This window comes from Crocodylus siamensis, chromosome 4 (genome assembly GCF_052110815.1).
Source record: "Crocodylus siamensis isolate JL-2025a chromosome 4, ASM5211081v1, whole genome shotgun sequence".
Lineage (NCBI taxonomy): Eukaryota > Metazoa > Chordata > Crocodylia > Crocodylidae > Crocodylus > Crocodylus siamensis.
The window spans coordinates 92759363-92881258 of record NC_143398.1 but is presented as its reverse complement, the minus strand read 5'-3'; the positions used below and the strand labels follow the sequence as shown (position 1 = coordinate 92881258).

Sequence of the window (121896 nt, the reverse complement as noted above, 5' to 3'; positions counted from 1 at the left end):
TTAAACCAACTGAATAGCTGGAAACAATGTTATTTGCAAACTTTCAGGCACAAATGCCCATCTTCAGGCACAGGGAGACTCTGCAGAACAACATTTGTGCCCAAAAGCTTGCAAAGAATATTTTTTCCAACTATTCAGTTGGTCTAATAAAAGATACCACATCTTCCCAAAGAACTTTGCCTGCCCATGTCCTTAGACCAACATGGCTACAACCAATAACCCTGAAACATTTTATCTTCTAGCATTCTGGGCATCAGAACCATCATCCTAGCAGCATAAACAATAGCAAGAGATGAGACTGTTAAAATCATATTATATTTATTACACACAGGAGATATAAAAACAACTTACCAAAATAGCATCATTTTTGCAAGTCCACAGGACCATGAAAAAAAATACGCACGTGAAGCAGACTCATGGGTTTTTTTTCGGCACTGTAGTTCCGCCTTTTTTTTTCCCCCCTCATGTTGATGAACAGAATATATTTATGCAATGAAATTTACAGATACATTACATAAAAAAGCATAATCTAGTGCTGAAAACTGCAATAACTTGGTGATATACAGTATTCCATACTGGTGCTCATGTGGAAATATATAATGTATTGCAAATAAAAATGAAGGTATAGTTTTAAATACTAAAATCAAAATAAAATAAACTCCAGGTCCACCATGAATCACACAATTCAGAGATATGAATTAGAGTCCTTTTCACTTAAACAGTCCATCTCTTCTTCTGCAGGTAGAATTCTCCTTCTCTGGCAATTGTGTTCTTGTATCAAAGCCTCTTTTTTTTTCATTTTGTGTGAGTTTTATCAGAGTCAATACCCATGGATTCCAAATGTTGGCCTGAAGCTGGCACTTCAGTGCAAATACATTAACTTTCAAATTGCATCCTTAGAGTCTCAGAGGGGTCAGTGCCAAGGCTGAAAGAGGACCATTCCCTTTAAACCATTAATGTTGTCCATATTTAGGGCAGGCTTCAGGAGTGCTTCTGTTTTAGCAGGTATTTCATTTGCCACTTTTGCATCCTTTTCTCCCCAACAAAACTAGGCTTTTCACACTGTGAAGTGGCAGGCAGTAAAGTGCTTTAACACAATGAAATATTTACATTTGGATAGATTCAGTTTTAACACTTCATGGACAAAAGTTCACAAACACTGCACCTTCTAGAGCTGGCTCTTTCATAACACAACGTGGTTCATGAAGGGCTGAATTCTGCTACTTTTTTTTACACTGGTGCAAATACAGAGCTGGTCCATTGCCAGCAACAACTTCACCCCAGTGTATTTGAACCAAGAATTTGTCCCATAACCCAAAGCTCAGGACCTGTGAAAACCTAAATAAATGTTATACATAACTGTTTTCACTGAAAGCATGACCTAATCAAACAGCAAAATTCCAAATGACACGTAGCCATTATAGCTATCCCATTGATACAAAGCTAACTTTCACTTCCACAGAATGCTGTTGGACCAAACTGATCTTACATTTCTGTCCATCCTCTTGAGCTTATGGGCATGTTTTTTCTCTCACTTCTATCAATTTAGGCTAGTGTGATGCCATTGACTTCAGGGAAGTTACTCTAGAATTGCACTAAAGTAATCAAGATGAGAATCAGGCCCTATATTTTTTAATGTAACACTGAACATTTGCTTATGTGAGCATCCTTCTAAATAATATGCAGGGGAGTAAATGAACATTGACCAGGAAGGGTTAACTTAGAAAGCCTAGGAATTGGAACACCACTCTACACATTTTGGCACCCTTTTCTTACATTCCAGTTTTCATTGTAGAGGTCTTCTGTCTGTGAAGTTTGCCTTTTGTGCATAAAGAAATGCCCTAAGTACTTGTGCACATCTAGCTGCAGTCTCTTTTTAAAATCTCCAGGACTTTTCTTCCGAGAGCTGATTTCCACTGGTGGACAAAGCTTTTCATGTTGACGATCAGTCGGCCAGTCCGGACATCCTCATGCCCTGCTACAAGGTATTCCAAGCCTGTAAATCATTAAAGTGGTCAGGGATTGTATGGTGTAGTGCTTAAAGAGGCAGCAGCACTGAATGTTCATTTAACACCTATTCTTGAGAGAAAAAAAAGCAGTGAGATCTGCAGTACATGCTGAATGCAAGCTGTGAATCTATTAGTACATTATGCACCTGTATGTAGGTAGCAAGTAACAAGAGATGTGGGCAATTAGGATGCTGGATAAAAGCTGCTCGTTTGTATGCCCTGTTTACAGAATGGTACTGCGTTCAGAACAGAAGTTACGCAATTCTGGGTTAAATTAATTCTGTTGAAGGGTTATGCACCGCTCAGATCCCCGTGAGACCTGAACAGATCACCAACTTTATCTTCCCCCTCTTTCCAGGGCCAGATGTGACTCTGTTTGAACCCCCTTCAGTAGTGTAACTACAACAGGCAAGTGGGGCACCAGAATTGCTACCTGGGAGCCGTTACCACAGCAAGGGCAGCCCTGGCCAGCCATAGGAACCAGGCAGGGCAGCACTGCACCAGGCAGTCCATCTGGGCAGTGGGGGTAAGTGGAGTGAGTGGAATGTTGCTCCCCCACTTCTGAGGAGCCTTTGCTAGAGCATGTACAGCCCTGCACTCAATATGTATGGAAGTGGCAGGGGAAAGCAAATGGGTCACCAGGATCAGCTCCCAGTGCAGCTGATGGTGCTACAGCAGCAGTGGTAGTAATAGCATCAGTAGCAGCAGTAGCCCAGGAGCCTAAGCCTTCTTTTCCACTCATTCACATGCTGCCCCCTCCCCAGTTTGGTCAGCAAACCCCCAATCTCCTGAGTGCTCACTAAGTGCCCTTCACCTCTGGTCCCCACACTGGCACAGGGTGTGTGGGCACAGGAATCCAGGCAGTGGGGTGATACTACCTGGGAAACCATGAGAATAAGTAACCATGAGAGTGGTACCATAAACCTCTCCACAGGAATGTGTTAAGCTCTAGGGCTAAAAGTAAGCATAGCTTCAGAATGCAAACTGATGAGAACAATGCAGCTTGGCAAAGCAAATATTCTTTACAAATGAAGCACAGCTAGCTAGTGGGCTTCTGATATTTAAAAATGTATAATCAGATGCAGGCGAGCATAGCAAGTTCCATATCTTTCCCTGTCAAGAATACCCACAGTCACAGGTTAAATGTTACTTGGTACACAATTAGCTGCAAGACATTCCTACAAGGTGGCATGTCTATTAGAGGCACTGGAATGGCACTTGGAGGGTGCCTGAAGGCACTTGCACTAAAAGGTGCTTCATGAAATTCTCTCTCATCCAGACATTTTAGAGAGATATTAGTGGTGCCCTTCAACATCTTGCCTGACTTTTGGATGCTTCTACCATCCAGTGAAGAGCATCTCCCCAGCATTATGGTACATGGCTTGTCTCTCAATGCCACAGTCCTGACTGTGAACTCACCTAACTTTGCTGGAATAACTCCAGTCACTTGAGAGTGGAATTGTGCCTAATACACACTTCTTTACAGGCCTAGGTTCTGATTTTGCAAAGTATTTTGCCTTGTGCCTGACTTGGAATGAATGAATCTATGTTATTTACTCACAGGTTTCCAGTTAGGCATGTCCTTGCTGAGTACCTTACTGAGTCTGGGCCACATAGGGTGGCACATTATCTAAAGAAATACTAATGGCACAAATGGGCATTAAGGCTGACCTCAAGAGGCAACTGAGGATTCCCCTGGACTAGGGTGATAATAAGATTATAGTTCATAAATTAACATCTAGAGATTGCAATGATGATTTTGTAAAAACATGGTATGGATAACCATGCTTTCCATGGACATTGTGGAGGATATTCTAGGAGTAGGAAGGAGATGTATGGGGTGGTGCTACTCTGACTTGACCCCACTAGCCCCAAGACCTTGGCAGTAGAATGCTGGCAGTGAGCCATCTTCACTTGCTCTAGGTCTCACATGTCTGTTTCTCTGCTGTATCTCGACACAACTGAGGATATAATCCTTTTTTTTTAACAAAGGAAGACTGTTTTAAAAATATGAAGCCAAAAGGGATGCAAATGGCTTTCTTTTATTCGATCCAAGTTATTATTTATTCCGTTTGACTTTCTGGGCATACCCAGTTCTCTTTTTATCAAGTAAACACAGGATATATATTAGTTTTGCCATTTGTAGGACATTTGTAAAGGCTATGTCAACAGCTCTGTTATAAATATCACTTTCCAAGAGATGTAAAATCTCTCTTAAGGAGAAAACTTGGCACATAAGCCATCAGTAAGGAAGCACAGATGATGCTGTGACTCTTACGTTTTTGTTTTTAATCTGCTCAGCTGCCTTTATGGAAGTGGAAAAAATACAACCAAAAATGTCACTGAGCTATCTCATTCCAGTCCTCCAGGCTGTCAGTTGCCTCCCAAATCCCTTGCTTTTAATTGTGAGAAACATTCTGTTTGTTCTTTGCTTATGTTTGGCAGAGCTATGATTAGGAAGTTTCCTGTTTCCTTGAGAATGACTTGAGACATTTACATATTTTGTGTTTACTGTCCTGCTAGAAAAGTTCAGTTTTGCTTATGTGCATGTCTTGGAAATATTCCTCATTGGACCTCAGCAAACGTATCATCAGAGCACAATGCTGTGGAAGTCTGATGAGTACTTTTAGTTTTCCTGGCTGGAAATTCTAAGATCCCAGCCTCTGCTCTATATCACTTCGGTTTTGTGGGACAGAGTGAAAACATGCTATTTCTTTACAGTATTTTTCTCTTTGATCTCTTTGTAATGTTTTTAGAAGATGTGTTTTCCAGAATAGCTGTGTTAGGAAATTGTTTTATGTCTGTTTTGACCGTCTCTCCTGCTGTTCATGTGTTTTATTGACCCGGAGGTTGTGAGGTTGTCTTGTTTGTCTCACTGAATACAATTTAACCTGTTAATACAGTATTGTCAACTATCCCCAAATTGAAGAGATTGGCTTAAACTCATAAGATTTGAAAAACAATGATAAATTTGGATTTCTTTTTTATTTATCTTCTTGGCTTTGAGTCTTTAAGGTGTACTCAAGTCAAACCAAACTTGTCAAGCTTTTCTCTCTAAGAGGGAGACAACGGACTTTTTTTCAATCCCAGGAGATGACATTAAAAAAACACACAACTCTTTCAAGACTTACAATGAAATCACAGGAGTTGGCAACATTCCCAGTAGGTTGACTTATGCCTGTAGTGTGAGCTGCTGTAAAGGTGAAGGATTCTACCTAGCCATTCTTACAGAAAGATCAGGGCCTTCACCCATATCACAACCTCCTTGTATTTATTCATTATTTAAACCCAATCAATTAGTTTAAAAAGAGTTTTCACTTCAAACACTTTGCCGAGTAGACAATTTAGGCAGCTACTCCAATTTTACACCCACAGTGGTATGAATAGGGCACTCGTATATCTAAACTGTGGTGCTTGGGATCAGTCATATAAAGCTGTGTAACATTGGTTCTGGTCTGTCATTGGAAGCATGCATATACTTGCATGTACAAATATAAAGCACAGCTTCCCTGAGTATATATGCATCTGGCTTCTTGTGACATTTTAGCTAGGAAATTTTCACATGGTCCCAGAGGTTTGAATACAAAAGGAGCATAAGCATAGCTGATGTCACACATCCCAGAGATGATGGAGGTGTCACTCTGATTGTTCTCCTTGATGCAACATCCTGAGCAGACGATTCTGAGTTCTTTTCATCAATTTAATTTCTAGCAAGTTTTACCTGTTGAAAACTGATGCATTTAAATGCAATTTGTGCACACACAAACTTGCATTTGACACATGGATGATAAATTGGCGACTTTGTATTTTTTATAAACCCTGGGAAGTTAGGAATGCTCTGTAACTTATCTTTACCTCACTGGATATGGAGCCCTTTTGGAGATGGAGCCCTTTTGCCTTGTCTGCTGTCTTTTCACTTCTCTGTTGGGCTGAAACTCTAGCTGGTGGTTGAAGAGAGCTGGCGATGTGTGTTGAGTTATGAAATACACCACTAAAAGGCATTCACCTAGCAAAATATGCTAGGACATACTGAGAAAAAGTTTGAGGAAGGGAGGGGGCTCCTTAGCAATACAGTCACCTGGCAGAGATCTGGTCACCAGAGAAAAGGTTTATCAGGGAGTCACTGAGGGGAAGGAGTGGGGAGCGGCAAGAAATCATAAAAGAAGCAGCAGTTGAATGCTTCAGTCTTCATTGGTCACATTCAGTAGTTCAAGCTATGGGGCAGTTGCTTGGAGTTTGAGGCTACCGAGGCAGGAGCGATTCCCTACCTTACTGAACAAAGATGGACCCTAGGGACTCTGAAGAGAAGGGCCAGCTAGGGAAGGGCACTTGATTAGGAAAGTGGTTGTTTTTCCTAATGATCCGTAAAATCTTGTGGTTTATCTTTAAGTAAAGTAAAGGTGTGATTGGGAACTTTGTGAAAAACCTTTCTGTATCTGAATGCCTCTCAAGAGTTCAACTGTAAACCAGAAGGCTCACCCTTTTGGTGGGATTCTGGGAAAGAGAGTGTTTAAGCTATGGACGAAGTCAGAACTATACCCTGGGCCTAGGCAATTGATCTTGGGGGGAGGGGGGTATTAGACAGAAGGGCCTGTGCTTTTGGAGTGAAGCTGGAGTCCAGTCCACAAGATAGGCTAGGATGTCTATGCTGTTCAAACTCCAGAGGCTTAATTCAGCCAGGGATCCAATGACTGGGTCCTGTGATGGCAATCTGGTAAATACCCAAAAAGGTGCTGGGCCAAATTTTGTAAGGGGGTGTCAAGTTCTTGGCCTTTAATAGTTACTTCAAAAGCTGCACCTTCTGTCTTCCTTCACTGTCTGAGTATGAGCTATTTTAATTTGTCAAGTGATGGAGTTTCATTTTACCCTCTGCTGGTAAAACTTATGACTCCCCATTGAAATATCAATAGGAGCAGCTCTACTTTGCACCAGCTGTGGGCCTGGACCATGCCACTCTTTTCTTTACAACTTTAATGCCAGTACAACTCTGATCAGAATCTGGCCTTTGTGTTTACTTTTGCTTTGCACATAGAAGCATTACACAATTGTATCTGTTTAATTAAAGAAGTTTATGGGATTTTTCAATTATTCCAAATCTTAAGAGCTTACAACTTGAACTCATGCCTAGGAATGCTGATTCTTCTGACCCTTGTACCATGATAAATATATTAAAGAGAGTTTCTAACCACACCTGTTCTACCTTTTGGTACATTAATGCTGGAAGCCAAATGATAGACTGTATCAAAAAAGATGACAAAATGATTACAAAAATCTTTACAATAGCATGCTATCTTTTCAATGCTTTATGGAAGGAACTACCCCCTCTGTCTTTTCTATTGCTTAAGTGTGTAAAGGAAATCACAGTGCCCAAGGTCTGCATTTTGATACAGTAATTCCTGAAATACATACAAACATTGTAGTTGAAAAACATTTCCTTAGTTATCAGTTTCTAGTTTTTCTTTGAATTGTAAAAGAGAGATTTTTAGATGGATCTTGGTTTCTATGAAAAATTCTTTTGGTGTTTCTCAGTTCCTGACATAATCAGAGGCAGAATGCACTGTTTTATGGGGATTGGTAATGATTCATTTCAAATCTAAAAGCCTGCTCACTGAAAGAAGATGAGTAAAGCTGATGAGGTTGAAGCATCCCAGCTCCCCTTAAGACAGAGCTACATGTATAACTTTCAAGTGTAAATAAATTCACTATTACTTGTGAAGGAGGAATTCTAAATATGTGCTCCCTTGGGAGTAGATCATAACTGCACAGTAGTAATATGACCTGATTTAAAACTAAAGCCTGAATGTGGGGTTATGGATCTGCAGAAAAATTAGACTTGAAAAGAGCTCTGTCTCAGAGGTGCCTGGCATGCAACTGCTTTCAGCCACCAGAGCACTGTGTGAGGTGGGGTGAGTCAGAGCAGGTTGTGGTATGGTAGTTTTACTTTACAAACAGTGATTTCACTCTTCACAGCACATGGCATGATTAAGGCTTTTCTATATAAAAATCAAAATTCCCCTCAATTTGCTTTTGGAATTTAAATGATGGAGTAAATCCGGTGCATCAGTCAGCAGGCACTCTAAATTAAATACACTAGGGGGATGGGATAAAAGAACGAGGAAGAGATCAGTATGAATATGATGGGGATGTGCTATTCACAGAGTCAAAACCAAATACCTACCAGGATTAAGGATTGGACAAGTACAGCCTCTGTTAGTCCAGGATTCTGGGTAGAGCGTCCGCTTTCCTCGGAGAATTTTAAGCTTTGTCGATTTCAACACTTTCTTGATCTTCACGTTGACTTCTGCATGTGAGCCCTTGTCATGAGCTGATAAAATCTTTGTTTTTACCACTGGGAGGAAATATGTAAAAAAACCAGAAATCTATAAAATGTCTTTTGCTCAGCTCTTTCTAACACAGTGCTGGGCAGCAGCATTAAAGACCAGTGTGTATGGTCCTTGTAAAATTAGCCTGGCACATGTCAAAACTTCATTCTTGCCTGTGTGTCTTATGGTCAGAAGGGTGACATGCAGAACTACATCAAAGCTTTCTGTTGCTGGAGAGAAAGCTGGAGTAGCTTTACTTGAACAGCAACTATGGCAGATGCCAGGTCAGCCTATACTCACTGTCAAGGTCAGTGAGTCTCAAATAGACAAATGGTGCCCCTGGCTGCTCCTCTGGGGGCTCTGGCTCCTGCCCTCTGCTCCATACCAGCCCCTGCAGAGAGCACCCAAAACAGTGTGCTCTGTGGTGGGGCAAAATGGACATGGGGCTGTGGAACTGTACTTTTCAGTCTGGCTTGCTTTTCTGCTCTTCCTAAGCTCCTAGAGCTTGTGGGAGAGGCTGAGGGGGCAGGTGGCTCCTGTTGCTGGCATGCAAGTTGCCAGAGGAACATCCACTGTGGTGGGGGCTGCATTTGCCCCCTCAGATACAGATCAGCAGCAGGGAGGGGGCAGACAGTGGAAAGAGTAGGACACAGCAGAGTTCTGCTCCTGCTGCCCTTAGATGACACCAGCTTCTGCACCTCCAGTAGCCACTATCACCCCCTTCTGCCTCCTGCAGGTGTATCTGCCTCCTTCAGGGAGTCTAATGACCTAATCGCCAAGCTCTCCAATCTGTCCCTGCCAACACAGAGCACCATGTGACATCCCCCACCATGCTCTCAGACATGGCCTCCCACCCCACATATCCTTTCGAGGTGCCCTGGGGTGTGAGGAGAAAGAAATGCACTACTTTTTAAAATGGGATGCTGCTATGCTCAGAAATGTGATGGAGGAGGGCTAGAGTCAAAAAGGTCGAGAATGACTTTTCAAGTGAGATGCTGAGCAGCAGCCAACAGCTGCTGGGCACCTGGTTGCTGCCACTGAGATCAGTAGAAACAGCTGCTTGCTCAGAACCTCTGAAAATCAGGCTTCTAAAGGGGGGCTGAAGAACTCAAGGTCAGGCTCCCATTTTTGCAAAATTGTTACATGTGCATAAAGCAGAGTGAGAAACCTCAGAAGAACATGGCCCTCATCCTGTCTGCTGAGCTACCAACCCTCCTGTACAAAACCCTGTAGGTACCACTTTCATGCTAGGTAAGGGGCTGCAGAAGTGACCTCTGAGACAGCAATGATATTTGCCTACAGTGGTATTTAACAGCTTCTTATGAGGTTGCTTTGTTTGGAATCTGTGTTAAAAAGCCTGAGAAGACTCTCTTCCAGTGCAGACTCCCTCTTCAAGCTTGTGATGTGCCCTACAATTCATCTCTCTGTAATTTAGCTGACACCCTTGAACACTGAGTGATGAAAGGGTGGGAGGCCTGAGTGCACTTTAGATAAGATTTATGAAGTTGTTTTTTACTTTTATTTCTTATCTTTTGCAAGATTAAACACTGTCACTATCGCAGGCAGGAAGCAAAGCAAAGCAGGCTCAGATATTTTTTCTAATACCACTAAGCCGGGGCCATATTTCAGTGATATGCGGCCCCTTGAACTTCTCTCCGTGGGTCACACTGCAGTTGGCAATAGTATGGATTATTTCTCAATGCATTTTAAACCCTAGCACGAGACTGAGCAGGTGCAAGAAATGTTGAAAGCTTATGAAATGAAGGGAGTGTTGTACAAAGCATTCCTTCCTTGGTATGGTGTGAGGAGACAGTTCATTGGTACTGCCTGGAGGAATCACTGCAGACAAACTTTTCTCTTTACTCCTATAAATCTCAATATGCAAATGTACTAATCTTATCCCATTTCAAAAGCTTTCAGCTGTTCTTGAAGGGATGTGGGGTGGACCTTAAAAGCTAGGAGAACTGCCTTTTCTGTGAAGGCAGAAAGGGGTCTGTCACTGTCACTAGCACTCCCTCCTATGATGCATCAGAGCCAAGACTGAGTGGCTTGCTTGTAGACAGTGGTTTTCCCTTGAGTATCAGCACTTGATCAGTGAGATAGGAAGGGGAACAAGATGCTTTATTATGGCTGACCTTAATACATACACTAATACTTAACACGCTGTACAGAGAGAGAGAGATTTTAGATTTTGTTGAGTCCCAAATATAGAGGTGATAAGCATCAAATTACTTATATGCTTTTTGCATTGAAATACAGTTTCAGGGTTGCAAGAAAGGCAAGCCAGAGTGCCAGATCCATAAATAAATCACTAATTAGCTTCATAATTGCTTCTTTAAGAATATCCTGGGTTTGGTCAGGACTGAGATAAATTGGTTATCTACAAAGTGATGTGCTTGCTGAGCTTTCCTGAGAATCCCTCCCCATTTCCCACCCTATGACTGTTTTTTCTTGCAGTACATTATGTAAGCTTTCTGACATTCTTCAGTGTATGCTAGTTTAATCCAGTTCTGTGGGGTGCAAACCAGTCCAACTCTTCTCATACCCTTATACAGATTCATAAAATAATCCATCTCAACAGTAATAACTTTCTCTTGCGACTTACCATAAGTATACTTCATTCCACAGAAGACCTGGGGATTCCCTAAAACTTGTTCTTTACATTCACATTTACCTATGAAAAGAAAACAAACAAATGCTTCATAGTGTGAGATAATATTTGAAGAGAAAGGTGGACTAAGCCAGTCAATAGGTACTGGGGCATATAGCCTTCCTGAGTGGGTAGTGATTTTGATGAGGCCAGGTTTTTACCCTGGTGCTCTGAAGCACATGCTTATCTTTCAGAACACAATGACATGTTAAGCTTATTTATGACCTGGTTGGAGTTTTCCCATTTTTACTTTTCAATAATATAAACTCTTTAATCACCCAAGACTCTGCTCCACCCAAGAATTTCCCGTGCTGGAGGAATGTTCAGGAAAAGAGATCCACAATTGCCTTCAAGATATAGGAGTGATGCCAGGGGTGGTGAGCCCAGAGACTTCCCAATGAAGTAAATTATATCTGTAGTATACCCCTCTATTCCATAGTAAATCCTCTGGAACTAGGGGTCTGCCAGGGTTTTTGTGCTAAGCCCCTGACCTACCAACACATTACTCAGGAGCTTAACTTTCTACGAGTAGTTCCACATAGACTTCAACAGGATGTACTCCTGGGCTCAACATTAATCACGGTGCTTTCCACATAAGATACACTTAAAAGGTCTTAGTACAGGAACATAAAGTTGTGGATAATTATTCTGCAAGGCAAATGAGTTGTTTTTGTGACTGAAATAAAGAAAAGCAAATTGCCTGTTATTTTTTTAAAACCTAAGATAAATGGGTGGAAGGCAGGTTTTTGTCCCTTCCCACCCCACTGACTTGTTTCCAAGATTTTTAGTACAAAGTAGTGCAAAAAATGACAGTTGCATGCTTACTTGAACAAATGTAACTATTTCAAAAGAGCATGTGTACTGTCATCCGTCTACAATACAAAGAGGCCCCAATTGTGGAATCATTACATTGATGAATAGTAGTCAAAGGGACTACTTGTCTGAGTAAGCACTTGCCAGCAGAAAAATTGCATGATTAGCCCTAATAATAATCATATACACCAGCAATAGCAGATGATTAGCTACTAGACAAATAACTTCCCAAGTTGAAACTGCACCTGAAATGTTCAGTAGTTAGGAACCAGGTCATAAACCACAATTGCTGCCATCCTTAATCAGGTTGTCTGGGAAAATTATGCTGATGTTTTAGAAATGTCTTAATTGCATCTCAAATTAATTTAGTATCACATTGTTTTAAAAAAACTGTTTACTCAATGGGATGTGACAGTTCTATGTAAATGTGACATAAGAGACCTCCTTAAAATATTACAGCAAAAGCAAGACAAAACAAACATCAGCATTTCAAAACAGAAGCCCCAAAATCAGAGCTCAATCTGAAAATCTAGGTAGATGCTCTAGCTACCAATCCCTACAGCCATGTTTTAAAATGAAAGTGTTTAGACATTGGATATTCTTTTATTAATGTACCAAATAATTCTTTTAATGTTTCTTAGGCTTTTTTTTTTGGTAGCTGAATAATACTAGGTGTTGGACAATACATTATTTACTGCCACCTTTGCCAAGACATTAATCCAAACCAATGCTCTGTTGCCTTTTCACAAATCACTTCAAAAAAATCTTTCCTTGTTCCTAGGAACAATCTCTTAGTAACAGGCATGGGGATGAGAAAAATATTTGAATCAGTTATCTCACCTGAATGCCGAAGAGCTGAGAATCCTTGTTCATCTTCCCATCCCCATCTTGGCTCACTTTCATTAAATACTGAGTGGAAATCAGGTATCTCATGATGCCAGTATATATCCGCACTGTTTCAAGGAAAGGAAACCATGAATATTTCTTATGGAGTTAACAGTCAAAGTCAAGAGAATTCTCACACTTACTGTTAACTCTCTATTTCCCAGAAATTGGTCTAGAAGTTTCTCCAGATGCATTGATATAATAGAACTATTTTGTGTGTTTTATGAAGTGAAACATTTGGTCATTGTACACTCCTAAATTTGTACTATGACTCCATGGGTGGTATAAAGTAATATTTTAGAACTCAGTGCATATAATACAAAAGGTCCACAAAATTATGTATTTATATACCTTGGCCTAAAGATAGTACTAGGCCTCCTTAGGTAGCTTGATTTAAAATGCATTATTCTCCAGCATCTAAGAGATTGACTTTGCTTCTTCTGAAGTCTATGGGAGTTTTGTCATTGACTTCATGGGAGCAGGAGTGAGCCCCTCATTCTTGCTTCAAAATACAGTGAGTAACATGGAAGAAAACTACAAAAACCCAAAAAGGTACCAGAACCAAATACCTAGATGGAAGGGGAGACTACATGTCATGACCTGTGTTACTACAATAGAAACGGCCCACTCTCCTGATATATCATTATTCATAACTTAAATGTATTACAACCACCAATCCTGTTTCTCTGTCATCTAAAAGGCTGATGATGCAATGAGGCTGACAATGGTGAGGCCAACATGTCCCCTCTGCATAGGCTTACAAGGCTGAATGGACGTCTTGCTTTAATAGAAGCCACTCTGATGGCCCTTAATGGGCTCTGTGCTCCACAGGAGAACAGGTAGGGAGGACAGGGGAAGGGGCCAAGTGAAACACATAATTGGCTGTGTGCTGCCACACTGCCCATCCTCTGCCCTGCTATAACAACACCTTCTGCGTTCTCTCTGTGATGACTATGGAACAGTTGTAGAACAACTTAGCTAATGGCAGGAGAGTTACAGCTGGTGTTGTGTGCTCACGACAGGGAGCAGTTCCATATAAACACAGGTATAGCACCCTGCTTGGAGGGAGGAGCACAGGCATAGCAGCAAGCAGTGCAGAGGAGGCAAAAGGAAATCAGCCTGTGCTCCTGGCTGGACTGCTAGCAGCAATTGCAGCAATTCTGTGAATCATTCTTTTTATTAATAGCCAATGTAGTTCTAAGAAACATGGGGTCTTCCATGATGATACCTGTGGCAGGAAGCCACCTTTGTTTCTCCCCAAAATCTCTGCTCTGTGACAATTTGATTAGGGTGGGCCCAGCAAAGGAGACACACCTTTACCCTATCTCTTTAGGCTAAATAACCTGAAATGGATACATTCCTGAGGGAGGGGGGAAACCTGCTCCCTCTGCCTACGTGACTGGCATCAGCTACCTGGGTGAGGGGCATCTACCTGGTGGGCTTGATTCTGCCCAGCAACTAGTGATGTATTTCAAATTGGTTGGCCTACAGCCAACAGGTGCTGGTCTCCATTGGACCAGGTGAATGAGGTCACAGGGGCTATATAAGTTAAGACTGCCCAGGAGGAAGGGGCAGCAGCCATGTGGCAGACTCAGACTGAGAGAGGAGCTTGACCATCTGAAACTGGCTCTCTCCCCCATAACTCATGAGCTAGGAATGGCCTGCCTCCAGAGGGAATCTCCAACAGCCTCTGGATGATGCTTGTGAGTAAGCTACTCGAGATCTGGTTAGATATATAGCTGGCAGTAACTCCGATGCATGATCAAAAGGCAACCTCACCCAGACTGTTTTGCTCTATGGGATTTCTATGATATTGCTCTGTCTTGTACCCTATTTTCACCTTACCCCCTATAATCAATAAAGCTCTCCTTTGTGACTGGTGTAGGAGACTTATTGAGGGGTGGGTCTAAATTATGTCTCAGGGCCCCTTAGGTCTGCCGACTAAGAGGGACTTTCCTTTTTGGCCCCCAACTTGGGGAAGTGCCCCAAGTGCTTGTACTGGGTCGAGTACCCGTCAGACTATTAGGCCTGTGTTTCCCCGAGGACACTGGACCGAGACAGTTCCTTCTCGGGGTGGTGGCAGCTTACGTTACCTCCAGTCTAGCGAGTGTGCTCCAGGAAGGGGGTCAGCCAGATGCGAGGTGCCCTAGGGAGGCACTCAGAGCCTGGAAGGTGGTCAGGCACAGGGAGGTGGGTGGCTCAATGCAGGAGCGCCCCCTACTGGCCTGCCACAATACCCACCATGAGGCACAGGAAACAAGCTTTCAGTTGTCTGTGACTCTCTCTCAACAGATTACTCCATGGGAGGAGTCTGCTCTGGCCCAGTACTCGCAATAGGGTTTTGTTCATATGCTGTAGTGTATATCATGAGAGTTTCTGTAGTTTAAACCCAAATAAGGTCTCTTTTTAAAATCTGGGGAATGAGTATCCATGATGTAATTGTCTGCGTGTCTAGAGCAGTGGTTCTCAACGTTTTTAGCCTCAAGGAACCCCCCTTCATAGTTTTTTGGAATTTAGGGGTACCTTGGCTGAGAACCACTGTGCTAGAATCTAGCTGGTGTTAAGTGAAGGCAGGAGGAAGGCCCTCACTTCACTGTGCCTTGATTATTCCACCATCTACCTCCTCCCAGCACCTGGTCTGTACCTGAGGGGGGCAGGTGCTGCTCCTCTGGGGAGCAGAATGCCAGTGACCAGAGCCTCATGCACAGTCAGTCCCTCCCACCAGCCCTGGGAGCATGGCAGGAGGGGAAGGGGACCTGGAGACAAGCTAGGTTGAAAAGGGCAGTTCCATGGCCCTGTGGCTGCCCAACCGCTCCTGCACGTGCACACACAGCACTGCACACTGCTAGGAGCATGGGGGCTGGCATGGGAGCTGCCAGGGGACGGGGATCAGCTCTGGGCACTGCTTGTCCGAGGGATGCTAGGGTTGCTCCGTCATGTGAGAGGAGCAGCAACAGCTCACTTTCTGCCATGGTATCTGGGCATTGTAGCACCCTTAGAAGGATCAAGAATCACTGGTCTAGAGCAATAATATGCCCACTCACCTGCTGATGCAGTCACCTGTAAGTGGGTCACAGCTTCCAGCACAGTCGCATGGCCTGCAACCATACTCTCCAAAGCCCCAGTATCCCACCATACACTGGTCACACTGAGGACCTGCCACTCCAGGCTTGCAGGGGCAATCACCATTGCTGGGGTCACAGAAGGTACTTGTGCTGAAGGGAAGCATAGCTGATCCAACACGATGGCAGGAACACACTGGAGTATCAAAACACACATGAGGGAAGTGTATGCATGTTGGAAAGTGAGCACAACAAGGCGTTTATGCAAACAGATTTGTTCACCCATCTCAGGGCTGAGTTTGATGTACCTATTATTTTACATTACTAGGGGCAAAGAGTAAATAAGTAGGTTGATATAATTATCAAAGGGAATATATTGCTACATTATTGAAAAGTCACAGTTTTTTCCTCTGTTTTTTCTTGACAGAAATGCAAAACCTCTGAGATGAAATAGTGTGAGACACATGCCAAACCACTAATGGATCTAATAATGATTATGAGGTTTCTGGACTTTCTTTTCTTTACTTGCATGAACCTGAACAAAATAATTCCCTCTGGAAATGGCAAGACTTTGACTAAGTATGATCTATAACAAAAGTTAATTTATTCTGGGCTTGCATTATGTTTTGCCAGAAGTGAGCAGTACTAAATTAGGACATATAAGAACTGCCATTTACTGGGTCAGACCATAGGTCCATCTTGCCCAGTATCCTATGTCATACAGGTGGAGATAGTGAGTGCTGAAAGGGAGAGTGGACTGGGTATGACCAGGGTTTTGCCTCTGTTCCTCTCCCACGTGCAGCTTCCAGCATTTAGGGCACAGACAGAATTGCAGCTCCCTGCTGTAACTGAGAGCATTTTGCAGGATGCGTGCTGAGTTACTACAATCCCCCGGACCAAACAGAAGTTCACTGTTGGTTTTAGGGAGGAGGGGAATCTAGCCACTGGCTCAGAGCCTGCAGCCAGTTTCCCCTAGCAGTGCCCTCTGCTCCTTGTGAGGCTGTGCTGTTTTCAGAATGGGAGTGGGGAAAGGGAGCTCATTCTAGGGGTTTCTCATACGGCACCGGAGAGTGGGGTGGGTGAATTGGAGCCCCCTTGCCACTTCAGAGGGCTCCAATACACCCATTCCTCCCTCCAGCAGGGACTGAAAAAACCCCTGACTGAGCTTCTTCTTCTCCCTTCCCCCCTCCCATTCTGAAAACAGTGACAGGCTGGGAGGCAGCACAGAAAGAAGTTACAGGAGAGGAAACATCTTCATCTGACCCCTCATGCAACGAGGGCTCAGATTTTCACTTGACCGGCCATTTTTGAAGCAGTCGTGTACTTGTGTTTAGTCATGGCTATAGACCACTTTCTGTGGCCTGATCTGGTGAAAATTTTCACTTCTATTTGCACCCTTAAGGTCTAGTAAGTTCTGATTCAGAGGCTGTATCCCTAACTCCCATGCTCAACAGCTACTGATGCACCTTTCCTCCAATAATTTGTCCAATCTCATTTTTGGATCTGGCAAAGCTGTCAGCTTCCATAATATCTTGTGGCAATGAGTTACATACTTTAATTACCTGCTGTGTGAAAAAGAAATTCCTTTTGTTAGTTTTAAAATTTGAAGTTTCATTTTGTGACCCCTTGTTCTTGTATTGTGAGAGACAGTAAATAATAAATCCCTCTTTACTTTCTCTTCACTGTTTACTATTTTGTAAACCTTTATATAATGTTCTTCCTCAAGTGTCTCTTTTCTAAGCAGAATAGGCCTTGCCTCTTTAGTTACTCCTCTATGGAAGCCCCTCCATACCACTAATTATCATTGTTGCCCTTCTCTATTCAAGATGTGAATGCAACGTGGATTTAGTCAGCTTTTAGCACCACAATCCTACTTCAGCAAAGTATCTATGCACCTCATTGTATGATGTGCATTTAAGTATCTTGTGGAATCAGGATTTGGATACTTTTCCACTCTACAGAAGTGAAGCCTAGTGTACCTACTTTTTGAAGTCACAATTAATATCCTTATTGTTGCAAGAGGAGTTGAAATAAATCATTAAAAAAACCCAAATGATAGAAAAATAGGTCTTCTTTGTCATTCTTCTTTCAAAACAAATTAAACTAGATATTTTGAAGTGCTGAGTAAAAAAAATGAACACACTGATAACGAAGGGCCACAATAGCTACAAATGCCATTCAGTTCTTGTATAAAACCTGAAACATGGATTTTCCAGAGGTGTGTTCGTTTTATGGACTGAAATCCAAAAACACTCATTGTTATTGATCAAGGAGGAGATTCTATTCTTTGATGTTTCTCTACTCTGCTCAATAGTCTCTTATCGCAGCAGTTCTCCATTTTACTGGAAGGTGTTAGAAGTGTTTTTTTCTGAAGATCACAGTGTGAGTCAGTACAGCAGTCAGAAGGATTACTAGCTAGTGAGGTGACTTTGGAAGGGAGTTGGGGCATGAGAATGAAGAGGCAAATCCTGCACCCCAGAATGGAGGAATTTGAAAGCAGCACTGAAAGGGAAAGTTTGAAATATTCCTTCTCTTCCTTCTTTCTGCTCCCTTTTTAAATTTTTCAGGCATTATCTGGATTTCTTGTTGGAAAAAGGGGGAATTGGAAACAATGGAAAAAGGGGAATTCTGGGGGAAAATGTTGATAGAAATTAAATACCAAAAGATTTAGATTTGGAAAGATTATCATAATACTGTTTGGGAGCTATAGTTCTGCTGTCTCATGCTCCTATTCTTCATTTTAGCTTGTGTCCCAGGTTAGACAACATCTCCCATGACACAACATTTTCTCTCTTTCTGAAAAGCAGAAGCTTCATTAGAATCTCTAGCCCAGACACTTTGCGGAAATGTAGTCCAGCTGGGGAGCTCACCGCAGAGAGGAGTACAAGGGCATGAGGCAACACAGTTACCACCAAGGATCTGGGTTTTCTGTCTCCCATGGAAAAACGGAGAAAACCATGGATTTTCCCCTTTACTGGAGGAAAACACAGATTTCTCATTTTACTGGAGAATTTTGCAGCTTTGCAAAGAGCCCTCTGCAGGCTGGCAGACGCCTAGCCTGCAGGGGGCTGGGAAGGAACAGGAGGAGGGTGGTCAGGCAGGGAGCGCCATGTGCATGTATATGCACATGGCCTCCAGGCAGCCTGCAGGTAAGTAGGGGTGGTGGGAGATTGAAGCCCCCATAGGGAGAGAGGGAGGGAGCTAGGCAGGGCTGGGGCTTACCAGACAGTGCATGGGGCTTGGGGCCTGGGGCTGCAATGCACAGGGTTCCAGTGGAGAGCGGGGCAGGGTTGCAGGCAGCTCATTTGGGGGAAAACTGGGGGGAGGGGCTAGCTTCCTGCTGCTCTGTGCACTCTTGGGGGCAGGGGGGACCCATGCCCCCCAGGCTGGTATGCAGGATGTGGAAGGCTTGAGCTCCCACTCTGCTGCCCTCCCCCAGAGCCTCCACAGCCTGGCGGGTGCGACTCAGCACTGCAGGGAACAGTGGAGCCACATGGGGGATCTCCTTGCCATTGCAAGCTCCGCCTTGACCTGGAGACATTCACTATGTGCATAGCAGCAAGAGGGGCAGTGGTGCAGGGTTGCGCCCTTCACTGCTGCCACGTGGGCAGGGGATGCATCACCAGAGCAGCACGGAGCTCACAGCAGCAAGGAGGTTCCTGCGTGGCTCTGCTGTTCCCTGCAGTACTGGGTTGCACCCGCCGGGCTGTGGAGGCCGTGGGGGAGGGCAGCAGGGTGGAAAGCCTGAGCCTGCAGCCTGAGCCTGCCCCTGCCCTGCACACAGATCTGGGGGCACGGGTCCCCCTGCGAGTGTGCAGAGTGGCAGGGAGCCGCCTTCCCCCCCATCAGGCAGGCAGCAGTGGTGGAAGCTGGACTCTGTGTTGCTCCACTGCAGCAGCGCTGCCTCCTTCTGGGGACAGGCCCCATAGCCCTGGCAGCTAGAGGCCCCCTCCAGCTGGGGTGGGGGGCGTGAGTACAAGCAGGACCGGTGGGCTGTGGGGGAGGCTTAAGGGGCATAAGCAGGGCCAGGGGACTGGGCGGGGGGAGTGAAGGGCACCAGCAGGGCTGGGGTTAGGGGAACTGAGGCGTCTTTAATTTTAAATCACAGATTTTAGGGTTTTTTAATCAGAGAATTTGGAAGCTTTTTTTATCAGAGAATTTGCAAAATTTTTTATCAGGAAAAACTGGGCTCCCTGGTTATTACTCCCAGGAAGCACAGCAGGAGCATTTCAAAATAAATATTATTTCCATTTCCTGAAATTTGATTTTTGATGAAAAAACAAACTCAAGATGCTTATGGAAAGCTGGCACTTTTTATGCAAATATTTTCATGTAAACCAAAGCACAACTTTCCATGGGGGAGGGGTTGAACTTTGTTACTGTGGAGATAAGAAAAGGTTAGGTACTGCATACAGCATAACCAGGCTTTGCTTTAAAATGCTTATTGCTATGCACATATCTTTTAATCTGATCTGATGACATTTTTGTGGTTTTCAGGGTTTGACACACCTAAATTAGAGCTTTTAATATTAATTCATCTCTAATATTGGCAGTCAGTTTACAGTAGTGATGGTTGTTCCAGAATCTATGCCAAAACACTCCAAACCTTCTCCACCCCTGCCAGTCCCAAACTAATATAATTACATCAAATTAGAAGATTAAAACACCTCTTCACAAACTGCATAACTAGCTGCAGGCAGTAAACTCTAGTGTCTCTAATAACATTGTTTTCAACAGTGCTCACTGAGGCTTTCACACCTTTCTCTTGAAATCCATACCTGACACCTGCATCCAAATGCTCCATTTTCTTATTAGATGTAATGGATATTTATGACATTCTTCAACTCCTTTACAGGAAGTAAAATCATTTACCTTCTTCAGGTCTCTGGCACTCAGTGGAATAATTTTATGAGCAAGATAAGTGGGTTGACAGTTAAGTCAACAGAGTTCTGTTTCCTTCATCCAGTGATAAATCTGACCCAGTACACTACATTTTAGTTACAAGTTTTTCACATTTCTTCCATAAAAGGTGCATTTTGGAGACTGACTTCCACAGCTTAATGGATTCCTCCCATCTTTGTGGAGGTTGGATCAGAATACCCTTGAAATCCCTTCCAGCCCTATGATTCTGCAATAACATAGGTAGATAGTTGCTAAAATTACATCTATGAATACTGTTATGAAAGATCCAATATGAACACAGGAAGAAACTGGACTCAATTAATGGCAAACTCAGTTAATTTTATTTTCTTAATTTCCCTTTTACAGCCAGAAAGACTCATCTTTTCAAAGACATCTCAATCTTACAGTTGCTTGCCTAATTTGTTATGTGTTGATTTGGAAGCAGATGCAAAACTATTTTCTCCAAAAACCCTAGCAGTGAAGCATTCACATGTGTTATGGGGGCTGTAGCTCTGACGCAGGTCTCAGGTATAAAACTTCTTTTCATTACTGAACTGAGGTAAAGAGGCTTTTGTGCAGGTCAGTTTTGTCACTGGAAGCTGATTTGCCAGTTATATAAAGAGAAACTACAAGTTCTCAGTCTCCTCACTTTCCCTAGAAAAGAATTTTTTTTTTCATTTCCTGAGGGTTAAGGGGCATAAAGATTATTCAAGCAATGCAACAACTCTTCATCTTAACTAGGATGCTCAGTTCTGCAGTGGTACTTCAGTAGGGGGCATGGCTACCTGGTGATCGACTTCCTGTCGATTCTGAGCCAGATAAAAACCCAGGATGATGTTCTAGAGCAGGGGTTTTCAACCTTTTTGCACCATGGTACCCCCAGACAGCCAGACATGGAGCAATGTACCCCCAGTCACCGAGCGGAGTGGGGGTGGGTGTGGCAAGCAGCTCGACGCCAGTTGGTGGCAGCCAAGCTGGTGGTGCCTGCGTGGCAGCACAGGATGGTGTGTGATGGTGCTCCATCCCTGCCCACTTGCATGTACCCCCTAGAGCCATCTCAACTACCCCCAGGGGGTACATATACCCCCAGTTGATAATCCCTGTTCTAGAGCCTTACAGACCCTTTCCCAGGACTTACTCTTCTGGATTTGGCCAGACCAGAATTACAAAAAAGAGAAAGGGGGGAAAAGGGCCATTAAGTCCACATCAGGCTCAGCCTTCGATGAGACTGTATAAGCACAAAAGCCAGCTATGACTAAACTCACCAGGAGACTAATCTGTCTCTTCCACAGATTGTAATGTAATATTATGAAGAGGCCAAGTTGCATCAGTGTAATACTGTATACAGGTTTCCCTCAGTTTATGTGGTACATGCGTTCCTGGAGAATGGGGCATAAATTGAATTCACATAAAGCGAACCCATTTTACAATGTAACAAATAGGGATGGGTTCCCATGCTGGTGAGAGAGGGAGTGAAGCTGGGACTATGGAAAGGGCAGGGGGAGGGGTGCCGCTCCCGGGGCTACACAAGGTGGCAAAGCAGAAGGAACAGGGCAGCACTTATCCCAGCCCCAGCTGCAGCGGCCCCAGGAGCGGCCTGTACCAGGGCACAGTGCAGCCCACAGGGCTCTGCCTGTCCCCACCCACCCCAGCTCCTGCTGCAACAGCCCTGGGAGCGGCTGATGCCAGCTGCCTGTAGCTGCTGGGCTGCACCATTCCTGGGTGCAGGCAGCTAGCATCAGCCGCTCCCGGGGCTGCTCCAGCATGGACTGAGGTGAGTGTGGACAAGCGGAGCCCCGGGCAGCACAGCACTCACTCCAGCCCCAGCTGCAGCGGCTCTGGGAACAGCCAGCACCAGCTGCCTGTAGCCACTGGGCTGCACTGTGCCCTGAACCCCACAGGGCTCTGCCTGTCCCCACTCACCCCAGCTCCTGCTGCAACAGCCCTGGGAGTGGCTGATGCCAGCTGCCTGTAGCTGCTGGGCTGCACCATTCCTGGGTGCAGGCAGCTGGTGTCAGCTGCTCCCGGGGCTGCTCCAGCACAGGCTGGGGTGAGTGCTGTGCCCTGTGCTGCTCAGGGCTCTGCTTGTCCGCGCTCACCCCAGCCCGTGCTGGAGTGGCCCTGGGAGCAGCCGACACCAGCTTCCTGCACCAGGGCACGATGCAGGCCAGAAGCAGAGGTGAGTGCAGACAAGTGGAGCCCAGGTGAGGGGGGGACAGGTGGAATATGGTGCAGCCCAGCAGCTGCAGGTAGCCGACGCCAGCTGCTCCCAGGGCTGCTGCAGCTGGGTCTGGGGTGAGTGGGGCCATGGCCTTTTCCCCTCCCCACACAGACTTACCTGCTTGGGCGGGGGGACGTGTGTGTGGGGCATCTATGTTGATCACATAAGAGTGAATTTACCTTGCATATAATGAATTATGGGTCTAAATATGCTCATCGCATAAGAGAGAATTTGCATATAAAGAACCCACATAAATCAAGGGAAACCTGTATAAGAGTGCTTAGTATTCAGTGGGCATGTCTACACATGTGCTTTAATGTGCAGTAGTTTATTTTACTGACCTTAAAGTATCGTGGCAAAAACTGTGTCAATACACTAAGGCACAGTAAAATTAGGCTACTGCCCATTAAACATCACTAAAAAAGCATGTGCTTTCACTACTGTGCATTAGGGCAGCTTAATGTGCATTTAGTTATTACCTCACATTAGAGGTACTAAATTTAATGCACAGTAGCAAAAGTGCATTAATGAACGTGTAGACATGCCTAGTAATCACAAAATGCCATGCAAATACAAACTAATGATTAAGTCTCTGCTTGGGAGGTGTTGAATGGGTTTAGAAGTGAAGTCTTGCCCCTGTTGAACCCACTGGGAGTTTTGCTGTTGGATTTCACCTTCAGATCTGTGTCATGAATGGAGAACTTTATATCTCAAGCTGCTGGTTAACCTTTGGTAGCACCAAATATTTACCCTTAAAATCTACAGTGTAAAAGCAAGAATAAACCTAGCAATTATAAAAACCCAACTTATTATCCCCAATTACACTGTAGCTGAGACTTAAAATTCCATGGGGTATTAAAAAAAAAGAAAGAACCGGGGGTGGGGGAGGAAGGGGAGGAAGGAGTCTGTGAATAACCTTCAGTCACATTATTATTTTAAATGATAGAATGCCCTGTTTTATCTAGTACACACCTATTCCTGAACAAATATTATATACTGCTCACCTGAAAGTATCTTTAAAGTATTCTTAAAGATTATGGTTTAACAGCTCCTTTACCTATGTTGACCTTGGTGAGTTTTTTTAAATGTTCATTGCTACTCTGTTGTTGAACAATGCTGATGAATTGAACCAGTAATAAAAACACAGAATTCCACAGTTTTCCTGTTCAAAAAAAGGTTATCAGATAGGTCCCCTATAACCAAAAGCCATGCATGAGACAGTACTTAGGAACCTTTCATGCCCTGACTATAATCAATCTTACACAATTTTATTTAAAAGAACTACCTAACTGGACCTAGGTGAAATATCATTAACCCTTGGAGGACAATTCTCCAGAAAACCCTTGAAGTACCAAAACATTTCATATGTGATTTATGTCTTTCACCTGTGACATTAAAATGGCTCTGACTCCATTCCTTCACCATGGTTTTTTCCCCAGAGATGTGGGCTGCCCTTTGTAAGAAGATTGGAGTGGCTGTGTTGAAAGCAACAGAGCTCAGGTTGGTATTACAACAGTGAAAATAACAAGGGCCCCTGTTGGAATATGGCCACACACCCATTTTAGTTTTTATTCTGATTGTCTTGTAAAATGGGAACCTTTACACAAGACCCTTGAAAGGTGAACCGCGCTACTGACTTAAGGTGTCCATTGTTGCTTGGTGAGAATGGCTGAGACAGCTTCTATACACAGCTCTGGCTAGGGATTATGCAGATAGGGAGGAAGAGACGGGAAAGAAAAATATTGAGAGGGACCTGTAACTATGAGGGTGTCAAGAAAGACAGCATATAGAGGGAACTAAAAGTTTTCCTGTCCCTTCCTGCCCACCAATAATTAAATTTGTGAGTTATATGTTATTCTAACATTACCTAAATCTTCCTAAAAACCGTTTAACATCTAACAATATTTACTCCACAGGGCTGCAAAAGCACTCCATGTATCTATTATATATTGAAATAACAATAGCTATTTAGACACTGTAAATGCAAAAAGGGAGCTATCCATACTTTCTTGCTGCAGTCAGTGCTACCTAATGGTTCTTTTTGAACATATGTTATTTTCAGATTTTAAATATCACAGACTTCCTAAATATGGAGAATTCTTTAGTTATACTGGTGCTTTTAGGATGGGAATCCCTAGCTTTTGTTAGGATGAAGGACTTCTTAAAAGAAATGTATTAGTGAAGTAGAATGTTATGGGTCAATGATTTATATGTAAATGAAGAAAACTGACATGACTATGCACCAGTGCTTATATCTACCTTTGTGTCAGTAAAATATGCATTGATCATAACATCTGCATGTATGTGCCTCCTACCAAGACTGTTAGCTAAGCCAGGTTATTAATAGCTGCTTAGGATTTGGTGTTAGTGGCATATAACTAATTCTGTGTTGCACTTATTGATTGCAAACTTTCTTCGATCTTTTTCCCCCCATTAATAGTTTTCCATACGAATCTTTATCTCCACTTCACAGTGGAACTTTCCAATAATCCTGCTTGTGTTCTGTGTGCTAGAGCCCAGCCCAGTAAATGATGATCCAAAATTCCTGAACTTTGATTCACTTTGTGTCCTTCCCAATTTGGACAAGGTCTGCACTAAAATTATTGGAGCGGGAGGACTAAGTGATATGCTCTTTGTATAAGATTTCATTTCAGACCCAACCCTGACCAAGCAAAAGCTGATACAACCCACTCCTTCCATCTCCAATGCGAAGTGTGCTTCCTTTATGGTAACCACAAAGGCCACAGTAAGTTCCCACTGCAGTCAATGTCAAAACCTCGTTTGGCTTCAAGGGCCTAGGAAAAATGGTATTTTTCTTATCTTAGGTCAGCTAACATGTGGCAACCAACATGAGGTAAAATCCTAGTGAAGACAAACAACAGTAGTATAAAAATAGTTTAGCAGGTCAAGGTAAACCTTAGACTTCCCCCACAATGTTTATCTTGACTTGCTGTTATATGTGGAAGCAACTTTGTTTTTACTGGGATTCTGTATACCTAGCATTAGTTACCTCCCAAGCCAGTCTTTCCTTTCTTCCTAACAGAAGTTCTTGCTTTTACGCTGTAGATTTTAAGGGTAAATATTTGGTGCTACCAAAGGTTAACCAGCAGCTTGAGAAATGAAGTCCTCCATTCATGATACAGATCTGAAGATGAAATCCAACAGCAAAACTCCCAGTGGGTTCAACAGAGGCAAGACTTCACTTCTAATCCCATTCGACACCTCCCAAGCAGAGACTTAATCATTAGTTTGTATTTGCATGGCATTTTGTGGTTACTAGGTGTGAGGGCGCGCGCGCTAGGGGCGGCCGTGAGCTCCCTAGCGCCGCCTACCGTCACGTTAGGGTGACGTAGCACCCTCAGAACCTCGCCTGCCACGACTTTGATGGTAAAATATATAATGTGGAGGCTGCCAGTTTCCCTAATGGACGGTCTAGTTGTTCGTCCCTATTCCAGACGGGGTATCTATGCGCTTCCTGCCTTAAGGGCAACGTGTGCCTCCAAGCCTCCCCCTCAGCATGCCCCAAGCCTCGCAGCTGGTCTGGGGGACGCTTGTATGGTCCCTCGCCCCTCGGATACCCTTGTCCTCACTCTCGGGCACCGGGGCTCTTCGCCCACCTGGCGCCTCCTTGGGTCGGGCCCCAATCTCTAGCCCGTTCCCCGCACCCTGGGCCTGTCACGCTGGCGCCCAGCTACTTGCTGGCGCCTCCTGGGTTGGCTCGCCAGCGCCGCTCACTACCGGTGCCCCCTGGGCCGGGTCCTAGCCGGCGCCTGGCTAATCGTCGGCTCTGTCTTAAGTCTGGAGTGCTCTCGCCGCCCTAGCCTCGGCGCCCTCGGGCCGGCACGCTCTCGCCGCCCTAGCCTCGGCGCCCTCGGGCCGGCACGCTCCCTCTGCCCGGATCTCGGCTCTATCGCCGCCCTAGTCTCGGCGCCCTCGGGCCGGCTCACTCTCGCCGCCCTAGTCTCGGCGCCCTCGGGCCGGCTCACTCTCGCCGCCCTAGTCTCGGCGCCCTCGGGCCGGCTCACTCTCGCCGCCCTAGTCTCGGCGCCCTCGGGCCGGGTTCTAGCCTGAGCTCTATCACCGCCCTAGTCTCGGCGCCCTCGGGCCGGCTCACTCTCGCCGCCCTAGTCTCGGCGCCCTCGGGCCGGCTCACTCTCGCCTGGCGCGCTAGCCTTAGCTCTATCGCCGCCCTAGCCTCAGCGCCCTTGGGCCGGCGCTATCGCCGCCCTAGTCTCGGCGCCCTTGGGTGGCTAGCTAGGCCTGGCTATTCGGCCCCTCTCTGGGGCCTTGCCCCTCAGGGGCCTCTACCGCGCTCCCTGCGCTTTGCCCCTTTGGGCTTCCCCCCTCCGGGGCCGACATGCCACGTGCCCCGCGCCCTGTCTCTGCCCTGCTCCGGGGCTTTGCCCTCTTTAGGGCTGACTCCGCGCCTCTTGCGCCCTGTCTCTGCCCCGCTCCAGGGCCTTGCCCTCTCGGGGCTGACTCCGCGCCCCTTGCGCCCTGTCTCTGCCCCGCTCCAGGGCCAAACACCGCCCTTATGGGCTGGGGTCTGTAACCCCGCACACTGCGCCTCCCTGGCGCACTATAATGCCCAGCAGCACCGACACTAGTGCCTCTGGCACTGTGCCTCAATTGGGCACTGGGAACCCCCAAGCTGTTGGGGACCTCCCCTGAGGCCTCCTCGCTCCCCTACAGCCTCACCCGGTCCTCCGGTGTAAACTGTAACCTAAACTCCAGCCCTCTGGCTGTAACATAAACAGAGGCTCCACACGCCTAACAACTCCAAGCCCCACCAGGGCTTTCCATCCTACCTCCAGTCAGGGTGATCTTGTTCCCTGCATCATCGCGGCCTGTTAGTGGGGTAAAGCAGCAAGCACTAACTCAGGCCACTCAGCTCGAGCCGCAGAGCTCCTGCTCCTGTGGCAGCCAGAAGGGAACTGTGTCTCCAGCTCCGGCCTCAGCTGGTTATAAAGGCCTGGCCCTGCCCTCTTCCGGCCATGTGACCCACTTGGTTGGCCTGGCAACCAGGCACCTGAGCTGCCTGGGTGATTGACAGCTCTGCCAATCACCCTCTCAATCACGGAGCACCTCTGTGACTCCGTGACACTAGGCATGTCTACACGTTCATTAATGCACTTTTGCTACTGTGCATTAAATTTAGTACCTCTAATGTGAAGTAATAACTAAATGCACATTAAGCTGCCCTAATGCACAGTAGTGAAAGCACATGATTTTTAATGATGCTTAATGCGCAGTAGCCTAATTTTACTGTGCATTAGTGTATTGACACAGTTTTTGCCATGATGCTTTAAGGTCAGTAAAATAGACTACTGCACATGTGTAGACATGCCCACTGAATACTAAGCACTCTTATACAGGTTTCCCTTGATTTATGTGGGTTCTTTATATGCAAATCTGCTCTTATGCAATGAGGGAGGAGCATGATTCTAACTTGTTTTTCTGTTAGTGGATGTCAGTCCATGGCCTTGAACCTAGGGCCTAGCCTTGTCTGGCATAGCAGCTCACCCCAGTCTACCACCTCCCCAGCAGAACAGTGGGGCAGACATGTGGCCAGACCACTCCATCTGGGCCTAGGCACATTCCCACTTTCTGCCACCAGAGTGGCTAGCCAAGGCCAGCTAACTGGCCTTCACGCACAAACTTCTGACCCAGAAGGGAAGTGTCTGCGAAAAAAGGTGCAATCTTTACCGAGGCTGCTGCACCCTTGGATTGTGCTGCTACTGGCTGACAGATTCTCTAGATACCTGATCTGGCTAGCCTCCTGACCTTGCATTCTGCCTGACCTAGCACTGGCTTCAACTCCTGGATACCTGACCTGGCTAACCTGACCTCATACTATGCCTCACCCTCTGGATCTCTGACTCAGTTCCCTGGACAGATCTCCTATCTTCTGACTTCCTGGCTTCTTCTGACTTTCAGATTATCCCCGGAACTGGCTACCCATGGCCTGGCATGACAGTGGGAGCACAAGAAAATGCAAGTGTAGTGATACAAGTTATAATTTACAGATAGTCTATAATTTAAAAGAGTTGAGAATTGAGAAGTGGTCCCTCAGTTAGATAGTAGCTGTTAGAGAGAAACTAAGGGTCTGCAGAGGTTGCTTACTGCTCCACAATTAAAAGTTTGTTGTTTAGTTCTTTTCATTCATGTATGCCTGTGTTTATTGAACCCAGTGATTACATGTTGTGAGGAATAGTGAATGAGAAAGAACCTGAAAGAATTAGAGATCCAAACTGAAACAGAAGCTGGAAACTGAGAGCAAGAGGAACAATGCAGCCACGTGGAAAGACAAAAGTAAGTGATCTTTCTGCAGAGTTATAGTCAAAGCAAAAGGACAGTTAGTCATGGAAATTTTGTAACCTCCATCTTCCCTTCTGCTGTCAGGCAATATAACAGGGAACTGGAAGGCGTTTAGACAAAAGGTCTAAGTGGTACCAAGCAGCCAAAGGGGTAGAAGAGACAAAGTCAAATCATCTGTCTTCTTGCATACTGTCAGGGAGGAAGCCCTAGCTGTTTATAACACCTTTACCTGCAAAATGTGCAGTTAAGTGTAATACTATCCACCTCTGAGGAGTAGTGCATGCCAAAAAAGCAATCAGGCTATTGAAAAAAACAGATTTTTTTTGTAAAGACAAACAATGGGATAAAAGTACATGTATATTGAACTAAAAAAACCTAAGAACTGTCCTTGTAGGAACTTGACAGAACCTCTGATTAGAGATTATTATTTGTGGCACTGCCAACACTTCATCAAAAGCTATCGCATGAGGGAAACTTGTCTCTAGAAAACACTATCCAAATGCGCAGGGCAGCTCAAACCAAGAAGGCCCAGGTGGCAGAGCTGACTGCACCAAAAGGGGTTCTCTATATGGTAGGCAGTGCAGTAAGTTTTTTTTTGACACTGGGAGATCCTGGTGTCAAAAAAATCCTGTGGCAGAAAAAGCTGCTGGCCAGGCTCCTTGTTCCCGATCACTGCTACTGGAGCCCCAAGAGGCCTCCAGAACCCCAAGTAAGGGTGCTGGGGCCAGCCCAGGTGCTGGCCTCAGCCTCTTCTACCTCAACCCAGGGCAACTTGCTATGCGCTCCCAAGGGACAAGTAGAAGCAGCACAGCTATGTGCCACTGCTATTTGTCCCCAGGGAAATGCACATGTATGTTTGTCTAGATGTGCCCACAGATACTTACTAAAAGAGCTGCAGAAAAGGGGGAATAGGAAAGTAAATGGTGAAGACTCACTTCAGGGTGATGTGCTAGTAACCTCTCCTCTGTAGATGGGCATTAATGGACTTTGGGGTTAATTTTTGTAATTATTATTATATTGAGGGAAGATATAGTGATAAAAGTTATAGTTTAGAGAGACTCCCTAATTTAGAAGAGTTTGGAATTGGGAGATGGTCCCTCAGTTAGGTAGTAGCTGTTAGTTAGTTGGAGACAAAGGGTCTGCAGAGATTGCCGACTACTCCATAATAAAGTTCATTGTTCAATTTTTTTGATTCACATATGCCTCTGTCTATTGAACAAGTAATCTCTATAGCATGTACATGTCCTGTATAATGAAAAAAAGGATCTGATATCATGGATGAGGAACTAAAGTATACAAGCAGCAGTGGTAGTGGCTAAAGAGGCATTAAGAAAATATTAAGAAAATAAGAGTGAATAAATAATATGTATACGGATTACAACAATAGAACTATTTACATGAAGGATTAAAGCCACACACATTTTTTAATTTACTGATAAAAGAATCAGGTGTGTAAAATGTACACGATACAGTACAAATGAATTAACTGAATAATAACTGAACTTAATAATTAACTGAAATATAAGAAAGAGAAAGGTTGCTCTGATAGATTAGTGGTATACCAAAAAGTCACACTGGAAAAAACTATTGACGTGACAAGGTTGAGGATAATTTTTTTTTATACAGATGGTAGACAGATGTAGAAGGATGCAGACAGTTTGAAAGTCTAGCACAAAGCAACAAAAATGGTTAGGGGCCTCAGAAGTAAGACTTATGAGGAAAAGCTGAAAGAACTAAGGTTATTTAGTTTGAAGAAAAAAAGACTGAGGAGGGATTTGATAAGAGTCTTTAAATACCTGAAGGGTGATTACAGAGAGAATGGAGATGGGCTTTTCTTTGTGGCTGTAGGGAACAGGACTAAGAGCAATGGCCTTAGGTTGCAGCAGGGGACGTTTAGACAAAAACTGATGAGGGTGACTAAGCAGTGGAACAGGCTACCTAGAGAAACTGTGGAATCTCCATTCTTGGAAGTTTTCAAAAACAAGTTAGACAAACACTTGGCTGGGATGGTTTAATTAAAGATGATGCTGTCTTGAGCAGGGGTCTGGACCAGATGACCAAGCATGGTCGCTTCCAGCCATACTTTCCTATGATCCTAACGTCTGCCTGCTATATGTCTCATAATGAAGCCAGGGATGGCCACAGGTCATATTCAATCAGAGTGTAGTTTCAAAGGGTGCTGCCTATTTATCCTGCTCTAGAAACGGATTCTTAGTTTTCAGAACACTTTGTGAGAGACGGGAACAATTTCCTTTGGAACAACTCCAACAGGATGGGTGCAAGAATCTCTCTTCTGTGTGTGAAGATACTGCACTGCCTTACGCTCTGTTATATGCGTTGTATTAGTGCAGTGAGTAGTACAGTTTACAGCTGTGTAGCTGTGCGTATTGCTTAACCATTATATTCAGCTGTCAGTTGTGTGCCTGTTTGTGTGTCTGAAGTCTTCTACAATGAAACACAAATTTTAAAAATGTTGCCAGGAGATTTTTGCTTTCAGATCTTTCATTTCACTTGGGAGATGTTTCATTTCACATATAACAGGGTCACGCCCTATAGACTACACAGCTGAGAAGACTCATTATTGTCAAGTTTTCTGGAATAGTACACATGCTCAATTTTTTTCCCTTCAGATCCACCTGTTTCCAATAATGTCAAAGAATTAGTATGGATTTGAGGGGTTTTTTTTGGTTAATTCCATCTGTATTTAGCCAAACCACACCCCTTATGGAGTCTCTGCCAATTCTAACATAGAAGATGTGCAGATGAGCAGCTCTGTTCTCCAGAAATAGCAATACAATGTTGATGAATCCTCAATTAAGTAAAGCGGCTGCTGTCAGCCCCTTCAACATACAAAAAATTATAGGTGTCCACAATGTAGGGCGATCTAAAGCATCTGCTGGTCCCTAGCATAACAAACCCTCTTGTTCTTAGCAAACAGCCTACAGAACAAATGGAAAGATGATGAAGCAACTTAATTGTCTAGAACTTATAGACCACTGACAAAACAACAAAATGAAAGACAGGAGGATCTTTTCTTCTTGTCCTTCACTCACTTACAATGGCCACTTTTTATTAGTGATTTAACACAGACTTACTTTTGCAGGCATCTGGAGCCGAGAAAGGCCTTCTGAGATCTCGGTAAAAGCCAGGCTTGCAACGTTGGCAGTGCTGTCCTTCTGTGTTGTGCTGACAGTTATCACAGACTCCACCGCTGCGATTTCCTGATGCTAGCCACACACCCATGTCAAAGTGACACGTGTCAGCATGTCCATTACATTTACATGCTAGGATCAAGCCAAAGGAAATAAAAGTTTCATTACAAAAAGGAAAGGTGGCAACATGTAGAAAAATTGAATACAAATGCTGGAAAACAAGTAACCGGAACAGCAAAGAAAATCAAATGTATGTATCAATGTACTGTTAGTGAAATGCTAGTGCTGATATAACTAATTATTTGAGAATCATCCAGATAAAATGGATGCTCTGTTAGGAGGCCATTTATGAGCCCTGAACTTGAGTCAATGCATCAGGTATTAATAAATGTGCAATAGTTTGCTTTTGTATTTTCTCTCTTCGGTGAGGTCCTTTAAACTAACAGAATGAGCATTTATTTTAACTTAATTTGACTCTACTCAGGGTCAGAAGATGTGATTTTGAATCTTACAGAAAGTTATATAATCAAAATAAATGGGCTCTGGCATACACTGAAGATCGTTGCCAATAAAAAATAAAATGCAAAAACTCATTTGGGGGAGAATATGATAAATACAAGAGCAACTGAGAAACTGAGGGTGAGGATGGTAACTTGGCAGAAGATTTAAAAAATACTGTAGTTTAAAGCATGAATCTTGCACATACCCCTGTTCTGAGTTTTCTGGCAATTGTTCTATATTACTAAATAAAACACAAATTTCTTTCAGCTCACCCCTCTACCCACCACTCCAGCGCATTTAAGTCTGTCCTAAGTTTTCTCCAGGGCCAGGCAAAGTGGGTCCTACAACATGAACAGTGGCAAATCTGAGCTGTTTCAGACAGGGGGAAATACAGGCATTCTAGAGAGCCATATGGCCCTTCTGGAAAATACCCTATATATATAAAATATTAACCATTAGAGAAATAGACTTTGAGTCCTACAGTGTCCCCACTACAGTTAAGGTGCAACTGCAGTAGGACAGAAGTCAACCTAGCTGCAGCCCATCCTAGAAGCAGGGTCAAAACACGAGGGCTGGGTTTGCAGCCCACCCTGAGCTCCATGCTGCTGCAGCAACACTGCTATGCATACCCCAGCTAGCCAAGTGGAATCTTTCAGCTGTGTCCACATAAGCTATAGGCACACCTTTGGCTGCATTGTGGTAATCCCCTAAGACACATTGGATTTGATTTTTCCAGGGTCACTCAGTGCCTGAAGCTGTCACCGATTTCAGTTTGGATTATGAATGTTCAGCACATCTGCATTTCAGTCTTAGGACTCCAGCCCCGGTTAGGCTCAAGCATCCAAAGACAGCAAGCTTTTTTAAAAAACTGACCTCAGTCTTTAATATTTGGATCATCAAATACTGTTATTTTAAAATTGCCTGGAAATACTGAAAGTGTCAAAATGAAAACCTCCAAATATACATACATCTTTATTACTATCTGTTGTATCTTCTAAACCAGAGGTATCAAATTCATCAGGCCAGACTGGACTCACAAACCTGCCCTGCACACTGGATTCAGCATACAGGGCTGGTCCAAGGCAACTACTGCATGTAGTAGGTTCCCTAGACTGGGTCCTAGCAGTGTACCCAAGGCCTGCAGGCTGTATTTTTACATCCTTGGTCTAAACAGCTGTTAGTTGTAATTGGTTTATTCTCGTACACAAAAGGCAAAACATGAAAGGTGAACATATTAATCATCTGTAGTGATGTCGCTTATCCAGCGTCCAATATTTTTTGGTAATCTGCACTATGCCCACAACAGAAACCAACATCATGAGGAGTTGTGCTTGGATTCCACAAGGATGCCAAAAATCGAGAGCATTTTCTCCATAGAATTTACATGAAGCAACTTCGGAAACAGAGCTGCTTCCATGGTTTAACCATGCAGTGTGCGGTGATCTTGATTTGCTACTGTCTGTCATCCTGCTGTTTACTATCTTTCTGAAGCATACAGGGAAGGTGTGCAGTAAGGCATTTTATTTATGCCGACAGCCCCGAGGCACTTTTAATTACTTACATCGGCACTCTCTCGGGGCTCCGGTTTTGCCATTTGCAGCCTGCCAGGGCTGGTCGTTGTAGAGTGGAGCACAGTGCTGACAGTGGAGGCCTGCTGTATTGTGCTTACACATGCACTTTCCATGGACCTAGTAGAAGGAAGGAGAACCAGGATAATTCACAACAAAGACTTCAAACCATTTGGGGTAAGAGTTTTTATCTGTGCTTATACAGCTCCACCTACAATGGAACCCAATGCTGAGAAGGATATCTGAGGACTATTGCAAATAGCAAATCACTGTTAAACAACAACTGGTAAAAAGAAAAGGGGTTGTGTAGCATCTGCTACTGGATCCATTAGCTTGGATGTAGTCAATAGGTAAATAGTTTGTAGGTATGCTTTCAGCTGTGTGCGCGCGCACACGTAAACACATACTGTATAATCACATCACATGCTGTTATGATATTCATAGGTTTTTGGTTGTGAACCAGATTTCCAGTGGAGACTAGGTGAAGCCAAAATCCAGCCATCTTTAGGAAACACCACAGAATCTTCCTCTTCAAAAAGAGAAAGAAAAATTCCACCCCAGCAAGAATCACACTAACAGTGATACTCCATCTATAGACCCACCCACCTCCAAAATGAGGGAAAAAATAAAAATAACTCTTTTAAAAAAGAAATAATAGTCCTAAAACAAACCTATTTACTGACTCAAGTATGGAACACACCCTAAGCATAGTTTTTACTCCCAAAAAAGTGAAAAGAGAGAGAGAAGGTATGAAGTTCACTAGGGTCTATTGCAAGTGATTTATGTGGCAGGTGAGCAGATAACATAGTGATGGGCAGGAGTATAAAACTCTCAAGACTGACAGACATACAGAAAGATGGATAATTGATGTGTACAATCATTTTGGTAGCGTATTCTCTCTGTAGGTCTTGGTTATCATAAATACCAGTCATAAGCATAAATACATAGTTAGGTCCAGATCTTCAGCCCTTCTGATTGCTCTGTATCACTCCAGTGGTGGATAACAACCAGAAAACTTAGGTAATGACTGTAAAGGCAACAAAGCCAGCTCCGTATTAACTGTCCTTCTGCTCTCATGGTGGTCTGGTTCCCAAGATGACAGGGACAACTTAGGTACAGCCCTGAATCTGGTGTCTAAACTCAAGGATGGGCAGGAGCTCAGACACATGCCCCGTGCCTAATGCTCGTATTGACTACCTGTAGGCCTCTCCCTGCTCAGTATCTAGGCACTCTGATTCGATCTTTGGAGGCACTCAGTTCTCTCCATTGTCTCTATGTGGAGCCTAAGCACCCAATCCTGTCAATTTGGATCGTCTTAGGGGTAAGGCATCTAATTTTAAGTTTTGCAATGCCTAAGTGGAGATGCTAATGAAAATCACTTGAACTTTCATTAGCAAGGGACAGTCTAAACATTAAGGGCTAAATTATTTGCTGATGTATCCCTATGGAAATTGATGCTAACACCAGTGCAGAATCTGACCACATGGATCTTTAATATGATTGAGAGCTACTAAATTGCACATGCATACCCCAGCACCACTGAGGACCCTTTCTACCTTCGAACCGGATGCCACCCAAGAGACAGCAGTCTCATCACTACCATCTTCCTTCTGGGTTCTCAATGTTTAGCTCATCCTGAGCTCTCCATAGGAGCCTAGCAGGGGAGCACTGCTGAAGTATCCAAGCCATTTCTCAGTTTCATTGTTCAAGGCAAAATCAGCGCTTTCAGCAGCTTCAAGCCTCAGCCATGACCAGACTTCCAGACCTTAGATCTGTGCAAACCTGTCCATGCCTGGGATGTTTCTAGCACTGTGTTTTCTTAAGTGTCCATTCACCAGTCTAGAGAAGTACTGTTTGTGAACACTTAGTGGAGGAGATACATGCAACAATATAACAGAACTATCAACTGAAACAGGGAAGGGTTAATAGCTAAATCTTATTGCAGTAAAAGAAATATAGCAGATATTTGACCACTCTCTTAAATCCACTGGAGTAAGAGGGTTGAGTAGTTGTATGGTTGGATATTTTTGTTGAGTTAGTGTTTCACTGGAAACTGAGAAGAGGACATTTTTAAATGTAATTGTCCTGACTAAAGACAGGCTGTTGACTGGTCCCCAATCTTCGTTGGGTTCCATATTTAATTATTTTTCTACGGTGAGCTGGGTTCATCTAGGATTTAAATGTTGAAATTGCAATAAACATAAAATACAGGATCCAACTACTACCCCATCTCACTTTTGTGAGATGGATAAGTATTTTCTCCCATCTATTTAATGAGGATAGTGAGGCAAAGTGACTAGTGATGCCAAAGCCTGCTGAAGGCCCCTAGGGTCAGGTTATGATAATCTTACAGTAAGAAGTAACTCAGTAGGAGTATTTAGGGAGTGAGAAAAAGTTCTATGTGAAGATAACACCTTCTAGGCCTAAGTGATTTGCCCAAGATCACTAAGGGAAATCAGTAGCCAGAAGCAAGACTGCAGCTTAAGAATGACTGATCTCAGGCAGCGCTCAGTTGAATATATCAAGCCTCTTTCTGCAGACTGCACCTTAGTTTTAATTTTACTAAATTGACAGTGGCATTCAATGGTGATAGTTTTTCTGTAGGGAAGATATGACAGTTGCAAGTCTAGGTTAGTTCAAGAGCAGCCTGTTCTGTGGAATCTTTTTGCAGGGTTTCTTTCATTAAATATTGCTGTCATCTCAGATGCTGCAGTACAGGCCAGGTGAACTGTAAGAGACTGCAGGTGTTCCTGGCTGACCTCTGATTTATGTGAGGCAACTTCATCAATCATCCCTGAGTAACATAAAACAGTGCTGATGATCATGCTGTTATAAGCAATATGGAGCTTTTGGAGTGCTTCTGAGCTTCTACTTGATAAAAATTGGTAAAGGCTTCCTGGAGTATCAACTGAGTCAATCACGCAGAAGTTTGCTTTGTTTTGTTTTTAAATAAAAATGTACTGAGAACACCAATATGAAAATCAATGTAAAACAATGTTCAAAGCACTTCAAGTGAGATTCCTTCATAAGACAGGATCCAACTGCTACCCCAGCTCACATAATCATTTCAGTGGTTTCTGCTTCCTAAAAGTGAGAGTTGAACAATAGCTTATTACCTGGCTTCTCTCCACCAGCTATGCTGAAAACTATGCAGAATGGAAGCTAATTTAGTTAACAAGCTAGCTCAGTTTATATGAATTAAAGTGATAAGCTACAGCCATCAGCCCACTTTGGGCAGCTTTGTACTACTTTACTCAAAAGCTAGCTTCACTGGCTAGCTGCACCTGGTTTTACGGCTGGTATTGCAGCAGCAACGCACACCAGCCAAAGTGTCCTTGAGAATCTGGCCTAAGATCTAGATACACTCTTAATTACTATTGTAAGATGTACCTTAAACTCTATTTCATTTGTGCTTGTATAAGTATGCTCCTTCTACCTATACTGTTTGTCACTGGAACCTGCAGTAAAAACAGATTCTGGGGGGAAAAATGTGCAAGTAAACATAGGACTATGGCATAATCCTGAAATAAACTAAACAGAAAAAAGCTTTGAACACACTGTACACAACTCGTACTTGGAATGCCTGCCCCAAACACACAAACATGCAAGCGAGCTTTATGTACATAGTGTTCATCTCAAAAGTGCCTGCCTGTGTTATTTACTAAGCCCACCTTCATCAAGTAGTCGTATCTAATGCTTGACAGGGAATTTAACAAAGTGCTGACATTTCTGTTGATAGGTGTATATGTGACTTTTTTGTTCATCACTTAGTTGTAAATAGCTTGTCATAGCTCTGGACCATATTTGTGTGAAACAAATACTTGAGGATGTCCTATGGTGTTCCCAACATGACTTGTATCAACATTTCCCACCACAGCAGGGTTGACCACACTTACAGAGTTGCCATCATAGAGGACATTCTGGTTTCTCTTTTTTCAAGAGAAAAATAGAGGACATCAAAGGTTTCATACCAACAGAGGATAGAGGACAACTGGACTTGTTTGTGATGGTCACCCTAGCTTTAGCTACCACCACCAGTTCTCCCATCAGCTGAGGCTAATCAGCAGCAGTTGGTTGCAGGGAGAACTGGTGGCAAATCAATGGCCATGATGCACACATACCCTCCTCTCACTCAGAAACCTTTTGCACCCCTTCAGAAGGGCATACCCCACTGATTTATACAGTTCAAGGGGGACGGAGCCACCCAATCCATGAATGTATGCATTTGGGGGAAAAGCAAAAGGGAGCCTGGGAGAGAAAACTGTGTATTCCATAGCTAAAGGACCTGCATCTCCTGGATCAGGATTGGGCTTTTAGCATGAATGTGCAGGACTTTTGCAGCCATACCACTACAACTTGTCTGACTGTCTGTTGTCAAGCTAGTGCATAGAGCTTTACAAACACATACTGTAGGAGAATCACTTATTTAGAGATAGGTTGTAGCTTGGACCTCACACCTATGCAAGACAGGCACCTATGTAAGACACTCTCTAAGACCCTCTCTACCCAAAAGAATTTGTGTGCTCACTTCTCTCAATCAGGAAGGTAGAGTATGGGTGGGGAATGAGTTCAGCTTAGCTCCACATACTTTACCTGTAGGCCAGAACATTTGAGCTGGTACTTGAGGCATAATAATTCACTGTCACTCCTTGCTTCTCTTCCAGAGCAAGAAGGAGACAGGGAAAGAGTTGTGTTAGAGGTGTGCAGCAGTCTCTTGTTGGACTGTTGCAGGGGTACATACCTTGCTCAGAGATGTGCTTAAACCAGGGGTGGGCAAAATGTGGCCCATGGGCCACATGTGGCCTGCCAGGCCATTCTATCTGGCTTGCAGGGCCCCTAAAAAATTTAGAAAATTAATATTTATCTGCCTTTGTCTGCCTGTCATGTGGCCCTCAATGGCTTGCCAAAACTCAGTAAGCGGCCCTCCGCCCAAAGTATTGCCCACCTCTGGCTTAAACCCATAGCCCAGTCTTCTAGATCAGTTCTTTCCTTGCCATTAGCCATACAAAAGAAATATGTGGTAAATCAATCAGCCACCAATGAATGAAAAGTAAATCATAACAATGGAACTAAACAGCAGTGACAAATATTGCAAAGATTCACGTGCTCATGAATTTCAGAGAGAGATCCTACACTGCCTCAATGAAAAGGACAAGTGGACTTAAAGCATAGCACCCATAAAATTGCATATATTAGTATTTTATAATATTACAGTGTGTTGACATAATACGAAGAAAGAAGGGGCAGAGATAAAGAGTAAGGCTCTAGTGTCCCATTAACCAAATACTTATCCATTAATATGGCTTATATAGTGAGAATGTAAACTACTGAATAACTTTGCACTGAACATCTTAATCTGTACTTGAACTCTAAAGAAAGCTTCTCTTATCGAGAAACTATGGGCAATAATAAAATAAAGATAGGGATGGTAAAGAGAGACTGGTGTGGTTAGAGGATAAATAGACCTTTGTTTAGAAGTTTTTCTGAATGACTCCACTGGACACATTCCTTGCTCTAATTACGCTTACACTACCTTTTAAGGGAGTATTCAATGTTTTAGCATAAGCAGTAAATGATCAGGGCTACCAGCATGTGTGAGAAAAATTTATACAGTAAGGACGACACCAGCTTTTTTATGAGCTTTCAGATGTTCCAGTGATCAGTACCCTATCAATGCCAGATTCTGAGTGGCACCCACTACTTAGATACAGTGGAGGAAATGTGGTGGAGTAGAGGTGCACTTCCTGCACTACTGTTTTCGACTTGGTTGTCTGATCTGGTAAGCTTTACAATGAAGAATTCAAAAAATAAAAATTACTGGGGTAGGGAGAGTGGTGGTGCCACCCTTTGTGGTAGGATTATTTCTCACTAATCCATGACTGCAATTATGGAGAGAGAAAAAGTCCTGCTTATGCATCTGATTAATCATATATGGAAGTTTTTAAAAATATATAATGGAACTCCTTCTGCTGCCTGATTTGTTCAGTGTCCAAGATGAGGAGAAGCAGTTTTTATTAGAGATTTTCTGCCTTTTAACTACCCCTGATTTTAAGTCTGTGTGGTCCTGGGCAACACTAGCATGCACATTCATGTAGGCAGGTAGGAGTCAGAGTTCCTAGCGCTGATCAGCTGCTCACAGCCAGGAACAGAAATGACACATGCTCAGAGAGGGAGAACACAGCTATGGACAGGATCAAAGACAAAGCACTAGTCCTCAGCTCTGTACTGACAGAGGGGGAACCCTTTTTCAGGACTGTGGTGACCTTTCAAAACAGTTGACAAGAATGAGGATCACAGAGGAATTCTTCTGTCTCTTCCAGAGAGACAGAATGGGGATGAACAGTGGGAGAAAGGAAACAAAAAGGGAATGGGGAAAAGAATAGAAAGACCAAGGAATGGAACTGCTATTCCAGCCAGGCTGCTGCTGTGCCTGTTTCTCAGAACTAAACAGGAAACACTAGGTCCTGGTGAGTGTATTTGTTTTCTCAGATGACAGAAAAGGCTGCGACATATACTGGCCTGAGCCACCTGTGCGACTCAATGGACCAATACTATCAGCTCCTCCAATGTGGCAAAGTGCACTAGAAAACCTACCCTTAGCCCTGTAGCTGAAAAGGCTTTCCTAATACCAAGATAAAAATATCTTCCTTTCTAAGACTCGTATTGGGTGCTTCAGTCCTGACTTTGCCCTGTACCCTAAATAATTTATTTCTTCTCAGTGGGTCATTTTTTCCCTTCCTTCAAACATTTCCTTACCACAAACACATTGTTACGCAGTCTCCATTTTCAAGACTTATCATAATTAGCTCAATAAGATTTGAACTGGGAATGCTACTCTTCAAAACCCACTTGGTTCACTGGAGAGTGGAAACTGTTATCATTTGACTGCTCTTTGATGGCCTGTGCAATACAAGTTTGGTTACCTCTATCTAATTTTGTATGTCTTTAATTTTCCACTTCACAAAAACACTCCCACAAGTGCACTAATTATCTCATTGGTAATTTCAGGTTTAAGGCCAAGGGCTGATGGGCACAAAGACTATTACTATAATAGAGAGTGTCTTGCCAGGTGAGGACAACAGTGTGGAGAAAACTGCACTGTACAGTGTTTATTCTGTTCATAAGCAGAGGATTCTAGACTTCAGAGGGAAGATTTTTAAAGATAATTAGGTGCGTAATTCTCATATGTCTGAAAGACCCCAGTCAAGATAAAGATCCCATTATATAGTGCCTAATGCAAACACATAATAGCAGAAAACTGCCCCCCCAAAAAAACCAATTGTCTAAATAGATTAAATAGGCAATGCACGGAAAAGCAAGCAGTCTTTAACAGACTACCTCTTTAAATTACCTGATACATTTTTAAAAAGGGAGATAAATCTGACTGGAAACTATGGAGTTATTGCCCTCCTTTCCGTTACTGGGAAGATCTTCACTCAAATTCTGCTGAACCAACTGCTCCCTCTTTTTGAAGAAATCCTTCCTAAGGTCAATGTGGCTTCAAACAATTGAGAAGCACCATGGGCATGATTTCTGCATCCTGGCAGATCCAGGAAAAGTGCAGAGAACAACACCAGGAACTGTATATGGCCTTTATTGACTTGACCAAAGCCTTGACTGTTAATTGTAAGGCTCTATGGAAGATCCTATCAAAGTTTGGCTGCCCAGGGTAATTTATCACCATCTTAAGACTGCTTCATGACCAGATGACTGCCTCCATCCTCCGCTATGGAGCTTTTTGCCATTTGAAATGGTGTCAAGCAGGGCTACATGATTGCACCATTTTTGTCTTCCATCTTTCTTGCAGTCATCAAGATGCCCTTCTGTGACCATCTGCCACATGGCATTGGCATCAAGTACAGGATGGACAGGAACCTTTTCAATCTCTCCCACCTCTGTGCCAAAGTAAGTTTAGCCTCAATTGTGGAACTTCAGTATGCCCATGATCGTGCTGTCATTGCACATATGGAGGAGGACCGACAAATGGCCGTTAACTGCTTCTCTCAAGCTTACCAGTGCCTGGGATTGAACCTTAACATCAGAAAAACAAAGGTACTTCACCAGCCTGCTCTGGGCCAATCAGCTCCCCTGATAAAGTTCCTCATTACTGACAGAAGCTGGAGAACGTTGACTACTTTGCATACCTCAGCAGCCATCTCTCAAAGAAGGCCAACATCAATGAGGCTATCCAGTTTAGGATTTGATGTGGCCAGCTCTGCCTTTGGAAAACTGAATCATCATGTGTTCAATGATCATGACGTCAGGACTTGTACAAAGCTCCTACTGTATAAGCCTGTGGTAATCCCAATTCTTCTCTATGGCTGTGAAGCGTGGGTGACCTCCAGGAAGCACCTGAAAAGCCTGGAATGCCATCACTAGTGCTGCCTCTGGAAGATCCTTGGCATAAAGTGGAAGGACTGTTGCACAAATGCTAGTTTCCTCACCAACACTAACACCACCAGTATGAAAGCATTGATTATTCAACATTAGCTGCGGTAGACAGTGCACTGTGTACATGCCTGATGTATATTTACCAAAACAACTGCTATACTCCCAACTCTGCCAAGGGCAAAGGACACGTGGGGGCCAGAGGAAACATTTCAAGGACACCTTCAAGGCAAACATTAAGAAATGTGGCATTGACGCTACAAATTGGGAAAACTAGCCTGGGACAGGGCTACATGGCAATGCCTTGTGAGAGAACCTACATTCTACTTTGAGGAAAACCGTCTTGCCCTGGAGGCAGAAACATGACAGAAATGGAAGGAAAAGAAACAAGACTGAGAACTCCATGGTCCAACTCTCCCTTTAACCACTACCTGTGGCATTTGCCAGAGAGTCTGCTATTGTGGCCATCAATGGACTCATTTACAACCCTTTACTTGATCCGTGGGAGTGATCATTCTTAACTGTGAGGGATCACTGCTGCCACCGACAACTCTATAACCTGACTTTTTTCCCCGCAATCAATGGGAGTCAAGCTCTCACAGCTCTAAAAATCTTGCCCCATGTCCCTCTATCTGCCCTCTCTCTATAGCAATAGAATCAGTAACAAAAAACTGTACTCTCTTAATTTCTCTTCAAACTTCAGCTCTGTGAAGAAAACCTTTACATTGTTCCAGATTTGGCCTTCAAGATTCTTATGCAGTGGAGGAGGAGGAGGTAAGTATCAGCCAAGTTTGGGTTGACAGCTCAAAAGGCAGACAGATATTTTATCATGAAGGTATATTTTAATGCTTAAAAACTGAAAAAAGAAAAAAGGACAAGAGGAGGACAGTGAAGTAGAGGAAAGAGTGGTAGAGGAACAGGAATAGTTACAGGCTTAGTCTAAGATCCCTTAGTGCCAATATCATACATATAAGAACTGTAAAATCAGGAAGACAGGACTTAAAACAGCTGTGGAATTGAGACAGGTCTCTACAGTGGTCAGAAAAGTAAAACTGCCAATAAATTGCTGCTAACCATGGGGCCCAATTCAGCAATATATACATGGTTTCCAATGATTTTTCTAAAAGACATGTTCCTTTCAAGGCAGAGTTTGGCCCATTCACATCAATAATGAAAGGAACATATCTGTTTTTCAACATGATTTCAATTTCCATTTGCGACTATCAGGTTTATCCATTGGGGACCTTTATGAAGGACTGCCAATTCACAAACCACCAATTACCAAAATATTTAGCTCTTTTAAACATTCTCCCAGCTGCTAGATTCATTGAACCAGAAATTCTTTTTCACACTATTTGTCATTTTGTCATGCAGTCTTTATATCCCAGTTCTCTTTCGTACTGTTTCCCCTTCTAAGCTTGACAGCCCTGTCACAATGTCACTCATTGTGCTACACAGTGCAAACAGTGCTGCCAAAGTCAACCTGCATAAGAGAAACGAGTGACAGATATCTTTATACCTAGACAGTTGCTAGGGCATGCTTCCTTCCGTTGCCTTTTGTTGCTGAATTAATACCGTCCTGTGCTTCTTTTCAGCTTGCAAATATACTTGTTTTTGATAAATCTTGTAAAATACTTTATCATCTATTATGTTCCAGAATATACAGTGGCGAGAATGAAAAAAGGCCTATATTCAGACATACTAGGGCTCCTGCTACTTGTTGCTGTTACCTATTAATTTATTTTATAGTAGCAGCTAATCCTCACTCAGGACCTAATACAAAACACAAGGAAAGATAAAATCCATGTCTCTTTTTTGCAGGATGAGGAACAAGATGCAATTGCCAAGTAAAAAGGTTTACTGTCACATGTAATGAATGAAACTGTGCTTGGAAAGTTGTGATACATAAACAAATGTGCCACTTTTATAAAGTATGTTCCCTCACTGGAATTATTTTACACACTCTCTTTTTCTTTCTCCTAGACAGTTTATTTAGGTTGCTATTACTAACTTAGCATCATAGCAACTTATTTGAGAGAAAATTCTGGTCCTACAACCACTTTCATTATTTATTAAGGCACTGTCCTCCTTGGCACCTAAGCATCATGCAACTAAAGTTACTGTTGTAAGTGTCTTTAATACCTTACATCTTCCCTTATTCTTGTTATGGAATAAAGAGTGGAGAGCAGTGCACATGTGTTGTGTGGTTTAAGAACAGATTCTCATGATTCTATTGATTTCATGGGGAGCCTGGCAATTTATACTAGCTGCAGATCTGCCTACTACTACCTAATCCAGGGGTGGGAATTATTTCAGGTAGAGTGCAATTTACCCAAAAGTGGCTCACAAAAATATCTGAAAGGGTCACAAGCAAGTCCTAGAAAAATGTGGAAAAGCATGGGTTTCCCTTGCAGACTGGCAGCATTCCAGTTTGCAAGGAGCTGTTTGGGGTGATTGGAGGCAGTGGGCACACATGCACGTGGCTGGCATCCAGCCAGCCAGGGTCATGGGAGCAGCCCCAGCAGCTGCATGCAGGTGTGTACGGGGAAACGGGGGTTGGAGGGCCAGGGCTTTGGGATTGTCTGGTTGCCTTTACTTGCAGGGGCAGGGTGCCTGGGAGATGCTCCGCAGAGGGCATGTGGGGCCATGACCAGGCTACCTGGTGCAGCACAGGAGCCCCAGCCCAGGGCAGAGGAGCTACCACAGGCCTCCCCTCCTCCTCCCTCCAGTCCGTGCTGGGGCTGGACTCACTTTGCTGCCGCCCGCATGACTGGAACTACTGCAGCCACCATGCTCTGGCCTGAGTGGAATGGGGGCAGCTGCGAGCACTGTCCGGCAGTCTGGGTGGGTAAGGGGACCGTGGGTTGGAACTAAGGGCACCGATAGGGCCAGGGGCCTGTGGGTGGGGAGTGAGGGGAACTGGAAGACCTGGGAGGGGCTGTGGATCAGGAGTGAGGGGCACCAGCAGGGCCAGGGGGCTGTGAGTTGGGAGTGAGGGGCACTTGTAGGGCCAGGGAGCTATGGGTTGGGAATGGCCAAATGTTTACAAATGGGTCCGGGTACAAAAAAGGTTGAGAACCACTGCTTTAGGCTGTAAGGAGAAGTATACACCAAACAATCCTATTCATAAAGTGATCAAGCTCCATCTTATATCATGGTCCAAGATGCACCTGTTTAAACAAGTGCTTTCCTAGTGGATGGTTTGGTTGCTATTGGCAGCATCTGGAGCCTAACTGTTCGAGACCATAAAAGGAAGCAGAAGGGAGGACAACTAGACTTCTGTAATGGTTATTCCTTGCACAGGAACATTTATGAAACAGTGCCAATATTACGGTACTCAGAAAATACCTCTGAAAAATATTCATCCTACAGATAAAAACAGCCTATATAAAAGAGCTAGATAATATTATTTTAAGTAGCTTATATTAAGTATCTGAATGAAACTATCTTCCATGAGCATGAATAAAATAACCTAAATAGGCTTTTTTCTCTCTAATTTCCGCGACGTTTTTAAGAATAAAATCCTAATAAGCCTTTATGGGGTAGATTACTTCAAAGCTTTTTTTTTTTTAAATACAGCATGTGTGTAACAGTGTGGCAGTCTGCCAGCTCAAGGAGCCTGTAGGCAGTCTGCAGGCTGGCAAGGACTACAGCCCAGCTGTGGGCAGTGTAGCTGATTGCAGCCCGGAGTGGGGAGGAAGCGGGGGGGGGGGGGGGGGGGGGGGGGGGGGGGGGGAGGAGCCAGCTGCCTCAGATAATTAGCTGGGGCACAGGAAGTTAAAACAGCTTCTAAGGAAAGGAGCTGGGGTGAGGTGAGAGTTAGGCTCCTAAGTGGAGCTAGATAAAGGCAGACAGTTGAGAACCTGAGATTAAGGCTCTGAGACCTGGTGGGTCTGCTTAGGGTAGAGCCCAAGGACTGCACCTGGAGTGCTTTTATCCTGAGAGTCAGACTGTGAAGATGACCATGGGATGTGGAGAGATTGTGAGCAAGGCCAGAGATTGTGTATATTAATAGAGTGAACAGATAAGGGAAAGGGAGTGTTGCCTGGTGCCAGTAAACCTGAACCCAGCTACTCTCTGTAGTCAGTGAGAAGACCACAGGTTATTTATTTACAGTGATAATTGCTTATATTGATTGTGTCCTGCTGCGAGGGAGTTTGCCCTGGAAGAATAAAAATGGTGTAAAGATCCTAAATAAAACCTGAACGACTGAGTGATTTAATTAACCCCAAACCTGATACAAGGTGCAATAAAAGAATGTAAACTATGGATCTGAACAGCTTTCCTTTTGTAACATGTATTACTGTAGGCAATTCATAAAAATCAATAGCTCCACTTAGATAAATAATAATTGTCAGTACGAAATTGATAATGGCTTGTCTTCTGTTAGAGGCAGGGTTGATCTACACTGATATAATTTTGATAGATATATTACCTAGGTCCCACTCTGAACTTTACTTACTATTTGTTAATGATAAATATCAAGTAACTGAAGTAACCCTTCAGTTGCATGAACCTTAGCCTGCATGTATCAAAGTCATGGAAGTCCTTGATCCTTGGAATGAAATATATTTCTACTTCTAAAACCAAACAAACCTAGTACACTCCCATACAAAGTTCTGTCTTATTATTCTGTCTACCTATTAACATGATCATAAGTTTTCTACCAGCATGAACATCCTCTATTTTAAAATGGAAGGAGCTAATGTCTTGTCGCAGAGCACTTGGGTGCCCTGTGCCTGAAACAGGGGTGGCTCAAGAGAGGCTCCTAGCGGTGAGAAGGGGGAGGCGCAGCTGCCAGTCACCAGGGCAGCACAGGTGCTGGTTGCTGGGGCAACCAGCGAAACCCCCTGACAGGAAGGGGCAGAGCTTAGCCCTTCTTAAACCCAGGCAGGAGGCCAGGTTGGCAGTACCTCTGTGGCAGCCAAGGAGTGAGGAGCTCGGCCAGTGCGGAAAGAAGGCCAAAGTGGCTGCAGGAGTATCCGCGGGTTGCTGCCATGAGCTGGAGTATTTTGCCTGGTAGGGTTTTGACTGGATGATTTTAGCTTTATGTTATAGCCCGGGGGCTTTGTGTTTGTGTTTACTGTTTAACCGGAGGACTGGGTGAGGCTATAAGGGGTTGGAGGAGGCCTCATAGGAGCTCCACGATAGCGTGGAGTCTCCTGACGCCGGAGGGGGCGCGGCTTTGTTTGGGGGTGCATTGGCCCAGCCCCGAGAGTGAGGAGGGGCAGTGAGGAGCCCCGAGAGCGAGGAGGGGCGGCGAGGAGCCCTGAGAGCAAATGAAGAGCCGAGACATAATAACACGGCCCAAGTCAGATTACAACAGCACCATCTGCGAGGCTTGGGCTGCGGTGTAGGGGAGGAAAAGGAGCCGCAGATAGCACCCCCTGTCATCGGGGCGCATATAAATGGGCAGCCTCCCGCTAATTACAGCAATCTATTAAATACATAAGATCAAGGCGTGACAGGAGAGTAAGCAGGCGGTTGGCCCATTACAGGAGGGCGAAGCCATACCCAGAGAGGCTCCAATAGTGGCACGCCTGTCACATGTCTCTTTAGGCATAAAGCTTCCTTTGGAGTTGTGCTCCATGAGTAACAGGAAAGGATGAATGAAAGATCACATCCGCTAAATGGTCCATCATAAAGTCAGAGAAATAACTTGTGAGTAAAGTAAGGTTTGACAGCCACTACTACCATAGCGCATACAAAGAGAAAGTCAATGAAGTGCCCAGTGGGATCTGCATACAGATGAAAGTGAACACTTGGGAATACCAAGGGAAGCCTCTGATCCTGTATCATTCTTGACTGTTGTTTTAAAAGAGTCAGGTGAGGGATCTGGGACTATTCAGCTTGAAAAAGAGAAGACTGAGAGGGGACTTGATAGCAGCTTACCGCTAACATCAGAAGCGTACATCAAGGGCTCAGTGAACAACTGTTCACCAGGGCACCCTTGGGTCAAACCAGGAGTAATGTCCACAAACTTCTGGAAGACCAGTTCAGGCTCAACACTAGGAAAAACTACTTTACAACTATGGGGTCCAGGCTGTGGAATAAGCTCCCTCCAGAGGTGGTACAACTGCCTACCCTGGAAATCTTCAAGAGGATACTGGACGGTCACCTTGCTGGGGTCACCTGACCCCAGTTGTCTTTGCTGCTTGGTGTAGGGGGCTGGACCCGATGATCTTCTGAGGTCCCTTCCAGCCTTACAATCTATGAAACTTCAGGAGCTAACTGGAAAGAAGTGATCAGATTTCCATATTAACAGTCTTAGCAGCCACTTGTCCTGTGTGAATTAGAAAGTATACACAAGCCAATGTCTACATTATACCAGACTAAGCCCTCATATAAGCAGTGTTATTCCATTATATTTTATGGAACTAAACAGGGTTACATGAGACTGGGAACATGAGCTCTGCATGTCCATGATCCATGTACTGTGCAACAGATATTAGCATCTTTCCCTGAAGGCCCTGGAGATATCTGGTATTCTTCTGGTTCTATTATTAGAATCATAGGGTTGAAATGCCGAGTTTGTAAAATTATACAAGAACAAAATGGGGATAGAAGTGACTGTGACAACAATAGAGGTATCTCCCTGTTGAACATCATAAGAAAAATTGTCACTCGCATCATGCTCCCTCAGTTGCAATCTCTAGGTGAAGGAATCTATCCAAAAGTCAATGTGATTTTCACTCAGGATGCTCCACCACTTATATATTTTTCAGTCAAGCAAATGCAAGAGAAGTGTAGAGACAAAACTAATACCACTGTACATAGCCTTCATCAATCTGATGAAGGCCTTCCATACAGTCAACAGACCAGGCCTTTTCACTGTTCTGAAGAAACTGAGTTGTTCCCTTAAACTGCTGAACATCATTCACTCATTACATCAAGGTATGAAGGTAACTGTAGTGCATGAAACAAAGAATCAAATGCCTTTGACATCAATAATAGGGTGAAACAGGGGTGTCTTTTAGCCCCTGTGCTCTTTAACATCTGCGTTTCATTCCTGCTTCATCATTCACTGACAGATAGCAATGATGGCCTTTATCTTTGAACCAGATAAGATGGAGACTTGTTCAATGTTGCAAGGTTTAAAACGAAAACCAAGGTAAAAGAACTGGTACTGAAAGATTTCCTGTTTGTGGATGATGCAGCCTTTGTTGTGCACAGAGAATCTTCCCTGCAAAATCTCTTGGCAGATTTTCTGAATCATGCAAGAGCTTCAGAATGGCAATTAGTCTCAAGATGACTGTGATCATGTACCAAGAGGTAGAAGAACTAATACCTAACATCACTCTGGAGGATAAATCTCTTGAAGTTGCTGACAGCTTTTGGTACTTGGGTTCTAAGGTCAGCAGGAATCTTGAACTTTAGATTGAACTAACAGAATAAAAAAAGCAGCTAAGAATTTTGGGTTATTACAGAAACGTGCATGGAATGACAGCAAATTATCAGCTAAGGTGAAAATATGAATCTATGAGACTTGTATGCCATCATCCCTGCTTTATGGTTCAGAAATGCGGACTACATATGCTAGGTATGTCAAGAGACTGAACAGCTTCCACATGAGATGCCTACATAAGATCCTGAAAATAAAGCAGGAAGATGGAATACCAAATACAGAAATACTAGAGCATGCAAGACTGACATGCTTAGAACGCACCATCAAGAGGAAGTTACAATGATTAGCTATGTCAGGAGAATGGAAAGAGACCATATCCCCAAGAATATTTTGTACAGAAAGATTTGAGATGGCTCTAGAAAATGGGCTCACCCCCTATGGCAGTACCAGGATGTGCGCTAAAATTATATGAAACTGTTCAACATCAATGTAGAAAGCTGGGAGGAGCATGGAGCTGTTTGATTTGGAGGGAACATCTAGCACCAGGTGCAGCTTACCATGAAGCAGCTTTGATCCAGAAGCAGCAAAGCAAGAAAGAAGAGAGTGGCATGCTGTAAAATTGGACATCAACTCAGATGACACATGGATCTGTGAAACTTGTAACAGGCTTTGCTGCTCTCGAATTGGGCTTGTCAGCCACAAATGGATTCACTGGGCATCTAACTGGACCTCTTATGTGTACACCATGATCCAGAGGATTGATGGTTGCCAATTTAGGGAGGGAAGAAACCTCTGGAGTCATCTAATGCAATCCTCTGAATGAATGCAGATGCGCTATTCATATATTATCCCAGACAAACGCTTATCCAGCCTCTTCTTGGAAATCTCCAGTGAAGGAGGTTCCACAGCTTCCCATAACACCTCGTTCCACAGTCCTACTGTTCTGACAGCGGGGAAGTTTTTCTGAGCTTTAATCTAAAACTGATTTCTGTGCTTTAAACATATTGCTTCATGTCCTCCCCTCTGAGGCAAGGAAGAACAGTTGTTCTCCCTCTTCTTTATGGCAGCCTTTCAAATATTTGAAAACCACTATCATGTCCACTACTTAAATTCCTTTCCTCCAGACTAAACATACCTTGTTCTCTGAAACATTCCTTGTATTGCCTCATCAGGAAGCTTCAGCAAGGCTTCCCACATTCCTTCTAGCTGAAAATTATGCCCACACCAAAGATTTAAAAAAAAAAATTGCTGAGTTTCCAACATGAGGAACTCCAGCCACAGAGGAAAGTTCTCACAGAAATAGGGAGGAATTTTGGTTGATATTTCAGGCTAAATTTTGGCCATAAATCACCCTCTCAAACCCCAGACTAACACAAACATTAGCCTTCACCTTTATCTTCATCACACATTCATCAGTTTCTCTTTCACTTGTGGAATGAGACATGAATGAAATACTTCAGCTTGCTTTGCTAGATCTCTCCGAGGCCTGTCAGCTTCACCCTGAGCTACCAAAACACACATTTGCTGTTCTTTTGTTCACTCCCCTGACCTGCAGAACACATACACCGACAGCATCGCATCCTCTTCTTTCACTGACCAACTTTCAAAGCCATAATTATCAAGGAGCTGAAACAAAGCCTGGATTTAGTGAGGCTGCAATGTTTCTTTCCAATCTTTATCTATATAATCTATGGGATTGTTCTACTGATGATGGGATCATTCCATTAAGAATTTTCTAAGAGCAGACATAACTGCTGGGTAAAGTACTCTGATATGTGATATGTCCAACATGTACAAGCAAGCAGTGTATGCCCATTTATAGTGACCTACATATCCATATGTATGTAAATATCATACAGCATACTTTTAAATAGGGCAAAATGTAAGTAGAAAATATAACATATTTACTGCATGGGTACAAAGGCACATTTTTATAATACTTTAAAACCAGTTATTTAAAAAAAAACAACCCCAAAAATCATTTTTCAGAACTACTGTCCATTGAGAACTAGCCAAGTTCTAAAATGTTGCCATTTTTAATTATAGTTTTATATAAGAGTATATTTTATTCCTTCCTCTATGGTTGAATTAGTTACATATGTACTTCCCTATAAACTTCACATTTAGGCTGAGACTAAGGATGGAAAATTCTTTCATAAGAAACTCTTTAGAACTACAGGACCAGATTGGGAATCAAAGCAGAATCAGGCTGCTAAATATATTTCTTCTCTACCCTATTCAAGTCCCTGTAAACCATAATGCGCCTACTGTTGTAACACACCATCATCTGAGCCTCAGAACTGAGTCACAAAAAGCTGAAAGGAAGAGAAGGATCCACCCACCTTTAGAATTAGCATTTTTTTACCGCTTATGCACCTAACAGGCAGAACAGAACCTGACCCCTATAGCATAAAGTCCCTCATTTCTAGACCTCCTTTTTGAACATTCTGGCTGTGATGAGCATCTTTTGTATTACATTCTTAAGGCTGTTGAAAAATAAAACATTTGTATTTTCTTGGTTTAGGGACTTTATTTTGCCATGCAGACGCTAGTAACAAACTTAGCTATAGAATTTAGCAAGATCTGTACCTGAAACAGGACTGAAACCTCACTTTCAAACGTTAATGAATGTATTTTGTCTCCATAAACTCTTCAGAAGATAACTGAACATGCTGTGTAAATTCTCAATATTTACCAAGATACTTACTGACTTTTTTCAGAGGAAACATTTTAAAGAGCTCCCTCTCTGAATTTTACTTTATTCTCCTGATGCTTCTTTAGATTCATCTGCCTAAACAACCAGACTTTTGTCTGTCCTTCTCTCTGGCCCCTGGCATGTGTTCATTTAAAAGGCGATATGGGATCTGATCCCTGAGCCCAACAATTATACCTCTTTCAATGCCATATGTGCATGACAGGAGGAATGATTTTGGGATGGGGGATCAGATCCAAATAGCACCCTTTCTACTTGCCAGTGCAGGGGGAGCCTGGGATGATCCTAGGCTCCCTCTGCACTGGCAAGTTGAATGCTAGGTACCTGCAGATCTAGGGCCAGAGCCAACAATCACCTGATTGTCAACTGTAGCCTCAACTTGTTACACATCCAATTTAAGACACCATATAAAAACAGCCATAGAAACATTCATTATATGTAGGACATTTTTATGGCTAGTTTGCCATGTTATGATGCCTTAAATTGGGTGCACATGTAGCACTCTTGCTATTTATACTGCAATTAACAAGTTCATTGCAGCATAAATGTAACATGTAGAGAGGGCCTCTCTCTCTCTCAGCTACACCTCCACAAACACATACGGTCCAATAATGTCTTAGATGTGAGGCCTTCTTGATATATTTGAATTAAATACATGAGGTCAGACTCTCAGCTGACATAAACTGCCATAACTCCATTGCGGTCTTTGTAGTTCAGCTCATTTCGATGGGAAGAGGATCCAATCCGGAAAGCTGGATTCTCAGCTGCCCTGAACTTGTGTGGGGGGGGAGAATGGTGTGTATAGAAAGCTTTTCCTTTCTACTGCTCTTCATCCAGGACTGGTTAGGTACCAGCTAAAACTGCAAACTTTGTGTCTACATTATTCTGGCTAGAACATTTTTGTAAGGACTAATGCAAATAGACTTTAAAACACAGTACATATGTGTACTTTGCCTGAGTTAACTTTGTTGTAGGAACTTTATATTTCACTCTCCAGACACTTGTATGCTTAAATTTAATTTTCCATTCAATTTGGGATTTGGGGTCTTTTGGGAGAGGGATTGGAAAGCGAGGTCGATTCTTTCTGCTTTGGGCTTTTTTTTTTTGGTATTTAACTTTCCTTTTTCAATTCTAAAAATTATAAGTTTACTAGTATTTTTCTTCCAATGCCTGACATGGCACAAACATGCAGGTAAGTATACATCACATACATATAAAAATATGACATACATTAAGCACCTTTTTAAATCATAATTTTAAGTAAACCCATAATGAAAGTGTGTACAGCTACACTTTTTTTCATAACTCCCAGCTATGCTCTTGCTGTACTCCTACACAACTGTATCCTACTTAAAGAATCCCAAATAAACAGCTCCTTTTAGAGAATTTCAATAAGGAAACATCTGTGACAAACAGGGTAGCACTACCTGCAACAGACTTATCAGCAGAGGTGCATACATCGGTCTGATATCGGATTGGTACCGATATGAAGAAAATTGGCTATATCGGCCCTATGGGGCTGGTAATTCAGCCGATAAATGCCTGTGCTGCGCGTAGCCGCAACGCAGCCTGGAGCAGAGCCCACAGCGTGGAAAGCTGCCTCCAGCTGGTAAGTCGGAGGGGTAGGAGGGGGCAGATCGACGCTTTCCGTGGTGAGGGGGCAGGGGCAGGGCCAGGGGCAGGCGCTGCCCAGCCGGGGCGGGGAGCGCGGGATGGAGCTGCGACCCATGGGGTGGGGGCAACTCCTGCTTCTGCTTGCACCCCAGGTGGGTGGGGGGGGCGTGTGTCCCCCGGATCCGCGCGGTGCGGGAAGGGCGGCAGCTGCGGGATGGAGCCAGAGCCGGAGCTGGTGCTGCACGGCTCTTCTCACCGGGGGCTGGGCTTGAAGCCGGCTCCGGCGGCGATGGCAGGAGGCTGCAGCCACCCCAAACTTCACCGCACTTCGATTCCCAGCCCCGTGCTGCAGCCTCCCGCCTGGCGCAATCCCGGCTTTTCCCAGCGCTTGGGCGGAGGCCGCGCGTTCAGCCAGGGCTGCGCCGGCGGGAGCGCGGTGCTGAGAGCGGAGCCGCAGCAACATCTGGGGTGGCTGCAACCTCCTCCCAGCGCCGCCGGGGCCCGCGTCCAGCCCCGCTCCGGCTCCGGCTCCACCCTGCGCTGGCCTCCTGCCCCGTGGCATGCAAATCTGGGGGCACATGCCCACCCCCCGCCCTCCCGGGTTGCAAGCAGCAGCAGGAGCCGCCCCCGCCCACAAGCCGTGGCTCCATTCCCCCCTGGCTGGGCAGCGCCTGCCCCTCACCTCCCTTCCTTCCACCGCACCGGACCTACCACCTGGAGGCGGCTGGATCAGAGATCAGTATCGGCCCCCAAAATCTCTGTTGGTGCACCCCTACTTATCAGTCCACCTGTTGCATGCTTTTGGATTTGTGCATTTTCAGATGTTGAACACGACTTATGTTAGAGAGGAAACATGCTGTCTTTTTCATGTTTGAGATTATAATTTAACTCAAAATACATGTCCAATACTTTTCCAAGGGACTGGCTCAATGTCAGAATTCCTTAGCTATAGAACTTGGTTTACACCTTTGATATCCTCAGTGCAATATTAATCAACCTAACTTCCTCCACTCCTTTTATACCAGAGTACCTAATACTGATGGTGAGGAGCCAACATCTTTAGCAAGGGCCTAATCCAAAATTCATTGTAGTCAAACAGAAAGATTCTATTTGATTTCCACAGATTATTGATAAAACTCCTAGTGACTAACATACTGTTTTAAGGTAAGATCTGGTGTTATGATAGTTAAAATACCAGTAGCTGCATTCTGTTAGGTTTAACATTCAGGTAACGTTCAAGGAGGACAGTCAGACTTGCAGAACTATGTTCCTGACCAGAATGTGTAGAATCTTGAATGCTCATACAGAGGCAACATTTGGCTTCTCTCACTCTGGCTCTCTCTCTGTTTCTACTGCCACTCATCACTGTAGCATCTTCTATGGAAGATCAATAGCATTAGCAACATCCCTTATCAAGTTTATAGGTCCAGCTCTTTCTCCTTTCAAGGTTGAAGCTCAGCTTATTACTGGGTTTTTGGTTTTGTTTGTTTTGTAGCTGTAGTATTTTGCTTTTTTTTGGGTCAAAGTCTTTAAGGGCAGAAAAATGTGACTTTAGCTTTTAAGGAGACACACTATAACTGCAGAGTAATTAGTTCATCTCTCTTGGAAGGATGAGTCTGTGTTGATCCTCCCAGGTTTTATACCGTGGCACCAGAGAGATTAGGTATGTCAAAACTGATGTTTACACCATGAAACCATCCCCCCATTAAATCATCGCTTTGGTTGTGTTTGTTTTGATTTTGCAGAGCTCCTTTTGACCATGGTTATATATACATCAATCAATTACATTATAAAAAAAGTAGTCAAGCAACTTTACTGTATTTCTTGTCTATCACAGTGAAAAGGTTACACAGTATAACACATACCATGTGGAAGATGCCTGCTGCCTTGACAGGTTTAAATCCAGAGACAGGTACACAGTGATCAGCATGGCCATTACAGAAGCAACTGCCCTTCACGATAAAATCAGAGATTGCATAGTGCATGAACCGTTGGGGCTTTGCCTTCAGGTCAATGTCCTCACACGGGCAGGCCTGTCGCTTAAGCAGCCGAACTCGAAGGTTGGTGATCTTCAGCTGTGCCTGAGCTTCAGTGCTGTAAGGATCTTCAGCTGAATAAGGTGGTGACAGAGCTCGGTAAATAACCTGAGCAAAGAAATGAAAGAAAATAAACTCATATCAGAGAGCTAAGGGTGTGAACAGGAGTCCGGTTGAATGCTTTCAGGATACTGTCTGCAAACAATGTGCTCCTAGGTCAGAATGCCTAAGGTTTGATTTATGGTGCTGCCTGCAACATCTGGAATTGACATGCCAGTAAGCCATGATGAGATTTTAGAGCTTGATCACACCTGGGGAAGAGCAGCACTCTGTTCTGTTGCTGAACAGCTGTCTCCTGTGATACACAAAGGGAAGAAATGAGTCAAATAGTCAGATTTCTGTTGATGTTGCTGTCCTGTATATAGAGTGTGTGGACACACACTACACATGCACAAATTTAGATTTACCCAAGAACAACATTCTTTTTCTCTTATTAAGTCAGGATCTGATGCTGAAGATGTGTAGGGTCACATCATTGTACCACTGACCACCTGGCATCAGACTCATTCTTGTGCATAGTCTTACTGAAGTCTGTATGCTCACTAAGAATGTTGTAGGGCTGTCCGCCTTGACTGTCCTATTGTAGAAAGTGGGCATTTTGCAAGAATGGGCTCTAAAGGATGTGCAATATTTATTAGAACTCAATGTACATTTTTGCAAATAAAGCCCAAATTTGTAAATATTTAGCTTACACCACCCCCATGCTACTTCCTACTGTAAAAGTAATTAAATACAATGAATAATGACACCCAGCTGATAGTCCAGAAGACTGAGATAAGAAAGAAAGAAAGAACGAATGAACAACTCGGGGCTTTTTAAGTTTAAACACATACTTACCACTCAGTCAGTATTTTAACTTGAGTAGGACTAAATAAGCAAATATTGGTTTGAACCGAAAATTGAAAGCACTGTATAAAAATAACTAATTTTCTTTAAAAGGTTTATTTTGAATTTGTTAACATAGTTGCCTTTATAGTGTGATACTATAAACAGCACACATACAGTACATTTATTAATATCCACTATACTAGACCATATTATAATGCAATACAAAGTATATTATTGCTGCTATGCCACACTTTGTACTATAAGTAAATTTATAAATAGTTTAACAAGGTTAATACATTATATTATTCTTAAACTGATAAATATTATATTTAAAATAATATTGTTAAATAAAAGTTGTAAGTTGTTTTAGAGTCTCATTGAGTTCAATAGGTAAATACATTGCTTATATTTGCTGGTTGAAAACAGCTATAAACTTTTCATTGTGTTGATAACCAGCTATAAATATATGACAAGTCAATCATTTTATTATCCTTCTGTAAACTATTTACAAATGTAGCCTTAATATAAAGTGGGACCATCATCATGATTATTTATTCGACACTAAATAAGTGACAGTATGCCTGAGACCAGGCAAGGAACACCACCAGGTATCTCCTGACCCAAGGATCTTATCACAAGCACTGATACCACCTATCAATAATACCTGAGTGTGCTCTTCTGTCCTGTCGGACCTCCACTATGGTTCACGGAGCTCTACATGGCTATAAGAGGTGACCTACATATCAGATATTGAAGGCCTAAATTAGATGGATGCAGAGAAAGTATCACACAGGGAAATTCAGAAGTGGGGGAAGCCTCTTGTTCTTTAATATTAGCATCAAAAAGGGCTGAAATGTAGCCTTCTGGTTAACCACACGGAATCAAGTGATTTAGTCTCTTTTCCTAGCTGTGTCACCAGCTTCCTGTGTGGCTCTGGGCAAGAAAGCACAGCTCTCTACACCTCTATTTCTCCATCAGCACAATGAGGTTAGTCAAAATGTGCTCAGTGCAGGTGTTGCTTAAATCTGTTACTGTTTATAAAGCAGCTAGTGATGCCTGGGCAGAGGGTGCCAAGAGTATGATGTACTATTTCCCAGCAACAGGGGAGCTCAGGAAGAGGAAACTAGGAGAAAGTGGATGAAGACAACAAGATTCAGATGGTAAGCAAGGTGAATTCATCTAGCTGAAACACTTGAGGTAAAGTCAAACATTAATTTGTTCTAAGTCCTTGGTTCTTGCTTGATCTTCTTCTTCCTTGGTCCCCTGTCTTTTCTCCCTGGGCTTCATTCTTGAGGAGTAACTACACAGCTAGCTAAGGGCTGCCTAGATGATCTGTTTTTTTTACTACTGTTCTAGTCACTTAGGATTTCAGTGTGATTTTAACAGAATACATATACCTTGGAGCTAACACAGGGTCTTGATACTGCCAGTATGTCCACTGCTGGCTTGCCTCTCTTGGTTGCCATTTCTCCCATTCCCTGAGTCCTGGCTGAGCTCCTGGCTACTGTCCAGAACTGCCAAGTTCCAGCCAGGGGAAACTTGGTAAAAGGATGGACGGAGATTTAGAGCTCTTTACATTTCTGAGCTGAATGATGGCAGTGTTCTTTGTATGTTTTGTCAGCATGCCAACCATGACAGCAACCAGTGTGCTGGTGACAGCAATGATTGGACAGCCTTGTGTCTGACATAACATCAGAAAGCATATAATGGCACAGTCCCAGGCTTTGACAACTGCAAAGTAAACAAAGCTGCATGGGCTTCAGAATTGGTTTATGTCCATGATACATTTGTGCTAAGATGCATCCATTATGCAATCAATAGCTTTAAAGATATTTAAAGAAACTACTTATTTTACCTAAAAGGCCAAAAGAAAGGGACAAGTTTAGGTTGGAAAAGGCCGTGAAAGGACAAAACTGAAGGGGTGTCTTCACTATGAGTAAAAGCTTTTGACGAGGGATATCAATAATTAGTAACAGGTTTCAAAGGGCCTTTGTCTCTCTTTCAATAGCACACAAAATCTTTCATGCTTCTCCAGAAAAAAGGCAGGTATGAACAAAAACCTAAATAAATTCCAATACTCAAACCTGTACACATCCCCGAGTTCCCACCCTCACATTTAAAGCTATTACAATTCTGACCACAAAAACTCTTTAGTGGCTTGCTGAACATGAGATGACTTCATGTGTAGAAAGAAAAAAACTGTCTGGACAACATCCAGATTCTAGACATTCAATTTCCTGTTAGTGGAGATGATGGAAAATGCAGGTTAAAATTTTTCATTAAAAACTAGCACTTTGGGTTCCTTATGATTATACAAATTGTATCTTAAAGAATCCTTTGTTCTTTCTGGTTCAAATTAAAATAAGGAAGGAAAAATGAACAATTTGTACAATTCATTGCTTATAGACTTCCCATATTTTTCAGTTATGTTTGCCTGTGAATCCCAGTTTAAACCAAGCATGTGACCAATATCTACAATTATCATTCTGACAGTGAGTGGAACAAAAAAATCCTCTCATTTTGAGCATTTACAACGTAAGGGTGAAATCACTACCTTCCCCCACTACTAATATCAATAGCAATTCTTTTCAGTGGAGCTGATATTTCAAGTCAGTTCCTAAAATGTTACAACATTTATTTTCATACTTACAAGAAAGTATTGATCCTAAATGGGATTCCCTCTTTGTAATTCCCAGTAGACCATCAGGACCAGTTTTATCAATACAGTATGGCTGCTTTGAGCTGCTCCAGTGACTCAAAATACCCATGAACTTGGCTAACTGGCCAAATGTATCTGGTTTATGACTGCATATGCAGAAACATAGGGGGAGCACACTAATAAAACTGATCTTAAAAGTTTTAATGTAATAAGAACCCACAATATTACATTAATTTTAATAAAGCATAGCATACTAATCCAAATAAACAAAACACAAGTTACCATGTAAATAGCAATCCTCAGCTCTGTTCTAGATAACTGAGTTGCTGTTTCTTAACAACAGGGATGCATTTCTTTGCTAGATTTTTATATCTCGTTGTTAAACTTATTGACTTATGCCATCACTTCTCCACAATAAACTTAGCATATCAGTCCATCTTATTCATGTATAATTAGCTGTCATAATTACAGAGCCTTTGCCTCTTTTTCCTTCCTCTGATCTCTCTGAACACCTCACCACAGATGTCATATCTCATGCTTTTGCCTCTCCTGTGATTGAATGTCATACTCCTAGACTGGGCTCAGGGCTGCAGTCCCCTGTGTATTGGCCTTGCTTACCCAGCAGGTCCAACCACATTCATATGTGAGGTTCTTCTTTTTAGGAGCATGTGACCAATGTTGACTATGGTGCTTAGACAGCCTCTTCACACCAAGTATCATATAATTTCAACAGAACAAAGGGGGAAAATCATTTAACAGGATTCCGTGCACAAAATCTATGAACAGGTCTAGCTTACCTACTGCTGCATCATCACTTGATAATAGTCTAAGCAGGCTGAGTTTCTTCAGACCCTCTCTGCTCAGTGCTTGTCTCAATCTAAAAAGTTCCTCAGCAACAACAGCTCCTTTAAAACCATCTATGGCTCTTTTTTGTTCTTGTCAGTTCCTCCAAGCACTTGCCCTGCTAATCCAAATTGCATTGGTAGGCTTCATGGAAGATTAAATTAACTAGTGTGTCTACCTGTTCCATAACAGCACCCTCATGTTTATCATGGAGACACTTATCTTCAGCCATTGTTTCCCATTTTTTGTCCTATTGATTTAATCCAGTATAGTCATGCAGCAAATATTCCAATTGCCAGGTCAGCATACACTATTCAGAAATTATCCCAGAGCAGCTCCATCTCTCTCATACTAGCTGTAGCTGACTCAGGCCAGCACATTTCAGTTTTTGACCATGAAGATGCCCAAACTTCCAGATACGAAAAAGGAGCACCAGGGTCTCTCTCAGTCTCTCATTCCAATTCCTGTAAAGTTAATCATCCTTCCAAATTAGTGGAAAGGATTCTGGCAAGGAGCTTTCACTAATGGTTACTTAAATGAGAAAAGATATCTTAAAGGGACATATCCACAGTGGATGATTCTCTTTGTGCTAGCTATTTCATTCTTATCCATGTTCTTCACTAGAAGAACAGTCCTATTGGGTTAAGTGGCAATTCCTCATAAACTACTACTCCGTTGTGAATAAGGATAGTGGAACCTGGCCCTTCATATATAGATTCCAGCTGATGATCCTACCCTAAGGAAAAGAATGGGAGCAAGAAGCAGCTGAGTTTCAGCTCCCTGATACACTTCAGTAGCACTCCAAAATCACAAATTTTTGGTTTCCAGCCAAAATATTTGTCTTTTTGCTGAAATATTTTGGACATTCAGTTTTTAGACAAAAAATAAAAAATTTCCACAGAAAGCAGGCATGTGTAATGAATCATTTTTTGTTAGACAAAAAATGAAGTTTCATTTAAAGGCCTCCTTCCCTCCCCTCCGATTTAACAGAAAAAAATTAACCAATCTTATTTGCAACCAGTCACATACTTGTAAAAATATGTAACAAATATAATTTCCTTCAGATGTTTATCATGATCTAAGGATGATTTCATTTTTTTTTTGTAAAGCAGGAAGACTTAGCTATTTTTAGTTCTACAGAAGTCACAAGGTAGTCAAATAAATAAAACAATACCTATGGGTATGCTGGACTCAAGTACCCTGCTTGCATCATAAGTAGTTTAGTTTAATAATATATAAAATCTCCTTGCTTCACGAGTGTATATTTGTAATGAAAGGGCAGCTTTATATCTATCAGTGGGAATGAAAATGGTAATGACTGTTACTGAGAATATAATAGTCTCTGAAGTCAAAGTTGCCTAAGAAAGTCAACAAAAACAGTGAAAGATTTATGGCTAGAAAAGCCCTCCATATAGATGTATTCAGACCACCACAGCTTCCATTTACTTGAGCCCTGGGGCCTGATTCTTCTGAGTAAAACCAATGTGAGGTCCTGAAGTGGAAAAATGGGGACACAAGAGTTTTGGGCAATATATGTGCTGTCTCAGTATTCATAAGTCTAAGACAAGCCATCTCTTAGGGCACTTCCAAACCACACAGTTCATCCTGCATAAACACACACCAGAGAGAGAAACTATACACAAGCATAAAGAGAGGGAGAGCACACTACCATTGGAAAAGGAACAGCCTAGGGCCAGTATTATGTAATTTGTTTTTTACTACATAGTATACAATAATCATGCTGTAATTTTAGATATAAATTCTTTAATCTACTAAAGATCTTCCCAGTTGGATCCTTGACATTTAATACAGCTTAGTCTCGTTTTATTTTTGTTGGCATTTTTATTCCATTTTATGCATCTCATCTGAATGTGGAAAAAAATCTCCAAAGGAAAAACAATGCAAGATTTTCTATTTTCTCAGGAGAGAGAGACAGAAAGAAGAATTAAGACACATAACTAGACAAATGTGAGAGAATACGACACGCAACCAATTTTAATAATAATTGCAACATTTGCATTAGAGGCCTATAGGTTTTATTGGTATCCAAGCTCTGGTATAATTTATTGTATCCATCCGCCGTAAAGCTGGCAAGTCAGTCAGCAACACAGAAGTCCTTGACTTCAGAAAAGCCGACTTTGACAAGCTCAAGAGGCTAGTCGGTCAGGCCCTCAGGGACCATGACCCCAGGGAGTTCAAGAAGAGTGGCTGCTTCTCAAAGAAGTGATCCTCAGTGCACAAGCTAAATCTATTCCAACACGGAGGAAAGGCAGTAAGAAGGCACAGCAGCCCCCCTGGCTCTCCAGAGACCTAGCGGACCTACTGTGGCTAAAAAGGAAAGCCTACAAAGGATGGAGGACGGGATTCACCTCCAAGGAGGATTACTCCGCACTGGTCCGGTCCTGCAGGGAGCAAACCAGGAAAGCCAAGGCTGCAACCGAACTCCAACTAGCTTCAGGCATCAAGGACAACAAAAAGTCCTTTTTCAGGTATGTGGGGAGCCAGAGGAAAAGCAAGGGCAATGTTGGACCCCTGCTAAACCAGATGGGGCAACTGACAACTGACGCCCAGGAAAAAGCCAACCTATTAAATAGGTACTTTGCATCAGTCTTTCATCAGTCACATGGGATGCCCATGCCTGCTATGGGACAGGAGATCCGGGTGATGGGGATCCCCTACCCTCCATCAATGCTGACCTTGTGAAGGAACACCTTGAGAAGCTGGATACCTTCAAGTCAGCTGGCCCTGACAACCTACACCCCAGGGTACTCAAGGAGCTGGCGAGTGTCATAGCCCAGCCCCGGCACGGGTCTTTGAAAACTCCTGGCGCTCTGGTGTAGTGCCCGAAGACTGGAAGAAGGCTAATGTGGTGCCAATCTTCAAGAAAGGGAGGAGAGTGGATCCGGCTAACTACAGGCCCATTAGCCTGACTTCTATCCTGGGGAGGATCTTAGAAAAGTTTATTAAGGAGGCCATCCTTGAGGGACTGGCCCAGGCTAACATCGTAAGGGATAGCCAGCACGGGTTTGTTGCGGGTAGGTCTGGTTTGACCAATCTCATTTCCTTCTATGACCAGGTGACCTATCACCTGGACAAGGGAGAAGAGATTGATGTCATATATCTTGACTTCAGAAAAGCTTTTGATCTGGTATCCCATGATCACCTCTTGGCCAAACGGGCCAGTTGTGGCCTTGGCTCCACCACGATCCGCTGGCTGGGAAATTGGCTCCGCGGTCGGACCCAGAGGGTTGTGATTGATGGCAGTCAATCATCATGGTGCCCTGTAACCAGTGGAGTCCCTCAAGGCTCTGTCCTGGGACCCATACTGTTCAACATCTTCATTAATGATGTGGACATTGGAGTTAGGAGTGGACTGGCCAAGTTCGCCGATGACACCAAACTTTGGGGCAAAGCATCCATGCCAGAAGATAGGCGGGTGATCCAGGCTGACCTGGACAAGCTCAGCAAATGGGCAGACGAGAACCTCATGGTGTTTAACACCGAAAAATGCAAGGTTCTCCACCTTGGGAGGAAAAATCTGCAGCACCCTTATAGGCTCGGCAGTGCTACGTTGGTTAGCACTACAGAAGAAAGAGACTTGGGGTTCATCATTGACCACAAGACGAACATGAGCCTGCAATGCGATGCTGCGGCTAGTAAAGCGACCAAAATGCTGGCGTGCATCCATAGATGCTTCTCGAGCAAATCCCGGGACGTCATTCTCCCCTTGTACTCGGCCTTGGTGAGGCCGCAGCTGGAGTACTGCGTCCAGTTTTGGGCTCCGCAATTCAAAAAGGATGTGGAGAAGCTTGAGAGAGTCCAGAGGAGATCCACGCGCATGATCAGAGGTCAGGAAAACAGATCTTACGATGACAGGCTGAGCGCCATGGGACTCTTTAGCCTGGAAAAGCGCAGGCTCAGGGGTGATCTGATGGCCACCTATAAGTTTATCAGGCGTGACCACCAGGATCTGGGGGAACATCTGTTCACCAGAGCGCCCCAAGGGATGACGAGGTCGAATGGTCACAAACTCCTGCAAGACCGTTTCAGGCTGGACATAAGGAAGAATTTCTTTACTGTCCGAGCCCCCAAGGTCTGGAACACTCTGCCAGCGGAGGTGGTTCAAGCGCCTGCATTGAACACCTTCAAGAGTAAATTGGATGCTTATCTTGCTGGGATCCTATGACCCCAGCTGACTTCCTGCCCTTTGGGCAGGGGGCTGGACTCGATGATCTCCCGAGGTCCCTTCCAGCCCTAATGTCTATGAAATCTATGAAATCTATGAAAGTATGGTTGTGACATCTCTCCCTCAATTAAAGTGTCTGTAACTCTTTGAAAATGTTAAACACTGAAGCCGAGATGAAGAATCGCCAGAGCACAGATGACAGAGAAGGAGGACTCTTTCCCCAGGCCGCAGCAGTGAAGCTGCAGGTAAAACCTGTCTATATCTGTGAATTTTAATACAGTTCAGATGCATTTTGCAGGTGCACAAAACTGTGAAGCCAAGGCTAAGTCTGCACTTCAGAGCAAATGCTTTGCACTTCAGCCCTGGACTTATTGTCCTCCTGGCCTGCTCCAGCACGTCTGCAGTGTACCATGGTTGCACCCCAGCATCTCTTCACTCCTTCCTCAGCAGGCCAGATACAGACATTACACTTCTATTGGTATAAGTGATTGGAAACCAGTCTAAACCTGTAACAGACCATAAGTTTGCTGCACACAGACTGGCTTAAAAATGTCAGAACCCTGTCTGAGATAGGCAGCCTGCATACCCTCCCCCTCCCCAAAGGGTGAATGTGTGTTCTGTTCACTACCAATCTAAACTATGCTGCTTACAAAAATCCACAAAACTTACATTGATTCCATCTTAGGCTTTTTGAATGGTCTGTACCTAGCCCAGAACAGCTACATCTTGCCTATAATTAAAGTCCTCCACACAAGTGGCAGATTTTATCCAGTTTAGGCTATTCTATTTAGACACTCTAAATATGTAGAATGGCTATATCTGGGTACATCTACACATGCATGTTTACTGTGCAGTACGGACATGTGTCTACACATGCATACCTGTACTGCACCACAAATATGGCAGCTTACACTTGATTTGAATGTAAATTTGATGCCTGCATCATGCAGGCATCAATTTTACACTTGATTAGTTACTGCTCAGTAACGCATGTGTAAACATCCCTTACTGAGCAGTAACACTGCGTGCATGGACTGACTTAAGACTGAGATTTAGTTCCAAGTCAGACCCCACACAGCATTAATGGGCTTTAACACCTGCATGTGTAGATGCCTGCCTATTCCTGCTTACTGCATGGTAAATTTTAAGGCAGTGTAAACGCATGTGTAGACATGCCCTCTGTATCCTACTCTATAGCAATGTGTTTTCTCCCCACATATTTCTCACTGCTGCTTCTATCTACTGTTGCTTCAAAAGGAACACTGATGTACACAAGGGTACCTGAAGGTACCAGTATTTTAAATTTAACACTGGAAAGATCTACTCATAGTAGATCTAGACGATGAAATGTTTAAAGTGCCAGTAATCATTTGGGCCTCTCTCTACCCTAATGCTTCCCCCACAGTTAAGCTACAGGTACTGGTAGCAACAATAGGAAATGTATGGCAAAAATGCCTAGCCCAGCAGAGCTGAGCACTTCCACATGATCCAGAGTAAGTAATATTAGTAATGCATGGTTCTGCTCCTGAAAACTGTTCTCTTGGTCATAGGTGACTGGTGTCACCTTAGTCAGGGGGAACACATCCCCCCCAGCAATCAGTCAGCGATGGGGGGGGCATCCCCTTGTGGCCAACCTCATTGACCTGGGATCAGGGGGTATGGCTGATCACAAGGCGGCTGATTGCTGTGGCCACTTTGGGAAGTGGCTGCGGCGACTTCTGGGAGTGCCATGTCTCTCCTGCTCCCTGGCCGGCAGGAGAGCACCAGCGCTCCTGCCTGTTCCACCTGCCCATCACCTAAGCAGTGAGTGTGGCCAGTCAGGGGGGTGCACCAGCACTCTCAGGGGGTGCACATGCACCCCCTATGCATCACCACTGCTCTTGGTTCTCTGCACTCTTTTCTCCAACATGCTGGTTCTGACTTTCATGCTAATCTCACCACTGTCTTACCCTCATTTCCTTGGTCTTTGCAAGTGTGCATATGTGCACTGGCCACCAACTCCACCTGGAATAGCGGGTGTTCAAAGCTCTGGACACCTGCCCTGCTGCTGCAGACTTACCGACACCACTGTCTCTTTACCCCCAAGCTTTGCTTCCAAAAGAAGTGTAGGTTTTCCTGTAGGCATTACCCATGGTGGCAACTGCTTTCAATCTTTTTTTCTTTTACTCGAAAAGCTTAAATGGAAGATTTTATTGTCCCAATTAAGCTCCCTTTATAAAGAGATGTAAAAAGTTAAAAGGAAACATCTCCCTGGGCGAGTGTTATGGAAACTCACAGCTGGCAATTAGGTTCACTTGTAGAAATGGTAATTTTTGCACTGCAACATGTATGCCCACTAGGGCTTTGAATAAATGCAAACCTGCAGCAGGGTCTGCTTTCAGCTTCTGAGAAACTAGACTGGGAGCAATACTACTGTGACTAGTAATAGTACTAAAATGTTTTACTTATATAGAAAGTAAAATATAATATGTATTGACCATGGTGGGGAAGCTCCCCCTTCCCCACAACTAAAATGTACATTAGTTTCACACCTGTGCTACTTGTTTAGATTTCATATAGCCTTACGGTGGAATTTGTTCCCATGTTCATCTCCCTGCACCTGTTTTTTGAGGGTAATTAAATATTAAGACCTAACGGTACATTAAAGAAAAACAAAAGTAAAAATGTACTGTTGTAAATGTGAGGGCAGGAAACCTCCAAGTAATTGATAAATGAGACTGCTCTGCTCTGGCACCATCAGGAGCTGACTTATCTCCACATTCATAAAATACAAACTTGGAACACTTAGGTGACTGGGCAAAGGGCATACTTAGCAGCAAGCATATGAGAGTCTCAGTCATGCAGAATCAAGACAGTCAAGTCAGTCAAGGCAGCAGATATCCTGACGCTATCAACTACATGACTTCCAAGCTTTGCTGCATCCTACTTGTCAGGGGCCAGACAGCCACTATAGTCATTATAAATAAGAATTTAAGAACATAGGAACTTTAGACTGGAAAGGGCCTCCTGGACCATCCCTGTGGCATGGAAAGTGCTTGTCCAAAAGGTCCACAAGGAATCCTTAGTCTGGACTCTCTTGCACACCACAGCCACAGTATTAATAGCCCTACAACATATCCTAGGTAAAGAGCATGGGGGACAAGAGTGCCACTGATGCCTTACCACTGCAGTGATAGGAAGTTACTCAAGCTAAATCAGTGGTTCTTAAACCTTTTAGACTCAAGGGACCCCTCTAATATTTCTGAATTTGGTGGCACTCCATTCAAGAACTGCTGTTCTAAAGCCTCAGCGTACTTAATTTTACCTCCAGGTTGTCACACCACCGGCCCCAGCTGGAATTGTCCCATGCACCCATTTCCAGGAAGGGCTTGCAGAGCTGGACTGGGAAGCAGGTGAGGTAGGAGTAGACACTCTTGCCTACTTTATCTGTTAATTTAATCCAGTGGTTCTCAACCAGGGTGCCATGATACCAGTGCCACCACAGCAGCCAGGTGAATCTATGCTGCATGCCTCTGTTTCCAGGAGCTGAAGTGGGAAGCAGCTGAGCCAACAGTGAGTATTCCTGCCTACATTAATTTTATCATAACTAGAAAAAAAGACCAGTACAGGAGTGTCAAATTCATCCGGTCCATGGGGGCTCAGTGGTTCTCAAATGGGATGCCACCAAATTCAGAAAAATTATGGGAGGAGTGCCTAGACTCTAAAAGGTTTAGGAGCCATTGACTGGCCTGGGGCTCATCCATGGGCCATATGAATGGTGCAGGGCCAACCCTGCAAGCTGGATTGGACCCAAAGACCCCCCTGCCCCATCCCTGCATGCCAGATTCAGCTCCTGCAGTGCCTGCTCTGGCACTGTGCTGCATGCAGCACCCACTATGGCCGGATCAGGATACAAGTGGCACGTGGCATCCAAGCCACCAGATCCAGCCTGGGTCCCAGGGGGACTACAGCAGGTGTTATGTGTTGTACAGTCCTGGACTGGCCAGAATGGATGCCAGATCTGGCACATGGGGGACACATGGAACCCTTCACTTCCCCACCATCCACTGCAACAAGCTGGATCCAGTGCCTGCTCTGCCCATTCCACGATCTCTGCTGCATGTGGCACTTGCCCCAGTCTGGCCAGAGCAGGCACTGTGTGCAGCTCATGTCCAAAACTGGCCAGAGCAGGTATTGTAGGCACTGGATCCGGTATGCAGGTGAAGGACCTGGACTGGGGACTGACTGATGGGCTCCATGGGCAGGATCTGGCCTGTGGGCCATATCTTTGACACCTATGCTCTAATACATTAGTCACATTATTCTGTTCAACGTATAAACTGATTCTATTCTGTAGAGAAGCTTTTACTGTTCTCATCACTGCAGTATCTAAGCCCAGATCCATAAAGATATTTAGGTACTTAAACTCTTAGCACTGAAATACCTGTAGCATATCCCACTCAGCAATTAACTTTTCTTTGCAAGTATCAAAGGTTTTTGTGTATTACTTGGCACACTGCCCCTCACCAACCTTAAATACAGCTAAAGAGAAACTTATGAAATAAACCAGCATGCCTTGGGTAAAAAGAGATGCCTTGGCAGAAATTGTAAATGATTAACAAGGTGGTGGAAGTTTATAGAGCTTAAAGTGAGCAGGTATTGCTCACAGACTTCTTCTAATATGAGGTTTATTTATCTGCCTGTCAGATGGAATACACTGTGTGGAGCAGATGCCCTTTGCATACTCATGTTGTGCATTTCAGTATTATTAGTGGGAGATCAAAACAATCAAGAACAAAGTTGAAGACCAACCATTAGTGATGACAAAAGGGAATTTGCTGTGGACAACCAGGGCAGTTAATTGAAAACCATTACAAAGACACCATAGAGATGATACATTTTTAAAGACATCATGACAGATGGCCGCTCAATAAATGTGTGACAAAGAACACCATTTAGACAACATTTACATGTGCCCTGCCAATGCCCTTCTGTAACCTTTATAAAAATGTAAGGCAAATTAGTAGGGCTGTGCAAAGCTTCGGTTGCTGATTTGATTCAGAGGAGATTCAGCCCTTTTGGCAGCCAAACCTCTGAATCCAAATTGAATTGGGAGACCAATTAAAAGGCCCAAATAGATTAAAAGCCTCCTAATTGATTCAGAAAAGATTTGGAGATTCAGGCAGTCCCCACTCACCACCTCAGGGAGCTGGACCCGGGCTCCATGCTAGTAAGTAGGGAGCAGTGGGGCGCTGAGGAGAGGGAAAGGGACCATGGGGGGGACCCCCATCATGCCCCATTCCCTGCCTGCTCCCCTAGTCCTCCAACCCCTGCTTGCTCTCCCAGCCCTTTCAATGGCTGTCCCCTCTGGCCCCAGGGTCCCAGCATTTAAGAAAAAAAAAAAAAAAGCAAAAAAAAAAGCCCCACACTCACTGGCAGTAGCAGCTGCCACTGGGGTCAGTGGGGCCTCCTGGCCGGGAAGTAGGGGGTGGGGGGTCTGGAGGAGGGGGGAGGGGACCACGGGGCAACCCATGCCAGCCCCATCCCCCGTCCACTCCCCAATCCCCCCAGATTGCTGCTTCACCCAACTCCATCCCCCTGCCTGCCCCCCTGATCACTGCCCCATCTGGCCCCATTCCTTGCCTGCCCCCCAAGCCTCCCCCCCCACACTAGCCCCAGAAAGTAAAAAAAAAAAAAAAAAAAAAAAAAGCCCCACGCTCACCAGCAGTAGCAGCTGCCGTTGGGGTCACAGAGGCCTCATGGCAGAGTCCCCTGCACAGCATGGGGCACCGGGGACTGGCCCTGGCCACCTGGCACCTGTACTGCCACTGCCCCATTGTACGGGTGCAGCATGGGTCAGCAGGGTGCTGTGTGGCTCTGCTCAGTGTTGGGCAGCTGAGGCCACTCAGGCTTAGCAGTACTGAGCCCCGGGTGACAGCTGCAGTGATGGGGAAAGACTTGGAGTGGGCACCCATTGGGGGGACTCTGGGAGCAGGCAGGGAATGGGGCCAGAGGCCCATGGTCCCCTCCCCAGTCCTCCAGCCCCCCACCCCTTACTTACCGCACGGAGCCCAGGTCCAGCTCCCTGCGACTGGCATGCTGCTTTCCCTGCAGACAGGCAGTGTGCTTCAGCACCAGAGCTAAGGCCAGCCATAGAGCCACTCTGGCTGGCTACCAGAGCATCTCTGTGGAACACCCATGTCTCTGGTTGCTTCAGGGCATGGCCCAGGCCCCAGCCCCACTTTTTTCCCCTTGGGGTATTTTTTGACCCCTGGATATCCAGGGTTCTAATTCTGTCCCCATGCTGCAAACAGGGATGGTTTTTTTTGTTCCCGCATGTGCCTCTTGCAGCAACTCAAAGGGCTTTGAGTTGCTGCAAGAGGCACATGTGAGCTCATCTGGATGTGCCCAGTGGGTGTTTGCATAAGTAAGCCAACAGTTAAATAGGAAAAAAACTCTATACAAGACCCTCAGGATTTCCTTAGAAACCCTACCTTGTTGTCTGCCTGGAAATGTTTGAGAAGGATAAAATTTATGTTTCTTGATAATTTTGCTAATAATCAGATGACCCAGCTTCTTTTATGTCTGCCTTTCAAGATCATTCTGATGTAACATCACGAGAATAAGATCTTTGTTAGTTCCAAATTACTGGATTTGTTCACTTCATATTAACTAGTCACTATTCCTTGAACAAGTGTCGTAAGCAAGATTTTCTTTGTATATTTTCTTTCCTACTACCAGGCCCTTCTCCCCTGGGATCCAGAGGGTAGACCACGGTCTCCCTCCAGGACAAGGAAGGACTCGGGGACCTCCCATTCTGTCCACCCAAGGGGATGGACCAAGGTGGTCAAGGGCCCCAAGGCCTGCCACACAAAGACCCCTGCCCCGCTGGAGCTATGCAACAGGTACAAACCTCTTGCAGCCCCAGCAGAACCTGCTAAGTTGCCAGCTTGCACAGGCAACACGGGCACTACTGTAGCTACTGCCCCGCTTTCCCCTAGACAAAACACAAAAAGTGTTTGTTGTAGGAGACTCCATCTTGAGGGGAACTGAGGAGGCAATCTGCCACTCTGACCCCTTAGTCCGGAAAGTCTGCTGCTTCCCAGGAGCCTGCATCTGAGACATTGTGGAGAAGATCCCTAAACTCCTCCAGCCCACTGACCACTATCCCAAGCTCCTTATCCATGTGGGCACCAATGACACGGCTCGGAGCGCTCCCAGCCGGGTCATGAGGTGCTACAGGGATTTGCAAGCAGGGCTAAAGGGTCAGGGGGCACAGGTGGTGTTTTCTTCAGTCCTCCCAGTCTCGGGCTACGGGCTGAGGAAGGAGAAGAAGACTCAGGTAGTTAACCAAAGACTGCGGTGCCAGTGTCATTGAGAAGGCTTTGGCTTCCATGACCACAGTCCACTCTTCAGTGAGAGGCAGCGAGTAGCTGGGAAGGGACAGCCTCCACCTCTCTCCGCTGGGGAGGCAGCTCTTTTCAGCCAAACTGGCTGACCTGCTCCACTGGGCTTTAAACTAAGTCTGCTGGGGGATGGGAAGACTACTGCCACTGCTGGCCTGCTGAACAACCCTTGCAAAGCCAGCAGGCCAAGATGCTTAAAGGAGTCCACCCTTGCCCCAGCCCTGTATAATCTGTGGGCAAGGCAAAGGCCCCTCAAGGGGACACTTGGCTGCCTGTACTCAAATGTCAGGAGCTTGGGGAATAAACAGGAGGAACTTGTCCTCCTGCTTAATGCAAATAATTACATTGTCATAGGGATAACAGAGACCTGGTGGGACTCCACCCATGACTGGACCATGGGTATAGATGGCTATACCCTGTACAGGAGAGATCAAGGGGACAAAAGGGGCAGGAGCATAGCTCTCTATGTCAAGAAGAGCTATGCATCCCTGCAAGCGGATATTGGTGTCCAGGGTGGATGGCTGGAGATTCTCTGGATTAAAATCCATGGGAAACATGGCACAGGGGACAGGGTGGTAGGAGTCTACTAAAGACCTCCCACCCAAAGTCAAGAGCTTGACCAGGAGTTCACCAGGGAATTGGCTGACACTGCACGCTCCCAGTCCATGGTTGTCATGGGAGACTTCAACTACCCAGACATCCCGTGCGAAGAGCGCTCAGCTAAATCCGAGCAGTTGCAAAGCTTCCTCTCGTGCATGGATGACCTCTATCTGACACGAGGTCTACAGGCCAACAAGAGGTAAAGCTCTGCTCAACTTGGTACTGGCAACCAGGGATGACATAATCAGCGACCTAATGATCACTGGGAAGCTGGGCGACAGCGACCATGAGCTGATCACCTTCACCATCCACTGTAAAGCTAGAAAATTAGTCAGCAATACAGAAGTCCTTGACTTCAGGAAAGCTGACTTTGACAAGCTCAGGAGGCTTGTCGGTAAGGCCCTAAGGGACCACAACCCAAAGAGGAGGTGAGTTCAGGAAGAGTGGTTGCTCCTCAAGGGAGCAATCCTCAATGCACAAGCTTATTCTATTCCATCTTGGAGGAAAGGCAGCAAAAGGGCACAGAGCCCCCTTGGCTCTCCAGGGAACCAGTGGACCTCCTGAGACTAAAAAGAAAGGCCTACAAAGGATGGAGGATGGGATTTACTTCCAAGGAGGATTATTCTGCACTGGTCCGGTCCTGCAGGGAACAAACCCAGAAAGCCAAGGCTGCAATGGAACTCCAACTAGCTATAAGTATCAAGGATAATAAAAGGTCCTTTTTTAGATATGTGGGGAGCTGGAGGAAAAGCAAGGGCAACGTTGGACCCCTGCTAAATCAGATGGGACAACTGACAACCGACGCCCAGGAAAAAGACAACCTATTAAATGGGTACTTTGCATCAGTTTTTCACCAGTCCCACGGGACGTCTCTGTCAACTACAGAACAAGGAGGACAGAATCAGGGAGATTCCCTGCCCTTCATCAATGCTGACCTTGTGAAGGAACACCTTGAGAAGCTGTACACCTTTGAATCAGCTGGCCCTGACAATCTACACCCCAGGGTATTCAAGGAGCTGGCCTGAATCATAGCCCAGCCCCTGGCATGGATTTTCAAGAACTCCTGGTGCTCTGGTGAAGTACCTGAAGAGTGGAAGAAGGCCAATGTGGTGCCTATCTTCAAGAAAGGGGGGAAAGTGGATCTGGCAAAATATAGGCCCATCAGCCTGACCTCTATCCTGGGGAATGTCTTAGAAAAGATTATCAGAGAGGTCATTCTTAACAGACTGGCTGACAGCAACATCCTGAGGGATAGCCAGCATGGGTTTGTTCTGATTAAATCTTGCTTGACCAATCTCATTTCCATTTATGACCAGGTGACCTATCACCTGGACAAGGGAAAGGAGATTGTCATATATCTTGACTTCAAAAAAGCCTTTGATCTGGTATCCCATGATCACCTCTTGGCAAAACTGGCCAACTGTGGCCTTGTGTCCACCACGATCTGCTGGCTGGGAAATTTGGCTCCACGGTCAGGCCCAGGGGGTGGTGGTTGACTTAAGTCAATCGTCAGGTGTCCTGTGACCCATGGAATCCCCCAAGGCTCTGTCCTTGGACCCATATTGTTCAACATCTTCATTAATGATGTGGACATTGGAGTCGGAAGTGGACTGGCCAAGTTTGCCGATGATACCAAACTCTGGGGTAAAGCATCCACACCTGAGGACAGGGGGGTAATCCAGGCTGACTGTGACAGGTTCAGGAAATGAGTGGATGAGAATCTGATGGTGTCTAACACCAAAAAATGCAAGGTTCTCCACCTTGGGAGGAAAAACCTGCAGCATCCTTATAGGCTTGGCAGTGCTACATTGGTTAGCACTACGGATGAAAGGGACTTGGGGGTCATGATTGACCACAAGATGAACATGAGCCTGCAATGCGATGCTGCAGCTAGTAAAGCGACCAAAACGCTGGCTTGCATCCATAGATGCTTCTCAAGCAAATCCCAGGACGTCATTCTCCCCTTGTACTCGGCCTTGGTGAGGTCGCAGCTGGAGTACTGCATCCAGTTTTGGGCTCCACAATTCAAAAAGGATGTGGAGAAGCTTGAGAGAGCCCAGAAAAGAGTCACACATATGATCAGAGGTCAGGAAAACAGACGTTACAACAATAGGCTGAGAGCTATAGGACTCTTTAGCCTGGAAAAGCACAGGCTCAGGGGCTATCTGATGGCCACCTATAAGTTTATCAGGGGTGACCACCAGGATCTGGGGGAACGTTTGTTCACCAGAGCGCCCCAAGGGATGACAAGGTCGAACGGTTACAAATTCCTGCAAGACCGTTTCAGGCTGGACGTAAGGAAGAACTTCTTCACTGTCCGAACCCCCAAGGTCTGGAATAGCCTGCTGCCAGATGTGGTTCGAGCACCTACACTGAATGCCTTCAAGAGAAATTTGGATGCTTATCTTGCTGAGATCCTATGACCCCAGCTGACTTCCTGCCCCTTGGGTAGGGGGCTGGACTCTATGATCTTCCAGGTCCCTTCCAGCCCTAATGTCTATGAAATCTATAAGAAGCTATTACCAAGAAAGACAGAAAAATTCTTGATCTTTTCATTTTAACAGTCTTGAATAATACATCAAACACAGACATGCCCAGATTATGTTGCCAGCTTGTAAATACTTCTAGATTTACAGTTGCTGGATACGTACCACAAAAAGTAAAATTTGATTTCAGTTAGTCTTTTAATCATGGCTCTGCAAATGTGAGTTTACATGGCTGTACTGTACTGTATAAGAAAAGGAACAGACATTTCAGCCAACAATATGTGGAAGTCTTTTGCTCTATTGGCAAGAAAGATGATATTTAAATATTCTTCCCTCAGGGAAGCATTTTCCCCCCCTGAAGATTTATGTTTTCAAATTTGGCCTGTTTGTAGTACCTGTTTAGTGTACAAGATAAGCAAAACTTGGAGCTACATCCAAAGAATAAGACAGACTGAGAACTGAACTTGCTTGTTCATAGGCAGTGTTATTAAAAAAAACTGGCTCTCTCCCCAGAACCATAGAATAATTCTCTTTATAGCCCCTAAGCCTGACACTACTGCAAAAACCTACAAGACAGGGTAGGGTGTTTAGTAAGAGTTTTGATGAGAACAGCTGCAAGTCTAGATCAAGGGCATTTCTTTCTAGCAGAAGAATAATTCATTTCCCCAAACATTTTTAAATAGCTATTATTTATAATAAAAAAGTGTGCCTATATATCATGCATGTTTAAAGTGATAGTAAGAAACCCTCAGTAGTGCTGTGTTGCCTCTAATTTCAGAAAATAAAAGTGTTCATAAGATTTTGAAAGAAAAATGTACTTGGGAACAGGAAATCATCATCTCCCAACCTGCCAACATAGACTGTGACAAAGGAAGTGGGACACTAGGAATTCAGCAAACAGGTAAGGGCAGGATATGGTGCCATGTCATCCCATTGCGCTCCTGCTGTTTCACATCAATGAATTATGGGCTCTTTGGATTTAAAGACTAGGGACCCAAAAACAGAACATTGCAGAAATCTGAAGAAATGAGCTAGTCTCGCAGTGTCAGTCCTGAACCTGGGCCTGAACAGTGAGGTGCTATGGTGCTGGACATGCCGTTTAAGAGAACAGATGTAAAACTGAGAGCCTGGCCCCTTGTGGGCATTAAAAATCCCATGGAACTTTTCACATGACGGATGCTAGCCCCAGTAGCAAGGCCACATGTCAGTTTGGGTTATTATATTCTGTCCATATGCTTTCTTCTGATTTCACTAGGAGTAGTGTTCTTTGCTTCCTCCACTGGACAACACAGGTTGCAAAGGGACAACTTGGGACACTGAGTCCACTCAGCTGGCCCTGTTAACTGTTTGCCATTTTCCATCCCAAGGCAGTGGCATTTCAAGAGCTGGTAAAGTGCAGAGCCAATTCCAAATGCCATGGACTGACATGCATGCCAAAAACCCTGGGGGAAGAAGAGGGCCAAAAGATCTCTCAGGCCAGAACCACAGGTGTTGCAAAGAGGCATTTGTAGGCAGAATCACTTGACAAATGGCCTCAATACTATAGGTGGCGGAAGGCCGGGGCTAATGGGGCTTAGCCTCCCCCGCCCAAACTTTTCACCATGGCCTGTGACAGCAGCAGCACCATGGCACTGCCATCCCACAGCGCCCAACACCGCTCAGCGTGCAGTTGCATCTCTGCCGCCACATACAGCACCAGCATGTGCTGGCCCTGCAACAGCTCTGTGGGAGGGAGGGGCAGGGGTCAGGTGGGGCCAGCCCCTCCCTCGCCCCCCCCCACCCCGCGTATAATAATTTTCCCCCACTGCTTACAGCACATTCCCCGAGGAACCCATTGCAAAAGTGGATTGACCCGGCTACTCCATTCTGCAGAGGATGTCTACCAGAGGATGTTCATCCAAACCTATGCTGCACAGCCCCAGAGGCCCAGCAAAGGAGCACTTCCTGTACTCAAAGCCTGCCCAGGGAAGTATAAGACCTGTCACAAACTGACCCCAAGTCATTGTCTGCCAGTGCAGTCTTTGGCACTTAACATAGAAAAACCAAATACACCAAGTAAATATAAGGGCTATATTCAAAAAGGGATTTAAACATCCAAAGTGGGACTTCGGACATTTAGGAGTCCAAGTCCAAAATTACAATCCTGAAGGCCCCAGTAGCAATCTCTCTATACTGGAGGTGTCTAAATGCCAGCAGCACCTCTCTTTTTTTACTTTACAATTCTACAGATGCCTAGGTTTGTCTCTCTCCATGTCAAGCACATCCCGGTCTTGACAAGGTCAAGCATCCCAGTGCCTACCTTGTAGGATCCTAGGAAGTAGGGACTTCATAAGGCTAATTCAACCCCCTGTTGAATAGTAGAAAGTGGTGAAAAAATAAACTTCTATGCAGTTTGGAGTCACATAGTATGGGAGCTGTCCTATGGCAGAAAAAAATCTGGTAGTCGTTAGAGAGTGTATGGGCATTTTTACACTACACAAGGGTTTAATTCTTCCTAAATTGAAGCGGTGTTTTTTTAAAAACCACTGATTCGATTTAGGGTGAAGTAAATCCCTGTGTCATGCCGTGTCAGAGCCCAATCCTTACCTGCCTGTCCAGCGGTGGGTAGGGGAGAATGAGGTGCTGGCAGGCAGAGTGTTTCCTGAGCTGCAGGGTGGGGAGGAAGAGGGGGGCTTCCCTCTGTGGCAGAGGCAGCCCTCCTGCATGTGGCATCTGCCCACAGACACCTGGCTCGGGCAGTCCTGGTGGGTAGCACCAGGCCCCCACACAGCTCAGGCAGGCAGAAAGGCTCCCGGGAAGAAAAAAAAAAAAAAGATTAGGCTAGGCTCACTGCTTTTTTCCCCCCTCACCTTCTGTGGATCCTACCTTCCCAGGCTGCTGCCGGCCTGCCTGCACAGTCTCTGAGCCACACGGAGCCTGGTGCTTCCCTCCACAGCTGCAGGGTAGGAAACTAAAACTCCTTGGAGGCATTTTACTTTGCAGTGCCCCAAAGTCATTTGCTGCGTCCCAAAGTCATTTAAGGCGCATTAAGCTGCCAAATGTGCTCCAGCGGCTGGAATTAATGCACAATACGCCACCAAATGTGCAACCAGTAATGCCATTAAAGCAGTGCAAAAGGCATTTAACACGCTTTAAAGTGTCACCTACAAACCACCCGAGTTAATACTTTAAAGAACAGTGGGACAACTTGGTTGTAATTAAATAATACCCTTTCAGACTGGATATTTTAAGATGACTGCATATTTGAAACTACTATTTCAAGGGAAATTGCTGTTTCCATACATCTAAAACTAGGTGCTATTCTTAGTGGGATTAAGCACTGCAAAATTTGAAAAAGCACACAACTCTGGTGTTGCTTTGGGTGAGATACTTATTGTCAATAGCTACATGTAACTGCTGGAATGTAGCATGCTAATAAATTAAATTTGATAAGCATGCATACTTGCCATTAGCTTACCAAAAAGCTGCTGTTATTATTTTGCAGGTAAATACAAGCAGTGTTTAAATGTAGGGAACTGAAGTATGCCACGTACGTAAAATGCCAGTTATTTTGGAAGGGCAGTTTCTTGAACTCAAAATTTGTTTAAAGCATGGAAGCATTAAACAATGCAGTTTATAGAATCCCCTCTCCATTGCAAACGTCACCAGCCCATTCTACTCCATGGTCATAATCAATCAGAAGAGTGGGAGAGCTGGTCACAGTTGCATGTCTTCACAGTACATTGCCTTATGTTGGGACAATGGGACACAAACCAGTGGAAAAGCTACAGAAACTCACCAGTGTAGCACCTCCTGCTGCTCCTAGTACAGCTTCTACTGCTTAGATCAAATCCCAGTTTTCCCATGGGGGACAATCTGCTGTTTGCTTTAATCAGAGGAGGGAGACGAGGTGCAGTTTTCCATTGCCCTCTCCGCTGCCCCCGCCCCCACTTTAAACATTCATTGGTAATAAAGGAATAAATGCCAAGGGCAACTGACCACTTTAACACTGGAGGCTTTGGCCTCTTTGTTGAAAAGAACACACCAGTTTCTCTCCAGACCAGAGCACCTGCTGCCTTGACATGACTTTTTGCTTAGGAGGTATAAATTAGAGAACATCAGATACTTCTTACTGCCTTAACCAAATCAGGAATTAATCCTGGAGTCTTCATACTATAGCTTGACTGTTGTTAGAAAGCAACTGTAGACACAATGAGCTACATAGCATGGCAATTTGTTTTTAGACTTTGGGGATAGATCCTCAGCTGGTGTGAACTAGCATACCAATGGTTTACCAAAAGAGTTACTAATCCTTTAAGTTTCAATGCTATTAAGCTCTGATATGGAGTCAAAATTAATATTTCTATGGAAAACAGAACAGATGGAAAACTGTATAGATAATCCTTCCTTTGAATTCAAAGCCAGGGGGAAACTAAACTGCAACTTATTTATTCATACTTGATCCTTTGAGTTTTGTCCTGGGATAGTCTTATGGGTTTCTTATTGAGCTTAGTGTGAACTTCTAAAAGAAGGATTTTGGCCCTAGATGTCTACAAGCAAATGATAATTTCTCTCTGCAGAATTCTCCTACCTTTCCACCATCATCTTAGATGTTTATTTACTTAAAGATTGATAGTGATCCCCAGCAGCATGACACAGGGCATCTTACCTCAAAGAAAACAATTAGCAATACTATAGCATAGCTAAATTAATAATTTACTTTCCTGTTTGTTAATGCCTATCATTCATTCTTCTATTTTATTCCAAAGGAAAACAAAATGCAGTTCTATGATTCTAGTTCTGACCACCACCACTTTGAACTGAAGCTCAAACTCTTGGTATACCACTAGGGGAAAGCAGGCTTTAAAATCTTAATAGGCCCTCCACTGAGGATACTTCACCACTAATGGAAAGTGGAAGCCCAGTGAGAAGAACTGGAAACATCTCCATCCCCCATGATGGGTCTTAGCTAGATAGAATCTCTCAAAACTGCTTGAGTTACCAATTTGAGCAAAAACCAGAAATAGTACAGTCTGGAGCAGCTTTTAAAATTTTCTGTTGTATGCAGTATTGGAAAGATTCTAGCGTTTTCACACCATTTTTTTCATCACTTAGGGAATAAAACTTTTCCTTTTTTCTTTTAGCCATTCTGCTTCTCTGGTTTACTTCATTTCTCAGATACAAAAGAGGTATGGAAGTGAGGTTTCTTAGTTAACTAGCATTTCTTTCTTCTACAGAATTACATTTACATAATAAAATGACATTTCAATTAGTAGTTCTTTTTAGCTGGTTTGGATACTAACTCATTGACAGAAGTGATAAATATTTAAAGGAAACACGGACACCACCAATTTATCAATAGTCACATTGTCATCAAAATTTGGACTTGCTATTGTTATAAGTAAAAATTCAGAATTAGAAAGACATTGGAGGGGAAAACCTCTCTCTTGCCTATGTGTTCATTTTGTAGAATTAACAGTACCTTTGTGATTGCCATTACTCTCAGGTACCTTGCAGTTTGTGTAGGTTTTTCCACAAAGCACCAAGAAAGACAGAAACATTTATGATAATAGAAAAATGAAATTGTAAAACTACTCTAAAATGGAGTAGAGATATAGATGGTCTGAAGCAACTGTAAGCCCCAGTTCAACTTATTTGTCAGCATTGATTTAAAATACGAGTGAACTTACCTCTCCTCCAGTGCAGGGAAAGGGACTTGAGTATCTAGAAGTGCAAATTGTTCCTTTCTTTGTCGCATCATCTTCTAGGCCAAAGGTTGCTGAACAGTTAGTGGCAAAATATTTGTAAGGCTTCCATGTTTTCCCAAAATCCTGAGATCGCTCTAGAACCATTGCTGCTGGCCTTGGTGACCTGAACACCATGATTAAGTGAGTGAAGTAAAATTCAGCTTCTAAATCCAGCTGGATTTTCTCCCTGTGTACATCCTCAGCTGACTGCCACCAGGTGCGTGGATATCGGAAAGAAGAGTCAGCCATGGCAGAGGGCAAGTGAGCCAGGTGGGAATACGCAGCATTGCATTTGTTGCACTTGGGCCGCTTACAGGTCAGGTCTGCATTCTCACTGTATGAGCAGTAAAACTCTGTGGAGTTGAGTCCACATGTGGTATCTGTCCACAATCTTCGCCCGTGAGCTAGGTTTCCCATCCTAGGGTTGCATGCTTTTTCACAGTGGGACCCAACTCCAACAACATTGCTCAGCCCTAAGTGAAGGAAAACACAATGTCAATCTAGAGCAACACAACTGTCATGGCTTTGTGCTCAGCCTACAGTGCAAACCTCACATACCGTAGTAAACTATGAAGCCCAGTAACTCCTGGGCTTACTATGGCACCACTGCAGTGGGAAATGGAAGGCCTCCTCTTTCTACTCCATGTTAGGGAAAGTCAGGCTTCTTTCTGAACTATCCCGGGTCCTGTGGGTTTGGAGTGAAGCTTCCTGAAAATCCCACAAATATTTTTAGTATTTGAGGAAGGTGTTGAATAGCCCTCCCTACCCCAAGATCCAAAAGGAGACCTATGCAGTCATAGGAAAGTCATAAAACTACTGAGATGGGCTGGTCCAAGCATACCTGGGCAGCAGCAGAACTAGGGATGGGCAAGCAGGGCACCAGACCTGGGCACCAACTTTGGAGGAGTGCCAGGATTCCCCTCCCCCCTAAATCCTCTCAGAGTCCATGCTGTGGCAGCAAAAGCAATTCCACAACGTTGCTCTTATAGCAGCACCTGGGTGCACAGACACCCCACTACTGCTTTAAGAGCAACAGCTGGGATGGGCAGATCATACTGCAGTAGCTGTGGTGGCAGCACTTGCTGCCACCACCATTGGGCACTGTTTTTGAGCCCCCACCATAGGTGAGATTCCTGTGTACCCCCACAGCTTGGAACCAGTGCTCCTCCAGAGCTCAGCAGCACCTCTCCCCCAGGACTGCCCAGGGCACAAACCCTGCTTGTACCTCTGCCCATGGTTCAGATGAGGCAGGAGGAAGAAAGGTAAGCTGTAGGAGGGGAGCCAGTTGATGTACTTTAGTGTTTCTGTTGTGCAAATAATAGTTCTCTGAACTTGGAGGTTAATTCAGCTTGAGTGAAGTCAAGAGTGTGGTAAAAATATTTTACAGCATTCTACCTACGCCCTCCAATAGTCAACACCCTTCCCCAAACTCTCCATCTGCAGCCAGCACCCCACACCGCTCTCCACTCTGAAAGAAAAACTTTCAGTTGAAATGGTGCTGGTGAATTGCCCTGCAATTTAGTCTGTTTAGTTTTTGCTTAGGTTTGTCTAGAAGTCTTTTTGATTTTTAAGACTCGTACAGTTCAAGTGTCCAAGCAGAAAATAAAAGTCAAACTGCGAACTCAATATGAAGCCTTTCGCAGTTACAGTCATGGTTTGGTAATTTTTTTATTATAAACCTTCCATCTATTTGTAAAGAAACTGGCAGTTTCTCAGGAATTAAATGGGATTTTATGACCCATAACCATTAACCTTTAAAACAAAAGGGCTCTAAGGACTCCAAGATGGGCATATCAAGATATTTTAGATGCATAATATGTTCTTTATCATAACCAGCTTTGTACACGGACGATGCCTGCTCCTCCACTCCCTTTCTGGAACATTTTGCTAATTCTGAGTGTCATTTCATCGTAACGTCTAATACATCCTTCCCGGGGGATATTAGAATTATCCAACTCCTGTCTACAGGGCAATAACTGCACTGGGGTTCTCCCCTTCACTTGGAGAGGTAGGCTTAATGATGCCATTTATCTTCCTCCAGCTTTCTACTTACAATGACCCATTCAGGTTATACAGACAACATGGAAAAGTGTGTGGAACATTGGGTCTATATATGTATTATAAAAGTACTTAAACAGGTGAATTTCATTGGATAAACACTCTTGGAAAGTTGTTACTGAGCAAGAAACTTATGTTACTAAGTCACCTCCAGGAATAAGCTATAACTAAAATTAAGCAATCCCAACTCAAAGACAGAACACATTCAAACATACTCATGCCCATAAAAGTAAATAAACACAACTGCAAAATTCAGTTTACACTTCAGTCTTCTAGAGGGCCTTTGCAAAGTATTATACAAATATTAACTAACCTATACAGCTCACCTGAGAGGCCAGTAAGTATGTGCTATTATCATGTGTATTATCAACAAGGCCTGCCATGGGCTGGCTTAATTTAAGCGTTGATAGCTTTCTTGGGTTGTTGAGCTAGTTACCCAACACACGGGAATTACCAGCAAACAAGTGAATACTTTCTGTAGTGCCCTCTGCCATTTCACCTTAAGCTCATTACCTCTACAAGAAGGCACTTCGGGGAAGACTTGAGATAGGAGTGCTTTGTCAGAACTGCAATATGATTTTGAAAGTTAACACAGAGCACTATCTTTTTTTGTGCAGCATTATACAGCATACAGAGATACAGGCCCAAATCCTGGACCCATGGAAAAAGTCAATAATAACGATTTCACTGGTGACAGGATATTATCTGCAGTCCTGCCGCAAGGAGCTACAACAGTTCAGATGCAAAATGCATTCTACCTCAAATGAGCAGTGTAAATAAACCACTTGTCTATAGCCTTTTGAGAGACCTATCCTTTCAGGGCTCTCTGACCAGGCTGGGTTCTGTCATGAGATGCTGAATACTAAACTCTCATTGAAGTCTATAGGAGTTGAGACTACTTGTCACCTCTCAAACCCATTCAACCCAGCAGCTTCAAGCCCTTACTCATATAGCTCTATTGATTTTAATGGGCTTGGTATCCATCCTGTAGTTCCTTTCTCATTTGGGGTCAAATCATGGGTCTACTGAGGTCAATGGGAGTTATGCCCTTGACTTCAATGGGGCAGGCCTTTGTTGTGGGCACACACAAAGCCATTTCATGTTCAGCCAGTGCAAGGAGACAAAGCAAAGCCTTTTAAATGGCATGTTTCTCCAAATAAGAAAACCCAGGCTGATGAATGCAAAGTGTTGCAGATGATGAGCTGTGACAGTTTTCTGGCATAGGGCTGTTTACCACAAGACTGAAGCAAGACAGCATACTGGTATTAAAGCATAAAGATTTCTGCACTGTCAGCCACAAATTCATGACAGCTTTTCCACATCCAAAGAGAGGTGCTTTCCCCACATTCACACACAAACTTAAGTACATGCTAATTCAAACCCTATATAGTATACATGCCACTGATCTGCTGTCTTTAGTAATGATGAACAAGCGCATGTAGTGCGCACCATGATTCACCTTTAAAATATCCAGGAAAAAAATCATATGGTTCCTGTTCCAGTACTTTTTTTGTTGAAGCAATTGCTCCAAGACATTTTACCTTTGCAACTCATTGTATTATTTCCCCATAACAGGCTGTTTAAAAAAAAAGCAAACAACAGTCAGCCTTCCAGCTGAAAACAGCTCCAGGAAACATTACATAAACAGTTTATATAACAAAATATGAATGCCCAAGTGTCTGAAGTGTTTAAAAATCCTTCTATGGAAAGTTTTAAGGACAAAGTATTTACTCAAAGTTCACTTTTGGGGAGGGCGATGAGAATGGTTTCAAAGCTTTGGTCTCATCTGTGCACCGGTTTTGACATTACTGCTGTCAAGATAATCACTTTGAGCACTAGACAGGAAACTCCTTTCTAGAGGGGCACCATTCCTGAATGCAGTGATCATCCTTAATTCTGCTTCCCTGCAAAGTAAAGGTGCTACTCCAGCATTGTGTCTGGCACCCTGGGGTGTCAGCTCTATGGGGTAGTAGCGTCCAGACACGCTTATCTGCTTTCAGATCTTTGCCTTGTGCATCAGCTTGCAAGTAGGAGTTGCTTCAGAAAGAATGGAGGCGTCCGACCTTCCCCTTCAGAGTCAGATGCGACGGGCAGCACGCAGCCCTGAACAAGAGCGTCACCTCCTCTACCCCTGCAGCGCCGGGTTCTCACTGTCTGGTGCACTGCCCTGCCCTGCCTCCCATGCATGCCAGGGGCTTCCCACCTGGTCCAACATTCACCTCCGGCTCTGCCAGTCATGCCCGTCCCCCCCACTTATGTCCCTTTGCTTCCAGCTGAACACCCCCCTTCCTGGATGCTCACGGTCCTGAAATACTTGCAGCCCACAGCAAGTGCCAAGGGGCACACGGGGAGCCTCCAGCAATTCCCCTGCCATGCAGGGCTGGAGGAGGAGGGAGGGAAGCCTGCCACGGCTCACCAGAGCGCAGGTGCCCCCTGCCAGCGGGGGCTGGGGAGCGGACTGCTCCTCACGGGGCTTGGCTGCCGGGGCTGCCTTAGCCACGACGAGCCCCCCAAGGGGACGGGGCGGGAGGGAAAGGGCGGAGAGGGGGCGCAGAGGAAGAGAGAAGCCCGGCGCCTCCCCACAGCGACCCGCCGCTCCCTGCACCCCGCGGGGTGGGAAGCACTTGGCCCGCACACCCCGGGCTCAGCTTGTCTTTCTTTCTTCTAAAGAAGAGCGGCACTGCGCCGGCCCCGCCGCCCCCGCGGGCACCCCGGCCCGGCCCGCCGCAGCCCCCGCTTTGTCCGGCCGGGACCCACCTGCAGCCACGGCGGAGCAGCAGCCCAGGAGCACGGCGAGCCCGGCGCCCGCAGCCATCGCCGCGCGCCCGGGCCCGGGCCAAGGGCAGGGATCAGGGCGGGGGCGGGGGCATGGCGCCGCACCGCTCGCTCCGCGCCGCCGCCACCGGCGTTTTATTGCCTGGCTCCCGGCTGCGGGGCCCGCGCCCGCCCCGCCTCCCCGCCCAGGGGTGACAGCCCCCGGCGCGGCCGCCTGGTGCCTGGGAGCGGCGGCTCGCAGTACTGCACCGCCCCGCCGGGCATCCTTCCCGCCGCCGCTGCCCCTCGCCCCAGCTCGCCAGCCGCCCCTCCGCTGCCTCCCCGCCCGGCGCCCCTCTGGCGGGGAGCCCCACGGCGCCGCCGCCCGGCCCGCTCCCTCACCTGCGCCGCCCTGGCAGCCGGGCCCGGGCCTGAAACAGCGCCTTGCTCCTTCCTGCAGTTCCCACTGCCCCACCCCAGCCCCCAGGACAGCTCAGGGAATTAAATATAGGGGGGATTCAAATCCAGTACCCTTAAAGAGCGTCCCCTAAGGCGGGGAGGGGGGTGAGGGGGACCCCCTCGCACGTGCCAGAGTGTGGCTCCCGAAGGCATGCCCCTCAGGGCAGACGCAGGGAAGGGGCCAAGGCTCTGCTGCTACAACAAGGGTCCATCCCTGGCACACTGACGTCTTAAGCGGCGAGGTTGTGGGTGTTTTGGGCACTCTGCCCCAAAACGTTGCCGACCCCTGGCCTGTGTTTTATGACATGATGGTGTCGTGTCTCGTTAAACACACTGGTTTTAAGGCATTGCACAAGGTGGAAATGAGCCCAGAGCTCAGCTCCGTTCAGCTTTTGATACGTGAGTGAGACACTCGTGCTCCTATGAAAGGATTTCTCGTCACCCTTAGGAGGAACTAAAACTGCCTTTCTAATGCACGAGTTAAGTAAGGACATGAACTACATCTCCACCTCCCCATCCTAGGCACTTCTGGTCATTCCTGCCCTGGCTCTTCTCTACTCTTCAGTTCGGTTCCCCTTTTTGCCAAGTGCAGCTGTGAGGAACACCTGTCTTCTCTGCAGCCACCAGCCTGACCAGACCAAGACCGCAGGCCTCTCGGAGGTGCCGCAACCAGTCTGCAGCCTGTAGTAGGATAGCAAGAGATTAGATAGGTGGTTCTGGGACAGAGGGTTCCTGTCTAGACACACACATATGCTGCACACATCTGGAGAGAGGAGAAAATGACAAGAGGGATGGAAAGGCAAAGCTGCCTTTTGTGTTACATAAGACTTTTGTGTGGATACTCACCAAAAATCAGCCTAGTTATCTCTTGTTTCTGTGACTAGAAAGATAATTTCATACAGTAGGTCCAACGTTCAGCTGCTACAATATGGCTGATAACATGACTCTGATAACTCTATGAGGTCACATTGATCGTTCATGAGCATGACAGAATTATGTAACTGAGAGTCAACATGGCTGTGTTTATGAAACATTTTCTAATCCAGTTCGCAATACAGAACAGTGACATATGAGTGGACTAGTTTTAAAGCCAATTCTTGTCATCCAAGTTCAAAGTGTAAAGAAAAGTAGAAAACCATTTTTAATTGTTGCAACATGCCTGCTCCCCACATTAGATTCAGATCAGTAAAAGTCATCATGCAGAAGTATTCTCTCCTCATTCTCACCATCCTTTGCTTAGACAATGCACGTGAAACCTGAAATGGCAATTGCTTGAGGAAAAATATGTTCTGTGAAGGGCCCCCAAAAATGCCCTCAGGATACAACAGAAACAGATGAGGTCCAACGGACGACTCTACCCCAAATATTAAGTAATTCATTCCCTGCCCTATTTGTGTCATTTCCCAGTCAAAGAAATTTTCCGATTCCAAAGATGTTGAAAAGAACCAAAAGAACAATACATATTTCCAATGTTTTTAAATGATAGTTTCTCTCATTTCAGACACTGGTTCCAAACTGATCTAAAACTCATTAATCAAGTAACTTCTACTTCTTTAGAAAGTACAAGCTCCACTTTCTATTTTAGACATCACTGAAAGTGCCCATTTGAGGCCTCACTCTGAGCAATCTAAGTCAATGGGAGTTTTGCCATTGCTGTAGAAAAGTACAGGACTAAGTGTTCAGTACTCATAAAGGTCAGAATCCTAAATGGAAGAAAAGACAGCCTAAGAAAACTGATGCTATATAAAAAGAGGACTACAACAAATGATTTTTTTTATCATTCATGTGTAGTTACAGATAGTACAAGCAGCATCATATACTGGATAAATGGTGCTATTCACCCCAGCGCTTATATAGGTAATAAGGCTGACTGGGTGCATCTACACAAGATGCTTACTGTGTATTAGCCTAATAATACTGCACAGTAGTGTGGCAGTTAATAACCCTGCTAATAGCCTACTGCACAGTGTTAGCCCAATGTGCAGTAACCATTACAAAATAATCACACACCAGTGCTACTGCACAGTAACTCTAGTTACTGCGCATGCAGTTAGTGCTTCATTAAAGAAATACTAAACTAAATCCACAGTACCTAAAGAGCACTAATGAATGTATAAACATGTCCACTGACTGCTTAATTTAACTAAAATGATTGAGACATGGAATGGGTGACAGCAAAGGGTTTTTTTTAATTGTACACAATCAAGAAAAAGTGTTGGTTGGGCATGTGTGGTGTTGGTGTGACTGTACACCATTTTTATTGTATTTTATTTCAGGGTTGTCCAACTGGGGGCCCATGGGTCACATACAGCCCATGATGGATCAAATTGTGGTCTGTGGGACCAGAAATTCCATGTCAGGATGCGTGGCAGTGGTGATGACCCTGGCAGCTTCTAGAGCCACTGTATAATCAAAGCTAGCGCCTAGGTGGTTAACACTGCTTTTGCTTGCCCCACCACTGAATTTTTAGATTGAAGTCTCTATTGGGGACACGTCTAGTGGCAGGAAAAGGAGTACCAGTGTGGTCAGCACGTAGGGTTTAATGCTGGTACTGCTCACCCTGCTGTCAGAAGTGGGTTGTCTAGGCCCACCACTGCACATGTGTTGGACAGAACCGTTTTATTAGATTACAGGGGTGCTTCAAGTTTAATAGGGACTGTACACACACAGAAAGATCTAGTCCCTGTTCCCAAGATCAAAGGCTATATAGATATGGCACTATCCATAGAAGAGAGTCTTATGTTCATGTTTTCTTATGTTTTCTTCTCTTTATTTTGTTTTTTGATACTTTCTTCGTATTCCATATTTGATGTCAAGCTTTTGTGATTCTTCATGTGGGTGGATCCAGGATTTTGAAAAAGGGGCTGCAGAATGTGTGGGGAATCATCATATATAACAGAATGGAGTTTTTCTCCAGTTAAAGAAACCTAGAAGCTTTAGTTATATTCTAGAGGGCTAGCACCATACTATTCACAAAAATTAACTATTGGAATGTGCACCAATTTGCCAGATTATATATAAAGTTTGAAAAAGCAAACTAGATACAAATAGTCAGAAGATATTGCATTGTTAGTCCTGTAGTCATTATTCTGTAGTTAAATATTATATTAACATTATAGTTAAATACTCAGACTCACAAAACAAAATCTGGCTTTCTTGAATGTCTTGACAGTGCCTCCAAAACTTCACTGTCAGCCATTTGTACACTTCAGTTCACATTACCAGCCTGAGTTCAGCTTTTTACCTAGAGTTAAAAACAGCCCGCAGGGCTGGGAAATACAAAAGAGACATTAGCAGGAATGGCTAAAGGACAGTAAAACTGCAGAAGAAAGGATCATTTGAATAGTGGAGCATCAAGATTATTGAAAAGGAGAGTGGGTTGTTAACACCTTTGGAGTGGAGAGAAAGTAGCAGGAATCAGGGAGAGAATAATGTTATCACTATTTTCTACCCCATATCTACTTTTGGATTTTAAATTGATTCCAAATTTGTTCTTAATTGTTAGCTCATGGAACTTGCACTCTCCTTCAGATTCAAAGAAGTTTCTTAAACTTTTTAGTTTGGAGGCAAGAAATGAATTTTTTACAGCAAAATCCAAGACCTTCCACCAGATTTCTAATTAAGCATATTGTAACAGGCAGCCAGGAGCTCCTGTTACTTCAAGGAAAAATTGCAGTGTGCAGCTGAGCAGGAGCTAGCTCAGGGGTGGGCAAAATCTGGCTCGCAGGCTGCATCTGACCTAAAAAATTTAGAAAATTAATATTCATCTGCCCTTGGTTCCTGCCAAAAACGACAGGAAGCAAAGGCAGTAGGACCCAGGGGAAGCCCAGTGGGCTCCCACAATAGCAGGGCCTGCCCCATCCTGCCACCCCAGCTGGGCTGTCTGGGACTGGATGGCTGCCCTGGCTGGAACCTCAGGTAAGGGGGAAGGTGGGGGAAGGGCAGGGGAGGACACCGGGGAAAAGTGGCCTGGTGAAAAGCTGAGCACAGGTGGGGGGAAAATAGCCCTTTGCTTGCCCCGTGGCCAGTGCCTTGCTCTGTAGCAGCTTGTAGCCCATGTGGGGCTGCCTGTGCCTGCTCCAGACAGCCCTGCGTGGGCTGCAAGAACCTGAGGCAGCCGAGGGGCTGCTTTTCCCTGCACTCAGCACCAGCTTCTTGCCAGGCCTTCAGTCAGCACAGATGTAGTTAGGGATCTTCTGGAAGGGCTAGACATTTTTAAATATGCAGGTCCAGATGCCCTCCACCCGAGGGTGTTGAGGGAGCTGGCAGGGGTCATTGCAAAGCCCTTGGCCCAGCTGTATGAGCATTTATGGTCATCTGGCCAGTTGCCGGGGGATTGGAAACTAGCTAATGTGGTCCCAATTTTCAGGAAAGAGAGGAAGGAGGACCCAAGTAACTATAGACCTGTAAGCCTCACCTTGGTGCTCAGGAAGATCTTGGAGAGAATCATCAAGGAGCACATCTGTGGGGGACAAGCAGGGGAGACCATGCTCAGGGGCAACCAGCATGGGTTCATCAAAGGCAGGTCCTGCCTGACCAACCTGATTGCTTTTTATGACTAAGTAACTAAATCCTTGGATGATGGTGTCGCCATTGACGTAGTCTTTCTAGACTTTAAGAAGGCCTTTAACACTCTCTCACCTCATCCTCATCAATAAATTAAGCGACTGTGGCATTGATGCCTACACAGTTGGATGGGTAAAAAATTGGCTGATGGGGCGCACGCAGAGAGTAGTGGTGGATGGGTTGTACTCAACCTGGCGAGATGTGGGCAGTGGGGTCCCCCAGGGCTTGGTCCTCAGGCCCACATTGTTTAACATCTTCATCAGTGACTTGGATGAGGGGGTTGAAAGTACGCTGTCCAAGTTTGCTGATGACACTAAGATGTGGGGTGAGGTGGACACACTTGAAGGGAGAGAGAGGCTGCAACTAGATTTAGACAGACTATGAAAGTGGGCAGATGAGAATAGGATGGGGTTCAACGTAGACAAATGCAGGGTGCTGCACCTTGGGAGAAGGAATCCATACATACAGGAATCCATACAGACAGGCTGGGGAGTTTCCCTCTTGAAAGCACAGAAGCAGAAAGGGATCTTGGAGTCATGACTCCAAGATGAACATGAGTCACCAATGCCAGACTGCAGCCAGCAAGGCCGACCATGCCTTGTCATGCATCCAAAGATGCATCTCAAGCCGGTCCAGAGAGGTGATACTCCCCCTCTGTGCGACTTTGGTCAGGCCACACTTGGAGTACTGCATCCAGTACTGGGTGCCACACTTTAAAAAGTATGTGGCCAGCCTGGAGAGGGTTCAGAGGAGGGCCACCCGCTTGGTGAGAGGGCAGCAGGACAGGCCCTATGAGGAGAGACTGAGGGACCTGAACCTGTTTAGCCTCAGCAAGAGGAGGCTGAGGGGGACCTGGTGGCTGTCTACAAACTCATCAGGGGAGATCAACAGCAAATAGGTAGAGCCCTATTCTTCCCAGCACCACCAGGAAAAATGGTAATAAGCTGATGGAGAATAGGTTTAGGTTAGAGATCAGAAAGCAATATTTTACAGTTAGAGTGGCCAAAATCTGGAACCAATTACTCAGGGAAGTGGTCCTCGCCTCTACCTTGGGCAATTCATGTCGAGGTTGGATGATCACCTGTCTGGGGTCTTGTGAACCCAGCATTCATTCCTGCCTGTGGCAGGGGTCAGGCCAGATGATCTGTTCAGGTCCCTCCTGACCCTAGAAACTACGAAACTATAGAAGTCACCAAAAAAAAGTCCTTTTTCTTGTCCCAACCCTCTTGTTGATGTAGTATCAACACCTTCATCCTATTAGTTCTGAATCAGCATAATAGTTGTTTCATATTTATATTTTTGTGCAACAGAAACAGAAAATCTGTAGAATGTCTAGCTTTGTGCAGTATTTTTACATTCCTGCATTGGAATAACTGGTAAGAGCTCCTAAAATATATGTTACCAGTATATATTTTTTAATGACCTGGAGTGTACCTTGCTACACCCTCGGCTTCCCTTGCACCTGGGTACTCCTCTTTTTCTTGGAAGGGACTTGGCTTTGATGAAGCTGGAGAAAATGAAAGCAACTTGGAGAGGTGGGTATTGAGACAATTTGGTGCTTTACCATGTGTGCAGGTAAGGACCATAGTTGGGTTGCTGCAGCGAATCTGCATTACCTGGTTGGAGGCATCAAGAAGCAATAATGTAATTACAAGGGCGGTGGGGGGGGCAACTTGTGCATGAACCCTGGTGCTGCCTTGGGAGAGAGAGGCACAAAAAGATCAGCCTTATGTTGCTGGCTGAGCTGCCACCACTGCTGCCAGCAGACTGGAGGTAGCTGCCAATCCTGTGTACCACTGCTGCCCAGGGCACAGGACTGTGAAGCTATACCTTTTCCAAAGAACAGAACCCCTGCAGGGGGAAGACGGCTCTACCCAGATGTTGCTAACCTCTCCAAGGACTGAAAGGGAGCCCTTCAGTTTTTTCTTCCAGAACCAAAACCTAGGACCTTCAGTAAGAAGACATGAGAGGATCCTCCTGGAAATTTCATCCCCTCCCCTCCTCTCTTCCCCCACATACCTCCAAGACACTTGCCAGGCTGGAGATGATCTGTGTTTGACATTTGAGAAATGAATATTTTAATGGTATGGTTCACCTATTGCCCTATTGAGTCCTTTTGTGCATTAGGAATATTTTTCCATAAACATTTTTAAAAATGTGAAAGATAAGGCTTTCTTGTTAACTAGAAACCTGTTCAAAGATTGGCTTTTTCTCTCTGTATAAGCATGCAGTATTTCTGTTATAGTTTAACAAGAGGCCTTGGGTTGAGGTGCGTACCTACATATATGTCTGACTGCTTTAAGTGCTGTCATGTGTGTCATTTAGCTTTTGCCAATAAGTTCAGGATTCTCCTCTCACACCTATAAAGTACTGGAATTAGGAATGGCAAGTTCAACTCTTTCTAATGCAGAACCGCTTATTCAAAGGCAAAGTCATCCTTAAAAGCTACTGAGTATAGACAGGACACATCATTCACCAAAGATTATTTTAATTGTGAAAAAGGGTAACTTATTAGCTCAAAAGAATGCCTGTTTTATTTATTTACTTGTGTTACTGAAGTGCCTCAAGTATGATATTCATCAGCAGGGGTTATAGGATACCACACTGCATCTTTATTATTCACTGGGCCAGATTCTGTGCCAGTATAAAATGACACTGAAGTGAACGGTGTTCAGATTCGCACCAGCTGAGGATATCAAAAGGCATGCTGATTTGTGTCAGTTCAGAAGGGGACCAGGATGTTGTAGCATCAGTAAATGGATGATGTCTTATATAATTTTGGCTCACATCTCCAAAGCCAAATATTTCCATGTGAAAAGGAGGCTGATCAGCTCTTCTGTGCTATTCCTGAGTTCCAAGGGGATTCTTTTAATACCCGCTATTTGTTCATCTATATTATTATTCTATTTGTATTCTAATTGAGTGAAATTCTTGGTAGAAAGAAAACGTATTTACCCAGTGGCCTCTGTACCACCATTATCCCTTATGTTATCTCCCTGAATACCATTCTCCCTTATGTTACATGCTTAAGTGGTACAGTGGGTGTCTTGAAAGGCCTTTGATCCTGGAGAGAATTTCATCCTTTCTTTCAGTAGACCAAATATATTTCTGGCTTATATATTTTCACAGCATTTCTTGTAAATTCCTGACGCCTGGTCTAAAGGGGAATTATAAATATATGCTCAACATTTATTCACTGCCACTCACACCTATAAAGTACTGGGAAAATGAGAAGTACTGAGCATTAAAATACCCTCTCCTTTTATTGGTTTGACAAAGTAACGTGTTGCATTATACATCCAGCAAGTATCACAGCATTAGGATCACACTAGGGTTCTGACATTTGTAAAGTCATGTAGGTGGCATGTTAATGTGGATGATATTCTTTATGTCTTTTCATCTTAGGACGTACACTAGAAGTAGAATACTTCCGGTGTCAGAAGCTAAAGATTAGTTCCAAGGCTTCCCATTTACCAGCAGTCTCATGCTTAAGGCACAGAGAATAATAAAGAAGTACAGATGCTCCCGTGATCTTGTCTACACTAGGTAAGAAAAATGATTTATCTAGCAGATACGCTGCTCCATAATCGGTCAGAGCTGAGGTGCCTGACAGAAAGCTGTTTTGTTTAGTGTGATTTCTATATGATGAGCATTTGATCATGCCGGAGCCTTGTCAAAGTATAGTTCCCAATCCCCTCGTTTTGTGCCCCCAACTGTTTTATAAAACTGGATATGACAGGTTGGCAGAAATTCTATTTAATAGCTTTCTTGAAGATTTTGAAATTTGGTTACATTCCACGTGAAAATGAAAGTGTGGTAGGACGACCTTAGGGGTGCCGTGGCCTCCCCTAGCGCCCCTACCTACTGTGCCAAATCGGGTCTTGAATGCACTCTCTATCTCGCCCACCACGTCTTGCTGGTAAATATCATTAAAGGGAGGCTGCCTTCCTGCCCTCCTTGGCATGGTGCCTTGCTGTATTGGGGCTCTGTCCAATTGCCTGCCTGTGCCCTCACGGGTGCCCCCTCGCTTCCCTCGTGGCCCTCGCCCCCAACCGGGGCCTTACTTGTGACTCCCGTAATCGGGGCTCAGGTGGCCTCAGCCTTACCTGGACCCCAGACCCCTTTCCCGGGTCTTACACCCCACTGGGGCTTCTTCCCAATATCGTCCACACTGGGGCCGGGGTCAGGACACCCCAAAACGCAGTGCTCTCTCCAGTGCTAGGAACCCCCCCCCGCTGCTGGGGAGCTCCTATGAGGCCTCCTCCAACCCCTACAGCCTCGCCTGGTCCTCCAGTCTTATATCACAACCAAAACAGAAAACGCAAAGCCCCTGGCTATAACATAAATCCTAAGTCAACATGGCTATCCTTCATCCATATCCCTGTCAGGGTTCTCGCCACCCCGTATCATCATGCCAACACTGCTCAAGCCATCCGATTTCCATACTATGCCCGTGGAGCTCTGCTTGCCCTGCTTGCTCCAGCAGAGCTCCCACTTCTTAGGCTGCTAGAGGGGAACTGACTCTGGCCTCGGCCTCGCTGTTTATAAAGGCCAGGCCCTGCCCCCTTCTGGTCAGCTGACCCAACTGGTTGTCTCAGCAACCCCCACCTGTGCTGCCCTGGTGAGTGGCAGCTGAGCCCATATTACTATTACCAGTAGCAGGCACCCTAGTGCGCTGCTACAGAAAGCAAACCTCTAGACCATATTCATGAAAATTAAACATCACTTCTCAGCTGCAAGCCAGAGCTGCTCAGTTTGGGGGATGTACATTCTAACCCTTAGTGCAGGGGTTGTCAATGGGGGGTACGCATACCCCTGGGAGTACTTGGGAAAGCCCCATTTAGTTTCATAGTTTCATAGTTTCTAGGGTCGGAAGGGACCTGAGCAGATCATCTAGTCCGACCCCCTGCCATGGCAGGAAAGAATACTGGGGTCAAATGACCCCAGCAAGATGTTCATCTAACCTCCTCTTAAACACCCCCAGGGTAGGAGCCTGCACCACTTCTCTTGGAAGCTGGTTCCAGACCCTAGCCGCCCTGACTGTGAAGTAGCGTCTCCTGATATCTAACCTAAACCTACCCTCTGCCAGCTTGTGACCGTTATTCCTGGTCACTCCTGGCGGTGCTTGGGGAAACAGTGACTTCCCCAATGCCTGCTGATCCCCCCTGACTAGTTTATAACAGGCCACAAGATCCCCCCTCAGCCTTCTCTTTTGGAGGCTGAACAGGTTCAGGTCCCACAGCCTGTCCTCATAGGGCCTGCCCTGCTGTCCCCTGATCATACGAGTGGCCCTCCTCTGGACCCTCTCCATGCTGTCGACATCCCTCTTGAAGTGCGGCGCCCAGAACTGAACGCAGTACTCCAGCTGCGGCCTGACCAGTGCCGCATAGAGGGGGAGGATCACCTCCTTGGACCTGCTCGAGATGCATCTGTGGATGCATGCCAAGGTGCGGTTGGCCTTCCTTACTGCCTCTCCACACTGCCGGCCCATGTTCATCTTGGAGTCAATGATGACCCCCAGATCCCTTTCCGCCTCCGTGCTGACAAGAGGGGAGTTCCCCAACCTGTAGGTATGGTGCCGGTTGTTCCTCCCGAGGTGCATCACCTTGCACTTGTCTGTGTTGAAACCCATCCTATTCTCATCCGCCCACCCTTGTAACCTGTCGAGGTCTGATTGTAGCCTGTTGCATCCTTCCAATGTACCCACGTCCCCCCACATCTTAGTGTCATCAGCAAATTTGAACAGGGTGCTTTTTACCCCCTCATCCAAATCACTGATGAAGATGTTGAACAGTGCGGGCCCGAGGACTGAGCCCTGTGGAACCCCACTGCCCACGTCCTTCCAGGTTGAGAAGGACCCATCTACTACCACCCTCTGGGTGCAGCCCTCCAGCCAGTTGGTGACCCATTTGACTGTGTGGGTGTCTACACCACAGCCCCCCAGTTTCTTAATGAGAACAGGGTGAGAGACAGTGTCAAAAGCCTTCCGGAAGTCCAGGAAGATTATATCCACTGCTACCCCTGCGTCTAACGATCTGGTGATCTGATCGTAAAAGGCCACCAGGTTGGTCTGACAGGACCTTCCACTGATGAACCCATGTTGGTTGCCCCTAAGCATGCAGTCCCCTGCTGGCCCCTCCTGGATGTGTGCCAGCATAATTTTCTCGAACAGCTTGCCTAGGATCGAGGTGAGACTAACCGGCCTATAGTTTCCCGGGTCCTCCTTCCTGCCTTTTTTGAAGATGGGGACCACGTTGGCCCTCTTCCAGTCCTCCGGTACCTCACCAGAGCACCATGAGTGCTCATAAAGTTGTGCCAGGGGACTTGCAATGACCTCGGCCAGTTCCTTTAGAACTCTAGGGTGGAGATCATCTGGGCCGGCTGACTTGAATACATCCAACCCCTCCAGAAGCTCCCTAACTAAATCCTCGCTAACCCGTGGTCCAGGTGTGCCTCCCCCGGGGCCCAAGGGGGGCCCAGCAGGGAGGTGGCTGTTCTGGTCCCTACTTAGGAAGACGGAGGCAAAGAAATCGTTAAACATGTTAGCTTTGCCGTCTGGTGTGACGACCAAGTTACCCATGTCGTCCTGCAAGGGCCCCACATTACCTGGGACCTTCTTTTTACCCCCTACGTATTTAAAAAAAGACTTCTTATTGTCCTTAATCTGGGAAGCTAGTCCCAGTTCCATCTCTGCCTTGGCCTTCCTAACTACCCCCCTACATCCCCGAGCAACTACAGAATAGTCCTCCCTGGTGATGACCCCTTCTTTCCACTGGGTATAAGCCTCCTTTTTAGCAAGGAGACATTCCCGGATGCTTTTGGTGAGCCACAGAGGCTTGTGTGCTCTCCTGCTCCCTTTGATCCTCGTTGGGATTACCTTCCTTTGGGCTTGGAGGATCGTCTCCTTAAGGAGCGACCACTCTCCTTGGACACCTGGCTCCCCTCCCCTCCGGGACCTCAGCGCTTCTCCAACTATCCTCCTTAGCTCGTTGAAGTCTGCCCTCCTAAAATCTAGGGCTGCTGCCTTACTGCATGCCTTTGCCACCTTGCGCTGGATGGTGAATTCCAGCAGGTGATGATCGCTGTCGCCCAGGTGGTCGAGCACCCGCAGCCCCCTCACCAGGTCATCACCCGTGGCCAGCACTAGGTCCAACAAGGCGTCCCCCCTGGTGGGGCTGTGCACCTCCTGGGTTAGATGGAGGTCCTGCACTCTGGCCAAGAACCTACGTGAGCGTTCAGACCTGGCTGACTGCTCTTCCCAGCAGATGTCCAGGAAATTCAGGTCCCCCATGACTACCACATCCTTAGCCTTCACTACCTCTGTGAGCTGACCCAAGAATTCCTGGTCAAGCTCTTCTCCCTGGTTGGGAGGTCTGTAGTAGACTCCCACTGTTAAGTCCCTTTCCCCTGGACTGCCTTGTACTCTAACCCAAAGCACTTCAGAGTGCCCCTCCCCTGGCTCCTTGCTAATTAACGAGGATGTGTATTCCTCCTTAATATAGAGCGCCATGCCCCCACCTCTCTTTCCTATCCTGTCCCTCCTGTACAGCCTATAGCCCTTGACATTGACCGCCCAATCATGTGTTTCATCCCACCACGTTTCTGTAATCCCCACTATGTCTGGGCTGGTGTCAGCCAGCAGGAGGGTGAGTTCCTCCTGCTTGTTGCCCATACTATGAGCGTTTGTGTAGAGGCATTTGAGGCCTCCTGTGGGTGTGTGTACTGACCCCCTAGTCCCAAAGTTACCCTGGCCCCTCTCTCTTACCTGTTTGTTGCTTCGCTCGTCAGTCTGGGCTGGGCTGTAGTTGTGGGTGCTGTTGCCAAAGCCCTCCTTGAAGCACCATTCCTGTAGCCGCCAGTTGTTTCCGCGATGCACGTTTCATGCTGTCTGCCTCGTCCACTCACTGGCAGGATAGAAGAGAAAACCACCTGTGCGCCCATCTCCTTCAGCACGCACCCCAGAGCGTGGTAGTCCTCCATCAGGCAATCAGGGCTCCTCCTGGCTGCATCATTAGTACCCACATGAACTAGGACCATAGGGTAATAATCGGTGGGCTGGATTACGGTGTGGAGCATCCCTTTCATGTCCTGAATCCTCGCTCCAAGTAGGCAGTATACCTCGTGTGCCGAGGGGTCCCAGCGACAGATAGGGCCCTCCGTACCTCTCAGGATGGAGTCACCAATGATGATCACGCGACGCTTCTTCCTCCTGGCCTTCTTGCCTCCTTCAGCTTGCACGGGATGCGGTGTGCATGGAGTTGCCTTCTCCCCGGTTTCGTCCTCTCTGTCCTCCTCCTCCAGGGCTGCCAGAGCTTCGTACCTGTTCTCCAGCCGGACTGTAGGAACTGGTGGTGGACTTCCTGGTCCACCTGGGAACGCGCAGGGGGTTTCCCCAGCACCCACCTGGCTCAGTGACTGGTGCCCCTTAGGTTCCGGGGGGGCACCCAGGGTCTCCCCACGGACAATCGTTGAGCCGGGGGGTGGGGGAGGCAGTGCAGGGAGGTCACCCAGCGCACTCCCCAGCGGACTTGGAAGTGGACCAAAAGTCCACTTTCGGATTTGCCACCGAGCACACGGAGGCCCCCATTGCGCTCCTGTGGGATGCTCCACCCGGTCCCAGCATTGCAGCATTCACAAGCCATGGTGGTACCTCAAGGTATGTAGAAAAAACATTTAAAGCGGCATCTATGTCTGAATCAGTATTAAATCTTCAGATTCAGACAAATCGAATCAGGGACAGTGATCCAAATCAATGAATCGAATCACTGTCCCTGATTTGGGTCAAATCCAAATTGAATAGGGCCTGCTTTACATACCCCTAGTCTCCTGCATCCCAGCCCAATGCTCTAGTCACTCGATTACAGAACAGGAATCTTTGCCCCCTCGCCCCCTGCCCAGATGAAAACTTCATTGAAACAAAAATATCTCTATGATATGTTTGGGCCTTGACAACACAGTGTATTCTGGTGGAATTTCATGTAGTCAAGAGTGTTTTGATCATGTCTGCCTAAAATTGAACCTGAGGAGAATTTAAAACATAGGACTGGAAGGGCCGTTGAGTCCAGATACTTGTGTTCACAGGCAATCATTACCCAAAGGAATCTCCTACCAGTGGGGACCAACCTTTTTGGCTGGCAGGAACTTATCCCTGCATCCTCCCCCTCTCCAAGTGCCACTCTGATCCGCTTCCTCTTCTCACTCTGCTGGTCTTTCTGCTTCCTGTCCTACCTCCTGCTTTACTGCCTTCCCCCTCCACAGTGTGTAATGTGCCACACACTGGGGTTGTCTATGGCACTTGTGCCACATGTTGGGCACTCCTGTCCCAAACTTTCACTTCATACTTTCATCTCTCACCCACAGCCACAAGGAACAATATCTGAAATATCAAAACTAAGTACAGACAGTCAAAAAGCCTGAGGCTGAATTTATTCAATCTTTGCAGGTTAGTCTAAGCCACATAGATTGAACTGATTAAGCAAGTGAACAGACATTTACTTTTGATTCCAGAAATGCAGCCCCATGCCTGCAGTGGCCCAGGCCAGAAACCGGGAGGTACTAGAGCATACCTCCTTGCTCGACTGAAGCAGACAGCTTGGGCCAAGTCCACCCATGCTGTGGTGCGAGGAGGGGAGGAGAGCTTGTGGGGGAGTTGCATAACATCCTGGATGCTGGGGGACTGTGAATTGACTTGAATCTGGAAGGGATCTGGGACAGAAGTTCAATAACTGATTTAAGTTAAATTAGTTTAAGTCTGATACTACATCCAGGTTTATCTTAAACTGGTTTGGGCCATTTTGAAAGTGCTTTATGTGTGTTCAACTTCTGTTGTGTTACAGATTTGAACAGGTTTCTGATCACTTATACTGGTTTATATGTAATGTCTGTCCCTAGTCCAAGATTTCTGGAAAATATCCCAAGGCATACAAGAAATATGAAGTGTTATCTTGGTTCCACCTCCCAGGGGCAAACAGTGCTCCTTCCCAAGTGGGATACCCCAAATTTTAGTAGATCTAGATCTTGTATAGGCTTAAATCATAGCTGACCTGAGGGAAAAATCTAATTCTTCAGATATCGACCAAGGATTTTATATGCTGTGTATTAGCAAGGTATCTTACCAAGAAGTTTGATACTAGGAATAGAAATTTTCTTGTTTTCAACAAATAAGCTCCTGATTAAAGTACAGTGAAGTCAAGTGGGGATAATGGCTTGTGAATTTGACCCTAATTAAGCCAGCTCTTAGCTGTTTTTGATTGCCCATTTCTAGGCTTCAAAAAACAAAACCAAACCAGTTTTGTTTAAGCCTGGTGCATTTCCACTTTTTGCAACCTAGTGAAACTCTCTTAGCCATTATCAAACAAGTAATGAAAGCATTTCACTGACTAATCCTATTTTGAAACACTTTGATTCTTTAATTTCTGGTGTGCAAATTAGCTACAGGCTAATGCAAGTAGTGAATAAAGATACACACTTCCTTGCACAGTTATTTTTAAAGCTCAGATGAGTTTTGGCATAAATCAGAACTCCATGAATAACTGATGAAAGCCAGGGAACCAAAATGCCCTTACTTTTTCTCTATCCCCAGTGACCAACCTTTTAAGCCAAGTATTTTACATGCTGAGCTGGTGCATATGCATGGATGAAAGCGTATTCGTAGGATTTAGTGTAATTGGAAGTCAAGTCACAGTAGCATTATGGCAAAGATAGGAGTATTCTTAAGAGGTCTATAATGAGAATGGAATTCACACTCATTTTGCTGGCTACTGGGAAGAATGCAGAGATTCAATAGGAAAAGTGAAAAGAAAAGCAAAAGGAAATCCCAGGGTTATTCATCAAGATCTCTATATAAACATATATAAGAAAAACTGAGGTAGTTGGGATATATAAATTCCACTTGTATCCATTTCTTGTAAATAAGCAATGTTTGCCCCTCTCTCTGCCAGGTCCCCCTGTATCAATCACAAATTTAATCCATTTTTTATATGGCCTGCTCAATTTTTATATGGCCAACTTTTTTCCCCTTTGTATGCAGTAGCAATTCTATTATGACATAAAACATTTCCAGCACTACTGAGGACCTCAGCACAGGAAAAAAGATATATTTCATACGTATAGTAGTAGGCATTTTTTCCCCCAGGGTCCACAGAGAAGAAAGGAAGGCTTGACAATCTACATTGCTCTCCATGGGATTCTGTAGCTACTGAAGCTGCCTGGGATGGGGTTGCCATCATGAAGGTTGTGCTGTTTTAAAAGATACAAAATCTATCCAGGCCACAGTTCACATTTATATGTGGTTCTTCTCACATCAACGGCAAGATCTTCGAGTTCTTGAATGCAAAATGTGAGTCTGCATTCTTTTCCAAGCGCAATTCCTATCAGATTAACTGGACTGCTCCTCACAGGTATAAATGCAAGAGGAGACAGTATATAATATAAAGAAAATGTATATTTTGTGCTGAAAAATACACACTGCTGGAACAGAAAACTAATTATTTTAAACAATGCTCCATCCCAGTGTACATTAGAAAGTAGGTTCCATATCCAATTTAACAGTAAGGGTTGACTATGCATTTTATTCACCAACCCAGGGCAATTTAAAAACCACATCAGTTATTTTTCACATGCAGTTGGTTGGGTTTTTTTTATTTCCACCAACTATAGCTCAAGGCATTTTTTTTTCTCTTTACCACACATTTTGGATAAGGAGGAATGAAGGGGAACCAGCTAATCTGCATGTGTTTCATAAGTCATGGATCAGAAGAAGAAATGTGAGAAAGTGAGAGAAGACTTTTAAAAAAGTAATTGTTGATGGGTAGCAAATCTAATTTTGCAGTAGAATCTGCACCTTTCCCCACTGGATTATCGCAATCACCCTGTTCTTTGGATCCCATGTAAACTCTGTACCTCCTACCTCCTGCTTTTCTACATTATTGATTGTCATATGCCAGTACTTTCTGCTAGCTACAGTCATTTCAGCAGCTGTACCTCCCAAATTGTGCTCTGCACCCAGCTGACACAGCTTCTGAAGTAGAGCTGTGCAGTCTGGCAGAAGCCACATGGAGCTGCCACAAGCCACACAGGTGTGTACTTTGATCTACAGAAGCCCCTGGTGCAGACAAGCCCATTGCTTGAAACAGAACCAGGGTCCGCAGACAGGGACAGGCAAGAGACAGTAGTTTGGGAGCTGGCTAGGCTGGGAAGGCTGGAGAACAGACAACTTGGGCTCTACCTGTATTTTCTGGATCTTAATTTATCTAGGGTGCAGAGCCTGCAAGCTGAAACTTGGGGGCCAGAAAGCTGGACCAAAAGATATCCTCTTTATTATCAGCAAGCTGTCAGTGGCCTTGGCAGCAGGATTTAGGACTGCAAGCAAAAGGACAGGATACAGGTGTTACCCTAGGACTTGTACCCATTATACCAGGCTGCCACAAGAGCATACATAGGTACCATTTTAAATACTGTGGTGTAACTTAAACCTGTTGTATTCCAGGTTCTTATATCATAGTTCCTGATAGTCCTAATCCAGCTGCCCTTACTTATTTTTTAAGAATCTAAAGAACTTTATGGGTACCCACCCAAAGGTAAGAGCCTAATGCTTGAAGTACCTACAGCACTTCTCTCTCAGCATGTGGTATATTCAACACCGTTCCAGACATCTAGTAGGCTGATGTGCCACAACTTTTCCTGCAGTGGGGTTGGTAAGAGCAGATCAGCCTGTTATAATTAGGAGGCAGATGCCAAATTCCTGGTGGTATTCCTTTCACATATGAGTTAGGATGAACAGTAGTCTGTATATTGAAACTGATATAACAGTGACCTAACTTCAGCAAAGCCAGCGTAGGAAGGGTTTGGGTTAAATGTCTTCAGATGCCCTTTGCTAGAAAAGACAGCTACATGCAATAATAAATTAATAATATTGCTGCTATGGAGATCTTTTGGTAGGAACTGTTTCAAGTACCTACTGAAATAGCTTTCAACCTCATTAGATTCAAGGCACCCCTCAGAAAATGCCAGCTCTTAGTTTTCACTCCTTTTTTGACTACAGAAAAATAACAGAATAATTTTACTGATGCAAAGAACTCCAAAAGACCATAACAGGTCCAAATGTTTTTAACACTGGATTCCCATTTGCAGTCTCTGGGTTTATCTTATGAATCATGTTTGAACACCTAACAGTAGTAATGTTGTGTGACACCCTGCACCACCCTTGAAAAGTTTTCAAGGCACCTTACGGCACTGTAGTTGAGCATCACTGACCTACTACATAAGGGATCTTTTCGGTTGTGGTGGCTATAGGTTCATAGATGTTAGGGTCGGAAGGGACCTAAATAGATCATCAAGTCTGACCCCCTGTATAGGCAGGAAAGAGTGCTGGGTTCAGATGATCCCAGCCAGATGCCTATCTAACCTCCTCTTGAAGACCCCCAGGCTAGGGGAGATCACCACCTCCCTTGGGAGCCCATTCCAGATTTTGGCCACTCTAACTGTGAAGAAGTTCTTCCTAATGTCCAGTCTAAATCTGCTCTCTGCTAGCTTATGGCCATTATTTTTTGTAACCTCCAGGGGAGCCTTGGTGAGTAGAGCTTCACCAATTCTCTTCTGTGCCCCCATGATGAATTTATAGGCAGCCACAAGGTCGCCTCTCAACCTTCTCTGTGGAGGCTGAAGAGGTCCAGGTGCCCTAGTCTCTCCTCATAGGGCTTGGCCTGGAAGCCCTTAACCATATGAGTGGCCCTTCTCTGGACCCTCTCCAGGTTATCCACATCCCTCTTAAAGTGTGGTGCCCAAAACTGGACTGTACTCCAACTGCAGCCTGACCAGTGCCCGATAGAGGGGAAGTATCACCTCCTTGGTTCTGTTTGTCATCCATCTGCTCATGCATGATAAAGTGCAGTTGGCTTTATCACACCGACAACTCATGTTCATCTTGGAGTCCACTAGGATTCCAAGATCCCTTTCTGCTTCCGTGGTGCTGAGCAGGTAATTTCCTAGGCAGTAGGTGTGTTGGACATTTTTCCTCCCTAGGTGCAGCACTTTGGATTTCTCCTTGCTGAATTGCATTCTATTGTTTTCTGCCCATTTGTCCAACCTGTCCAGGTCTGCCTGCAGTTTTGACCACTGCCGTCCAGTGTGACCACTTCTCCCCACAGTTTTGTATCATCTGAGTACACTTCACTCCCTCGTCCAAGTCACTGATGAAGACAATGAAGAGTATCGGTCCAAGGACCGAGCCCTGCGGGACCCCACTGCCCATGTCCTTCCAGGTCAATACCGACCCATCCACCACTGCTCTCTAGATACGACCCTCTAGCCAATTTGCCACCCACCAGACTGTGTAATCATCCAAGTCACAGCCTCTTAACTTGTTCACCAGTATGGGGTGGGATACCGTATCGAAGGCCTTCCTGAAGTCTAAATAAACTATATCTACCCCTACTCCTGCATCCAGGTGTTTTGTAACCTGGTCATAAAAAGAGACTAGATTAGTCAGGCATGATCTACCTGCTACGAACGTGTGCTGGTTTCCCCTCAGCATAATTTTTCCTGCTGGGCTCTCACGTATATGAGCCTTAATAATCTTTTCAAAGACTTTACCAAGGATGGAGGTGAGACTGACTAGCCTGTAGTTGCCTGGATCCTCCTTCCTCCCCATCTTGAAAATAGGGACCACATTGGGCCTTTTCCAGTCCTCTGGGACCACAAGTGCTCAAATATTCTTGCCAGTGGCTGTGCAATGACATCAGCCAGTGCCTTCAGTACCCTCTTTGAAATCTGCATTTCCCTTTTTATAGTTCTTGTTTCATAATATTCAAAACACCTGTGTATGTTGGGAGAGGGGGTTTCCCCTGGAGTATAGCTATTCAGCAAAATATTCAAGGACATCTGAATAAAATACAAAGGGAATTCAGTTGTGAAATAGGCAGTAGCATATCTTACAATAGTCAAGGCTATCAGAGCTAGTCATCTACCTTAGTTGATCAAATACAGCATGCCACAGACTGAAAGACATGCATACTTCATGCCAAACTTTCAAAAAGTAGCCATAAAACGTAACTTCATAAAACCTCATAGAAGCCATTGGACAGTTAAGCCTCCTATAACGTCAGTGAGTTGCAAGTGTTTTTACCTCCCAAGCAGTATTGTCTGAGAAGGTATTATTTTTGGATTAGATGAGGCATAATAAATTTGAATTACAATCAACACTCAACCAATCTGATGTTATCAAGGGAGCAGAAGCAGGCTTTGAACAAGTTTTCTATATGCAAGGTAAGGAGGCTGAATGATGAAAATTTGATATATTGAGACTAGAGTTTTGTTTTGATTAAAAAAAAAAAGCTTTTTGCAATTCTTTTCATAACCAACTTTGGATTTTTTTTAGTCGGGTAGTAAAATGAAGCATGACAATTTAAGTAATGAAGTTCTCTCAAAACTGCAATAAATTCCTATATTTTACATGCCCACACTGTATAGCCATGAATGGCTTTTAAGGTACACTTACCGGTATTTCTTAGTTTTGTCATCTTCATTACCAAGAAACATATCAGAGAGAAATAATTGTTGGAGATGTAGACAATACTGTAATGACTGTGCTGTGGAAATTTGTGAAGATACAAAATACTAGGAAAACATGCAAGAAAAAATGAATGAACTCTTGGAATAAAATGAAAGATCTGTACTAGTTCCAAGAGATTCTCAGCTATCCATTCCTGAATATGATTCTTCTTCCCACAAGCAACAAAATGTGTAGTTTGGCTGTATACAGTGGTCTCATTAAGTGCTACACATCAGAGGGAAGCAGCCACACTATACAAGTATGAGTTACAGAGTGGGCAACAATACAGCACAAAAAATGAAGAGATAGGAATGCAGAAGACTAGCAGCTGTATGCTGAGGGAGAATGAGTGTTTGGACACCCTTGCTTCTCCTCTCCTGGTTTTGTTGTATAGTATTAGGGGCTTTGATGGGCTGTAAAAGAAGTGAAGTCCATCCTGAGCTGGTCATCCTGCCATGGGCCCTTTGAGAGAAAAGGAGTGATATTATAGATTGGAGTGGTCAGCCTGTGGCATGTGCCAAAAGTGGCATGGACAGCTTCTGTATGTGGCACACAGCAGATCAGGAAGGGGGCAGAGAATACAGCTGTCAATAAAGGCAGGGAGCAGAAAACAGAGCAGAAGATCAGGCAGGGAAAGGTCATTGGAGTAGCACTTGGGGAATGCGTGGAGCTTAACTTGTGGCATGCCTGCCAAAAATGTTGGCCCCCACTGTTGAAGAAAAACTGTTTTCTTGGCCTCCTTTTGAAACACAAAAAATCTAAAGCTTCCAATATGTTAATGGAACTTATGAACTTGATAAACTTCGTAAAGTTCTGTTTGTCTGTCCCTCCTGCTTTAATATGTAGGGGTATCATGGTCCTCTTGAAAAAGAAGAAAGAGGCATACACGCAATGGAAGCTAGGGACAGTCCTTAAGGAGGACGATACGACAGTAGGGAGAAGATTAGAAAAGCTAAGGGGGCAACTGAATTCAAGTTAGCAAGGGGAGTCAAGGACAATAAGAAGTCCTTCTTTAGGTATGTAGGGAACAGAAGGAAAACAAATGGAAGTGTAGGGCCCCTGCCGAACACCTCAGGACAGCTGGTAACTGACACCCAACAGAAAACCAACTCCCGAATGCCCACTTTGCTTTGCTTTTTCACTGGACAGAGGGGAAAATATGTGAGATAAGGCTCACATGGGGCATGGTGGGACTGACAGCCTTCTCACTGTTGATGCTGAGCTGGTGTGTAACCAACTAGAAAAGCTAGACATTTCTAAGTCAGCAGTACTGGATGAACTTCACCTGAGTGCTGAAGGAGCTGGCTGAGGTCATTGCGGGACCCCTGACAAGTCTTTTAAAAAAATTATGGCACTCAGGGGTGATCCCTGAGAATTGGAAGAGGGCCAATATTGTGCCCATCTTCAGGAAGGGGAAGAAGGAGGACCCGGGCAACTATAGGCCAATCAGCCTAACTTCTATCCCAGGGAAAATCCTAGAAAATCTCATCAAGGAGTCTATGTGCGACTCACTCATAGAGGGTAGGAGTCTGAATGCCAGCCATCATGGCTTTGTCGTGGGAAGGCTCTGTTTTACCAATCTCATCTCCTTCTGTGACCAGGTATCTCACCACCTGGGCATGGGAGAGGAGGTTGACATTATATACCTAGACTTCTAAAAGGCCTCTGATCTAGAAGCCCATGATAGCCTTATGGGAAAATTGGAAGATTGTGGGCTTAACTGCTTGACAGTTCAGTGGGTGGGAAGCTGTCTGTGAGGTAAGACTCAGAGAGCTCTTACGAATAGATGTGTCATCCTGATGAGAAATGGCCAGTCATGTCCCTCAAGGGTCCGTGCTTGGTTCGGTGCTTTTCAACATCTTTATCAATAATTTGGATGTGGGGGTGAAGAGCTTATTGGCCCAGTTTGCAGAGGACACCAAGTTATATGGGAGTGTGGTCATTCCTGCAGATACAGGCGGACCTGGATGGACTGGAGAGGTGGGTGAATCGGAACCAGATGAGGTTCAACACTGAGAAGTGTAAAGTCTCCATCTGGGGATAAATAATCCCCAACATACCTACAGACTTGGTGGCAACAGTTTGACTTGCACCATGGCTGAAAGGGACTTAGGGGTGATAGTTGACCATTGCATGAACATGAGCTGGCAGTGTGATGCTGTAGCCAGCAGGGCAAACAACACTCTGGCATGCATTAACTGATGCATCTCATGTAAAACCAAGGAACTGATGATTCGTCCATGGTACTCAGGACTAGTGAGACTGCAGCTGGAATACTGCATCCAGTTCTGGGCACTGCACTTCAACAAGGATGTGGAAAAACTTGAGAGGGTCCAGAGAAGAACCACCTATCTGATCAGAGACTTGCAAGGCAGATCAGACAAGGAGAAGCTGAGGGACTTGGGCCTCTTCAGCCTAAAGAAGAGAAGACTGAGAGGGGACTTGGTAGCAGCTTACTGCTACATCAGGGGAGTACCTCAAGAACTGAGTGAACAACTGCTCACCAGGGCACCTATGGGGAAGACCACGAGCAATGGATACAAACTCCTGGAAGACCACTTCAGGCTTTATTTTAGGAAAAACTTCTTCACAGTCAAGGTGTCTAGATTGTGGAACAAACTCCCTCCAGAGGTGGTGCAATCACCTACCATGGAAACCTTCAAGAGGAGACTGGTGTGTCACCTTACTGGGGCCACCTGACATCCAATTGTCTTTCCTGCCTAGTGCAGGGGGTTTGACCCAATGATCTTGCGAGGTCCCTTCCAGCCCCTTACAATCTGTGAATCTATGAATGTTGTCTCCCAGTAGCAGCCTTCTATAGAGGGAGCACTGGACCAGCATAGTTTTACCACTTGCAGGGTGTCCTGGACATCCTGAGTCCCACTTATGGGAATAAAAAAATTATGTACATACTCTAGTCTGAAAAGTCTTTATCAAAATCCTCTGAAATTACAAAACTAACTTCCCTCAGTGGAATTCACTGGAATAGGCCAGTGAAGGATTCCTCCAGCTGCCTCCATCTCTTCCCACCGTTCTACAGGAGAACTCTGTTGACATAAAGCTGAGATAATGGGAATAGAAGGAAACATTCTGGGAACACTGCATAGATGTCCCATGGAATGGAAGCAACATGGTAGAACAAATGTGTATAATCTGATTCTCCGCTGGTGTAAAACGGGCTGCTTACAAACTTCCCTAATTTTCCCTGTAGTCATGAAGCCTTGATCGGGGAGTTGGCCACCACCTGCCTGAATCTGCCTTCTCTACCCTGTCCTGGTGCATGTTAATGATCAAAGCCATATCTGAGCACCAGGGATCCTGGTTTTCTCTGTTTAAAAATCACAAATTCTCTAACAAAAACCACAAATTCTCTGATTAAAAACCCCCAAATCTACCATTAAAGTGAAATGCCGCTATATACGTATCAATTGAATACAGTGTTTTGTTGATAAATTTATAATTTCAAAGCAATTTAGAAACCTACTAGGTGCCTTAATCAGTTTAATAAAATAAATTCTAAGTATCTATAAATTTTGGTATTTGATTTTGGGTTTTTTATCATGGAAAATCATAGGTCTCCCTGTCCCCTTTGCTCACCAGGATGCAGATCCAGGCCCCTCACTCCCCACCCCCAGCCCCACAGCCCTGCTCATGCCCCTCACTCCCCACCCCTAGCCCTGCCAGAAGGGGGCCCCCCAGTTGCCAGGGTTATGGAGCCAGGGACCTGGGTTCAAAGCCCACAGTCCCCCCCTAGCAGTGCCTGAGCCCTGGCTGTCACCTGTGGGAGGAGGCAGCAGCTACTACAGCAGAGTGGAGTGCAAAGCCTGGCTCACACTCCCCTATGGGCAGCATGGTTAGAGCAGAGCCTGACATGGGTGTGCAGATGCAGGCTTCCCGCCCTGCTGCCCACCCTCCAGGGCCTCCACAACCCAGCGGGCAAGACCCAGTGAAGTGAGGCTGGGTGGAGAAGTTTGTTGCCACTGCTGGGAGCTCCACACCACCATGGCGAGGCACCCCATGCCCGCCTGGCAGCAGTGAGGGGCACAACTCTATACCATCCCTGGCCCCTGCCCCCTCCCCATTGATGCTGGGCTGTGGAAGTCCTCAAGGGGAGGCAGCAGAGCAGGAAGACCAGGCCCACAGTGGGCAGCCCATCCACACCCTGTACAAAGATCTGGGGGGCACATGTCTCCCCTACCCCCGCGGAAGTGTGTGCAGCGGTGGGAACCTAGCCCCACCCCTTTAGTCCCTGGATGAACTGCCCATGGCTACATCCTGCTCCCTTCTGGGGCCTGCAGCCATGTATTCCTGCTCCAGGCCCCGAGACCCATGCGCTGCCCCAGCTGGGCAGTAGCCCCAGCCCCAACCCTGCCCAACTCCCTCCCTCCTTCCCTTCCTATGGGGGCCTCAATACCCCTTCCCCCCACCAGACTTACCTGTGGAAGCTGCTTTCCAGGCTGCATGGTGGCCATGTGCATATGTGAGTGCACACATGGACATGGTGCTCCCTGCCTGACCACCCTCCTCTTGCTCCCCCAAGCACCTTGCAGGAGGGAACTCTGCCAGCCTCCAGAGCTCTTTGCAAAAGTGGAAAATCAGTATGTTTCTCCGTTAAAATGAAAAATCCACATTTTTCTGCGTTAAAAGGGAAAAAACATTTTTTTAAATGTTTTTCCGCAGGAAGCAGAAAATCTGGATCCATGCTAAGCACATTCTGTATGTGAACAGATAGACTGGAAGCACTAGAACGTACTCCCTCAGTGACGGTGGTAACCCACAGAGGCTTTTGGTTAAAAGGCTAAGTGCCAGGCCACCTACATCCTGACATGCTTAGGTTTTACTCAGGCTGCTGGAGCCTACCGCGTTGGGAAAGGTTTGAACTCAGACAGTACCTATTCAGCTGGACTTCTTTTAGTTCTGTCTGATGTCACCAACATAATGAAAATAGTCTTTTCTGAGTGTTATTCATGTACAGGATAAGTCAAACAGTCTCCATTCAACATACGTCAGGAGTAGGGTAGCCATTCATCCAGTTTTATAGAGGACAGTCCTTTTTTCTGGTTCTCTGTCCTCTATTGAGATGAAACCGGATGCCTTTATGTCCTCTATTTTTCACCTCTTGGCACTCCCTCCACTGCCAACACAGCTGTGGCCACCTGCGGGAGTTTCCTGCTCGCTGCTGCCACACCCCTGCCACTTTGAAACTATGAAACTATGAAAACCGCCACCATCGCTGCCTGCGGGAGCTTGCTGTGCCCCCCCAGCCTTGGGAGGCACACGATTTTCATGGTGGTGGGGACAGTTGCACTAAATGCAACTGTCCTCTATTCTTGAGGTACCTCGATGGCCACCCTAGTCAGGAAACATTTCCTCCTCACATCTCAAAATGGTTCACTGATAGTGATTTCTAGTCCTGACTGCTAACAGAATGAATATAAACTACTGATCAATCACCTTGCTTACATTGTCAGCTCTGCCTACTACCCATTTGGGGCCCAAACCTGAATTCTTTATCCATCCAATCTCCCAAGAAAGTCAGAAGATTTGTTTGAGCATGGGAACCAGGACGGTATGTGAAACCTATAGGTGTAGTTCACTGACCAGTGAAATGGGATGACTTTTGGGGTGAGAAGCAGCAATTGGATATCAGAACTTAAAATGAAATGCTCTTACATGTAAGGAATGTGTACACTCACATCTAAGAGTGGAGGTTTTACATGATCTTAAATGGTGAAACCTGTAAACAGGACCATCTTCATTAAGCAGCCTTTCCTTAAGTGACCCCTTTAAAGTATACCTAGTGTTTCCACTTTCCTTTTGTTTGCTTGTGGTTAAAGACTAAACTCTGCTGGACAAGTGACTTTTCTGATCTTTTGGGCTGCTGTTTAAGACCAGCATCATTATAATTACATTTTGTGGTTGTGCTTAGAAACGGGGAGAAAAGCACATCATAGACAAGACCAAAATACATGGCTAGATGCTACCTCATTTTTAGGAATAAGACCATTTTAAAGTATCCTACAACCATTGCACCTAAAAATCTACAGGGAAATGGGGGCATTTTCAAAATTCACTCTGTAAAAAAAAGTTACTGTTAGTATGTGCACACTGAATGGGAAATACCAAGCATTGTTTTTTCTCTCTCTCTCAGTATTGTGGTTGACTTGGTCTCCTGCCAATTTTGCTGTTAAAACAGGGATGGGATGTATGCCGAGGGCAGCTGAGACAGCTATCCCTAAAGGTATAATTGCCTTTGATTTTCAAGCTTGGGAGGTACAGCTCTCTGATTTATGGAGGTTACTGAAGCTGTCTGGCAGGCACTCAACTTTCAGTACTACCTGATTTCCACATTTTTTTAATTGTTAACTCCTGAAATCATTAAGGGTAGGCACTCTTGAACACTGTGCTTTCAGGCCACATGAGCATCATTTCCATTTAGGGAAAAAACAATACATTTGTTAATAAAAGCTACAAATGAGAATTTGTAATAAAAGCACTGTGTGATGAAGTAATTTTCCAGTCTATTACTCAAAACAAACCAAACCTTGGTGGGAGGTGAGGGGCCAGGAAGAGAGAGAATCCCAGTTTAGATATTTTTCCCCCGCTGAAATGAAAATCTCTAAATATACATTAGGGTTAAACGAAACATTTCATGTTGGGGTGCTTATAGTAAGAACAATAACAGCAAAAAAATGAAGAGTGAGATCTGTGCAACTGCCAAAGGAGAAGGAGGCACATTACTTACAGTGTTCGTGATTCAGGTTCCAGTCTGTTCTCTGCCTGAGAAGTTAAACCTAGCTTTCAGGAAGTGCCTTAACCACCAAGCTAGAGGGGGATCTAAGGTCAGTCAATCTTTCCTCCTGATGCTTCCACCTTACATGGGATACTTAAATATTTATTGAGCCAGAGGGAATATCAATCTATAACTGGGGGAGGGCACTACACTTGGGTTCCCATCCCTGCTCCCATGAGAATTTAAAAATTGCTCGCACAGCGAAGCAATGTCAGCAGGGGACACTGACAGCAACCCACCTTGCATGGTGGATAAGACACTTTGATGGGAGTTGTGGATACAAACACCATGAGGCAGAAACTTGAATCTGGGTCTTCCACATCTTGGGTGAGTGTCCTAATCTCTGGGCTGTTAAATGAAAGGGTAGTGGCACCAGCAGTAACTGCTCCTGTTTGGTGAATGTAGCTCTTCCATGGCCTTTGCTTTTATTACAAATTCTTAAAAACAGGCAGTTGTAGAAATGTCAGAGCAATTCATTTCAACAAAACAGTCTGGCAAATTGGATGCTAGTTAGCTAATATTTCCAGCTGTCCCCAAAATGCATTGGTTCAGCGAGTAATTGATTCTCTGTATTTTTTACCCAGCTCTATCTACAGTGGAGTTATGCCCTAACTCTACAAGTGCCATAGACAAATCATATCAACACAGCATAATAGAAAAAACAAGTGTAGGGCTTGAAAGTAAAAATGAAAGAGCCTTCAACTTCCTTTTCCGTCATCATGGCCACTATTCTCCTGGAACTCAGACTTCTTTTTCTCTTGTATCCCCTCTAAAAATCCTCTGTCTACTTCCCTTCCCCTCTGTTCAATATATTCCTTTCATTCCTGGATCCTCATTCTGTTTTTTGTAGCTGACATCGTATTTCTAGCCCTCTTCTGAATCCCTGGCCATCGTCACCTCTTTTCCTTTGCTCTTTCTCTTCCCTACTTTCCTTCCTGCCCATCTATTTTGCTAAATTTTATTATTAGGTTTATGGAAGAAATTTCCTACAAAGAATGTAAGGCAATTAAGTAATAAAGGAGACATCAAAGTGCAAGCAGTTACCGCATGCTTCACTGCATGTTACAAAGCAGAAGTCCAAATGCCAAATGATTTTTACCACTCAAAGTGCAACAATGACTTTTTTTTTCTCAATTAAAAATAATTTGGTCTTCTGAAATGTGTACAGCTGACAACCCTTGAATCCTCTATGTCAGATTTCTAAACTGTCTCATGTTTAGACCATTTCCAAGGGCTAAGTTATCAAGTTATTAAGCTTTACTAAGACACCTAACTTGAGGAACTGGAAGTAGTCCCCTTTAAGCCAGTGGAACTATTGCTCTGTTTAAACTTAAAAGCTGGTGTAGGTACTTGACTCCAGCAGAGTGTTTAGAGTTGTAAAAATCTGCTTAGACCTGGGTGCGTAAATCCAGCAGGGGGTAGGACTTAAGTTACATCCCCCTGTTGGGCATTTCCTTTTGGCCAGGTAAAGTAGCCCTTATTCTGCAATTCATGGGGCTGGCTTTTGCAGATCCTATTTGTAGATCCCTGATGCTCCCATTGTAGAGGGACCCTGAGTACCTAATGTGAGGCTGTGGATTCCACCACGTGACCAGGTGCCTAAAAGTGTCACCTAAATCCTTTTGTAGATCTAACCCCAAGTGACTTAGGAGCACAAGTCCCATTAATTTTCAGTGGATCTGAGCTCCTAAGTTAGTTAGATAATTTTTAAAAAATCAGTCTTAATTCTTTAGCTTAAATGGTAAACATGTGCTATGGGGCTAGAAAGTTTGGATATAATTCCCCTTGATAACTCATCCTAGTGGTTATTACCCATATATGATTTAACATCAGATAGTCCTTAGATTATTTTTGTAATTTGTCTAGAGGATAGACTCCTATGCACAGCCTTGAAAACCTCCGTTTTGGAAAGACAGCAACAAGCTGGAGGGAATAAATGAAAAAGCAAGAAAAATTAGGGGCAAGACGACTGATTAAAAGAAATGCAAGTAAGCTGGCTAAACATGTGCTAAAGGGGATGGGGAAACCATCTACATGTAACTGAACTTATCAGTTCCAAGGAACAAGAAGCGTGTTCCTAGGAGGTAAAACAAGGATGTGCTCTGAGCAACAAAAAAATGGATTACTGAATAGCATGAAAATGTTCTAATGGTGAAGTGTGATAGATTATATAGCATAGTATCCCAAATGAGATGGGGAATGTTTAAGTAATTTCAAACCAGATGGGGAAATAAAACCCTGTAAAGAATATAGAGAACAGAACAATGTTGGCAGAGGGACAGAAAAAAGAGCTCTTTTCCCTCTTTAAATGTGCAGACAGATTGCATTCTGAATAGGTAGAGTTTATTGGCCTAATAATTATAAAACATTTAAATGGACAGAAACATATTGGTAGTGGTGTATAAGTGAGAATGTAGGATCAAACACATTATTCATAAGGGATACAAACTCTTGTAATGAAGGGCAGAGGTGGTCAGCTTGTAGCGCATATGCCCCAAGTGGCATGCTGCGGACTGAGGAGAGGGCAGGGAGCAGCAGATAAGGCAGGAAGCTGAAAGCAGAGTAGGTAAGGGAAGAGGATCAGTGTGGCACTCAGGGAGGGTGCAGGGTTTATTTTGTAGTGTGTCTGCCAAAAAGGTTGACCACTATGGATATAGGGCATAGGATTAAGCTCCCGCTATGGATTGATTGATTCATAATCTTCCATTCTAGCATTTCTTGCTGTTTCCCTGGGCTCTGGCTTCAGTTAGAGGTCAAATATTGACAGAGATGGACTGAGTATCTGATGTTATGAGATGATATCTATGTTCCTATAGTCTTCAATAGTTCATGGAGAAAGGCACCAGAAAACTGGGGAGAAAAAAGCTTAACTAGATGTTTAAGAAAAATGTAGGAATGATGCTAAGATTTAATAGGCTTAGTAATTTCTCATGGCTTTGTCATATTTGTGGTAGTCCAAATCTGAAATACATTCATAAGGGATGAGATCACCAAACATCTGGAATGGTATGATCTGATTAGAAACCAGTCATTAGTGTTTCATAAAGCATAAATTTAGAATCTAGTGGAATGTTTTGGACAAAGCCCCAGAGAGCAGATAGGATGAAACATCAAATGTAAGCTATGAGGATTTTTAAAAGGAAATTATCTCAGTTATAAAACAGACTAGGACACTGAGGCTTGACTCACATGGCATCATCATCAATGGAGAAAAGGATCTGGTGACTTAGTGAAAATTTGTAGTGGCTCAAACTAGATTAGGAAAGCAAAATATATTGCTGTACAAAGCTGAGCACCCCAAGATCTGACTAAGATACAACCACGTGCTTCATGCCTGCCACCCTAATGCCTAAAGTCCTTGATAAAGTCAAAACTTAACTTTTATTTTAAAAAAGATGCTTCTGGTTCTCTGCATTCAAACTGTCCATCTTGATATAGTCTAATAACCTTAATATAAAAAGCACTGCAAGAAAACCTTGCAATGCAGTATCTAGTTTTGCATGTGATCCTGAAGTGGCTGGATAGCACAATTTTCTGATTTTTGGAATTTGAAACTTTCTGATTTTTTGAGAACCAGTTGAAATGAAATAAAACCTTTGACTTAAAATTAATTTGCCATTGAAAATTCTCCTTTCAGATGGAATGGAATCACAATGAATTTGAGGGGAGAGGGAGGGTGTTCTTCTTTTTAACCTCCTTTCCCCAGTCCCACTTAAGGGGTTATTTTTTCTAACTTGTTTTCTAAATTTATTGTTTTCCTCATTTCATATTCTGCATTCATTTTCCATGGGAAAATAGGGAGGAAAAAAAAAATGAAAACTTGTTTTGACTTGATTGAACTCCGGTCATTCCCAAGTTATTTTTCTTCTGGAGTGGCCATTTTAACTTTGGAAGAAAAAGCCTGAACATCTGTATACTTGTGGTTTCTCCTGGGAGACTGGCATCTCTCTCAAGACAAACTAAATGTCTATATGAGCCCCCTTAGTTCTGTTTAAATGTAAATATTTTTTTCTGTTTGAATTTATTCAAGACTATATTTTTCATGTAGTCTTGAATTAATCAACAAATTTCAGCTGGAATTAAATATTCATTTCCTAATTTTTTTTCACAGAAAATGTGAGTCCTATTTTTGACTAACTACATTTACCCAAGTATTTATATCCACATGTCACTGAATAACAGTACTACCAGTATCCTTACTATCGCTCTATGCATTATTCCCCCCATTTTCAAAAGGAGACATGGGAAAAATCATTCAATTATCTAGAGCCTCACAGCTAGAGCCAGGGCTACAGATAGAATAGCAGAAAAACAGAATGTAATACTTTGTGATATTTGTTAGACGATATTTGTGCATGCTTAGCCCCAGTCTTAGCCCCAGCCTCAGTCTTCATCAGCACAGTGGACTACATTTCCCATTTTTGCATAAACTATTTTCAAGGAATTATACTTGTCAGTAGCATAACTGAGTGTGGGGGTGCCTTTGGGGAAGGAATGCCCCCAAAATAGCCACTGTCATGCAAAACTAACTCCATGCAGCAGTGTTGCCCAGGATGAGAGCTGATTCTGATACTTGTATCCTGAAAGTCCAGGGGAGCTCTGGGTTTCATTCTGGCCACAGTGGTTCTGTGCCTCGTAAAAGCAAAGCCTATTCACCTGTACCTGATTTTACACGATGTCAGAAGTGGCAGCGGTTGTTTGTGTACTTAAAAACTTTATGCATATAAAACGTGCTTTGGAATTTTTAAAATTATAATAGGTTTTTAATATTTCTTTAGAGAGAAAATAACGTTAAAAAACCCACAAAAAATAAGTGTTTCCAAAGCATCAGTAACATTTATGATATTGCTGGGACTTGTGGTTTCTTAACATTATCAAGGGCCCTTGGTGTTAGAATTTTAATAGATCTTAAGTTAACATTAGAAGCTTGTGCGAGCTTGTTCCCAAGACCTTTTGTAATATTATCTGAATTATGTCAAGCATTTTCTGTCAGCTAAGAGATTTGTTATAAATCACAAGAAATCTTGTAATAATGTAGTTCTGGGCTTTCTGTCTCCAAAAAACCCCTCTTATAATGGGAAATACTGACTGTCTTATGCTCTTTAATGTCTCTTCTTTCCTCCCTTCCCTTGGGCTGTGCTTTTTTCTTTCTTTCTTCCTTTTTAGGGAAATTAGAGCTTTTCCTTTTGAATGACTGGAGAAAATCAGCTATTAAGTTCAATCCCTGTCTGTATCTTCTCTGTCTCTCTGTAGTGGTACAACTTTGCAATGTCTGATGACTATTTAAATACTTTAGACCCCATTTTCAGATTTGTGCCCCTATAGTAATTCTGTATCTGGAATCTCAAAGCACCACTTAAGACTGAAAGATGGGCCCGAATGAAACTAATGAAATTGAATACTTCTGAACTTTGGGGACATTTGCACCTGAAGCTAAATCCCAGACAGGAATCCAAGCTTTATGGCAAACCATGTCCCTACAATGACTCAGCTCAAACCCCAAATGTTGTTGAAGTTGGGTATAACATATTAGCTGCAAATGCTGTTGGTCTAAAGAAGGTTCCTGGCTGTCACACTACCTTTTCTTCTTCTATAATCGTTCCAAGATAGAAAGTGCCACCCTTCTGGCATAAAGCAGGAGTATCAAACTTTCAGCCTGTGGATTGGATCCAGACCATGGAGCCGTGTTGTGTGGCCTGAGGGGCTCATAATGGGGCTGGGGATTCAGCGACAGAACAAGCAAGGCAAATTTAGGACACAGAGTCCCATAGTTGAAGTATGTCAACAGCGGGGGATGATCAATGGCTACGTAAAACACACAGTCACTACTGCCCCTTTCCTGGCTGCCACTGCTGCATCCAGAAGCAGCCCATGAAGGGTACCATGGTCTGGATCCAGCCTAGGGAGGGTGAGTTTGAAACCGCTGGAATAAAGGATGGAGGAAAGGATATACCAGACAAAGAAGGAGTTAGGTGGTGCAGCCCTTCAGCTAGTGGGAACTTATGTACCCATGTAAATTTTGAAGTGCTTCTTAATGCAAGACTTGCATAGAGCTTAGTTTCTGGTGCAACACTGAGGACCTCCATAAGCACTCAAATTAGGTTTAATGTGGGAAGTAAGTTCTAAGTATATGTCATGTTAGTCCTTTTATGTAGTGGTGAATCATATGCCTTTAGAGCTGGTCAAATTGTATCATGAATTTAAACCATTTTTGGTTTGTGCATTTTTGTGAATCAAAGTTGATTTCTGTCTTTGCCGTTTGTAAATATTTGATGACTAGCTGGACAAATCATTTTCAAACGATAGGAAGCTCACAAAATGTCTATTACAACCATGCACAAATCATTATTTGCAATTCATGATGCATGACTGGACACATGGTATTGCTTCTGATCCCTAACTGAATGCCTAAACTTTCGACCACAAGAATGATGAATAGTGAATAGTGACTAATGAACAGCTGGTATGAATCCTTGACACTTCTGAGATCCAGAAATATTTTCCTGAATTTTGGCAGTTGTCCAAGTATTTGCAAATAATGAATAGTGTAACCTTAAGGAGGGAGTTAATTGAATATGAATTGTTTGTCCATGTGTGTATTTTCATGTGTTTTTTTCCATTGCAGCCATCTACTCAGTGAGTGCATCTCCAAGTTCATATTAATGTGCAGCAATACACTCTGGTGCATATTTTGCTCGAGTTTATTGCTTCTGGGCGCTGTGTTTACATGTGTGCCTGGGACCACAGCACACTGACATAGGTCAGAGCAACCCCAACTGGCAGGGGCCCTGGGTGGGCAGCCTACCAACACAGGGCTCCTCTGACCCAGCTCAGTGGGCTGCAGAGGGGCTGGCTGGGGCGCAGGGGTACTTCAGTGTGGGGGCTAACTGGTAGACAGCCCCTACATTGAAGCACCCTTGTGCCCCAGCCAGCCTGGTCAGCATTTATATGTGTGTTGCTGTGCATGTAAAGACACTGCAGCAAGACATTACTTGTATTTACAAATACTAACTTGCTGTGGAGTTTATTAGTTTCCTGCAGTGTAATAGGGTCACACATGTAGATACCAAGATGTTTACTATGGAGTTAATTAAGCAACTCCGTACTAAATGTCTCGTGTAGACATGCCCACTAATTTTCAAAATACAGCAGTTTTCAGTAGGGTTATATAAGCAATTGTTGTGAGTTAGGGAGGTGGTGTTATACATGCAATACATTTTTCACTGTTGGGAAATACATTTAATTGTGAAAAGTTTCTGGTAGCAGGGGGTAGGTATCTCAGTGTCCCATTTTCCACTTCCCTTTGTGTTTGGGGAAAGTCGTGTTTCTTTTTCCCAAGGACAGCATATTTCTTACATTGCTCTCTCCCTGTCTCTGGTATATCCTTGGAAAGCAGAGTTAAGTGCTCTAGCTGAACTTGTGGTAGGTGGTTCAGAGACCATAAAATTATGATAGTACAGTAGAAAATGTATGGAAGAGCCTTGTTTCCATCAATACTGAGAGAAATGAGTGTTGATTAGCATGCTGAAACCCTACTTCCCGGTTCAGCACTTAAAGCATCAGATGCTAAATCCAGTTATGTCATCTAACACAATTATCTCAGTGGAAGATACATAGAACATAATATCACCTGAGGACTCCCTGCCTGGTGTCTAAAATTCAGTTCGAAGGGAAGAGAATACATTGTAGACCACACTCAAAGGGGTATTTAAGTATCTTGAAATCAATGGGAGTTTAAAGACTCCAGCACCTAAATCTTTTTTTGATTCTTGTCTTATGCTTGCCAGTTCCACAGGTAGTGGTAAAAGTCCTCTTTTCATGACACTACTTGTTAAGTCAGTGGGTGTCAGGGGAGGGTGCGGGGCAGGGGAGCATCTATTAACATCTACAGTAGAAAAAATGGAAATAGTTTAGTTTTATTATTTGCCATCTAGTGTAGGGGTAGGAGAGGAGTGAGATGGGGAGGTGAAACTAGGCTAGTTTGGTTCAGTGCCAGATTCAATTTGCATTACTTAAGTAAAGGCAGCAGCATACTAGGAATGAGTTACTAGGGCACCAGCCAGAGGTGTTCAGTAAAGAGGGGTGGGCACAGACTGGAGGCAGAGGAGCTCAAGGCTCCTGTGGAGTAGAGCAAGGAAACGAGTCCCCTCAGCCTCACTCTTCCCCTGCTGCTGTAAGGGGAGATGTCACCACCAACAGCTGGGTTAATCCTTCCTTGGCTTTGCAGCTGTTGCTGAATGAAGGACTTTGCAGTCTTGCTCACCATATACAACTGCAGCGGTTCTGGGGCAGGGGAGGTGGCCATTGGCCATGACGCCTCCCCTCACAGCACCATTCTGCCCTCACTGCACTGCAGGAGGCTGGAGCCATAAGGTCCTCTACTCCAGCACCCTATCCTATGTTGTACTAGTCTGCTGTCTAGTGCACAGGTGCTACCAGTTAT

At 44.7% G+C, this 121896-nt stretch overlaps 1 protein-coding gene across 2 annotated transcripts; it reads right to left on the bottom strand.

Annotated features, from left to right (window-relative positions):
• Nucleotides 1-301: 301 nt before the first annotated feature.
• Nucleotides 302-86359, bottom strand: NTN4 (netrin 4). 2 transcript variants are annotated; one of them, XM_090042880.1, is made up of 11 exons: nucleotides 86089-86358; nucleotides 81832-81981; nucleotides 81217-81746; nucleotides 56330-56608; nucleotides 34398-34524; nucleotides 32279-32467; nucleotides 15725-15938; nucleotides 12636-12748; nucleotides 10938-11006; nucleotides 8188-8358; nucleotides 302-1996 (listed from the first exon to the last, which is right to left on the bottom strand). In XM_090042880.1, the coding sequence occupies exons 3-11, from the start codon at nucleotides 81688-81690 to the stop codon at nucleotides 1860-1862; spliced, it is 1773 nt and encodes a 590-aa protein (XP_089899006.1). In that variant the 5' UTR covers nucleotides 81691-81746; nucleotides 81832-81981; nucleotides 86089-86358; the 3' UTR covers nucleotides 302-1859. The 2 variants fall into 2 exon arrangements, with proteins under 2 accessions (XP_089899006.1, XP_089899005.1); XM_090042879.1 differs by lacking the exon at nucleotides 81832-81981 and having other exon boundaries at nucleotides 86089-86359.
• Nucleotides 86360-121896: the final 35537 nt, after the last annotated feature.

Excerpts from the sequence above, each read along its gene's own strand:
- NTN4 (XM_090042879.1), bottom strand. The coding sequence starts at position 86,146 with ATGGCTGCGGGCGCCGGGCTCGCCGTGCTCCTGGGCTGCTGCTCCGCC. Across the intron at positions 56,609-81,216 it reads TTCCCTGCACTGGAGGAGAG|GTTATTTACCGAGCTCTGTC; the intron begins GTAAGTTCACTC and ends TTCTTTGCTCAG. Across the intron at positions 12,749-15,724 it reads ACAGGTGACTGCATCAGCAG|TGCGGATATATACTGGCATC; the intron begins GTGAGTGGGCAT and ends TCCTTGAAACAG.